The following is a 144,179-nucleotide window of genomic DNA, read 5'->3' as shown; positions in this document are numbered from 1 at the left end:
TATAGATATAAAACAATTTTTTTTACCTTTTTCAACTTGTTTTCAAAGAGAAAACGTAGTAATTCTTGATCTTCTGAACATTTTTTAGTAAGCGGTAGAGAATCTAAAAGTTCTTTTTCTTAAAAAAAAAAAAAAAAAAGATGAACAAAATGTTTTTACCAGAATGTATAAAATCTGTTCAATATTTTCAGTTCATGCCATACAGACTCGGCGACAGACAGACATAACATTTTCAAACCTTCTTGTGCAGTTAGCATGTGGTGTGCTGTTAATAAGTCAAACGCTTCGAAGCAGTAAGCATCAAACTTCAAGGCCTCTTTGTAGCTGTAGGTTGCCAGGGTCCTGTTATCCAAAGCATCATAGATCTTTCCCCTCAGCAGGCAAATGGAGCTCTTGATCTGCAAACAGTGCAAACGGAGTTATATGCACAAACAGTACAACACAAAGCAGCAAAACTTATGTCAAATGTGTGTGTGTGTGGCTACTGAAAATTCTCATCACCAATCGAACCTACATGCAGTCAGAAATAAGCACATTGCGCCCCAATCAACATAACAAGGAAAACAAAAACATGCAAGCAAAGCGTCTACCTGTAAACCATGCGAGAAGTGTGAAACGTGTAATTGCACACAACATAGTTAATACAATGAGTTTTATAAACATACTTAAAAAAAAATGTAATTCCTCATTTGCACGCCTTTTGCTGTTGAGTATGGATAGAACATGAAATACATATTTTTTTGCTTTAAATTAAAGTCATCTCTGCACTCTGTAAATTATTCTCATAAACCGTCCTATCAATCCTAGAGCAAAATAGCTGTCAGCCGGCGAAACTACTTAATTCTGTAGGATCAAAGAGAAATGGTCCGCTAAACCTTCATTAGCGATTACACTGTATTTCATATATTTGAACAGTCAGCAAAGACTGCATTCGTTGCACCATTACATTTGGAATATTATAACTTTTTTTTCCAATAAAGTAAAGTTCTGGGGATTACAGACTGCATAGTAGATGATGCCACTTATATTTAGCGGTCACATTATAGTCAGGGCGATGTATTTCCTTGGAATAACACCCCAATTAACAAAATACATAACCGTACAGACGATTGTGACATCTGCCAATCCCCAGTCGGCGTGTCCTTGAGGTTCTTCTCATCTTTTATGCTCTTGTCAAACAGCTTCTTGTTAATAGGATCTTCCATATCAAGGATATCCAGAGCCTGCTGATACTCCTTAGCAGCATACTTCACACACACAAAAAAATAATAATAAAAAAATAAACTAAGCTGCCATTTCTACTACTTTACCAGTTAACAAAACTGAACTAAACACATCTATACAATCAAATACTAGAATGTTTTATTTGAGGCGTTTGAGATTTCATTCATTGTGTGCTAATTAATTTAAACTTGCCGACTTTTATTTATTGTAAGACGAGTGACTGCGTGATGCACGGTTAAATCCGCATGATGCAACACAAGCCATCAAATTGAATTCATTATGCAATATGAGGCCACAAGTAAGCCCTTGTTGGATTGCATAGCAATCCTGGTATATTAAAATGTTTAGAGGCTATATTAGAAAGAAACTATGATCTATAGTGATTTGTGTACCTCTGGACTTGTTATCTACATCGCCACAATATGTTTATTATCCATTCTTGCAGTGGACGAAGAACTAGTCAACAGTTTATAATGTTTCAAGAAAACTTCACAATACTTAGAATATTAACTTACATGACATCTAGCAGCGAGGTAACGGCACGACTCATATACCTGCACAGTTTAAAAAAAAAAAGGGGGGATTAAAACTATTTTGATTATATACCGGTATATATATATACACACACACACACACACTGCATACATATGCACGCTGCATACAGGAAGCCACACAATAATGCAGAATACACTACAAAGCCACATCAGTATATATTTTATCTGGACAAAATAGGCAGACTACATGCGTCAAGTGGCTTTATGTACGTGGTAATTTACCTTATCTAGTTTACGCGACCTCAGAGCATGAGATGCCCTGTGATACTGTGCAGTCAGGTACAGGCATTGTGCCAGCCAGTAAATATCCTGAGGTTCTTCTGTAATAAATAACAATACAAGTTATAAAGTTAGCTTGAGGATAAATATTAAGACATCAAGCATTTTATGTGATACTCCTGCATGCATGCAGTGCTTAGTTCCAAACCTTTACAGGTGGTGTTTTAAAAGGCCTTTAATATAGCATAATACAGTCATTGCATATTAGATGGTAGCTATACAAAAACATGAGCACCTTGTCTGTCCCCAGGCTGCCCACTGGACACAGCAGTGCTTTACTTCACCTAACCTTACATATCAAGCTTTAGTAATCATGAAGCTTTCCGCTACGGTGTTCAGTGATCAATGAATGGGTAGACAGCCCTGACCCAAACATTGGATTTTATATTTTACTGAATTATTTATACCAAAAATAAATAAAAAAAGTTACTGACTGCTCTACAATAGAACACACAGTCCATTCTTACTGAAGTTAGTAAACTAAATAATGACACAGCTTTCTGTCTACTTCAGAATAAAAGCAGGCTTTGTGTTTCAGAGAATAGCGCATATATTCAATAAACAGCAGCAGCAGGAAAGGGTTCCCACTAAAGAACTGGGGTATTGGACCCGCATAACGTACAGTGCCGTTACTACAACCAGTCGCACGTTTTCAAACGGGTCATAACAAAAGCTTACCGTGAGACAATGAAGCAACTTTATCTGCCCAAAACAAGGCACTCTGGTACTGTTGCTGTAAGGGAAAATAATATTTAAACATAAGGAAATGCAGACACACAAATATATATGTGTGAAAAGATATATATATATATAATAGATGCACGGATTGATGAACTTAGATAAGCAGCAGCTGAATTGTACAAAGGATAAAGATAGAGCCTAGAAATGGTACAATATGCGTTTGGCGCTGTCAGTCTGCAAACAGGAATATCCGGGTTATATAGAAGAAGGGTTTCCTAAACAAAATGGTGTTTTCTCCATAAATGCGGCACCCTGGCAGAGGCGAGGAAATGCTACCCTGTATAAAGATTAGTCGGAAGCGTCATTGAGGAATGGAGTACGTTAGTGACAGATAAACATCGAACTGACACACCGGCCAGTCGGATCAGCGGGAGAAATATGGCAACCAGGAAATAATTTGGGATTCCTAAATACAAAAGGCTCCATTACAATTATTTTATTCGTGTTCATGTGGATGCAGATATAGATAGATAGATAGATAGATAGATAGACAGATAGATAGGGATAGCAACCATAAAGTACTGGTAGTAAAAGCACCAGAGTTTTTATAAATGATCACTGCAGTGTGAAACAGGAAGGAGGCAGCTTCAGACTGTGTGACCCTGAGAATCTGCACCTTCACCCTGAAATTGGGGTACAAAAACCCCGGAGACTCAGGGTCAAACCCTGAGAGCTCCCAGAGTGCTCACACCCATGTTTGCACAGTAGGCATTAGTTACTACATTTGGCACTGATGTAAACCATTACAGAGATTTCAGGGTCACGTGATTTGAAGGGGGTCGATACCGATCACGTGGCTTTACCTGCTCTATGTACTGCCGAACTCGCCTTCTCAGACGTTCCAGACTCATATTTATTTCTTCTTAACGGCTGTGGCTTGTGAGTGGCGGGCACATAGGCAATGTCTCTGGGACTAGATAACCGGGCCGGTGCCTTCACTTTGCGATCTGCTAATCCTTCTGAACCCTTGTATTTTGTTCCCAAATTCACTATCGAGTCAAGATTTAAGATCTAATCACTCCCCGGTGTAATACGGTTTCATCGGCAGCGCCATATGCAATGGGCGAGACTGAGAGCCGGCAGCGACAGGATGCGTGCAACAAACATTTCGCACCGAACGGAAACAAAGGCGCACGCGTATAGGTTCCTAACAGACACTGTGCAGTTGCTTGCTCCCCTTTCAGGCCACACATACAGTATTTTTGCATTACTTTTAAAACACTAGTCTTTTTCAACAAAAAAATCAGTTTTTGCAGAACTCAAATGCCTGCAAAAGTAAATAGCGTAATTTTACTTCACCCTTCTCAGAAGAAAAATGAATGCCTATAGGCACCTGTGGCAAAAAAATATTGCGTCACAAGACCAGCGAAATTACATAAGCATGTACGTGGTTATTCATCTGTAGTATGTATATGTATATATATATGTATATATATGTATATATACACTAATTGTTCCAACAAAAAACACATATATTAATGTTAGAAATGCTTTTTATTTGGAATTATGAACCACTTGTTAATTAATATGTTCCCTTATTCCTTTTCCATCAAATGAATTACCATCAATAACAATATAAATGAAATTTGAGAAGAAGTCTCCATCAATAGTTCTGTCTTACCAACTAAAATAGTATTAACCCCTTCAATCCCAGGGGTTTTTGGTACCTCAAAGCCCAGAGCAATTTTGCCATTTTTGGGGTATGTCGGTTTAGCGATGATTCTCTTTTCCTGTGAATAGTGTACCCATGTAAACTATATATTGTTTTTTCAAGGAGAGATAGAGCTTTCGTTTGATACCATAATTAGATGATTAGCTGAAAATTTAGAATGAGAAATTTAGTAAAAACTAGCGAAGATTAGAAAAATAAACTAATTTTTTTTTACATTTTCCCTCTGAATCCTCACAAAATTAGGTAAAGTGATGGAAAATCCCCTCCAAGTTTATTAATTCAGGTGTCCTGATTTCAGAAATACCTAATTTATATAGATTTTCCAGACTTTCCCAGCACCAGGGAGCATACTATTAGGTGTACAATTTTGTATAATTTTTATGCCTATGGCTTAACGGGTTTGGGGGTTGTGAACGGGGGCAGGAGGGTTATACTGGCTAGATGTTATGCTAGGGCAATGGGATGTAAGGTTTGTTTAAGAATTTTTTTTATTATCTTTTTTTATATATTTTTTTTGAATTTTTTTTTATTTTAATTTTTTTTACATTTGTTTTATTTTTTATATATTTTTTTTTAAACAGTAATGGTTAGAGGTCCTCCTAGGGACCTCCTGAACATACCAGTGATGTCACAGTGACATCACAGCTCATATTATAATTTTTTTAGTATTATTTATATTATTATTTTAATGATTTTTTTAATATTATTTTTAAATGGACTAACGTTTTTTTTTTTTCTGCTTTTCTGTTACAGGCCGGGAGGGGGAGTGAGAGAGATGGTTTCTCACTCCCCTCCCCGCGATCCCCCTGCACCGATCACACTGTGATCTCTATGCAGGTCCTCACAGACCTGCATAGAGATCGCAGCGTCTCTGTGCATCATCGGAGGGCAGGATATCCCCGCAGGATATCCCCGGAGGGCAGGATATCGGGCAGTTTACCGGTAACAGCTTACCGGCTTTCATGCCGGAAGCTGTTGCGGGAGATCGGACAGCAGAAAGCCGGCAAAGCCGGCTTCTGCTGTCAGTGGGGAGTCCAGGCTGTCAAACGACAGCCTGGTCTCCCGTGCAGCGGCAGGGATGTGTCCCTGACGCTGCACGAAGGGCTGGACGTACCGGGATGTCCATAGGGGTTTCTTTGTGGGCGTTTTTTGGACGTCCCGGTACGTCTATAGGGGATTGAAGGGGTTAAATCACACTTTGGATATAAACAAAGACTTTACCTCGTGAGCGATAATTTACCAAATTGGGTTTGGGTGATCTTAAGGCGGATATTTCACGCCTGTCAAAATAAAGCCACTTTATGTGTCAAAATAAACAATGTTTATGTAACAAAATCTACCTTATTTGTACACCATGGGGAAAATATCTTAATCTCCGTTTCGCAGGATCTGCACAGTTATTCCTCCCATTTTGTTATCACTGCCCTGATAAGTTACGTTAAGTTACTCATTAAAACTCATCGGTTTGGGCAACTTTTTAAGGGTGCGGAAGGTGTTGATTAATTAGAGCATACTGTCCCCCACTCTGCGGCACAGATCTTACCTACTAAAGGATGACGTTTTACTTAGCTATAAGTAGTTTTAGTAAATTTAGCTACATTAAAACGTGGATGCTGTCGATAGGTCAGGAAATGTGAGATTGAATTTGTGTTGGGGGTTTTAATTAATTTTTCTTGTTAGGCAAGTACTCAGAAATTTCAAATTGTATTTAACGTGGAGGCTATGATCTTAGAAACACTATTCATTCGCTTACCTTTCCGTTACTAATACAGTTTCAATTATGATAGGCACAAGTTCAGGTTTAATATCCGTGGTTTTGGTCCACTAGCCTACTATCTTTAATTCGGTTGAGATCCGTACACGCTGGACCTATATGGGGTCCCCCCACATTTATACTTTGATTTATGTCATGAAAAGTTTGAATATTGCTGGGAATGTGCAGACTCTGGTTTATCTGCATCCAGGCTATACTACCTGCCTTACCCTGTACTTGTTTTTTTCTTTGAAAATAAAACACTTATGGGAAAAAAATCTGTGCCAGTTCTCCTTTAAATAATTCTGAATGTAGTGGTTTCGTCATATATCATCATATATCACAGATGATTTTTTTCTTTTAAAAAAGCACACAATAACCCAATTTTTGTTACTTAGGACTTATTAAAGAGACAGTCCAGTTTCCCAGGGAGTCCCCTAAACAATTGATGCATATGAAAGTGCTTTATGCATTCAATGGCTGGACTCTCCCTTTTAAATTAGTGGGTTGAGATGAAACGTTTCAGCTCACATATTTATTTCTGTATTATGAAGTGCCATCCCCAATGAGCGACTCCTAGTTGGCCATGAGCCAACTATTTTCACAGAAATAAACATAATTAAATTCACAAAATCTTGCCGATTTCACAACGCACTGTTGTGAAATCGGCAAGATTTTTTGAATTTAATTTTGTTTATTTCTGTGAAAATGTCTTAGTGACGCTGTTTCAAATTTGAATCACTATATCCAAACTGTAAAGATGCTCATATTTAGATTTACCATGTTTTGATGTCAAAGTAATAATGACATTATTCTCAATGTTGTAGTAGCAGATACTTATATATATGTATACACACCTCTGATAGCAAATATTTTTTTCTTCTCTGAGAGGTTGTAGAGGAGGACCTCAAGCTACCACGCCAATTAGGTCTTTTTACTTTGTTTTACTTCATTTGAAGAAAGATTGTAGTCTAATATAATAATTGTAGTCTAATAAACAAGCAAGCATACCACAACACCATAAAATGATACCGCGTATATATTTTGGCTTCTTAACACATTGTTATCACTTGCTTTACAGTTCACAAAAACTAGCAGGACTGGCACGTTGACTTTAGGATGCAAGATTGAGTTTTCTCACCACTATCAAACATGTTCATTCCCTCATCTGACTGAACCTTATGTATTAATGAATATCTTGGTAAGGATGGTTTTCATAAGTATTTTGAAGTATTTAATAATAAATAAAGTTTCAGTACTGTAAAGATTAAGCTAATCAGACTTTTAATGGGCTTGCAGTTCTCTTCACATTAGCATAAAATAATTGCATTTTGTGAAATACATTTGTAATATTTAATATTGTTTCGTTATTTTACTGTGTTTTCTACCAGTGTATACATCACTTCTGTAAGTACTGCTCCAGGTAAAGTCCAGTCTTATACAGTAAAATGCGGTTTCTTGCAGTGTACTCAAATGCTATTTGCAGGACAAAAAGTGCAGATTTTTAGAAACCTTGTTATGATTATGACAGGTGGATTAGCATACCTATTGTTGTAAAAGTTACAATAGAGCACTACTGATGTGGAATGGAGCTTTCATGTGAATGTTTTACCAACGAAATGGCATGTCATATATATATATATAAAACTTATATAACTTTATCCTTTTATGTCTGTGATATTCTATTCCGCGTCTGAGTTCTGCAAATCTCCTATATGTGTTTCTTAATTGTCTGAATCATCCTTCTTTTCACCCTCAGCTTCCTCATCACTCTCTGATCCTCCCTCCTTTTCACTGTCTGACTCCTCTTCCTTCTCACTCTCTGATGTCCCTTCTTTCTCGTTGTCATCCTCTGTATAATCTTCATGTTCATCTTTCAGATACTCATTCTCTGCTGCAACATCTGCCAGGTGTCCATTCACTGTCGTATTATCTGTTGGTTCTTCATTCACTGCTGCTTCTGCAGCTGCCTCATCTGTTGACTGTTCTTCCACTTCTGTGTCAGATACTGCATCTTTATCCCTACCCGGCTTATCATCACCTTTAATTTTCTTATTTTCTTTTTCATGTTTTCTCACTGATTGGGTTTGTTTTAGAATTATAGTTTTTCCTTCCTTCTTGCTAACTGTCTCTTTTCTGGTTACCCCTCTCTTGTTATTATGGCTTCCCTGCAGGGATTCTTTACGTCTTCCGCTCTGAACAGTTCCTTCTTTAGCTGTAGCGGAAGAACATCCCATGGATGATTTTTGTCCTTTTGATGAATGCTGTAAAAAATTAAAACATTGCAGTTAACCAAAACAAAGACAAACATAGATTTTGCACGATTAGTTATGGGTGTTGATTATTAGCTAGTAGCTATTACTATTACTATTACTCTGGCAAGTTTTTTTTTAAATACACAGCTGTTACACAGGGTTTACCTTTTAAGGGAGGCACCAATATACAGATACACTATATATACTTCAGTTGGAAAGGTTTTGTTACATATATATATATATATATATATTACATGTAAATATATATATATATATACATATATATATATATATATATATATATATTTACAGTAGTATATCACTACTACCATCTGCAAATACATGCATCATGGATCATTTATATTTGGACAACACAACATATATTACTCAAATAATATTAGTAACATTAATGCTTGAAACATACTGTTTATTTCATGCAATCTTTGTGTGTTCTTGTGCTCTCTATTACCTTGTGTTGATGGGTGATATACCATCCACGAGGATATCTTGCTATGCTGTCCATATATCTTTCTGCGTTTACCCAATCTTCATGCCACCTTTCTACTTGATATTGAGGTTCACACTTGTTAATCCTCTCCAGAATGGCTTGGTTCTCTCTTGATACTCTCAATAACTCTTGTTCTCTTTTCTCCTTGTTTAAACTGCTTGGACACAGAGGAATACCAAGTTTAGTATATATAAATTAATGTGGATATCTATTGAGGAACGGTTGAACTGGTTTGGTACTTTCAGCATGTTTCATTGTACAGACTTGATTGCCATAATTGGTAGCAATATGGTAACATATAGCAATACAACACAATACCTTTTAGCTTCATAATCATTTGTGTTGTCGACCCTTCCTTTGGTTCTCATTATATGTGACATCTTCTCCAGCAGCAAGTGGTTGTCCCTCTCTATGACTGACAGTCGCTCTTCTTCTAGCTGTGGCATAAATACAAGTGTGCTTCACAAATACTTTATAGAAACTAAGGGTTTTCAGTTCTAAAAGCTTAGAAAACTTGGAAGTTTTACACACTTTTTATACAGTATCCCTGTAAGATATTTGAAGATATTTGGTTTAAAGCCTTAGTGAAGTTTTGATCTGTCCAGGAGTTTGGAGATTACTATCTCTGTACAACTATGAATGAATAACTATAGGATCTTAGACTTAGTGTATGATCAGTGAACCAATAATGTATTATATCTCTTATGAGCACAGAAGAAATTCTGAGGAGTCTGTTGCTCATTTGCAATCGTTATAACGTACAGTAAAATTGGCTTCAAGTCTCATGGAGATCCCTTATTTCACAAGCAGTAATAATTTCACTTCTGTTGGACCTCTCGTTACGACATAAAAACTCAGTTTTATATAGTAAATTACCTTTAACTTCTTTAACTTCATGTTAAGGTGAACATATGTCTGCGGACTGTTGGTATCTACCATTGGTTTTGCTGACTGCACCTGCAACATTTCATAGTTCATAATCAGCACATGCAATAAATGTCAATATGTAGAACTAAATGCAAACAATGAGCAGATGATTAAAAATGGTTATGATTGTTTATTTAATTCTAATTACCTCCACAGGGCTTTTTTGTTTACTACATTACTACCTGAGAACCAAAAATACTTCTATACATATCACGGCTGTGATGTTTTGGGGTTAGTTTTGGGAGTAGCTTGAACATTTACCAGTAAGGTGTAGTGTCATCCATCAACAGTAGACCCAATTTGGCACCGGATTATTGGGAAGTGCTAACTTGTGTACGCTAGAAGTGCTTATTTAGTTTCTGTGCAAGAAATTGGACGAGCTGAGTAGGTTTTGATAATTAAATACCTGCTTAAAGCGGCTATGTCAATTAAAAAAGAACACATTTACATTATTTTACAAGAGCATAAAATTCACCTATATTAAATATCCATAAAAGCCTTCTGAGATATATTCTCCCATGAAACTGACCTTTTCCCCCTAGAAGAAACCTATTTAGTTCATTATACTTCTGACTACAATTGTACATAGGTATATGACTTTACATTGGTCAATTGATTATACTGTTACGTATACTGAATTGTGTAGTATAGGGCCTGGCAAACTAATAGATCTTTTTGGCCAAAAACCTACTGCACACGTTGTTCATTTGAGTCTAGCTGAAGATACTCCCTAACTTCCTTAATGCAGTGTCCTGGTTCTCATGGCTGGATCAGTAAACTCATGCTTTAATACAGCCACCACCGGGAAGTGTTTTAGGTTTTTCTTAAATTCTACTTAAACTGTCAAAGTGTTGGAACAGTTTAGCAAATCAGAAATTGCTTAAGTGATTCTTGCAAAAATAAGGTTCCCTGTCCATTAAAACAGTATATTACAATACAGCTGCACATATTGGCTGTGTATTTCTTTCAATCAGAACGCCTTTATTCTTGGTGTAATCTTTTACATTGAAACACTCATTGTCATTGTAACTGTTTATGTTTTATGATTTTACCAGGATTAATCCAGGCTATAGAAAGTGTATCTCATAAAATACATCTAAATTGGCAGCTGTATTGTATTTACTATTACATAGTGAATTTGTTTGTAGATACAGTACTGCATAGCGACACTATTCATTACAATGAACAATTCAAAGTTTTTCACACAACACAACATCTCAATTACCGCTTCATTTCTTTAAACCCCTATCACAGCCATTCCTAAATGATTATGGAACAGAGAGCCATATTCTAAAGTCAAGAATCAGGCGGCTAACAAAATCCTTGTTCCCATTGCAAGCTGTGGTGACAGGCATCTCCCTATGTATGTATCCGATTTTAGATTGAAATGTCTGTATACTGAAACATGTTATTGAAAGAGTGAAATTATGATTTAATCTCATATAATATTATGAATCAAATAAACTGGATTTTGACAAATACCTTCTATATTCACTAATAAAGTATTAACATTATTAACAGCTGATTATGGCTAGTTAATATGAGATTGCTGTTTATAAAGTATTTTGTTATTATTTTTGTTACTGAAAGTGTGGTCTCCAAGGAGTTGAGGTATAAGTAGTTTTGTAGAATCACAACACATAAGACAACCAGTTAGACTTATCAGGGATCATTGACAATGTCAATTTGGAACGATCGATCAAAAGACGGGTTATATAGAGCTATACATCACAAATTATGTGTTCTCATTGTTTCAGGAATGGTTACCCCTGCAGGGGAGTAACTGAAACAGGTCAGCAAAGCCCTTTCAATTGCAATAGATCAACTCCAGACATAGAATGGCTTACGCTACACTCTATGAAGATAATAACACAGGTAAGCAATGGCATGGAAACAGCAAATCCTTGGCATTTATAATTAATTGCTTGACACATATTTGCAAAAAGTAATGTTTGACTTGGTCCAGTCAGATACATGCTATATCCAATATTTTATGAGCTCCCTTACTTGCTACTTCATGCTTAACTTTGATCATAGGACAGATTTGAAATTGGATAGGTCTAGTTGTTTTGAGCTCTTTAGCTCTTCTCGGTAGAGAACAAGAAGGCCTGAATTGAATTCAGATGAATAACTACCACTTATAATGGGTTATACTGGCTGTCTGAGGCAAACCACTTATCCATGAAATGCAATAACTAATGTTAATCAATGGCTGTAACCATATAGTCGAACTTGGGATTTGTAGTCTGGAAACAGTCCTGACCTCTGCTCCTACAGTCACTCGCAAGCAGTGTGTCTGGTTTTAGTACTCATTTTAATGAATATCCCCTTGACAACTTTTTGTTTGCACAAATGATCACCACACATTGTTCTCGAGCTTTACATTTCATGTCATTAAAAAAGTTACTGGTATAAATCTTGTTATAAGCGCTCTCTGATAACTTTGTTCGGCACGCGTATTAATGTCCCACATGGTAACTCAATAGCTGCTTCATTTAGGAACTGCAACATTATTACGGTTTCCTAGAGTAAACAATATATTCCAGGGGTTGTAGCATTTTCTTGGGGGTGGGATAATGACTCTCTTTCTCATAACATTTTGGTTCAGAAATCTGCATTTGTTGATACATTTGCGATTCTTTTCTTATATATATTTTTTTTAAACCAGAAAAGCTCTGTTGGACAAAATGAGTAACACGAACAAGTGTTATTAGCTCATAGCCTATAGGATTTGTATTTTGGTTAGCTCATCACACTAGCAAATTGCACTTCTCCCCCCTATTTTAGAACATTTGAATACTGAGTGACTATAAAAGTATATGGGAAAAAAATGGCATACATATAAACTATACAGATCCACACGGCCTAACTCAATGACTCGCTTATATTTACAAGATAATTGAGCTTCAGGATAAGTGCTTTTATTACTGTGTAATTGCTGCAATCCCTGCTTGAATACAGGTCAGTAAAGTATGTATGAATTATCATTAGGAAGCCTCCAGCAGCTGATCAGCTTAGCCTCTTTATTCTCGTGTAGCCTTTCTGTAAGTTCCCAAGCCATGTGCTAGCCACCTTCTGAAACCAGACCCCTGCAGGATTCAAAAGCCTTTCTGTAACATCAAAAGCCATTACTTCAATTGCAACTATGCTCTGAAAGCAGACATTTTATTTTAGATGACCCCTATAAAATAGGACATGATTTCAAATATAATACTAGATGGGTTTTGGTAAATGTAATGTCCAATATGTCATTAACATTAAAGGTTAACGTTACATATTGTAACACCTCCACACTTACCGGTATATTCTAACGTTTGCAAGACATTTTTATATATCCTCAGTTAATGTCATCTTTAATAACTTTTGATTTCGATGTTGAGTAGACAAAGTGACCTACTCATTACTTAACTTGCCTGGGTGTGAAATTACACATCATTCGTGTTAAAATCTGTAATATTAGAAACTATTCTTTATTGACATAGTTAACCTTTGGAAGGCCGAGTCTTAGTATTTCTGTATTGATTATTGCTTCTTCTGCTACATAACAACCCCCACAATATATATATATATATTTTTATTTTTTTATTTTTTTTTAAAATACACTGAATGTGTTATTAGTAAGCTTCTCCATTAATGCTTTAGAGCGCTGATAAACAAACAGGACTACTTAAAGTTACCATTAGATTTTTTTGTTAATACAAAAGCAATGTGGCCACATTAGGTAGAAAACCTCTGTGAACTTTTGTAATCGCTTTAATAATAAAAAAAAAATGCATGCTCCAATTTGCATGCAGAAAAGTACATTGGAGCGAATGCAAAAATGGACTCCCAAAAATGTTTCAATGTTTACTCTTTTTATATAATAAATGAATAATAGATAACCAATTGTTAGTATAACAAGAAAGCAGATATAAAGAATATTTATTGCATTTGTTGATCAGCATTTAGAAATGTGAGGACCAGCAGGGATCAAACAACCGAAACACCGTCAATCCCAAACCCGGCCCTCTAACAGCTATTTAACTATTTTGCAAAACAAAAATAAGACAATTTCAAACTAAAAAAACAAAACAATAAAGAATGTGTCTGTGTCTCATAATCCAGGGCATGCTGGGAGGTCTAAAGGGGGAGATTTATTTCTTGGTCAACTGACTACCAACATGTAACAATACAAATTAATTTAATTAACAATTTCCAATGATTTTTGTTTAAAATCATAGCCTGTAAAAATAACATTAATTTAACAATATATATAATTTCCTATTATGTATGACAAGCTCCCCTGGGTAATCTGTGTGCTCAGATAGTAACATGGAGTTTGTCAGGTGGCCCTTAGTATGTAATAAATGACCTGTTACATAGACCTTTACATGACCTTCAGCTGATCCCCATAAATCTGATTCTGTATCGCTATGAAGAATTTCATTTTCTGTTCTTTTAAAGTTAAAAGCAATATATATATATATATATATATATATATATATATATATATAATAATTTATAAATATTATCAATATATAAATAGAATCCGCCTGCGCATAACCTGTTATGTTTGGTTCAGTATATATTGCCATTATTATTTGCGGAATGTTTCATAACATTGTTATAGTATAGGTTAATTTCTTTGTTATTCTTATACTAGACATACCTTTCTCCTGTGCTCGTCATAGTGCGTTTGGTCCCATTTCTGCTGCAAATACTTATTGCCACATGGTAGAATTGGTTGATAGGATCGGTGCATGTTGACTGTGAATAGCTTTTCTTTAATAGCCGCTTCTGTATGAGTGAAGGAGGCTATATGGTGCCTGTGGAGTCAGGCCCTGGAGACAGCGTAGTGTGTTTAAGGAGAGTCATGTGGTGGTTACCATGGCATTGGAGTTAAGAAAATTGAATAGCTTGCTGGTAGCCTTTCAAACAATGCATTAGGAGAATAGCAACCAAAGTGTGATTGTATCATATAAACACTGAGTATTTAAACAGGTTGCAAACTATCTCTACAATATCAAATTCGCTAAAACTGAAACAGGCACTACATTGTTTTGTATTAGTCTAATTATTATTATTAGGGGTATGACAAGACTAGAATTGACAGACTAAGACAAACCGATACATTAGGTAGAGAGAGCCCTGCTCACAAGCTTACAATGCCGTGAACATATGCAGCTCACATCATGCTAAGCCACATGCAGACCATTAGAATAAACTGAGTAAAAACTTTGTTTTAGCATACTGAAACTATTTTCAATGTTTTTGTTACCACCTTTGTCAAAGGAAGCATCCCCTGAAATTTGAATCCACACCTTTCTTTTTCTTGGAGGCGGAAATCTAGGCATTATACTGAATAATGGGGAAAACCTATGAGAACTTATATTTGTTAAATGATTCATTATATTTTAACAACTGATTAATATGCACGTTACATGCCACAAGTTCTTGGAACAAAATTAGTTTCCTAAATGGCCAATTTATTGCTTACCTCTTTAAATCTTTTATGTTGGGATTTTATTTTTTCTTACAACCAGTTTAAAAAAAATTGGCAATTTCATTTTACGTTCCAATGATAAACGTAGAGTTCTGATGCAAGTGATTCTTGCTCATCTGAAAATGTGTTAGGATGGTAAAGGAAGGAAGGGAGAGAGAATGACTGAATTTAAAAAAGCAGCATTCACTGTTAAACTATTAGTTTACATTTCTAGTTGTTAAAACTAAGTGTGGATTATTTTCTGATTTTCAGCAGATTCACTTATGATTGAAGTCCCGGTTCCTTTTAGGCAATGGACCTGTGACCACTAAGTGGCCCGGCACTAAATTATTAGTCATGTCTCATTCCTTTGAGTAGCTTTATTTATTTTTTGCTCTCTGGCTGTACCATACCAGGCACGCGACACTTTGGAAGAGTAAATATGTAAGTATTAATATTCATATACTTTGTGTAAATACATAAGAGAAACACATGTAACTGCAGTGTTCTAGTGTTTCAATATCCCAATGCTGTTAAATAGAGATAGTCTGTCAATTCCTTTTGAACTCTATCTCCATTCCAGACTGTCAAAGATTCACATAAATGTTTCCGTTACAGGAAAATCAGACTTTCTAAAATCTGAAACCATAAAACAGTACAATTGAGGGAATTTAAGTCATCCACAATTATAGCCTTGGTTTTCAGTGTCATTTTAGCTATTTCCTACAGTGTACAAACATTAGGCCTATATATAACATTGGTATGAGTTGGGCAAAGATGGCACTGAAAAGCAATTTGGGGGCTATAGGATGGCACTCACAGGCTGTGTAGGGCTAAGATGGCATTGGCACGCTGTTTAGGGGCACCGACAAGCTGCTCCCGCCTTTCAAAAGTATAGGTGTTATATGGTCGTGGACATTTTGTTGTGTGGTTTTGCCTTGGTATAATTTGATATAACCCTGTATAATTTGGTGTTAATAGCCAACATACTATGGGGATGCAAGTGTCTTTAACCATAAAGTTTTTGCTGCATTACGCTTATGCCAAGAGCCAGGCCCAGACTGGGACAAAAAATAGGCCCGGGCATTTAAGCCCGAGCAGCCCATATTTATTTATTGTTAAAGCCCACCCTTCATGTACCATCTTTGCATTTACTCATTCACACAAATCATTAACACATTCATTAATGCAGTCTCACAAATCATTCAAGCAATTCATCCACACATTTATTCATTCATTCATTCTCATACGCATTCACACTACCCCCTCTCCCCATCTTATCTGCCCCTTCTCACTATGTACCCACTCTCACTATCTATCCCCTCTCCCCATTTCTCACTATCTAACCCCCCACTGCCCCTTCTCACTGCACCCCCCTCCCTCACCCTACTTACCTTGTTGCCGGAGCAAGCAGCAACTGCGGCCGGGCCCGCGGCAGGACCGGACTGACTGGGCCTATGTGGCCTCTACGGCCGCATTAACCCAGGGCATAAGGGGCACCTGCCCCTTAATACCGCCGGGAAGCCCCCACCAGGGCCGGCCTTAGGGGTCTGCGGCCGCACAGGGCTTACATTAAAACATCGGGGTTTTTTTTTAAACTTTATTTAACATCCTCCATGTTAAATAAAGTTAACAAAAACCCCGATGGCAAGTCCGGGCCTGCCAAGAGCTGTTTGTTGATTGTTTAGTGACATGGCAAATGTGGGACGTTAGTTTGGTTAAACTCACAGTATAAAAGTTTCAAGTGTGCAGTCTTGTCTTGCAACAAACCTGTTAATTAATTTGAAATGGCAGATCATGGTTGAAACTAGATGTAAACTGAAACATAATCAGCAGCACAGAAATAATCCTAGCCATGCATGGCATAGGTTTAACAACACATTTCAAGAGAACATTGTCTCAGAATGAAGTGTTCTTCCCTTTCTATATTTATTAGCCATAATGTTCTTACAACAGGTAAGAAACCTTAATGATACTCAGCTTTAAAAGGGAAACTTCTGTTAAAAAAAAATCCCAGTTGGCTCATTATATCTGATCATTACAGGTGCCTCTATCAAAAATCGTTTGTGAAACATTATTACTCAAAAGGTTCTTGAGCCAGTAGACCCTTGATAATTACCAGGGTTTTCAGATAATGCAGAGAAGTGTTACTATACAAAAAGCATCAGTGAGTACTCGTTAACCTTGCATACTCACAATGAGTTTCAGGAGTTTTAATAACTAAAATAACTAATATATATATTTAAATATATAGTAGATTTGACTCCCAAAACCCTGGGCTCTGGGATAAAAAAAAAACCCTGAGAGCTATGCTTCAATACTTACAGAAACAACTACTGTTGATGGAGAATGGACAGAGGTCCCTATTTAGCTATTAACTGTATTTTGTATCATACTTTGTTACCTAGTTTGATGTCTGTCAAAGTAACAAGTAGCTGGCATATAGCCGCCTATCTGCTAGCAACTACCAGTTTGCAGCTTGTAATTATATAAAACAGTTGGTAGCTACAGGCAGTCCATCCTGAATGTAGTTCACCAAGTGCATTCAATTTTCATTTAATAATAAAGCTTTTAGAATAAAAAACAAACAAACAAAAAAACACTTTCATTCTTAATATTGCCATTCAGAACACTTTATTTAGGGAAGACACAGATGTGGTATATTAGTTTTCTTGTGTCCTTATATATCCCCTAATGCTCTCTGCATTCTGTCCATTTTGTCGGCTTCTGCTTCGAGAGTCTGTAGTAGAGTAGCTTCCCAATGAACACAGATCAACTCCTTTGCATTGATGTAAATCTCATCTTGTCAGTTCTAAGGCTCACAGACCTCGGAGCCATGTTCATTTGTTGGGGCTCTTGAAGGTTTGCACATACAACAAAGACTCTTTAAGCCTGACGTCAGGCCACCTACAAAACTAGATGTGAAAAGCGTCCTGCAGGGGTGCAAGAACTGATAAAAAATCAGCATGAAGAGCATCGATATGGTATAACCCACCAGGAGCAGTGCGACCAAGAAAGAGCTACCTATGAGCGAGTAAACATCTGTTTGATAGATGTACCATAAGAAAATCAGGACAGTGTTTTCAATATGTCTGAGCATATAATACATGGTGATGCGACACCAATTGTTTGATTTGGTAATCAGGTCGGGCTCACTGAGCTCGACCTGAATCGGACACCAGCAGAAAATGCTCGTCACAGAGTACAGGATGTTCAGTACAGCACGCTCAGTAGCAGTCCTACACTTGCTCAAACCATTCTTGTTGTTTCCCGATGACTTATTCTTCCAAAAACTGATCCATGAGTAGAGCATAAAAGTCAACAGGTTTAAGGCCACCACACACAGGGTCCATGTTTTGAAAACGGAGCTGAAGAGGCCAAGCACGACGACTCTGCTGGAAATCTCAAGGAATCTCCAAAGCAATAAGCAGAGGTAGGCAGCTGGTCGAAAGGTGAAATCATAGTCCTCGTAATTAATTCGAATGGCCAGGATGTTGCACTGTAACGCTCCATACGTAACGGACAGCAGAGAGATACTCATAAGCATGCCTGAAGAAAATCAGAAAAGGAAAGGACAATTCCAATTAGTAAACATTAAGACAAATGGCACTTGATTGACAGTTTGATAAATGTATGTGTAAATGATATGCATTTATGAAGAAAAAATATAGTCCTTAATCACTGGGGCATTTCTGCACATACAATTTGTGTGTGACTAGATTTCTTTATGCAGCAAATAACGTATCCTAAATTACTAGTTAAAGCTACGAAGACATTTTTTAAATATCCATTTTCAAGCACTCTTAACTGTTTGTCCTGTTCTCCAACAATTTACTCTCTACTGAAAATCTATCAAATGTCGTTTTTTTCTTTCATTCTTGCATCAAAGTTCTTTTTTAATGACTGCAAAAATATGTATTCATTCCACATTCTATATTGACAAAGAAACGACAAAGAAATGTTGTCTTACATCTGCATAGGCTTATATGCTGTTGTGAGATGGAAATATACAGCTGTAGTATCAGTTGAGGTGCTGACCCAAGGAAAGCTTGGATGAAGGAGGCCCAGCGGAAAGCAGAACTGTGTTTGGACAGCAGCATATCGACGCGACCAACCTCATGTTCCACCTCAACACAACATCCATCTTCAGACAGCTGCTTCCTCTTAATGAGGGTGTTGTATGGATCCTCTGATTTTCCATTAATGAAGTAAAGGCGGAGAACTTGCACACACCTGCAAAGTATAGGAAGAAATAGGGTTCACTCATTATTAACACTGGACAGAACATTACAGCCACATGGGGTGAGGTTCCATTTAACACAATGAAAACTATTACTGCCCTGCATCATTAGATAAATGCTTTCACCCAAACCTGACCCAAAACATCGCGCCTTCTAGTCATCTCCCCAGCCCCCTGCATATCTCCTGTTCAAATATAATCTGGCCAAGAAGCACACATAAAACCATAAACTCAATAGTGGCTGAGATTTTAGATTCAACTCAAACTCTATGTATTTAAATGATATCTCGGTATGTATCACTTTTCTACAAAACACAATCATTCCCTTCAAAATATCCCCTGTTCCCACTCTTTGTACTATCAAAGTTACAAATATTAAATGGAACGCCTTTTACCCATCTAAAATGAGAACACGTTTGTTGTCCGGGTTTAGTGGGAGGGAGTCAGTGAAAATTCAATACATTTTCAAGGGGCCTGAAACCTTTGAACTCTGACGGCGCATGAAACCACGTAACATTAAGTTGCAACGGATCACATTGTGATAACTTGTAAGCAGATGCCATATACAAAATCTGTGACACTTGTATTTGATTGCTTTATTCATCTATTGCTTCCTAATTGCTCACAAGAGCAGACCATCTTTTCCTTCTGTAGAAATATGCTTTAATCCGTGTTATTGGTGATTTCATTCTAAATGGTCTTTGTGAAATATTTTGTCTATCCCTTATTCTAACAGCGCTATGGAATCTGTGGGCACTATATAAATAAATGGCATGGAATCATCAGCGGTTTTCATTTCTTTTACAATAGACACTGTGCCATGTACCTAAAGCACTGGCTCACTGATGTGGTATCTATCTAAATACAGGGCACCTTCCCTCCTCACTCACCTGAACAGAGGTCCCAGCTGCAGGAGATGAAACAGATGTTCCAGGGATCTGTCATCAAAGAATTCCATGTGGAAGCAGACAAAACAGATCTGTACCAGAAGGCAGGGCAGAAGACAGAATAGGAGGGTCAAGTACAACCAAATTCTGTGCACTGCAGTGCTGTATGTGCTGCTCAAGTACAGGCCTAAGATTGTCTCTGCTACATACAGAAACAGAGAAATCAAAATTGAGCGAGGGAACTTCATGGTCGCTCAGTTTGAGTGCGGACACTCAGAAACACCGCGTAGCGAACAGCTACTTTTGAGAAATAACAGCGTCAGGCAAGCAGAAGTGCACGAAACACTATCCAACCATCAACTGACCTAACCCTGCTGCTGCTGTCCCTATATCCTACAGTGACATCACAATCACTTGGTGATGTCATAATGCTGCGGATGTAACAGCTGGCTGTCAGCAGCATGTGTGATTTTAGCAGTTATTCAAATAGTTATATGTTTTTAACAAAGTGTACGATTGTATTATCTTTTGCCATTTTTGAAATAAAGCAGTTTACTTCAATGGAACACAGAGGTTTCTTACCTGTTGTAGTGCTTTTATTAAGAGCCAATGGAAGTGAATATAGCAGCCAACTGAAGGACTAGGCTGTCATAATATAAGCAAGCAACAATAGGGAAAACATCGGAGAAATTTAAATTTTAAGATCATATAGATCATATGAAATATACAGATTTGATATATGTGATTTCTTATGTAGAAAACGAAACAAACATAGAAATACATACTAACGCTTGGTTGAATGAAGTCAGACCTAACAAAAAAGGCTTCTAGGCCATGGTGCCAGAAATAATAGGGCAGTTACGAGATCATCGATCTCACTAATGTTATCGAGTGAAAACATGTATTACTAAAAATGTTTTTGTTTAACTTCTGAATTCATTATCAAAATTTTCAATGTTTTAGGTGGAATAACACCAAAATGTGGGTAACATGTTAAAAATTTATTTTTTAGAATTGTTAATATTAGTTGCTAGTAAATTGAAAGTATTAACGTAGTATACTTTTAAACGGACCAACAACAAATACAGTGAATTTTGTTTCATTCACTTAAAATCTTGTTTGACAATTAAAACAGGCACCCGTAAAGTCAACTAAACCCTTAAACTCCAGAATGAATTGCCCCAAAATATCCCATGCCACAGAATCAAGTAATTACAAGCATCAAGGGACCTGGGATCCAGACAAATGTGATTTCTCAATAAAATGAAGAAATAATTATATGTAATAAGTGGTTATTTTCTTGAAATCAAGTAATTTATGTGGTAGAAATGCTAAGAAACCATGTAGCATTTATTTAATAATAATAATAATAAACACAGCTAAATTGTGATGAATTGATGGTACTATAAAAATATCATGCACCTTGTATACTACTGTGGAATATTATCCCGTATTTAGAGGATGCTCTTTATAAACTAAATGGGATTAAGGAGGATAGTAATACAATGCACATTGCAAAATTAGGGCAGGACTGGGAATAGTGGCGACTCTAGAAACAATATATAGGGGGGGGCACACAAGATACCACAGTCAAACTGGGGGGGCATTTATAATTTCCACCATTAAATCATACCACTGAAAAAACATATATAATGTGCTATGGAATGATACTTTTGTTATTGGACAATACAATACTTGATCATTGAACATGGGAAGCCTGAAGCCACAATTTAGTACGACTAATCCTTGAAATAAATATTATAGTGTAAACAACACAATACCTTATCTTTTCCACTACATGATTTCAGAGCCTAATATTAGACCCTGCTGCCGATATATATAAATATTATGAAGGACCACTACCTTTGGTCTCCAGTTGACCTTCTTCTTTCTCCACTCCCCCTATATCACACTTATCAGGAGCTAGCCCTACCCCTTACATGGCTTGCCTTGCCTTCAAACGCAGCTAGCTGCATACAAAGGTGGTTTTAAATTGTACTTGCTAGTTGTCCACCGATTCCTTGCTTTGTCCTATGTACATATTGGTCATTTGAAAACACACCTCAACACATGAATTCATATGGTTCTTAGCGTGTTCCTCCCTTTCTATATTTATTAGCTATAATGTTCTTACAACAGGTAAGAAACCTTAATGATACTCAGCCTTAAAAGGGAAACTGCTGTTAAAACAAAATCCAAGTTGGCTCATTATATCTGATCATTACAGGTGCCCAGGCCCGGACTGGGACAAAAAATAGGCCCGGGCATTTAAGCCTGAGCAGCCCATATTTATTTATTTATTTATTGTTAAAGCCCACCCTTCATGTACCATCTTTGCATTTAATCATTCACACAAATCATTAACACATTCATTAATGCAGTCTCACAAATCATTCAAGCAATTCATCCACACATGAATTCATTAATTGTCATACGCATTCACACAATTCATCCACACATTTATTCATTCATTCTCATACGCATTCACACTACCCCCTCTCATCATCTTATCTGCCCCTTCTCACTATGTTCCCCCTTTTCACTATGTAACCCCCTTCCCCACTTCTCAATATGTACCGCCTCTATCTATCCCCTCTCCCCCTTTCTCACTACCTAACCCCCCTCTGCCCCTTCTCACTGCAGCCCCTTCCCTTACCCTATTTACCTTGTTGCCAGAGCAAGCAGCAACTGCGACCGCGCCTGTGGCAGGGCAGGATTGACTTTGGGGCTGATGGAGCTGCAGCTCCAGGCTCCTACCTTAAAATAGGCCCAGTCAGGACCGGACTGACTGGGCCTATATGGCCGCATTAAGGCAGAGCCCCTTAAGCCCGCCGCAACTGCAACCGGGTCCGCCACTCTAAGGCAGAGCCGGCCTTAGGTGTTCTGGCGCCCTGTGCGGACTACTCCTCTGGTGCCCCCCCATCCCAAAAAAAGAAAGGAATAAAAACTTGTAACAAAACTCCCCTTTCTCACTATCTATCCCCCTGTATCACTATCTACCACCTCTGCCTCTTCTCACTGTTATCATTATATACTGAGGCAGGCATTGACGGTGGTACAGCATAATACTTATCACTATATACTGAGGCAGAAATTGACGGTGGTACAGCATAACACCTACCACTATATACTGAGGCAGACAATGACGGTGGTACAGCATAACACCTATCACTATATACTGAGGCACACATTGACAGTGGTACAGCGTAATCCCTATCACTATACATTGAGCCAGACATTGACAATAGTGCAGCATAACCCCAATCACTATATACTACGCCAAACATTGTTGTGGTGTAGGCCTACCACTTCATTGTCTGGCTTAGTAGTAGGGATGCACCGAAACGAATTCTGGACTGAAACCGAAAATGCAGCATTTACCTGTCCGAAACCGAATATGACCTCCCCACACCATAAAAAAACCCTTTTATTTTAAGTAAGTAACACACCAAAATAGGACAAAACAATTAAAAAACAATATTATATGTATATATATATGATTGTTAACAGCAATCACATTCCTATCATGCCCAGGCATACCCAGATTCCAGGATGTACTCGCAGACTTGGCATGATAGGAGTATGATTGCCCTATCTACCCCTTCTCACTCCCTTCTGCCCCATCTACCCCTTCTCACTCCCTTCTCCCCTATCTACCCCCTTTCCCCCGTCTCACGCCCTTCTCCCTATCTACCCCCTCCTAACTATCTACCCTCTCCCTCTTTGAAGTTCACTTACCTTTCAGGAGTCCTGCGGTGAGGGTGCAAGGCCTCTGCCTCCCAGCTCTGCCACTGTATGGAACAGTATAGAGTGATGGGAGTTATGATGTACTTTTAGAGCATAATTAGATCATGAAAAAGACATTGGAAATGGTACAGCATAACACCCATCACTCTCACACACTTACCAATCCACACATATATACCAATCCACACATATATACCAATCCACACATATATACCAATCCACACCTATACCAATCCACACCTATATACCAATCCACACCTATATACCAATCCACACGTATATACCAATCCACACACATATACCAATCCACACGTATATACCAATCCACACGTATATACCAATCCACACGTATATACCAATCCACACGTATATACCAATCCACACGTATATACCAATCCACACGTATATACCAATCCATACGTATATACCAATCCACACATATATACCAATCCACACATATATACCAATCCACACATACACCAATCCACACATACACCAATCCACACATATATACTAATCCACTCTCACTGAATATTTTCCTACCTTTCCTCTTTTCTCCTTACAGCTCCTTTTCCTCCTCTTCGCTCCTCTTCTTCAGTTCTTCTGTCTTCTCTGTCTTCTTCCGGTTCAGAGGGCACGGACAGCGGTGGGCGCGGCTTCAGTGTTGTGCGCCGGGATCTAACAACAAACCCCGGCGCACAGCAGCTGTTGCCGCGCGGATCACAAGGGAGCGGTATCGGAGGTCTTTAGCAGACCTCCGGCTCCCTTGAGTGATTTTAAGCCGGGTTGAACCCGGCTTAAAATCACTCAAGGGAACCGGAGGTCTGTTAAAGACCTCCGATACCGCTCCCTTGCGAGCCTGCTCCTCCAGCGGCGGACATTACTGTCCGTCTCTGGAGGGGTGCCGGGTGCCGCAAGTTGGCACCCCCTGATGAGCGGCACCCGGTGCGGACCGCCCCCTAGAGTGTGACGCCCTGTGCGGTCGCACACCCCAAAAGCCGGTCCTGCTCTAAGGGGCCGGGAAGCCCCCACCAGGGCCGGCCTTAGGGGTTTGCCGCCGCACAGGGTTTAAATTAAAACATCGGGGTTTTTTTCAACTTTATTTAACATCCTCCATGTTAAATAAAGTTAAAAAAAACTTTATTTAACATGGAGGATGTTAAATAAAGTTAAAAAAACCCCGATGTTTTTGACAGCCCCTAAGTCAATGCGGCCCTGCCGTGGCCCAGCCCACCGGGCAAACGCCCGGTGTGCCCGATGGCCAGTCCGGGCCTGCAGGTGCCTCTATCAAAAATCGTTTGTGAAACATTATTACTCAAAAGGTTCTTGAGCCAGTAGACCCTTGATAATTACCACGCTAACAGTGCAGGGTTTTCAGATAATGCAGAGAAGTGTTACTATACAAAAAGCATCAGTGAGTACTCGGTAACCTTGCATACTCACAATGAGTTTCAGGAGTTTTAATAACTAAAATAACTAATATATATATTTAAATATATAGTAGATTTGACTCCCAAAACCCTGGGCTCTGGGATAAAAAAAAAACCCTGAGAGCTATGCTTCAATACTTACAGAAACAACTACTGTTGATGGAGAATGGACAGAGGTCCCTATTTAGCTATTAACTGTATTTTGTATCATACTTTGTTACCTAGTTTGATGTCTGTCAAAGTAACAAGTAGCTGGCATATAGCCGCCTTGTAATTATATAAAACAGTTGGTAGCTACAGGCAGTCCATCCTGAATGTAGTTCACCAAGTGCATTCAGTTTTCATTTAATAATAAAGCTTTTAGAATAAAAAACAAACAAACAAAAAAACACTTTCATTCTTAATATTGCCATTCAGAACACTTTATTTAGGGAAGACACAGATGTGGTATATTAGTTTTCTTGTGTCCTTATATATCCCCTAATGCTCTCTGCATTCTGTCCATTTTGTCGGCTTCTGCTTCGAGAGTCTGTAGTAGAGTAGCTTCCCAATGAACACAGATAAACTCCTTTGCATTGATGTAAATCTCATCTTGTCAGTTCTAAGGCTCACAGACCTCGGAGCTATGTTCATTTGTTGGGGCTCTTGAAGGTTTGCACACACAACAAAGACTCTTTAAGCCTGACGTCAGGCCACCTACAAAACTAGATGTGAAAAGCGTCCTGCAGGGGTGCAAGAACTGATAAAAAATCAGCATGAAGAGCATCGATATGGTATAACCCACCAGGAGCAGTGCGACCAAGAAAGAGCTACCTATGAGCGAGTAAACATCTGTTTGATAGATGTACCATAAGAAAATCAGGACGGTGTTTTCAATATGTCTGAGCATATAATACATGGTGATGCGACACCAATTGTTTGATTTGGTAATCAGGTCGGGCTCACTGAGCTCGACCTGAATCGGACACCAGCAGAAAATGCTCGTCACAGAGTACAGGATGTTCAGTACAGCACGCTCAGTAGCAGTCCTACACTTGCTCAAACCATTCTTGTTGTTTCCCGATGACTTATTCTTCCAAAAACTGATCCATGAGTAGAGCATAAAAGTCAACAGGTTTAAGGCCACCACACACAGGGTCCATGTTTTGAAAACGGAGCTGAAGAGGCCAAGCACGACGACTCTGCTGGAAATCTCAAGGAATCTCCAAAGCAATAAGCAGAGGTAGGCAGCTGGTCGAAAGGTGAAATCATAGTCCTCGTAATTAATTCGAATGGCCAGGATGTTGCACTGTAACGCTCCATACGTAACGGACAGCAGAGAGATACTCATAAGCATGCCTGAAGAAAATCAGAAAAGGAAAGGACAATTCCAATTAGTAAACATTAAGACAAATGGCACTTGATTGACAGTTTGATAAATGTATGTGTAAATGATATGCATTTATGAAGAAAAAATATAGTCCTTAATCACTGGGGCATTTCTGCACATACAATTTGTGTGTGACTAGATTTCTTTATGCAGCAAATAACGTATCCTAAATTACTAGTTAAAGCTACGAAGACATTTTTTAAATATCCATTTTCAAGCACTCTTAACTGTTTGTCCTGTTCTCCAACAATTTACTCTCTACTGAAAATCTATCAAATGTCGTTTTTTTCTTTCATTCTTGCATCAAAGTTCTTTTTTAATGACTGCAAAAATATGTATTCATTCCACATTCTATATTGACAAAGAAACGACAAAGAAATGTTGTCTTACATCTGCATAGGCTTATATGCTGTTGTGAGATGGAAATATACAGCTGTAGTATCAGTTGAGGTGCTGACCCAAGGAAAGCTTGGATGAAGGAGGCCCAGCGGAAAGCAGAACTGTGTTTGGACAGCAGCATATCGACGCGACCAACCTCATGTTCCACCTCAACACAACATCCATCTTCAGACAGCTGCTTCCTCTTAATGAGGGTGTTGTATGGATCCTCTGATTTTCCATTAATGAAGTAAAGGCGGAGAACTTGCACACACCTGCAAAGTATAGGAAGAAATAGGGTTCACTCATTATTAACACTGGACAGAACATTACAGCCACATGGGGTGAGGTTCCATTTAACACAATGAAAACTATTACTGCCCTGCATCATTAGATAAATGCTTTCACCCAAACCTGACCCAAAACATCGCGCCTTCTAGTCATCTCCCCAGCCCCCTGCATATCTCCTGTTCAAATATAATCTGGCCAAGAAGCACACATAAAACCATAAACTCAATAGTGGCTGAGATTTTAGATTCAACTCAAACTCTATGTATTTAAATGATATCTCGGTATGTATCACTTTTCTACAAAACACAATCATTCCCTTCAAAATATCCCCTGTTCCCACTCTTTGTACTATCAAAGTTACAAATATTAAATGGAACGCCTTTTACCCATCTAAAATGAGAACACGTTTGTTGTCCGGGTTTAGTGGGAGGGAGTCAGTGAAAATTCAATACATTTTCAAGGGGCCTGAAACCTTTGAACTCTGACGGCGCATGAAACCACGTAACATTAAGTTGCAACGGATCACATTGTGATAACTTGTAAGCAGATGCCATATACAAAATCTGTGACACTTGTATTTGATTGCTTTATTCATCTATTGCTTCCTAATTGCTCACAAGAGCAGACCATCTTTTCCTTCTGTAGAAATATGCTTTAATCCGTGTTATTGGTGATTTCATTCTAAATGGTCTTTGTGAAATATTTTGTCTATCCCTTATTCTAACAGCGCTATGGAATCTGTGGGCACTATATAAATAAATGGCATGGAATCATCAGCGGTTTTCATTTCTTTTACAATAGACACTGTGCCATGTACCTAAAGCACTGGCTCACTGATGTGGTATCTATCTAAATACAGGGCACCTTCCCTCCTCACTCACCTGAACAGAGGTCCCAGCTGCAGGAGATGAAACAGATGTTCCAGGGATCTGTCATCAAAGAATTCCATGTGGAAGCAGACAAAACAGATCTGTACCAGAAGGCAGGGCAGAAGACAGAATAGGAGGGTCAAGTACAACCAAATTCTGTGCACTGCAGTGCTGTATGTGCTGCTCAAGTACAGGCCTAAGATTGTCTCTGCTACATACAGAAACAGAGAAATCAAAATTGAGCGAGGGAACTTCATGGTCGCTCAGTTTGAGTGCGGACACTCAGAAACACCGCGTAGCGAACAGCTACTTTTGAGAAATAACAGCGTCAGGCAAGCAGAAGTGCACGAAACACTATCCAACCATCAACTGACCTAACCCTGCTGCTGCTGTCCCTATATCCTACAGTGACATCACAATCACTTGGTGATGTCATAATGCTGAGGATGTAACAGCTGGCTGTCAGCAGCATGTGTGATTTTAGCAGTTATTCAAATAGTTATATGTTTTTAACAAAGCAGCAGTTTACTTCAATGGAACACAGAGGTTTCTTACCTGTTGTAGTGCTTTTATTAAGAGCCAATGGAAGTGAATATAGCAGCCAACTGAAGGACTAGGCTGTCATAATATAAGCAAGCAACAATAGGGAAAACATCGGAGAAATTTAAATTTTAAGATCATATAGATCATATGAAATATACAGATTTGATATATGTGATTTCTTATGTAGAAAACGAAACAAACATAGAAATACATACTAACGCTTGGTTGAATGAAGTCAGACCTAACAAAAAAGGCTTCTAGGCCATGGTGCCAGAAATAATAGGGCAGTTACGAGATCATCGATCTCACTAATGTTATCGAATGAAAACATGTATTACTAAAAATGTTTTTGTTTAACTTCTGAATTCATTATCAAAATTTTCAATGTTTTAGGTGGAATAACACCAAAATGTGGGTAACATGTTAAAAATTTATTTTTTAGAATTGTTAATATTAGTTGCTAGTAAATTGAAAGTATTAACGTAGTATACTTTTAAACGGACCAACAACAAATACAGTGAATTTTGTTTCATTCACTTAAAATCTTGTTTGACAATTAAAACAGGCACCCGTAAAGTCAACTAAACCCTTAAACTCCAGAATGAATTGCCCCAAAATATCCCATGCCACAGAATCAAGTAATTACAAGCATCAAGGGACCTGGGATCCAGACAAATGTGATTTCTCAATAAAATGAAGAAATAATTATATGTAATAAGTGGTTATTTTCTTGAAATCAAGTAATTTATGTGGTAGAAATGCTAAGAAACCATGTAGCATTTATTTAATAATAATAATAATAAACACAGCTAAATTGTGATGAATTGATGGTACTATAAAAATATCATGCACCTTGTATACTACTGTGGAATATTATCCCGTATTTAGAGGATGCTCTTTATAAACTAAATGGGATTAAGGAGGATAGTAATACAATGCACATTGCAAAATTAGGGCAGGACTGGGAATAGTGGCGACTCTAGAAACAATATATAGGGGGGGCACACAAGATACCACAGTCAAACTGGGGGGGCATTTATAATTTCCACCATTAAATCATACCACTGAAAAAACATATATAATGTGCTATGGAATGATACTTTTGTTATTGGACAATACAATACTTGATCATTGAACATGGGAAGCCTGAAGCCACAATTTAGTACGACTAATCCTTGAAATAAATATTATAGTGTAAACAACACAATACCTTATCTTTTCCACTACATGATTTCAGAGCCTAATATTAGACCCTGCTGCCGATATATATAAATATTATGAAGGACCACTACCTTTGGTCTCCAGTTGACCTTCTTCTTTCTCCACTCCCCCTATATCACACTTATCAGGAGCTAGCCCTACCCCTTACATGGCTTGCCTTGCCTTCAAACGCAGCTAGCTGCATACAAAGGTGGTTTTAAATTGTACTTGCTAGTTGTCCACCGATTCCTTGCTTTGTCCTATGTACATATTGGTCATTTGAAAACACACCTCAACACATGAATTCATATGGTTCTTAGCGTGTTCCTCCCTTTCTATATTTATTAGCTATAATGTTCTTACAACAGGTAAGAAACCTTAATGATACTCAGCCTTAAAAGGGAAACTGCTGTTAAAACAAAATCCAAGTTGGCTCATTATATCTGATCATTACAGGTGCCCAGGCCCGGACTGGGACAAAAAATAGGCCCGGGCATTTAAGCCTGAGCAGCCCATATTTATTTATTTATTTATTGTTAAAGCCCACCCTTCATGTACCATCTTTGCATTTAATCATTCACACAAATCATTAACACATTCATTAATGCAGTCTCACAAATCATTCAAGCAATTCATCCACACATGAATTCATTAATTGTCATACGCATTCACACAATTCATCCACACATTTATTCATTCATTCTCATACGCATTCACACTACCCCCTCTCATCATCTTATCTGCCCCTTCTCACTATGTTCCCCCTTTTCACTATGTAACCCCCTTCCCCACTTCTCAATATGTACCACCTCTATCTATCCCCTCTCCCCCTTTCTCACTACCTAACCCAACTCTGCCCCTTCTCACTGCAGCCCCTTCCCTTACCCTATTTACCTTGTTGCCAGAGCAAGCAGCAACTGCGACCGCGCCTGTGGCAGGGCAGGATTGACTTAGGGGCTGATGGAGCTGCAGCTCCAGGCTCCTACCTTAAAATAGGCCCAGTCAGGACCGGACTGACTGGGCCTATATGGCCGCATTAAGGCAGAGCCCCTTAAGCCCGCCGCAACTGCAACCGGGTCCGCCACTCTAAGGCAGAGCCGGCCTTAGGTGTTCTGGCGCCCTGTGCGGACTACTCCTCTGGTGCCCCCCCATCCCAAAAAAAGAAAGGAATAAAAACTTGTAACAAAACTCCCCTTTCTCACTATCTATCCCCCTGTATCACTATCTACCACCTCTGCCTCTTCTCACTGTTATCATTATATACTGAGGCAGACATTGACGGTGGTACAGCATAATACTTATCACTATATACTGAGGCAGAAATTGACGGTGGTACAGCATAACACCTACCACTATATACTGAGGCAGACAATGACGGTGGTACAGCATAACACCTATCACTATATACTGAGGCACACATTGACAGTGGTACAGCGTAATCCCTATCACTATACATTGAGCCAGACATTGACAATAGTGCAGCATAACCCCAATCACTATATACTACGCCAAACATTGTTGTGGTGTAGGCCTACCACTTCATTGTCTGGCTTAGTAGTAGGGATGCACCGAAACGAATTCTGGACTGAAACCGAAAATGCAGCATTTACCTGTCCGAAACCGAATATGACCTCCCCACACCATAAAAAAACCCTTTTATTTTAAGTAAGTAACACACCAAAATAGGACAAAACAATTAAAAAACAATATTATATGTATATATATATGATTGTTAACAGCAATCACATTCCTATCATGCCCAGGCATACCCAGATTCCAGGATGTACTCGCAGACTTGGCATGATAGGAGTATGATTGCCCTATCTACCCCTTCTCACTCCCTTCTGCCCCATCTACCCCTTCTCACTCCCTTCTCCCCTATCTACCCCCTTTCCCCCGTCTCACGCCCTTCTCCCTATCTACCCCCTCCTAACTATCTACCCTCTCCCTCTTTGAAGTTCACTTACCTTTCAGGAGTCCTGCGGTGAGGGTGCAAGGCCTCTGCCTCCCAGCTCTGCCACTGTATGGAACAGTATAGAGTGATGGGAGTTATGATGTACTTTTAGAGCATAATTAGATCATGAAAAAGACATTGGAAATGGTACAGCATAACACCCATCACTCTCACACACTTACCAATCCACACATATATACCAATCCACACATATATACCAATCCACACATATATACCAATCCACACCTATACCAATCCACACCTATATACCAATCCACACCTATATACCAATCCACACGTATATACCAATCCACACACATATACCAATCCACACGTATATACCAATCCACACGTATATACCAATCCACACGTATATACCAATCCACACGTATATACCAATCCACACGTATATACCAATCCACACATATATACCAATCCACACATACACCAATCCACACATACACCAATCCACACATATATACTAATCCACTCTCACTGAATATTTTCCTACCTTTCCTCTTTTCTCCTTACAGCTCCTTTTCCTCCTCTTCGCTCCTCTTCTTCAGTTCTTCTGTCTTCTCTGTCTTCTTCCGGTTCAGAGGGCACGGACAGCGGTGGGCGCGGCTTCAGTGTTGTGCGCCGGGATCTAACAACAAACCCCGGCGCACAGCAGCTGTTGCCGCGCGGATCACAAGGGAGCGGTATCGGAGGTCTTTAGCAGACCTCCGGCTCCCTTGAGTGATTTTAAGCCGGGTTGAACCCGGCTTAAAATCACTCAAGGGAACCGGAGGTCTGTTAAAGACCTCCGATACCGCTCCCTTGCGAGCCTGCTCCTCCAGCGGCGGACATTACTGTCCGTCTCTGGAGGGGTGCCGGGTGCCGCAAGTTGGCACCCCCTGATGAGCGGCACCCGGTGCGGACCGCCCCCTAGAGTGTGACGCCCTGTGCGGTCGCACACCCCAAAAGCCGGTCCTGCTCTAAGGGGCCGGGAAGCCCCCACCAGGGCCGGCCTTAGGGGTTTGCCGCCGCACAGGGTTTAAATTAAAACATCGGGGTTTTTTTCAACTTTATTTAACATCCTCCATGTTAAATAAAGTTAAAAAAAACTTTATTTAACATGGAGGATGTTAAATAAAGTTAAAAAAACCCCGATGTTTTTGACAGCCCCTAAGTCAATGCGGCCCTGCCGTGGCCCGGCCCACCGGGCAAACGCCCGGTGTGCCCGATGGCCAGTCCGGGCCTGCAGGTGCCTCTATCAAAAATCGTTTGTGAAACATTATTACTCAAAAGGTTCTTGAGCCAGTAGACCCTTGATAATTACCACGCTAACAGTGCAGGGTTTTCAGATAATGCAGAGAAGTGTTACTATACAAAAAGCATCAGTGAGTACTCGTTAACCTTGCATACTCACAATGAGTTTCAGGAGTTTTAATAACTAAAATAACTAATATATATATTTAAATATATAGTAGATTTGACTCCCAAAACCCTGGGCTCTGGGATAAAAAAAAAACCCTGAGAGCTATGCTTCAATACTTACAGAAACAACTACTGTTGATGGAGAATGGACAGAGGTCCCTATTTAGCTATTAACTGTATTTTGTATCATACTTTGTTACCTAGTTTGATGTCTGTCAAAGTAACAAGTAGCTGGCATATAGCCGCCTTGTAATTATATAAAACAGTTGGTAGCTACAGGCAGTCCATCCTGAATGTAGTTCACCAAGTGCATTCAGTTTTCATTTAATAATAAAGCTTTTAGAATAAAAAACAAACAAACAAAAAAACACTTTCATTCTTAATATTGCCATTCAGAACACTTTATTTAGGGAAGACACAGATGTGGTATATTAGTTTTCTTGTGTCCTTATATATCCCCTAATGCTCTCTGCATTCTGTCCATTTTGTCGGCTTCTGCTTCGAGAGTCTGTAGTAGAGTAGCTTCCCAATGAACACAGATAAACTCCTTTGCATTGATGTAAATCTCATCTTGTCAGTTCTAAGGCTCACAGACCTCGGAGCTATGTTCATTTGTTGGGGCTCTTGAAGGTTTGCACACACAACAAAGACTCTTTAAGCCTGACGTCAGGCCACCTACAAAACTAGATGTGAAAAGTGTCCTGCAGGGGTGCAAGAACTGATAAAAAATCAGCATGAAGAGCATCGATATGGTATAACCCACCAGGAGCAGTGCGACCAAGAAAGAGCTACCTATGAGCGAGTAAACATCTGTTTGATAGATGTACCATAAGAAAATCAGGACGGTGTTTTCAATATGTCTGAGCATATAATACATGGTGATGCGACACCAATTGTTTGATTTGGTAATCAGGTCGGGCTCACTGAGCTCGACCTGAATCGGACACCAGCAGAAAATGCTCGTCACAGAGTACAGGATGTTCAGTACAGCACGCTCAGTAGCAGTCCTACACTTGCTCAAACCATTCTTGTTGTTTCCCGATGACTTATTCTTCCAAAAACTGATCCATGAGTAGAGCATAAAAGTCAACAGGTTTAAGGCCACCACACACAGGGTCCATGTTTTGAAAACGGAGCTGAAGAGGCCAAGCACGACGACTCTGCTGGAAATCTCAAGGAATCTCCAAAGCAATAAGCAGAGGTAGGCAGCTGGTCGAAAGGTGAAATCATAGTCCTCGTAATTAATTCGAATGGCCAGGATGTTGCACTGTAACGCTCCATACGTAACGGACAGCAGAGAGATACTCATAAGCATGCCTGAAGAAAATCAGAAAAGGAAAGGACAATTCCAATTAGTAAACATTAAGACAAATGGCACTTGATTGACAGTTTGATAAATGTATGTGTAAATGATATGCATTTATGAAGAAAAAATATAGTCCTTAATCACTGGGGCATTTCTGCACATACAATTTGTGTGTGACTAGATTTCTTTATGCAGCAAATAACGTATCCTAAATTACTAGTTAAAGCTACGAAGACATTTTTTAAATATCCATTTTCAAGCACTCTTAACTGTTTGTCCTGTTCTCCAACAATTTACTCTCTACTGAAAATCTATCAAATGTCGTTTTTTTCTTTCATTCTTGCATCAAAGTTCTTTTTTAATGACTGCAAAAATATGTATTCATTCCACATTCTATATTGACAAAGAAACGACAAAGAAATGTTGTCTTACATCTGCATAGGCTTATATGCTGTTGTGAGATGGAAATATACAGCTGTAGTATCAGTTGAGGTGCTGACCCAAGGAAAGCTTGGATGAAGGAGGCCCAGCGGAAAGCAGAACTGTGTTTGGACAGCAGCATATCGACGCGACCAACCTCATGTTCCACCTCAACACAACATCCATCTTCAGACAGCTGCTTCCTCTTAATGAGGGTGTTGTATGGATCCTCTGATTTTCCATTAATGAAGTAAAGGCGGAGAACTTGCACACACCTGCAAAGTATAGGAAGAAATAGGGTTCACTCATTATTAACACTGGACAGAACATTACAGCCACATGGGGTGAGGTTCCATTTAACACAATGAAAACTATTACTGCCCTGCATCATTAGATAAATGCTTTCACCCAAACCTGACCCAAAACATCGCGCCTTCTAGTCATCTCCCCAGCCCCCTGCATATCTCCTGTTCAAATATAATCTGGCCAAGAAGCACACATAAAACCATAAACTCAATAGTGGCTGAGATTTTAGATTCAACTCAAACTCTATGTATTTAAATGATATCTCGGTATGTATCACTTTTCTACAAAACACAATCATTCCCTTCAAAATATCCCCTGTTCCCACTCTTTGTACTATCAAAGTTACAAATATTAAATGGAACGCCTTTTACCCATCTAAAATGAGAACACGTTTGTTGTCCGGGTTTAGTGGGAGGGAGTCAGTGAAAATTCAATACATTTTCAAGGGGCCTGAAACCTTTGAACTCTGACGGCGCATGAAACCACGTAACATTAAGTTGCAACGGATCACATTGTGATAACTTGTAAGCAGATGCCATATACAAAATCTGTGACACTTGTATTTGATTGCTTTATTCATCTATTGCTTCCTAATTGCTCACAAGAGCAGACCATCTTTTCCTTCTGTAGAAATATGCTTTAATCCGTGTTATTGGTGATTTCATTCTAAATGGTCTTTGTGAAATATTTTGTCTATCCCTTATTCTAACAGCGCTATGGAATCTGTGGGCACTATATAAATAAATGGCATGGAATCATCAGCGGTTTTCATTTCTTTTACAATAGACACTGTGCCATGTACCTAAAGCACTGGCTCACTGATGTGGTATCTATCTAAATACAGGGCACCTTCCCTCCTCACTCACCTGAACAGAGGTCCCAGCTGCAGGAGATGAAACAGATGTTCCAGGGATCTGTCATCAAAGAATTCCATGTGGAAGCAGACAAAACAGATCTGTACCAGAAGGCAGGGCAGAAGACAGAATAGGAGGGTCAAGTACAACCAAATTCTGTGCACTGCAGTGCTGTATGTGCTGCTCAAGTACAGGCCTAAGATTGTCTCTGCTACATACAGAAACAGAGAAATCAAAATTGAGCGAGGGAACTTCATGGTCGCTCAGTTTGAGTGCGGACACTCAGAAACACCGCGTAGCGAACAGCTACTTTTGAGAAATAACAGCGTCAGGCAAGCAGAAGTGCACGAAACACTATCCAACCATCAACTGACCTAACCCTGCTGCTGCTGTCCCTATATCCTACAGTGACATCACAATCACTTGGTGATGTCATAATGCTGAGGATGTAACAGCTGGCTGTCAGCAGCATGTGTGATTTTAGCAGTTATTCAAATAGTTATATGTTTTTAACAAAGTGTACGATTGTATTATCTTTTGCCATTTTTGAAATAAAGCAGTTTACTTCAATGGAACACAGAGGTTTCTTACCTGTTGTAGTGCTTTTATTAAGAGCCAATGGAAGTGAATATAGCAGCCAACTGAAGGACTAGGCTGTCATAATATAAGCAAGCAACAATAGGGAAAACATCGGAGAAATTTAAATTTTAAGATCATATAGATCATATGAAATATACAGATTTGATATATGTGATTTCTTATGTAGAAAACGAAACAAACATAGAAATACATACTAACGCTTGGTTGAATGAAGTCAGACCTAACAAAAAAGGCTTCTAGGCCATGGTGCCAGAAATAATAGGGCAGTTACGAGATCATCGATCTCACTAATGTTATCGAGTGAAAACATGTATTACTAAAAATGTTTTTGTTTAACTTCTGAATTCATTATCAAAATTTTCAATGTTTTAGGTGGAATAACACCAAAATGTGGGTAACATGTTAAAAATTTATTTTTTAGAATTGTTAATATTAGTTGCTAGTAAATTGAAAGTATTAACGTAGTATACTTTTAAACGGACCAACAACAAATACAGTGAATTTTGTTTCATTCACTTAAAATCTTGTTTGACAATTAAAACAGGCACCCGTAAAGTCAACTAAACCCTTAAACTCCAGAATGAATTGCCCCAAAATATCCCATGCCACAGAATCAAGTAATTACAAGCATCAAGGGACCTGGGATCCAGACAAATGTGATTTCTCAATAAAATGAAGAAATAATTATATGTAATAAGTGGTTATTTTCTTGAAATCAAGTAATTTATGTGGTAGAAATGCTAAGAAACCATGTAGCATTTATTTAATAATAATAATAATAAACACAGCTAAATTGTGATGAATTGATGGTACTATAAAAATATCATGCACCTTGTATACTACTGTGGAATATTATCCCGTATTTAGAGGATGCTCTTTATAAACTAAATGGGATTAAGGAGGATAGTAATACAATGCACATTGCAAAATTAGGGCAGGACTGGGAATAGTGGCGACTCTAGAAACAATATATAGGGGGGGGCACACAAGATACCACAGTCAAACTGGGGGGGCATTTATAATTTCCACCATTAAATCATACCACTGAAAAAACATATATAATGTGCTATGGAATGATACTTTTGTTATTGGACAATACAATACTTGATCATTGAACATGGGAAGCCTGAAGCCACAATTTAGTACGACTAATCCTTGAAATAAATATTATAGTGTAAACAACACAATACCTTATCTTTTCCACTACATGATTTCAGAGCCTAATATTAGACCCTGCTGCCGATATATATAAATATTATGAAGGACCACTACCTTTGGTCTCCAGTTGACCTTCTTCTTTCTCCACTCCCCCTATATCACACTTATCAGGAGCTAGCCCTACCCCTTACATGGCTTGCCTTGCCTTCAAACGCAGCTAGCTGCATACAAAGGTGGTTTTAAATTGTACTTGCTAGTTGTCCACCGATTCCTTGCTTTGTCCTATGTACATATTGGTCATTTGAAAACACACCTCAACACATGAATTCATATGGTTCTTAGCGTGTTCCTCCCTTTCTATATTTATTAGCTATAATGTTCTTACAACAGGTAAGAAACCTTAATGATACTCAGCCTTAAAAGGGAAACTGCTGTTAAAACAAAATCCAAGTTGGCTCATTATATCTGATCATTACAGGTGCCCAGGCCCGGACTGGGACAAAAAATAGGCCCGGGCATTTAAGCCTGAGCAGCCCATATTTATTTATTTATTTATTGTTAAAGCCCACCCTTCATGTACCATCTTTGCATTTAATCATTCACACAAATCATTAACACATTCATTAATGCAGTCTCACAAATCATTCAAGCAATTCATCCACACATGAATTCATTAATTGTCATACGCATTCACACAATTCATCCACACATTTATTCATTCATTCTCATACGCATTCACACTACCCCCTCTCATCATCTTATCTGCCCCTTCTCACTATGTTCCCCCTTTTCACTATGTAACCCCCTTCCCCACTTCTCAATATGTACCGCCTCTATCTATCCCCTCTCCCCCTTTCTCACTACCTAACCCCCCTCTGCCCCTTCTCACTGCAGCCCCTTCCCTTACCCTATTTACCTTGTTGCCAGAGCAAGCAGCAACTGCGACCGCGCCTGTGGCAGGGCAGGATTGACTTTGGGGCTGATGGAGCTGCAGCTCCAGGCTCCTACCTTAAAATAGGCCCAGTCAGGACCGGACTGACTGGGCCTATATGGCCGCATTAAGGCAGAGCCCCTTAAGCCCGCCGCAACTGCAACCGGGTCCGCCACTCTAAGGCAGAGCCGGCCTTAGGTGTTCTGGCGCCCTGTGCGGACTACTCCTCTGGTGCCCCCCCATCCCAAAAAAAGAAAGGAATAAAAACTTGTAACAAAACTCCCCTTTCTCACTATCTATCCCCCTGTATCACTATCTACCACCTCTGCCTCTTCTCACTGTTATCATTATATACTGAGGCAGGCATTGACGGTGGTACAGCATAATACTTATCACTATATACTGAGGCAGAAATTGACGGTGGTACAGCATAACACCTACCACTATATACTGAGGCAGACAATGACGGTGGTACAGCATAACACCTATCACTATATACTGAGGCACACATTGACAGTGGTACAGCGTAATCCCTATCACTATACATTGAGCCAGACATTGACAATAGTGCAGCATAACCCCAATCACTATATACTACGCCAAACATTGTTGTGGTGTAGGCCTACCACTTCATTGTCTGGCTTAGTAGTAGGGATGCACCGAAACGAATTCTGGACTGAAACCGAAAATGCAGCATTTACCTGTCCGAAACCGAATATGACCTCCCCACACCATAAAAAAACCCTTTTATTTTAAGTAAGTAACACACCAAAATAGGACAAAACAATTAAAAAACAATATTATATGTATATATATATGATTGTTAACAGCAATCACATTCCTATCATGCCCAGGCATACCCAGATTCCAGGATGTACTCGCAGACTTGGCATGATAGGAGTATGATTGCCCTATCTACCCCTTCTCACTCCCTTCTGCCCCATCTACCCCTTCTCACTCCCTTCTCCCCTATCTACCCCCTTTCCCCCGTCTCACGCCCTTCTCCCTATCTACCCCCTCCTAACTATCTACCCTCTCCCTCTTTGAAGTTCACTTACCTTTCAGGAGTCCTGCGGTGAGGGTGCAAGGCCTCTGCCTCCCAGCTCTGCCACTGTATGGAACAGTATAGAGTGATGGGAGTTATGATGTACTTTTAGAGCATAATTAGATCATGAAAAAGACATTGGAAATGGTACAGCATAACACCCATCACTCTCACACACTTACCAATCCACACATATATACCAATCCACACATATATACCAATCCACACATATATACCAATCCACACCTATACCAATCCACACCTATATACCAATCCACACCTATATACCAATCCACACGTATATACCAATCCACACACATATACCAATCCACACGTATATACCAATCCACACGTATATACCAATCCACACGTATATACCAATCCACACGTATATACCAATCCACACGTATATACCAATCCACACGTATATACCAATCCATACGTATATACCAATCCACACATATATACCAATCCACACATATATACCAATCCACACATACACCAATCCACACATACACCAATCCACACATATATACTAATCCACTCTCACTGAATATTTTCCTACCTTTCCTCTTTTCTCCTTACAGCTCCTTTTCCTCCTCTTCGCTCCTCTTCTTCAGTTCTTCTGTCTTCTCTGTCTTCTTCCGGTTCAGAGGGCACGGACAGCGGTGGGCGCGGCTTCAGTGTTGTGCGCCGGGATCTAACAACAAACCCCGGCGCACAGCAGCTGTTGCCGCGCGGATCACAAGGGAGCGGTATCGGAGGTCTTTAGCAGACCTCCGGCTCCCTTGAGTGATTTTAAGCCGGGTTGAACCCGGCTTAAAATCACTCAAGGGAACCGGAGGTCTGTTAAAGACCTCCGATACCGCTCCCTTGCGAGCCTGCTCCTCCAGCGGCGGACATTACTGTCCGTCTCTGGAGGGGTGCCGGGTGCCGCAAGTTGGCACCCCCTGATGAGCGGCACCCGGTGCGGACCGCCCCCTAGAGTGTGACGCCCTGTGCGGTCGCACACCCCAAAAGCCGGTCCTGCTCTAAGGGGCCGGGAAGCCCCCACCAGGGCCGGCCTTAGGGGTTTGCCGCCGCACAGGGTTTAAATTAAAACATCGGGGTTTTTTTCAACTTTATTTAACATCCTCCATGTTAAATAAAGTTAAAAAAAACTTTATTTAACATGGAGGATGTTAAATAAAGTTAAAAAAACCCCGATGTTTTTGACAGCCCCTAAGTCAATGCGGCCCTGCCGTGGCCCAGCCCACCGGGCAAACGCCCGGTGTGCCCGATGGCCAGTCCGGGCCTGCAGGTGCCTCTATCAAAAATCGTTTGTGAAACATTATTACTCAAAAGGTTCTTGAGCCAGTAGACCCTTGATAATTACCACGCTAACAGTGCAGGGTTTTCAGATAATGCAGAGAAGTGTTACTATACAAAAAGCATCAGTGAGTACTCGGTAACCTTGCATACTCACAATGAGTTTCAGGAGTTTTAATAACTAAAATAACTAATATATATATTTAAATATATAGTAGATTTGACTCCCAAAACCCTGGGCTCTGGGATAAAAAAAAACCCCTGAGAGCTATGCTTCAATACTTACAGAAACAACTACTGTTGATGGAGAATGGACAGAGGTCCCTATTTAGCTATTAACTGTATTTTGTATCATACTTTGTTACCTAGTTTGATGTCTGTCAAAGTAACAAGTAGCTGGCATATAGCCGCCTTGTAATTATATAAAACAGTTGGTAGCTACAGGCAGTCCATCCTGAATGTAGTTCACCAAGTGCATTCAGTTTTCATTTAATAATAAAGCTTTTAGAATAAAAAACAAACAAACAAAAAAACACTTTCATTCTTAATATTGCCATTCAGAACACTTTATTTAGGGAAGACACAGATGTGGTATATTAGTTTTCTTGTGTCCTTATATATCCCCTAATGCTCTCTGCATTCTGTCCATTTTGTCGGCTTCTGCTTCGAGAGTCTGTAGTAGAGTAGCTTCCCAATGAACACAGATAAACTCCTTTGCATTGATGTAAATCTCATCTTGTCAGTTCTAAGGCTCACAGACCTCGGAGCTATGTTCATTTGTTGGGGCTCTTGAAGGTTTGCACACACAACAAAGACTCTTTAAGCCTGACGTCAGGCCACCTACAAAACTAGATGTGAAAAGCGTCCTGCAGGGGTGCAAGAACTGATAAAAAATCAGCATGAAGAGCATCGATATGGTATAACCCACCAGGAGCAGTGCGACCAAGAAAGAGCTACCTATGAGCGAGTAAACATCTGTTTGATAGATGTACCATAAGAAAATCAGGACGGTGTTTTCAATATGTCTGAGCATATAATACATGGTGATGCGACACCAATTGTTTGATTTGGTAATCAGGTCGGGCTCACTGAGCTCGACCTGAATCGGACACCAGCAGAAAATGCTCGTCACAGAGTACAGGATGTTCAGTACAGCACGCTCAGTAGCAGTCCTACACTTGCTCAAACCATTCTTGTTGTTTCCCGATGACTTATTCTTCCAAAAACTGATCCATGAGTAGAGCATAAAAGTCAACAGGTTTAAGGCCACCACACACAGGGTCCATGTTTTGAAAACGGAGCTGAAGAGGCCAAGCACGACGACTCTGCTGGAAATCTCAAGGAATCTCCAAAGCAATAAGCAGAGGTAGGCAGCTGGTCGAAAGGTGAAATCATAGTCCTCGTAATTAATTCGAATGGCCAGGATGTTGCACTGTAACGCTCCATACGTAACGGACAGCAGAGAGATACTCATAAGCATGCCTGAAGAAAATCAGAAAAGGAAAGGACAATTCCAATTAGTAAACATTAAGACAAATGGCACTTGATTGACAGTTTGATAAATGTATGTGTAAATGATATGCATTTATGAAGAAAAAATATAGTCCTTAATCACTGGGGCATTTCTGCACATACAATTTGTGTGTGACTAGATTTCTTTATGCAGCAAATAACGTATCCTAAATTACTAGTTAAAGCTACGAAGACATTTTTTAAATATCCATTTTCAAGCACTCTTAACTGTTTGTCCTGTTCTCCAACAATTTACTCTCTACTGAAAATCTATCAAATGTCGTTTTTTTCTTTCATTCTTGCATCAAAGTTCTTTTTTAATGACTGCAAAAATATGTATTCATTCCACATTCTATATTGACAAAGAAACGACAAAGAAATGTTGTCTTACATCTGCATAGGCTTATATGCTGTTGTGAGATGGAAATATACAGCTGTAGTATCAGTTGAGGTGCTGACCCAAGGAAAGCTTGGATGAAGGAGGCCCAGCGGAAAGCAGAACTGTGTTTGGACAGCAGCATATCGACGCGACCAACCTCATGTTCCACCTCAACACAACATCCATCTTCAGACAGCTGCTTCCTCTTAATGAGGGTGTTGTATGGATCCTCTGATTTTCCATTAATGAAGTAAAGGCGGAGAACTTGCACACACCTGCAAAGTATAGGAAGAAATAGGGTTCACTCATTATTAACACTGGACAGAACATTACAGCCACATGGGGTGAGGTTCCATTTAACACAATGAAAACTATTACTGCCCTGCATCATTAGATAAATGCTTTCACCCAAACCTGACCCAAAACATCGCGCCTTCTAGTCATCTCCCCAGCCCCCTGCATATCTCCTGTTCAAATATAATCTGGCCAAGAAGCACACATAAAACCATAAACTCAATAGTGGCTGAGATTTTAGATTCAACTCAAACTCTATGTATTTAAATGATATCTCGGTATGTATCACTTTTCTACAAAACACAATCATTCCCTTCAAAATATCCCCTGTTCCCACTCTTTGTACTATCAAAGTTACAAATATTAAATGGAACGCCTTTTACCCATCTAAAATGAGAACACGTTTGTTGTCCGGGTTTAGTGGGAGGGAGTCAGTGAAAATTCAATACATTTTCAAGGGGCCTGAAACCTTTGAACTCTGACGGCGCATGAAACCACGTAACATTAAGTTGCAACGGATCACATTGTGATAACTTGTAAGCAGATGCCATATACAAAATCTGTGACACTTGTATTTGATTGCTTTATTCATCTATTGCTTCCTAATTGCTCACAAGAGCAGACCATCTTTTCCTTCTGTAGAAATATGCTTTAATCCGTGTTATTGGTGATTTCATTCTAAATGGTCTTTGTGAAATATTTTGTCTATCCCTTATTCTAACAGCGCTATGGAATCTGTGGGCACTATATAAATAAATGGCATGGAATCATCAGCGGTTTTCATTTCTTTTACAATAGACACTGTGCCATGTACCTAAAGCACTGGCTCACTGATGTGGTATCTATCTAAATACAGGGCACCTTCCCTCCTCACTCACCTGAACAGAGGTCCCAGCTGCAGGAGATGAAACAGATGTTCCAGGGATCTGTCATCAAAGAATTCCATGTGGAAGCAGACAAAACAGATCTGTACCAGAAGGCAGGGCAGAAGACAGAATAGGAGGGTCAAGTACAACCAAATTATGTGCACTGCAGTGCTGTATGTGCTGCTCAAGTACAGGCCTAAGATTGTCTCTGCTACATACAGAAACAGAGAAATCAAAATTGAGCGAGGGAACTTCATGGTCGCTCAGTTTGAGTGCGGACACTCAGAAACACCGCGTAGCGAACAGCTACTTTTGAGAAATAACAGCGTCAGGCAAGCAGAAGTGCACGAAACACTATCCAACCATCAACTGACCTAACCCTGCTGCTGCTGTCCCTATATCCTACAGTGACATCACAATCACTTGGTGATGTCATAATGCTGAGGATGTAACAGCTGGCTGTCAGCAGCATGTGTGATTTTAGCAGTTATTCAAATAGTTATATGTTTTTAACAAAGTGTATGATTGTATTATCTTTTGCCATTTTTGAAATAAAGCAGTTTACTTCAATGGAACACAGAGGTTTCTTACCTGTTGTAGTGCTTTTATTAAGAGCCAATGGAAGTGAATATAGCAGCCAACTGAAGGACTAGGCTGTCATAATATAAGCAAGCAACAATAGGGAAAACATCGGAGAAATTTAAATTTTAAGATCATATAGATCATATGAAATATACAGATTTGATATATGTGATTTCTTATGTAGAAAACGAAACAAACATAGAAATACATACTAACGCTTGGTTGAATGAAGTCAGACCTAACAAAAAAGGCTTCTAGGCCATGGTGCCAGAAATAATAGGGCAGTTACGAGATCATCGATCTCACTAATGTTATCGAATGAAAACATGTATTACTAAAAATGTTTTTGTTTAACTTCTGAATTCATTATCAAAATTTTCAATGTTTTAGGTGGAATAACACCAAAATGTGGGTAACATGTTAAAAATTTATTTTTTAGAATTGTTAATATTAGTTGCTAGTAAATTGAAAGTATTAACGTAGTATACTTTTAAACGGACCAACAACAAATACAGTGAATTTTGTTTCATTCACTTAAAATCTTGTTTGACAATTAAAACAGGCACCCGTAAAGTCAACTAAACCCTTAAACTCCAGAATGAATTGCCCCAAAATATCCCATGCCACAGAATCAAGTAATTACAAGCATCAAGGGACCTGGGATCCAGACAAATGTGATTTCTCAATAAAATGAAGAAATAATTATATGTAATAAGTGGTTATTTTCTTGAAATCAAGTAATTTATGTGGTAGAAATGCTAAGAAACCATGTAGCATTTATTTAATAATAATAATAATAAACACAGCTAAATTGTGATGAATTGATGGTACTATAAAAATATCATGCACCTTGTATACTACTGTGGAATATTATCCCGTATTTAGAGGATGCTCTTTATAAACTAAATGGGATTAAGGAGGATAGTAATACAATGCACATTGCAAAATTAGGGCAGGACTGGGAATAGTGGCGACTCTAGAAACAATATATAGGGGGGGCACACAAGATACCACAGTCAAACTGGGGGGGCATTTATAATTTCCACCATTAAATCATACCACTGAAAAAACATATATAATGTGCTATGGAATGATACTTTTGTTATTGGACAATACAATACTTGATCATTGAACATGGGAAGCCTGAAGCCACAATTTAGTACGACTAATCCTTGAAATAAATATTATAGTGTAAACAACACAATACCTTATCTTTTCCACTACATGATTTCAGAGCCTAATATTAGACCCTGCTGCCGATATATATAAATATTATGAAGGACCACTACCTTTGGTCTCCAGTTGACCTTCTTCTTTCTCCACTCCCCCTATATCACACTTATCAGGAGCTAGCCCTACCCCTTACATGGCTTGCCTTGCCTTCAAACGCAGCTAGCTGCATACAAAGGTGGTTTTAAATTGTACTTGCTAGTTGTCCACCGATTCCTTGCTTTGTCCTATGTACATATTGGTCATTTGAAAACACACCTCAACACATGAATTCATATGGTTCTTAGCGTGTTCCTCCCTTTCTATATTTATTAGCTATAATGTTCTTACAACAGGTAAGAAACCTTAATGATACTCAGCCTTAAAAGGGAAACTGCTGTTAAAACAAAATCCAAGTTGGCTCATTATATCTGATCATTACAGGTGCCCAGGCCCGGACTGGGACAAAAAATAGGCCCGGGCATTTAAGCCTGAGCAGCCCATATTTATTTATTTATTTATTGTTAAAGCCCACCCTTCATGTACCATCTTTGCATTTAATCATTCACACAAATCATTAACACATTCATTAATGCAGTCTCACAAATCATTCAAGCAATTCATCCACACATGAATTCATTAATTGTCATACGCATTCACACAATTCATCCACACATTTATTCATTCATTCTCATACGCATTCACACTACCCCCTCTCATCATCTTATCTGCCCCTTCTCACTATGTTCCCCCTTTTCACTATGTAACCCCCTTCCCCACTTCTCAATATGTACCACCTCTATCTATCCCCTCTCCCCCTTTCTCACTACCTAACCCAACTCTGCCCCTTCTCACTGCAGCCCCTTCCCTTACCCTATTTACCTTGTTGCCAGAGCAAGCAGCAACTGCGACCGCGCCTGTGGCAGGGCAGGATTGACTTAGGGGCTGATGGAGCTGCAGCTCCAGGCTCCTACCTTAAAATAGGCCCAGTCAGGACCGGACTGACTGGGCCTATATGGCCGCATTAAGGCAGAGCCCCTTAAGCCCGCCGCAACTGCAACCGGGTCCGCCACTCTAAGGCAGAGCCGGCCTTAGGTGTTCTGGCGCCCTGTGCGGACTACTCCTCTGGTGCCCCCCCATCCCAAAAAAAGAAAGGAATAAAAACTTGTAACAAAACTCCCCTTTCTCACTATCTATCCCCCTGTATCACTATCTACCACCTCTGCCTCTTCTCACTGTTATCATTATATACTGAGGCAGACATTGACGGTGGTACAGCATAATACTTATCACTATATACTGAGGCAGAAATTGACGGTGGTACAGCATAACACCTACCACTATATACTGAGGCAGACAATGACGGTGGTACAGCATAACACCTATCACTATATACTGAGGCACACATTGACAGTGGTACAGCGTAATCCCTATCACTATACATTGAGCCAGACATTGACAATAGTGCAGCATAACCCCAATCACTATATACTACGCCAAACATTGTTGTGGTGTAGGCCTACCACTTCATTGTCTGGCTTAGTAGTAGGGATGCACCGAAACGAATTCTGGACTGAAACCGAAAATGCAGCATTTACCTGTCCGAAACCGAATATGACCTCCCCACACCATAAAAAAACCCTTTTATTTTAAGTAAGTAACACACCAAAATAGGACAAAACAATTAAAAAACAATATTATATGTATATATATATGATTGTTAACAGCAATCACATTCCTATCATGCCCAGGCATACCCAGATTCCAGGATGTACTCGCAGACTTGGCATGATAGGAGTATGATTGCCCTATCTACCCCTTCTCACTCCCTTCTGCCCCATCTACCCCTTCTCACTCCCTTCTCCCCTATCTACCCCCTTTCCCCCGTCTCACGCCCTTCTCCCTATCTACCCCCTCCTAACTATCTACCCTCTCCCTCTTTGAAGTTCACTTACCTTTCAGGAGTCCTGCGGTGAGGGTGCAAGGCCTCTGCCTCCCAGCTCTGCCACTGTATGGAACAGTATAGAGTGATGGGAGTTATGATGTACTTTTAGAGCATAATTAGATCATGAAAAAGACATTGGAAATGGTACAGCATAACACCCATCACTCTCACACACTTACCAATCCACACATATATACCAATCCACACATATATACCAATCCACACATATATACCAATCCACACCTATACCAATCCACACCTATATACCAATCCACACCTATATACCAATCCACACGTATATACCAATCCACACACATATACCAATCCACACGTATATACCAATCCACACGTATATACCAATCCACACGTATATACCAATCCACACGTATATACCAATCCACACGTATATACCAATCCACACATATATACCAATCCACACATATATACCAATCCACACATACACCAATCCACACATACACCAATCCACACATATATACTAATCCACTCTCACTGAATATTTTCCTACCTTTCCTCTTTTCTCCTTACAGCTCCTTTTCCTCCTCTTCGCTCCTCTTCTTCAGTTCTTCTGTCTTCTCTGTCTTCTTCCGGTTCAGAGGGCACGGACAGCGGTGGGCGCGGCTTCAGTGTTGTGCGCCGGGATCTAACAACAAACCCCGGCGCACAGCAGCTGTTGCCGCGCGGATCACAAGGGAGCGGTATCGGAGGTCTTTAGCAGACCTCCGGCTCCCTTGAGTGATTTTAAGCCGGGTTGAACCCGGCTTAAAATCACTCAAGGGAACCGGAGGTCTGTTAAAGACCTCCGATACCGCTCCCTTGCGAGCCTGCTCCTCCAGCGGCGGACATTACTGTCCGTCTCTGGAGGGGTGCCGGGTGCCGCAAGTTGGCACCCCCTGATGAGCGGCACCCGGTGCGGACCGCCCCCTAGAGTGTGACGCCCTGTGCGGTCGCACACCCCAAAAGCCGGTCCTGCTCTAAGGGGCCGGGAAGCCCCCACCAGGGCCGGCCTTAGGGGTTTGCCGCCGCACAGGGTTTAAATTAAAACATCGGGGTTTTTTTCAACTTTATTTAACATCCTCCATGTTAAATAAAGTTAAAAAAAACTTTATTTAACATGGAGGATGTTAAATAAAGTTAAAAAAACCCCGATGTTTTTGACAGCCCCTAAGTCAATGCGGCCCTGCCGTGGCCCGGCCCACCGGGCAAACGCCCGGTGTGCCCGATGGCCAGTCCGGGCCTGCAGGTGCCTCTATCAAAAATCGTTTGTGAAACATTATTACTCAAAAGGTTCTTGAGCCAGTAGACCCTTGATAATTACCACGCTAACAGTGCAGGGTTTTCAGATAATGCAGAGAAGTGTTACTATACAAAAAGCATCAGTGAGTACTCGTTAACCTTGCATACTCACAATGAGTTTCAGGAGTTTTAATAACTAAAATAACTAATATATATATTTAAATATATAGTAGATTTGACTCCCAAAACCCTGGGCTCTGGGATAAAAAAAAAACCCTGAGAGCTATGCTTCAATACTTACAGAAACAACTACTGTTGATGGAGAATGGACAGAGGTCCCTATTTAGCTATTAACTGTATTTTGTATCATACTTTGTTACCTAGTTTGATGTCTGTCAAAGTAACAAGTAGCTGGCATATAGCCGCCTTGTAATTATATAAAACAGTTGGTAGCTACAGGCAGTCCATCCTGAATGTAGTTCACCAAGTGCATTCAGTTTTCATTTAATAATAAAGCTTTTAGAATAAAAAACAAACAAACAAAAAAACACTTTCATTCTTAATATTGCCATTCAGAACACTTTATTTAGGGAAGACACAGATGTGGTATATTAGTTTTCTTGTGTCCTTATATATCCCCTAATGCTCTCTGCATTCTGTCCATTTTGTCGGCTTCTGCTTCGAGAGTCTGTAGTAGAGTAGCTTCCCAATGAACACAGATAAACTCCTTTGCATTGATGTAAATCTCATCTTGTCAGTTCTAAGGCTCACAGACCTCGGAGCTATGTTCATTTGTTGGGGCTCTTGAAGGTTTGCACACACAACAAAGACTCTTTAAGCCTGACGTCAGGCCACCTACAAAACTAGATGTGAAAAGCGTCCTGCAGGGGTGCAAGAACTGATAAAAAATCAGCATGAAGAGCATCGATATGGTATAACCCACCAGGAGCAGTGCGACCAAGAAAGAGCTACCTATGAGCGAGTAAACATCTGTTTGATAGATGTACCATAAGAAAATCAGGACGGTGTTTTCAATATGTCTGAGCATATAATACATGGTGATGCGACACCAATTGTTTGATTTGGTAATCAGGTCGGGCTCACTGAGCTCGACCTGAATCGGACACCAGCAGAAAATGCTCGTCACAGAGTACAGGATGTTCAGTACAGCACGCTCAGTAGCAGTCCTACACTTGCTCAAACCATTCTTGTTGTTTCCCGATGACTTATTCTTCCAAAAACTGATCCATGAGTAGAGCATAAAAGTCAACAGGTTTAAGGCCACCACACACAGGGTCCATGTTTTGAAAACGGAGCTGAAGAGGCCAAGCACGACGACTCTGCTGGAAATCTCAAGGAATCTCCAAAGCAATAAGCAGAGGTAGGCAGCTGGTCGAAAGGTGAAATCATAGTCCTCGTAATTAATTCGAATGGCCAGGATGTTGCACTGTAACGCTCCATACGTAACGGACAGCAGAGAGATACTCATAAGCATGCCTGAAGAAAATCAGAAAAGGAAAGGACAATTCCAATTAGTAAACATTAAGACAAATGGCACTTGATTGACAGTTTGATAAATGTATGTGTAAATGATATGCATTTATGAAGAAAAAATATAGTCCTTAATCACTGGGGCATTTCTGCACATACAATTTGTGTGTGACTAGATTTCTTTATGCAGCAAATAACGTATCCTAAATTACTAGTTAAAGCTACGAAGACATTTTTTAAATATCCATTTTCAAGCACTCTTAACTGTTTGTCCTGTTCTCCAACAATTTACTCTCTACTGAAAATCTATCAAATGTCGTTTTTTTCTTTCATTCTTGCATCAAAGTTCTTTTTTAATGACTGCAAAAATATGTATTCATTCCACATTCTATATTGACAAAGAAACGACAAAGAAATGTTGTCTTACATCTGCATAGGCTTATATGCTGTTGTGAGATGGAAATATACAGCTGTAGTATCAGTTGAGGTGCTGACCCAAGGAAAGCTTGGATGAAGGAGGCCCAGCGGAAAGCAGAACTGTGTTTGGACAGCAGCATATCGACGCGACCAACCTCATGTTCCACCTCAACACAACATCCATCTTCAGACAGCTGCTTCCTCTTAATGAGGGTGTTGTATGGATCCTCTGATTTTCCATTAATGAAGTAAAGGCGGAGAACTTGCACACACCTGCAAAGTATAGGAAGAAATAGGGTTCACTCATTATTAACACTGGACAGAACATTACAGCCACATGGGGTGAGGTTCCATTTAACACAATGAAAACTATTACTGCCCTGCATCATTAGATAAATGCTTTCACCCAAACCTGACCCAAAACATCGCGCCTTCTAGTCATCTCCCCAGCCCCCTGCATATCTCCTGTTCAAATATAATCTGGCCAAGAAGCACACATAAAACCATAAACTCAATAGTGGCTGAGATTTTAGATTCAACTCAAACTCTATGTATTTAAATGATATCTCGGTATGTATCACTTTTCTACAAAACACAATCATTCCCTTCAAAATATCCCCTGTTCCCACTCTTTGTACTATCAAAGTTACAAATATTAAATGGAACGCCTTTTACCCATCTAAAATGAGAACACGTTTGTTGTCCGGGTTTAGTGGGAGGGAGTCAGTGAAAATTCAATACATTTTCAAGGGGCCTGAAACCTTTGAACTCTGACGGCGCATGAAACCACGTAACATTAAGTTGCAACGGATCACATTGTGATAACTTGTAAGCAGATGCCATATACAAAATCTGTGACACTTGTATTTGATTGCTTTATTCATCTATTGCTTCCTAATTGCTCACAAGAGCAGACCATCTTTTCCTTCTGTAGAAATATGCTTTAATCCGTGTTATTGGTGATTTCATTCTAAATGGTCTTTGTGAAATATTTTGTCTATCCCTTATTCTAACAGCGCTATGGAATCTGTGGGCACTATATAAATAAATGGCATGGAATCATCAGCGGTTTTCATTTCTTTTACAATAGACACTGTGCCATGTACCTAAAGCACTGGCTCACTGATGTGGTATCTATCTAAATACAGGGCACCTTCCCTCCTCACTCACCTGAACAGAGGTCCCAGCTGCAGGAGATGAAACAGATGTTCCAGGGATCTGTCATCAAAGAATTCCATGTGGAAGCAGACAAAACAGATCTGTACCAGAAGGCAGGGCAGAAGACAGAATAGGAGGGTCAAGTACAACCAAATTCTGTGCACTGCAGTGCTGTATGTGCTGCTCAAGTACAGGCCTAAGATTGTCTCTGCTACATACAGAAACAGAGAAATCAAAATTGAGCGAGGGAACTTCATGGTCGCTCAGTTTGAGTGCGGACACTCAGAAACACCGCGTAGCGAACAGCTACTTTTGAGAAATAACAGCGTCAGGCAAGCAGAAGTGCACGAAACACTATCCAACCATCAACTGACCTAACCCTGCTGCTGCTGTCCCTATATCCTACAGTGACATCACAATCACTTGGTGATGTCATAATGCTGAGGATGTAACAGCTGGCTGTCAGCAGCATGTGTGATTTTAGCAGTTATTCAAATAGTTATATGTTTTTAACAAAGTGTACGATTGTATTATCTTTTGCCATTTTTGAAATAAAGCAGTTTACTTCAATGGAACACAGAGGTTTCTTACCTGTTGTAGTGCTTTTATTAAGAGCCAATGGAAGTGAATATAGCAGCCAACTGAAGGACTAGGCTGTCATAATATAAGCAAGCAACAATAGGGAAAACATCGGAGAAATTTAAATTTTAAGATCATATAGATCATATGAAATATACAGATTTGATATATGTGATTTCTTATGTAGAAAACGAAACAAACATAGAAATACATACTAACGCTTGGTTGAATGAAGTCAGACCTAACAAAAAAGGCTTCTAGGCCATGGTGCCAGAAATAATAGGGCAGTTACGAGATCATCGATCTCACTAATGTTATCGAGTGAAAACATGTATTACTAAAAATGTTTTTGTTTAACTTCTGAATTCATTATCAAAATTTTCAATGTTTTAGGTGGAATAACACCAAAATGTGGGTAACATGTTAAAAATTTATTTTTTAGAATTGTTAATATTAGTTGCTAGTAAATTGAAAGTATTAACGTAGTATACTTTTAAACGGACCAACAACAAATACAGTGAATTTTGTTTCATTCACTTAAAATCTTGTTTGACAATTAAAACAGGCACCCGTAAAGTCAACTAAACCCTTAAACTCCAGAATGAATTGCCCCAAAATATCCCATGCCACAGAATCAAGTAATTACAAGCATCAAGGGACCTGGGATCCAGACAAATGTGATTTCTCAATAAAATGAAGAAATAATTATATGTAATAAGTGGTTATTTTCTTGAAATCAAGTAATTTATGTGGTAGAAATGCTAAGAAACCATGTAGCATTTATTTAATAATAATAATAATAAACACAGCTAAATTGTGATGAATTGATGGTACTATAAAAATATCATGCACCTTGTATACTACTGTGGAATATTATCCCGTATTTAGAGGATGCTCTTTATAAACTAAATGGGATTAAGGAGGATAGTAATACAATGCACATTGCAAAATTAGGGCAGGACTGGGAATAGTGGCGACTCTAGAAACAATATATAGGGGGGGCACACAAGATACCACAGTCAAACTGGGGGGGCATTTATAATTTCCACCATTAAATCATACCACTGAAAAAACATATATAATGTGCTATGGAATGATACTTTTGTTATTGGACAATACAATACTTGATCATTGAACATGGGAAGCCTGAAGCCACAATTTAGTACGACTAATCCTTGAAATAAATATTATAGTGTAAACAACACAATACCTTATCTTTTCCACTACATGATTTCAGAGCCTAATATTAGACCCTGCTGCCGATATATATAAATATTATGAAGGACCACTACCTTTGGTCTCCAGTTGACCTTCTTCTTTCTCCACTCCCCCTATATCACACTTATCAGGAGCTAGCCCTACCCCTTACATGGCTTGCCTTGCCTTCAAACGCAGCTAGCTGCATACAAAGGTGGTTTTAAATTGTACTTGCTAGTTGTCCACCGATTCCTTGCTTTGTCCTATGTACATATTGGTCATTTGAAAACACACCTCAACACATGAATTCATATGGTTCTTAGCGTGTTCCTCCCTTTCTATATTTATTAGCTATAATGTTCTTACAACAGGTAAGAAACCTTAATGATACTCAGCCTTAAAAGGGAAACTGCTGTTAAAACAAAATCCAAGTTGGCTCATTATATCTGATCATTACAGGTGCCCAGGCCCGGACTGGGACAAAAAATAGGCCCGGGCATTTAAGCCTGAGCAGCCCATATTTATTTATTTATTTATTGTTAAAGCCCACCCTTCATGTACCATCTTTGCATTTAATCATTCACACAAATCATTAACACATTCATTAATGCAGTCTCACAAATCATTCAAGCAATTCATCCACACATGAATTCATTAATTGTCATACGCATTCACACAATTCATCCACACATTTATTCATTCATTCTCATACGCATTCACACTACCCCCTCTCATCATCTTATCTGCCCCTTCTCACTATGTTCCCCCTTTTCACTATGTAACCCCCTTCCCCACTTCTCAATATGTACCGCCTCTATCTATCCCCTCTCCCCCTTTCTCACTACCTAACCCAACTCTGCCCCTTCTCACTGCAGCCCCTTCCCTTACCCTATTTACCTTGTTGCCAGAGCAAGCAGCAACTGCGACCGCGCCTGTGGCAGGGCAGGATTGACTTAGGGGCTGATGGAGCTGCAGCTCCAGGCTCCTACCTTAAAATAGGCCCAGTCAGGACCGGACTGACTGGGCCTATATGGCCGCATTAAGGCAGAGCCCCTTAAGCCCGCCGCAACTGCAACCGGGTCCGCCACTCTAAGGCAGAGCCGGCCTTAGGTGTTCTGGCGCCCTGTGCGGACTACTCCTCTGGTGCCCCCCCCATCCCAAAAAAAGAAAGGAATAAAAACTTGTAACAAAACTCCCCTTTCTCACTATCTATCCCCCTGTATCACTATCTACCACCTCTGCCTCTTCTCACTGTTATCATTATATACTGAGGCAGACATTGACGGTGGTACAGCATAATACTTATCACTATATACTGAGGCAGAAATTGACGGTGGTACAGCATAACACCTACCACTATATACTGAGGCAGACAATGACGGTGGTACAGCATAACACCTATCACTATATACTGAGGCACACATTGACAGTGGTACAGCGTAATCCCTATCACTATACATTGAGCCAGACATTGACAATAGTGCAGCATAACCCCAATCACTATATACTACGCCAAACATTGTTGTGGTGTAGGCCTACCACTTCATTGTCTGGCTTAGTAGTAGGGATGCACCGAAACGAATTCTGGACTGAAACCGAAAATGCAGCATTTACCTGTCCGAAACCGAATATGACCTCCCCACACCATAAAAAAACCCTTTTATTTTAAGTAAGTAACACACCAAAATAGGACAAAACAATTAAAAAACAATATTATATGTATATATATATGATTGTTAACAGCAATCACATTCCTATCATGCCCAGGCATACCCAGATTCCAGGATGTACTCGCAGACTTGGCATGATAGGAGTATGATTGCCCTATCTACCCCTTCTCACTCCCTTCTGCCCCATCTACCCCTTCTCACTCCCTTCTCCCCTATCTACCCCCTTTCCCCCGTCTCACGCCCTTCTCCCTATCTACCCCCTCCTAACTATCTACCCTCTCCCTCTTTGAAGTTCACTTACCTTTCAGGAGTCCTGCGGTGAGGGTGCAAGGCCTCTGCCTCCCAGCTCTGCCACTGTATGGAACAGTATAGAGTGATGGGAGTTATGATGTACTTTTAGAGCATAATTAGATCATGAAAAAGACATTGGAAATGGTACAGCATAACACCCATCACTCTCACACACTTACCAATCCACACATATATACCAATCCACACATATATACCAATCCACACATATATACCAATCCACACCTATACCAATCCACACCTATATACCAATCCACACCTATATACCAATCCACACGTATATACCAATCCACACACATATACCAATCCACACGTATATACCAATCCACACGTATATACCAATCCACACGTATATACCAATCCACACGTATATACCAATCCACACGTATATACCAATCCACACATATATACCAATCCACACATACACCAATCCACACATACACCAATCCACACATATATACTAATCCACTCTCACTGAATATTTTCCTACCTTTCCTCTTTTCTCCTTACAGCTCCTTTTCCTCCTCTTCGCTCCTCTTCTTCAGTTCTTCTGTCTTCTCTGTCTTCTTCCGGTTCAGAGGGCACGGACAGCGGTGGGCGCGGCTTCAGTGTTGTGCGCCGGGATCTAACAACAAACCCCGGCGCACAGCAGCTGTTGCCGCGCGGATCACAAGGGAGCGGTATCGGAGGTCTTTAGCAGACCTCCGGCTCCCTTGAGTGATTTTAAGCCGGGTTGAACCCGGCTTAAAATCACTCAAGGGAACCGGAGGTCTGTTAAAGACCTCCGATACCGCTCCCTTGCGAGCCTGCTCCTCCAGCGGCGGACATTACTGTCCGTCTCTGGAGGGGTGCCGGGTGCCGCAAGTTGGCACCCCCTGATGAGCGGCACCCGGTGCGGACCGCCCCCTAGAGTGTGACGCCCTGTGCGGTCGCACACCCCAAAAGCCGGTCCTGCTCTAAGGGGCCGGGAAGCCCCCACCAGGGCCGGCCTTAGGGGTTTGCCGCCGCACAGGGTTTAAATTAAAACATCGGGGTTTTTTTCAACTTTATTTAACATCCTCCATGTTAAATAAAGTTAAAAAAAACTTTATTTAACATGGAGGATGTTAAATAAAGTTAAAAAAACCCCGATGTTTTTGACAGCCCCTAAGTCAATGCGGCCCTGCCGTGGCCCGGCCCACCGGGCAAACGCCCGGTGTGCCCGATGGCCAGTCCGGGCCTGCAGGTGCCTCTATCAAAAATCGTTTGTGAAACATTATTACTCAAAAGGTTCTTGAGCCAGTAGACCCTTGATAATTACCACGCTAACAGTGCAGGGTTTTCAGATAATGCAGAGAAGTGTTACTATACAAAAAGCATCAGTGAGTACTCGTTAACCTTGCATACTCACAATGAGTTTCAGGAGTTTTAATAACTAAAATAACTAATATATATATTTAAATATATAGTAGATTTGACTCCCAAAACCCTGGGCTCTGGGATAAAAAAAAAACCCTGAGAGCTATGCTTCAATACTTACAGAAACAACTACTGTTGATGGAGAATGGACAGAGGTCCCTATTTAGCTATTAACTGTATTTTGTATCATACTTTGTTACCTAGTTTGATGTCTGTCAAAGTAACAAGTAGCTGGCATATAGCCGCCTTGTAATTATATAAAACAGTTGGTAGCTACAGGCAGTCCATCCTGAATGTAGTTCACCAAGTGCATTCAGTTTTCATTTAATAATAAAGCTTTTAGAATAAAAAACAAACAAACAAAAAAACACTTTCATTCTTAATATTGCCATTCAGAACACTTTATTTAGGGAAGACACAGATGTGGTATATTAGTTTTCTTGTGTCCTTATATATCCCCTAATGCTCTCTGCATTCTGTCCATTTTGTCGGCTTCTGCTTCGAGAGTCTGTAGTAGAGTAGCTTCCCAATGAACACAGATAAACTCCTTTGCATTGATGTAAATCTCATCTTGTCAGTTCTAAGGCTCACAGACCTCGGAGCTATGTTCATTTGTTGGGGCTCTTGAAGGTTTGCACACACAACAAAGACTCTTTAAGCCTGACGTCAGGCCACCTACAAAACTAGATGTGAAAAGCGTCCTGCAGGGGTGCAAGAACTGATAAAAAATCAGCATGAAGAGCATCGATATGGTATAACCCACCAGGAGCAGTGCGACCAAGAAAGAGCTACCTATGAGCGAGTAAACATCTGTTTGATAGATGTACCATAAGAAAATCAGGACGGTGTTTTCAATATGTCTGAGCATATAATACATGGTGATGCGACACCAATTGTTTGATTTGGTAATCAGGTCGGGCTCACTGAGCTCGACCTGAATCGGACACCAGCAGAAAATGCTCGTCACAGAGTACAGGATGTTCAGTACAGCACGCTCAGTAGCAGTCCTACACTTGCTCAAACCATTCTTGTTGTTTCCCGATGACTTATTCTTCCAAAAACTGATCCATGAGTAGAGCATAAAAGTCAACAGGTTTAAGGCCACCACACACAGGGTCCATGTTTTGAAAACGGAGCTGAAGAGGCCAAGCACGACGACTCTGCTGGAAATCTCAAGGAATCTCCAAAGCAATAAGCAGAGGTAGGCAGCTGGTCGAAAGGTGAAATCATAGTCCTCGTAATTAATTCGAATGGCCAGGATGTTGCACTGTAACGCTCCATACGTAACGGACAGCAGAGAGATACTCATAAGCATGCCTGAAGAAAATCAGAAAAGGAAAGGACAATTCCAATTAGTAAACATTAAGACAAATGGCACTTGATTGACAGTTTGATAAATGTATGTGTAAATGATATGCATTTATGAAGAAAAAATATAGTCCTTAATCACTGGGGCATTTCTGCACATACAATTTGTGTGTGACTAGATTTCTTTATGCAGCAAATAACGTATCCTAAATTACTAGTTAAAGCTACGAAGACATTTTTTAAATATCCATTTTCAAGCACTCTTAACTGTTTGTCCTGTTCTCCAACAATTTACTCTCTACTGAAAATCTATCAAATGTCGTTTTTTTCTTTCATTCTTGCATCAAAGTTCTTTTTTAATGACTGCAAAAATATGTATTCATTCCACATTCTATATTGACAAAGAAACGACAAAGAAATGTTGTCTTACATCTGCATAGGCTTATATGCTGTTGTGAGATGGAAATATACAGCTGTAGTATCAGTTGAGGTGCTGACCCAAGGAAAGCTTGGATGAAGGAGGCCCAGCGGAAAGCAGAACTGTGTTTGGACAGCAGCATATCGACGCGACCAACCTCATGTTCCACCTCAACACAACATCCATCTTCAGACAGCTGCTTCCTCTTAATGAGGGTGTTGTATGGATCCTCTGATTTTCCATTAATGAAGTAAAGGCGGAGAACTTGCACACACCTGCAAAGTATAGGAAGAAATAGGGTTCACTCATTATTAACACTGGACAGAACATTACAGCCACATGGGGTGAGGTTCCATTTAACACAATGAAAACTATTACTGCCCTGCATCATTAGATAAATGCTTTCACCCAAACCTGACCCAAAACATCGCGCCTTCTAGTCATCTCCCCAGCCCCCTGCATATCTCCTGTTCAAATATAATCTGGCCAAGAAGCACACATAAAACCATAAACTCAATAGTGGCTGAGATTTTAGATTCAACTCAAACTCTATGTATTTAAATGATATCTCGGTATGTATCACTTTTCTACAAAACACAATCATTCCCTTCAAAATATCCCCTGTTCCCACTCTTTGTACTATCAAAGTTACAAATATTAAATGGAACGCCTTTTACCCATCTAAAATGAGAACACGTTTGTTGTCCGGGTTTAGTGGGAGGGAGTCAGTGAAAATTCAATACATTTTCAAGGGGCCTGAAACCTTTGAACTCTGACGGCGCATGAAACCACGTAACATTAAGTTGCAACGGATCACATTGTGATAACTTGTAAGCAGATGCCATATACAAAATCTGTGACACTTGTATTTGATTGCTTTATTCATCTATTGCTTCCTAATTGCTCACAAGAGCAGACCATCTTTTCCTTCTGTAGAAATATGCTTTAATCCGTGTTATTGGTGATTTCATTCTAAATGTTCTTTGTGAAATATTTTGTCTATCCCTTATTCTAACAGCGCTATGGAATCTGTGGGCACTATATAAATAAATGGCATGGAATCATCAGCGGTTTTCATTTCTTTTACAATAGACACTGTGCCATGTACCTAAAGCACTGGCTCACTGATGTGGTATCTATCTAAATACAGGGCACCTTCCCTCCTCACTCACCTGAACAGAGGTCCCAGCTGCAGGAGATGAAACAGATGTTCCAGGGATCTGTCATCAAAGAATTCCATGTGGAAGCAGACAAAACAGATCTGTACCAGAAGGCAGGGCAGAAGACAGAATAGGAGGGTCAAGTACAACCAAATTCTGTGCACTGCAGTGCTGTATGTGCTGCTCAAGTACAGGCCTAAGATTGTCTCTGCTACATACAGAAACAGAGAAATCAAAATTGAGCGAGGGAACTTCATGGTCGCTCAGTTTGAGTGCGGACACTCAGAAACACCGCGTAGCGAACAGCTACTTTTGAGAAATAACAGCGTCAGGCAAGCAGAAGTGCACGAAACACTATCCAACCATCAACTGACCTAACCCAGCTGCTGCTGTCCCTATATCCTACAGTGACATCACAATCACTTGGTGATGTCATAATGCTGAGGATGTAACAGCTGGCTGTCAGCAGCATGTGTGATTTTAGCAGTTATTCAAATAGTTATATGTTTTTAACAAAGTGTACGATTGTATTATCTTTTGCCATTTTTGAAATAAAGCAGTTTACTTCAATGGAACACAGAGGTTTCTTACCTGTTGTAGTGCTTTTATTAAGAGCCAATGGAAGTGAATATAGCAGCCAACTGAAGGACTAGGCTGTCATAATATAAGCAAGCAACAATAGGGAAAACATCGGAGAAATTTAAATTTTAAGATCATATAGATCATATGAAATATACAGATTTGATATATGTGATTTCTTATGTAGAAAACGAAACAAACATAGAAATACATACTAACGCTTGGTTGAATGAAGTCAGACCTAACAAAAAAGGCTTCTAGGCCATGGTGCCAGAAATAATAGGGCAGTTACGAGATCATCGATCTCACTAATGTTATCGAGTGAAAACATGTATTACTAAAAATGTTTTTGTTTAACTTCTGAATTCATTATCAAAATTTTCAATGTTTTAGGTGGAATAACACCAAAATGTGGGTAACATGTTAAAAATTTATTTTTTAGAATTGTTAATATTAGTTGCTAGTAAATTGAAAGTATTAACGTAGTATACTTTTAAACGGACCAACAACAAATACAGTGAATTTTGTTTCATTCACTTAAAATCTTGTTTGACAATTAAAACAGGCACCCGTAAAGTCAACTAAACCCTTAAACTCCAGAATGAATTGCCCCAAAATATCCCATGCCACAGAATCAAGTAATTACAAGCATCAAGGGACCTGGGATCCAGACAAATGTGATTTCTCAATAAAATGAAGAAATAATTATATGTAATAAGTGGTTATTTTCTTGAAATCAAGTAATTTATGTGGTAGAAATGCTAAGAAACCATGTAGCATTTATTTAATAATAATAATAATAAACACAGCTAAATTGTGATGAATTGATGGTACTATAAAAATATCATGCACCTTGTATACTACTGTGGAATATTATCCCATATTTAGAGGATGCTCTTTATAAACTAAATGGGATTAAGGAGGATAGTAATACAATGCACATTGCAAAATTAGGGCAGGACTGGGAATAGTGGCGACTCTAGAAACAATATATAGGGGGGGCACACAAGATACCACAGTCAAACTGGGGGGGCATTTATAATTTCCACCATTAAATCATACCACTGAAAAAACATATATAATGTGCTATGGAATGATACTTTTGTTATTGGACAATACAATACTTGATCATTGAACATGGGAAGCCTGAAGCCACAATTTAGTACGACTAATCCTTGAAATAAATATTATAGTGTAAACAACACAATACCTTATCTTTTCCACTACATGATTTCAGAGCCTAATATTAGACCCTGCTGCCGATATATATAAATATTATGAAGGACCACTACCTTTGGTCTCCAGTTGACCTTCTTCTTTCTCCACTCCCCCTATATCACACTTATCAGGAGCTAGCCCTACCCCTTACATGGCTTGCCTTGCCTTCAAACGCAGCTAGCTGCATACAAAGGTGGTTTTAAATTGTACTTGCTAGTTGTCCACCGATTCCTTGCTTTGTCCTATGTACATATTGGTCATTTGAAAACACACCTCAACACATGAATTCATATGGTTCTTAGCGTGTTCCTCCCTTTCTATATTTATTAGCTATAATGTTCTTACAACAGGTAAGAAACCTTAATGATACTCAGCCTTAAAAGGGAAACTGCTGTTAAAACAAAATCCAAGTTGGCTCATTATATCTGATCATTACAGGTGCCCAGGCCCGGACTGGGACAAAAAATAGGCCCGGGCATTTAAGCCTGAGCAGCCCATATTTATTTATTGTTAAAGCCCACCCTTCATGTACCATCTTTGCATTTAATCATTCACACAAATCATTAACACATTCATTAATGCAGTCTCACAAATCATTCAAGCAATTCATCCACACATGAATTCATTAATTGTCATACGCATTCACACAATTCATCCACACATTTATTCATTCATTCTCATACGCATTCACACTACCCCCTCTCATCATCTTATCTGCCCCTTCTCACTATGTTCCCCCTTTTCACTATGTAACCCCCTTCCCCACTTCTCAATATGTACCGCCTCTATCTATCCCCTCTCCCCCTTTCTCACTACCTAACCCAACTCTGCCCCTTCTCACTGCAGCCCCTTCCCTTACCCTATTTACCTTGTTGCCAGAGCAAGCAGCAACTGCGACCGCGCCTGTGGCAGGGCAGGATTGACTTAGGGGCTGATGGAGCTGCAGCTCCAGGCTCCTACCTTAAAATAGGCCCAGTCAGGACCGGACTGACTGGGCCTATATGGCCGCATTAAGGCAGAGCCCCTTAAGCCCGCCGCAACTGCAACCGGGTCCGCCACTCTAAGGCAGAGCCGGCCTTAGGTGTTCTGGCGCCCTGTGCGGACTACTCCTCTGGTGCCCCCCCATCCCAAAAAAAGAAAGGAATAAAAACTTGTAACAAAACTCCCCTTTCTCACTATCTATCCCCCTGTATCACTATCTACCACCTCTGCCTCTTCTCACTGTTATCATTATATACTGAGGCAGACATTGACGGTGGTACAGCATAATACTTATCACTATATACTGAGGCAGAAATTGACGGTGGTACAGCATAACACCTACCACTATATACTGAGGCAGACAATGACGGTGGTACAGCATAACACCTATCACTATATACTGAGGCACACATTGACAGTGGTACAGCGTAATCCCTATCACTATACATTGAGCCAGACATTGACAATAGTGCAGCATAACCCCAATCACTATATACTACGCCAAACATTGTTGTGGTGTAGGCCTACCACTTCATTGTCTGGCTTAGTAGTAGGGATGCACCGAAACGAATTCTGGACTGAAACCGAAAATGCAGCATTTACCTGTCCGAAACCGAATATGACCTCCCCACACCATAAAAAAACCCTTTTATTTTAAGTAAGTAACACACCAAAATAGGACAAAACAATTAAAAAACAATATTATATGTATATATATATGATTGTTAACAGCAATCACATTCCTATCATGCCCAGGCATACCCAGATTCCAGGATGTACTCGCAGACTTGGCATGATAGGAGTATGATTGCCCTATCTACCCCTTCTCACTCCCTTCTGCCCCATCTACCCCTTCTCACTCCCTTCTCCCCTATCTACCCCCTTTCCCCCGTCTCACGCCCTTCTCCCTATCTACCCCCTCCTAACTATCTACCCTCTCCCTCTTTGAAGTTCACTTACCTTTCAGGAGTCCTGCGGTGAGGGTGCAAGGCCTCTGCCTCCCAGCTCTGCCACTGTATGGAACAGTATAGAGTGATGGGAGTTATGATGTACTTTTAGAGCATAATTAGATCATGAAAAAGACATTGGAAATGGTACAGCATAACACCCATCACTCTCACACACTTACCAATCCACACATATATACCAATCCACACATATATACCAATCCACACATATATACCAATCCACACCTATACCAATCCACACCTATATACCAATCCACACCTATATACCAATCCACACGTATATACCAATCCACACACATATACCAATCCACACGTATATACCAATCCACACGTATATACCAATCCACACGTATATACCAATCCACACGTATATACCAATCCACACGTATATACCAATCCACACATATATACCAATCCACACATATATACCAATCCACACATACACCAATCCACACATACACCAATCCACACATATATACTAATCCACTCTCACTGAATATTTTCCTACCTTTCCTCTTTTCTCCTTACAGCTCCTTTTCCTCCTCTTCGCTCCTCTTCTTCAGTTCTTCTGTCTTCTCTGTCTTCTTCCGGTTCAGAGGGCACGGACAGCGGTGGGCGCGGCTTCAGTGTTGTGCGCCGGGATCTAACAACAAACCCCGGCGCACAGCAGCTGTTGCCGCGCGGATCACAAGGGAGCGGTATCGGAGGTCTTTAGCAGACCTCCGGCTCCCTTGAGTGATTTTAAGCCGGGTTGAACCCGGCTTAAAATCACTCAAGGGAACCGGAGGTCTGTTAAAGACCTCCGATACCGCTCCCTTGCGAGCCTGCTCCTCCAGCGGCGGACATTACTGTCCGTCTCTGGAGGGGTGCCGGGTGCCGCAAGTTGGCACCCCCTGATGAGCGGCACCCGGTGCGGACCGCCCCCTAGAGTGTGACGCCCTGTGCGGTCGCACACCCCAAAAGCCGGTCCTGCTCTAAGGGGCCGGGAAGCCCCCACCAGGGCCGGCCTTAGGGGTTTGCCGCCGCACAGGGTTTAAATTAAAACATCTGGGTTTTTTTCAACTTTATTTAACATCCTCCATGTTAAATAAAGTTAAAAAAAACTTTATTTAACATGGAGGATGTTAAATAAAGTTAAAAAAACCCCGATGTTTTTGACAGCCCCTAAGTCAATGCGGCCCTGCCGTGGCCCGGCCCACCGGGCAAACGCCCGGTGTGCCCGATGGCCAGTCCGGGCCTGCAGGTGCCTCTATCAAAAATCGTTTGTGAAACATTATTACTCAAAAGGTTCTTGAGCCAGTAGACCCTTGATAATTACCACGCTAACAGTGCAGGGTTTTCAGATAATGCAGAGAAGTGTTACTATACAAAAAGCATCAGTGAGTACTCGTTAACCTTGCATACTCACAATGAGTTTCAGGAGTTTTAATAACTAAAATAACTAATATATATATTTAAATATATAGTAGATTTGACTCCCAAAACCCTGGGCTCTGGGATAAAAAAAAAACCCTGAGAGCTATGCTTCAATACTTACAGAAACAACTACTGTTGATGGAGAATGGACAGAGGTCCCTATTTAGCTATTAACTGTATTTTGTATCATACTTTGTTACCTAGTTTGATGTCTGTCAAAGTAACAAGTAGCTGGCATATAGCCGCCTTGTAATTATATAAAACAGTTGGTAGCTACAGGCAGTCCATCCTGAATGTAGTTCACCAAGTGCATTCAGTTTTCATTTAATAATAAAGCTTTTAGAATAAAAAACAAACAAACAAAAAAACACTTTCATTCTTAATATTGCCATTCAGAACACTTTATTTAGGAAAGACACAGATGTGGTATATTAGTTTTCTTGTGTCCTTATATATCCCCTAATGCTCTCTGCATTCTGTCCATTTTGTCGGCTTCTGCTTCGAGAGTCTGTAGTAGAGTAGCTTCCCAATGAACACAGATAAACTCCTTTGCATTGATGTAAATCTCATCTTGTCAGTTCTAAGGCTCACAGACCTCGGAGCTATGTTCATTTGTTGGGGCTCTTGAAGGTTTGCACACACAACAAAGACTCTTTAAGCCTGACGTCAGGCCACCTACAAAACTAGATGTGAAAAGCGTCCTGCAGGGGTGCAAGAACTGATAAAAAATCAGCATGAAGAGCATCGATATGGTATAACCCACCAGGAGCAGTGCGACCAAGAAAGAGCTACCTATGAGCGAGTAAACATCTGTTTGATAGATGTACCATAAGAAAATCAGGACGGTGTTTTCAATATGTCTGAGCATATAATACATGGTGATGCGACACCAATTGTTTGATTTGGTAATCAGGTCGGGCTCACTGAGCTCGACCTGAATCGGACACCAGCAGAAAATGCTCGTCACAGAGTACAGGATGTTCAGTACAGCACGCTCAGTAGCAGTCCTACACTTGCTCAAACCATTCTTGTTGTTTCCCGATGACTTATTCTTCCAAAAACTGATCCATGAGTAGAGCATAAAAGTCAACAGGTTTAAGGCCACCACACACAGGGTCCATGTTTTGAAAACGGAGCTGAAGAGGCCAAGCACGACGACTCTGCTGGAAATCTCAAGGAATCTCCAAAGCAATAAGCAGAGGTAGGCAGCTGGTCGAAAGGTGAAATCATAGTCCTCGTAATTAATTCGAATGGCCAGGATGTTGCACTGTAACGCTCCATACGTAACGGACAGCAGAGAGATACTCATAAGCATGCCTGAAGAAAATCAGAAAAGGAAAGGACAATTCCAATTAGTAAACATTAAGACAAATGGCACTTGATTGACAGTTTGATAAATGTATGTGTAAATGATATGCATTTATGAAGAAAAAATATAGTCCTTAATCACTGGGGCATTTCTGCACATACAATTTGTGTGTGACTAGATTTCTTTATGCAGCAAATAACGTATCCTAAATTACTAGTTAAAGCTACGAAGACATTTTTTAAATATCCATTTTCAAGCACTCTTAACTGTTTGTCCTGTTCTCCAACAATTTACTCTCTACTGAAAATCTATCAAATGTCGTTTTTTTCTTTCATTCTTGCATCAAAGTTCTTTTTTAATGACTGCAAAAATATGTATTCATTCCACATTCTATATTGACAAAGAAACGACAAAGAAATGTTGTCTTACATCTGCATAGGCTTATATGCTGTTGTGAGATGGAAATATACAGCTGTAGTATCAGTTGAGGTGCTGACCCAAGGAAAGCTTGGATGAAGGAGGCCCAGCGGAAAGCAGAACTGTGTTTGGACAGCAGCATATCGACGCGACCAACCTCATGTTCCACCTCAACACAACATCCATCTTCAGACAGCTGCTTCCTCTTAATGAGGGTGTTGTATGGATCCTCTGATTTTCCATTAATGAAGTAAAGGCGGAGAACTTGCACACACCTGCAAAGTATAGGAAGAAATAGGGTTCACTCATTATTAACACTGGACAGAACATTACAGCCACATGGGGTGAGGTTCCATTTAACACAATGAAAACTATTACTGCCCTGCATCATTAGATAAATGCTTTCACCCAAACCTGACCCAAAACATCGCGCCTTCTAGTCATCTCCCCAGCCCCCTGCATATCTCCTGTTCAAATATAATCTGGCCAAGAAGCACACATAAAACCATAAACTCAATAGTGGCTGAGATTTTAGATTCAACTCAAACTCTATGTATTTAAATGATATCTCGGTATGTATCACTTTTCTACAAAACACAATCATTCCCTTCAAAATATCCCCTGTTCCCACTCTTTGTACTATCAAAGTTACAAATATTAAATGGAACGCCTTTTACCCATCTAAAATGAGAACACGTTTGTTGTCCGGGTTTAGTGGGAGGGAGTCAGTGAAAATTCAATACATTTTCAAGGGGCCTGAAACCTTTGAACTCTGACGGCGCATGAAACCACGTAACATTAAGTTGCAACGGATCACATTGTGATAACTTGTAAGCAGATGCCATATACAAAATCTGTGACACTTGTATTTGATTGCTTTATTCATCTATTGCTTCCTAATTGCTCACAAGAGCAGACCATCTTTTCCTTCTGTAGAAATATGCTTTAATCCGTGTTATTGGTGATTTCATTCTAAATGGTCTTTGTGAAATATTTTGTCTATCCCTTATTCTAACAGCGCTATGGAATCTGTGGGCACTATATAAATAAATGGCATGGAATCATCAGCGGTTTTCATTTCTTTTACAATAGACACTGTGCCATGTACCTAAAGCACTGGCTCACTGATGTGGTATCTATCTAAATACAGGGCACCTTCCCTCCTCACTCACCTGAACAGAGGTCCCAGCTGCAGGAGATGAAACAGATGTTCCAGGGATCTGTCATCAAAGAATTCCATGTGGAAGCAGACAAAACAGATCTGTACCAGAAGGCAGGGCAGAAGACAGAATAGGAGGGTCAAGTACAACCAAATTCTGTGCACTGCAGTGCTGTATGTGCTGCTCAAGTACAGGCCTAAGATTGTCTCTGCTACATACAGAAACAGAGAAATCAAAATTGAGCGAGGGAACTTCATGGTCGCTCAGTTTGAGTGCGGACACTCAGAAACACCGCGTAGCGAACAGCTACTTTTGAGAAATAACAGCGTCAGGCAAGCAGAAGTGCACGAAACACTATCCAACCATCAACTGACCTAACCCTGCTGCTGCTGTCCCTATATCCTACAGTGACATCACAATCACTTGGTGATGTCATAATGCTGAGGATGTAACAGCTGGCTGTCAGCAGCATGTGTGATTTTAGCAGTTATTCAAATAGTTATATGTTTTTAACAAAGTGTACGATTGTATTATCTTTTGCCATTTTTGAAATAAAGCAGTTTACTTCAATGGAACACAGAGGTTTCTTACCTGTTGTAGTGCTTTTATTAAGAGCCAATGGAAGTGAATATAGCAGCCAACTGAAGGACTAGGCTGTCATAATATAAGCAAGCAACAATAGGGAAAACATCGGAGAAATTTAAATTTTAAGATCATATAGATCATATGAAATATACAGATTTGATATATGTGATTTCTTATGTAGAAAACGAAACAAACATAGAAATACATACTAACGCTTGGTTGAATGAAGTCAGACCTAACAAAAAAGGCTTCTAGGCCATGGTGCCAGAAATAATAGGGCAGTTACGAGATCATCGATCTCACTAATGTTATCGAGTGAAAACATGTATTACTAAAAATGTTTTTGTTTAACTTCTGAATTCATTATCAAAATTTTCAATGTTTTAGGTGGAATAACACCAAAATGTGGGTAACATGTTAAAAATTTATTTTTTAGAATTGTTAATATTAGTTGCTAGTAAATTGAAAGTATTAACGTAGTATACTTTTAAACGGACCAACAACAAATACAGTGAATTTTGTTTCATTCACTTAAAATCTTGTTTGACAATTAAAACAGGCACCCGTAAAGTCAACTAAACCCTTAAACTCCAGAATGAATTGCCCCAAAATATCCCATGCCACAGAATCAAGTAATTACAAGCATCAAGGGACCTGGGATCCAGACAAATGTGATTTCTCAATAAAATGAAGAAATAATTATATGTAATAAGTGGTTATTTTCTTGAAATCAAGTAATTTATGTGGTAGAAATGCTAAGAAACCATGTAGCATTTATTTAATAATAATAATAATAAACACAGCTAAATTGTGATGAATTGATGGTACTATAAAAATATCATGCACCTTGTATACTACTGTGGAATATTATCCCATATTTAGAGGATGCTCTTTATAAACTAAATGGGATTAAGGAGGATAGTAATACAATGCACATTGCAAAATTAGGGCAGGACTGGGAATAGTGGCGACTCTAGAAACAATATATAGGGGGGGCACACAAGATACCACAGTCAAACTGGGGGGGCATTTATAATTTCCACCATTAAATCATACCACTGAAAAAACATATATAATGTGCTATGGAATGATACTTTTGTTATTGGACAATACAATACTTGATCATTGAACATGGGAAGCCTGAAGCCACAATTTAGTACGACTAATCCTTGAAATAAATATTATAGTGTAAACAACACAATACCTTATCTTTTCCACTACATGATTTCAGTGCCTAATATTAGACCCTGCTGCCGATATATATAAATATTATGAAGGACCACTACCTTTGGTCTCCAGTTGACCTTCTTCTTTCTCCACTCCCCCTATATCACACTTATCAGGAGCTAGCCCTACCCCTTACATGGCTTGCCTTGCCTTCAAACGCAGCTAGCTGCATACAAAGGTGGTTTTAAATTGTACTTGCTAGTTGTCCACCGATTCCTTGCTTTGTCCTATGTACATATTGGTCATTTGAAAACACACCTCAACACATGAATTCATATGGTTCTTAGCGTGTTCCTCCCTTTCTATATTTATTAGCTATAATGTTCTTACAACAGGTAAGAAACCTTAATGATACTCAGCCTTAAAAGAGAAACTGCTGTTAAAACAAAATCCAAGTTGGCTCATTATATCTGATCATTACAGGTGCCTCTATCAAAAATTGTTTGTGAAACATTATTACTCAAAAGGTTCTTGAGCCAGTAGACCCTTGATAATTACCACGCTAACAGTGCAGGGTTTTCAGATAATGCAGAGAAGTGTTACTATACAAAAAGCATCAGTGAGTACTCGTTAACCTTGCATACTCACAATGAGTTTCAGGAGTTTTAATAACTAAAATAACTAATATATATATTTAAATATATAGTAGATTTGACTCCCAAAACCCTGGGCTCTGGGATAAAAAAAAAACCCCTGAGAGCTATGCTTCAATACTTACAGAAACAACTACTGTTGATGGAGAATGGACAGAGGTCCCTATTTAGCTATTAACTGTATTTTGTATCATACTTTGTTACCTAGTTTGATGTCTGTCAAAGTAACAAGTAGCTGGCATATAGCCGCCTATCTGCTAGCAACTACCAGTTTGCAGCTTGTAATTATATAAAACAGTTGGTAGCTACAGGCAGTCCATCCTGAATGTAGTTCACCAAGTGCATTCAGTTTTCATTTAATAATAAAGCTTTTAGAATAAAAAACAAACAAACAAAAAAACACTTTCATTCTTAATATTGCCATTCAGAACACTTTATTTAGGGAAGACACAGATGTGGTATATTAGTTTTCTTGTGTCCTTATATATCCCCTAATGCTCTCTGCATTCTGTCCATTTTGTCGGCTTCTGCTTCGAGAGTCTGTAGTAGAGTAGCTTCCCAATGAACACAGATAAACTCCTTTGCATTGATGTAAATCTCATCTTGTCAGTTCTAAGGCTCACAGACCTCGGAGCCATGTTCATTTGTTGGGGCTCTTGAAGGTTTGCACATACAACAAAGACTCTTTAAGCCTGACGTCAGGCCACCTACAAAACTAGATGTGAAAAGCGTCCTGCAGGGGTGCAAGAACTGATAAAAAATCAGCATGAAGAGCATCGATATGGTATAACCCACCAGGAGCAGTGCGACCAAGAAAGAGCTACCTATGAGCGAGTAAACATCTGTTTGATAGATGTACCATAAGAAAATCAGGACAGTGTTTTCAATATGTCTGAGCATATAATACATGGTGATGCGACACCAATTGTTTGAATCGGACACCAGCAGAAAATGCTCGTCACAGAGTACAGGATGTTCAGTACAGCACGCTCAGTAGCAGTCCTACACTTGCTCAAACCATTCTTGTTGTTTCCCGATGACTTATTCTTCCAAAAACTGATCCATGAGTAGAGCATAAAAGTCAACAGGTTTAAGGCCACCACACACAGGGTCCATGTTTTGAAAACGCAGCTGAGGAGGCCAAGCACGACGACTCTGCTGGAAATCTCAGGGAATCTCCAAAGCAATAAGCAGAGGTAGGCAGCTGGTCGAAAGGTGAAATCATAGTCCTCGTAATTAATTCGAATGGCCAGGATGTTGCACTGTAACGCTCCATACGTAACGGACAGCAGAGAGATACTCATAAGCATGCCTGAAGAAAATCAGAAAAGGAAAGGACAATTCCAATTAGTAAACATTAAGACAAATGGCACTTGATTGACAGTTTGATAAATGTATGTGTAAATGATATGCATTTATGAAGAAAAAATATAGTCCTTAATCACTGGGGCATTTCTGCACATACAATTTGTGTGTGACTAGATTTCTTTATGCAGCAAATAACGTATCCTAAATTACTAGTTAAAGCTACGAAGACATTTTTTAAATATCCATTTTCAAGCACTCTTAACTGTTTGTCCTGTTCTCCAACAATTTACTCTCTACTGAAAATCTATCAAATGTCGTTTTTTTCTTTCATTCTTGCATCAAAGTTCTTTTTTAATGACTGCAAAAATATGTATTCATTCCACATTCTATATTGACAAAGAAACGACAAAGAAATGTTGTCTTACATCTGCATAGGCTTATATGCTGTTGTGAGATGGAAATATACAGCTGTAGTATCAGTTGAGGTGCTGACCCAAGGAAAGCTTGGATGAAGGAGGCCCAGCGGAAAGCAGAACTGTGTTTGGACAGCAGCATATCGACGCGACCAACCTCATGTTCCACCTCAACACAACATCCATCTTCAGACAGCTGCTTCCTCTTAATGAGGGTGTTGTATGGATCCTCTGATTTTCCATTAATGAAGTAAAGGCGGAGAACTTGCACACACCTGCAAAGTATAGGAAGAAATAGGGTTCACTCATTATTAACACTGGACAGAACATTACTGAAAGTGTGGTCTCCAAGGAGTTGAGGTATAAGTAGTTTTGTAGAATCACAACACATAAGACAACCAGTTAGACTTATCAGGGATCATTGACAATGTCAATTTGGAACGATCGATCAAAAGACGGGTTATATAGAGCTATACATCACAAATGATGTGTTCTCATTGTTTCAGGAATGGTTACCCCTGCAGGGGAGTAACTGAAACAGGTCAGCAAAGCCCTTTCAATTGCAATAGATCAACTCCAGACATAGAATGGCTTACGCTACACTCTATGAAGATAATAACACAGGTAAGCAATGGCATGGAAACAGCAAATCCTTGGCATTTATAATTAATTGCTTGACACATATTTGCAAAAAGTAATGTTTGACTTGGTCCAGTCAGATACATGCTATATCCAATATTTTATGAGCTCCCTTACTTGCTACTTCATGCTTAACTTTGATCATAGGACAGATTTGAAATTGGATAGGTCTAGTTGTTTTGAGCTCTTTAGCTCTTCTCGGTAGAGAACAAGAAGGCCTGAATTGAATTCAGATGAATAACTACCACTTATAATGGGTTATACTGGCTGTCTGAGGCAAACCACTTATCCATGAAATGCAATAACTAATGTTAATCAATGGCTGTAACCATATAGTCGAACTTGGGATTTGTAGTCTGGAAACAGTCCTGACCTCTGCTCCTACAGTCACTCGCAAGCAGTGTGTCTGGTTTTAGTACTCATTTTAATGAATATCCCCTTGACAACTTTTTGTTTGCACAAATGATCACCACACATTGTTCTCGAGCTTTACATTTCATGTCATTAAAAAAGTTACTGGTATAAATCTTGTTATAAGCGCTCTCTGATAACTGTGTTCGGCACGCGTATTAATGTCCCACATGGTAACTCAATAGCTGCTTCATTTAGGAACTGCAACATTATTACGGTTTCCTAGAGTAAACAATATATTCCAGGGGTTGTAGCATTTTCTTGGGGGTGGGATAATGACTCTCTTTCTCATAACATTTTGGTTCAGAAATCTGCATTTGTTGATACATTTGCGATTCTTTTCTTATATATATTTTTTTTAAACCAGAAAAGCTCTGTTGGACAAAATGAGTAACACGAACAAGTGTTATTAGCTCATAGCCTATAGGATTTGTATTTTGGTTAGCTCATCACACTAGCAAATTGCACTTCTCCCCCCTATTTTAGAACATTTGAATACTGAGTGACTATAAAAGTATATGGGAAAAAAATGGCATACATATAAACTATACAGATCCACACGGCCTAACTCAATGACTCGCTTATATTTACAAGATAATTGAGCTTCAGGATAAGTGCTTTTATTACTGTGTAATTGCTGCAATCCCTACTTGAATACAGGTCAGTAAAGTATGTATGAATTATCATTAGGAAGCCTCCAGCAGCTGATCAGCTTAGCCTCTTTATTCTCGTGTAGCCTTTCTGTAAGTTCCCAAGCCATGTGCTAGCCACCTTCTGAAACCAGACCCCTGCAGGATTCAAAAGCCTTTCTGTAACATCAAAAGCCATTACTTCAATTGCAACTATGCTCTGAAAGCAGACATTTTATTTTAGATGACCCCTATAAAATAGGACATGATTTCAAATATAATACTAGATGGGTTTTGGTAAATGTAATGTCCAATATGTCATTAACATTAAAGGTTAACGTTACATATTGTAACACCTCCACACTTACCGGTATATTCTAACGTTTGCAAGACATTTTTATATATCCTCAGTTAATGTCATCTTTAATAACTTTTGATTTCGATGTTGAGTAGACAAAGTGACCTACTCATTACTTAACTTGCCTGGGTGTGAAATTACACATCATTCGTGTTAAAATCTGTAATATTAGAAACTATTCTTTATTGACATAGTTAACCTTTGGAAGGCCGAGTCTTAGTATTTCTGTATTGATTATTGCTTCTTCTGCTACATAACAACCCCCACAATATATATATATATATTTTTATTTTTTTATTTTTTTTTAAAATACACTGAATGTGTTATTAGTAAGCTTCTCCATTAATGCTTTAGAGCGCTGATAAACAAACAGGACTACTTAAAGTTACCATTAGATTTTTTTGTTAATACAAAAGCAATGTGGCCACATTAGGTAGAAAACCTCTGTGAACTTTTGTAATCGCTTTAATAATAAAAAAAAAATGCATGCTCCAATTTGCATGCAGAAAAGTACATTGGAGCGAATGCAAAAATGGACTCCCAAAAATGTTTCAATGTTTACTCTTTTTATATAATAAATGAATAATAGATAACCAATTGTTAGTATAACAAGAAAGCAGATATAAAGAATATTTATTGCATTTGTTGATCAGCATTTAGAAATGTGAGGACCAGCAGGGATCAAACAACCGAAACACCGTCAATCCCAAACCCGGACCTCTAACAGCTATTTAACTATTTTGCAAAACAAAAATAAGACAATTTCAAACTAAAAAAACAAAACAATAAAGAATGTGTCTGTGTCTCATAATCCAGGGCATGCTGGGAGGTCTAAAGGGGGAGATTTATTTCTTGGTCAACTGACTACCAACATGTAACAATACAAATTAATTTAATTAACAATTTCCAATGATTTTTGTTTAAAATCATAGCCTGTAAAAATAACATTAATTTAACAATATATATAATTTCCTATTATGTATGACAAGCTCCCCTGGGTAATCTGTGTGCTCAGATAGTAACATGGAGTTTGTCAGGTGGCCCTTAGTATGTAATAAATGACCTGTTACATAGACCTTTACATGACCTTCAGCTGATCCCCATAAATCTGATTCTGTATCGCTATGAAGAATTTCATTTTCTGTTCTTTTAAAGTTAAAAGCAATATATATATATATATATATATATATATATATATATATATATAATAATTTATAAATATTATCAATATATAAATAGAATCCGCCTGCGCATAACCTGTTATGTTTGGTTCAGTATATATTGCCATTATTATTTGCGGAATGTTTCATAACATTGTTATAGTATAGGATAATTTCTTTGTTATTCTTATACTAGACATACCTTTCTCCTGTGCTCGTCATAGTGCGTTTGGTCCCATTTCTGCTGCAAATACTTATTGCCACATGGTAGAATTGGTTGATAGGATCGGTGCATGTTGACTGTGAATAGCTTTTCTTTAATAGCCGCTTCTGTATGAGTGAAGGAGGCTATATGGTGCCTGTGGAGTCAGGCCCTGGAGACAGCGTAGTGTGTTTAAGGAGAGTCATGTGGTGGTTACCATGGCATTGGAGTTAAGAAAATTGAATAGCTTGCTGGTAGCCTTTCAAACAATGCATTAGGAGAATAGCAACCAAAGTGTGATTGTATCATATAAACACTGAGTATTTAAACAGGTTGCAAACTATCTCTACAATATCAAATTCGCTAAAACTGAAACAGGCACTACATTGTTTTGTATTAGTCTAATTATTATTATTAGGGGTATGACAAGACTAGAATTGACAGACTAAGACAAACCGATACATTAGGTAGAGAGAGCCCTGCTCACAAGCTTACAATGCCGTGAACATATGCAGCTCACATCATGCTAAGCCACATGCAGACCATTAGAATAAACTGAGTAAAAACTTTGTTTTAGCATACTGAAACTATTTTCAATGTTTTTGTTACCACCTTTGTCAAAGGAAGCATCCCCTGAAATTTGAATCCACACCTTTCTTTTTCTTGGAGGCGGAAATCTAGGCATTATACTGAATAATGGGGAAAACCTATGAGAACTTATATTTGTTAAATGATTCATTATATTTTAACAACTGATTAATATGCACGTTACATGCCACAAGTTCTTGGAACAAAATTAGTTTCCTAAATGGCCAATTTATTGCTTACCTCTTTAAATCTTTTATGTTGGGATTTTATTTTTTCTTACAACCAGTTTAAAAAAAATTGGCAATTTCATTTTACGTTCCAATGATAAACGTAGAGTTCTGATGCAAGTGATTCTTGCTCATCTGAAAATGTGTTAGGATGGTAAAGGAAGGAAGGGAGAGAGAATGACTGAATTTAAAAAGGCAGCATTCACTGTTAAACTATTAGTTTACATTTCTAGTTGTTAAAACTAAGTGTGGATTATTTTCTGATTTTCAGCAGATTCACTTATGATTGAAGTCCCGGTTCCTTTTAGGCAATGGACCTGTGACCACTAAGTGGCCCGGCACTAAATTATTAGTCATGTCTCATTCCTTTGAGTAGCTTTATTTATTTTTTGCTCTCTGGCTGTACCATACCAGGCACGCGACACTTTGGAAGAGTAAATATGTAAGTATTAATATTCATATACTTTGTGTAAATACATAAGAGAAACACATGTAACTGCAGTGTTCTAGTGTTTCAATATCCCAATGCTGTTAAATAGAGATAGTCTGTCAATTCCTTTTGAACTCTATCTCCATTCCAGACTGTCAAAGATTCACATAAATGTTTCCGTTACAGGAAAATCAGACTTTCTAAAATCTGAAACCATAAAACAGTACAATTGAGGGAATTTAAGTCATCCACAATTATAGCCTTGGTTTTCAGTGTCATTTTAGCTATTTCCTACAGTGTACAAACATTAGGCCTATATATAACATTGGTATGAGTTGGGCAAAGATGGCACTGAAAAGCAATTTGGGGGCTATAGGATGGCACTCACAGGCTGTGTAGGGCTAAGATGGCATTGGCACGCTGTTTAGGGGCACCGACAAGCTGCTCCCGCCTTTCAAAAGTATAGGTGTTATATGGTCGTGGACATTTTGTTGTGTGGTTTTGCCTTGGTATAATTTGATATAACCCTGTATAATTTGGTGTTAATAGCCAACATACTATGGGGATGCAAGTGTCTTTAACCATAAAGTTTTTGCTGCATTACGCTTATGCCAAGAGCCAGGCCCAGACTGGGACAAAAAATAGGCCCGGGCATTTAAGCCCGAGCAGCCCATATTTATTTATTGTTAAAGCCCACCCTTCATGTACCATCTTTGCATTTACTCATTCACACAAATCATTAACACATTCATTAATGCAGTCTCACAAATCATTCAAGCAATTCATCCACACATTTATTCATTCATTCATTCTCATACGCATTCACACTACCCCCTCTCCCCATCTTATCTGCCCCTTCTCACTATGTACCCACTCTCACTATCTATCCCCTCTCCCCATTTCTCACTATCTAACCCCCCTCTGCCCCTTCTCACTGCACCCCCCTCCCTCACCCTACTTACCTTGTTGCCGGAGCAAGCAGCAACTGCGGCCGGGCCCGCGGCAGGACCGGACTGACTGGGCCTATGTGGCCTCTACGGCCGCATTAACCCAGGGCATAAGGGGCACCTGCCCCTTAATACCGCCGGGAAGCCCCCACCAGGGCCGGCCTTAGGGGTCTGCGGCCGCACAGGGCTTACATTAAAACATCGGGGTTTTTTTTTAAACTTTATTTAACATCCTCCATGTTAAATAAAGTTAACAAAAACCCCGATGGCAAGTCCGGGCCTGCCAAGAGCTGTTTGTTGATTGTTTAGTGACATGGCAAATGTGGGACGTTAGTTTGGTTAAACTCACAGTATAAAAGTTTCAAGTGTGCAGTCTTGTCTTGCAACAAACCTGTTAATTAATTTGAAATGGCAGATCATGGTTGAAACTAGATGTAAACTGAAACATAATCAGCAGCACAGAAATAATCCTAGCCATGCATGGCATAGGTTTAACAACACATTTCAAGAGAACATTGTCTCAGAATGAAGTGTTCTTCCCTTTCTATATTTATTAGCCATAATGTTCTTACAACAGGTAAGAAACCTTAATGATACTCAGCTTTAAAAGGGAAACTTCTGTTAAAAAAAAATCCCAGTTGGCTCATTATATCTGATCATTACAGGTGCCTCTATCAAAAATCGTTTGTGAAACATTATTACTCAAAAGGTTCTTGAGCCAGTAGACCCTTGATAATTACCAGGGTTTTCAGATAATGCAGAGAAGTGTTACTATACAAAAAGCATCAGTGAGTACTCGTTAACCTTGCATACTCACAATGAGTTTCAGGAGTTTTAATAACTAAAATAACTAATATATATATTTAAATATATAGTAGATTTGACTCCCAAAACCCTGGGCTCTGGGATAAAAAAAAAACCCTGAGAGCTATGCTTCAATACTTACAGAAACAACTACTGTTGATGGAGAATGGACAGAGGTCCCTATTTAGCTATTAACTGTATTTTGTATCATACTTTGTTACCTAGTTTGATGTCTGTCAAAGTAACAAGTAGCTGGCATATAGCCGCCTATCTGCTAGCAACTACCAGTTTGCAGCTTGTAATTATATAAAACAGTTGGTAGCTACAGGCAGTCCATCCTGAATGTAGTTCACCAAGTGCATTCAATTTTCATTTAATAATAAAGCTTTTAGAATAAAAAACAAACAAACAAAAAAACACTTTCATTCTTAATATTGCCATTCAGAACACTTTATTTAGGGAAGACACAGATGTGGTATATTAGTTTTCTTGTGTCCTTATATATCCCCTAATGCTCTCTGCATTCTGTCCATTTTGTCGGCTTCTGCTTCGAGAGTCTGTAGTAGAGTAGCTTCCCAATGAACACAGATCAACTCCTTTGCATTGATGTAAATCTCATCTTGTCAGTTCTAAGGCTCACAGACCTCGGAGCCATGTTCATTTGTTGGGGCTCTTGAAGGTTTGCACATACAACAAAGACTCTTTAAGCCTGACGTCAGGCCACCTACAAAACTAGATGTGAAAAGCGTCCTGCAGGGGTGCAAGAACTGATAAAAAATCAGCATGAAGAGCATCGATATGGTATAACCCACCAGGAGCAGTGCGACCAAGAAAGAGCTACCTATGAGCGAGTAAACATCTGTTTGATAGATGTACCATAAGAAAATCAGGACAGTGTTTTCAATATGTCTGAGCATATAATACATGGTGATGCGACACCAATTGTTTGATTTGGTAATCAGGTCGGGCTCACTGAGCTCGACCTGAATCGGACACCAGCAGAAAATGCTCGTCACAGAGTACAGGATGTTCAGTACAGCACGCTCAGTAGCAGTCCTACACTTGCTCAAACCATTCTTGTTGTTTCCCGATGACTTATTCTTCCAAAAACTGATCCATGAGTAGAGCATAAAAGTCAACAGGTTTAAGGCCACCACACACAGGGTCCATGTTTTGAAAACGGAGCTGAAGAGGCCAAGCACGACGACTCTGCTGGAAATCTCAAGGAATCTCCAAAGCAATAAGCAGAGGTAGGCAGCTGGTCGAAAGGTGAAATCATAGTCCTCGTAATTAATTCGAATGGCCAGGATGTTGCACTGTAACGCTCCATACGTAACGGACAGCAGAGAGATACTCATAAGCATGCCTGAAGAAAATCAGAAAAGGAAAGGACAATTCCAATTAGTAAACATTAAGACAAATGGCACTTGATTGACAGTTTGATAAATGTATGTGTAAATGATATGCATTTATGAAGAAAAAATATAGTCCTTAATCACTGGGGCATTTCTGCACATACAATTTGTGTGTGACTAGATTTCTTTATGCAGCAAATAACGTATCCTAAATTACTAGTTAAAGCTACGAAGACATTTTTTAAATATCCATTTTCAAGCACTCTTAACTGTTTGTCCTGTTCTCCAACAATTTACTCTCTACTGAAAATCTATCAAATGTCGTTTTTTTCTTTCATTCTTGCATCAAAGTTCTTTTTTAATGACTGCAAAAATATGTATTCATTCCACATTCTATATTGACAAAGAAACGACAAAGAAATGTTGTCTTACATCTGCATAGGCTTATATGCTGTTGTGAGATGGAAATATACAGCTGTAGTATCAGTTGAGGTGCTGACCCAAGGAAAGCTTGGATGAAGGAGGCCCAGCGGAAAGCAGAACTGTGTTTGGACAGCAGCATATCGACGCGACCAACCTCATGTTCCACCTCAACACAACATCCATCTTCAGACAGCTGCTTCCTCTTAATGAGGGTGTTGTATGGATCCTCTGATTTTCCATTAATGAAGTAAAGGCGGAGAACTTGCACACACCTGCAAAGTATAGGAAGAAATAGGGTTCACTCATTATTAACACTGGACAGAACATTACAGCCACATGGGGTGAGGTTCCATTTAACACAATGAAAACTATTACTGCCCTGCATCATTAGATAAATGCTTTCACCCAAACCTGACCCAAAACATCGCGCCTTCTAGTCATCTCCCCAGCCCCCTGCATATCTCCTGTTCAAATATAATCTGGCCAAGAAGCACACATAAAACCATAAACTCAATAGTGGCTGAGATTTTAGATTCAACTCAAACTCTATGTATTTAAATGATATCTCGGTATGTATCACTTTTCTACAAAACACAATCATTCCCTTCAAAATATCCCCTGTTCCCACTCTTTGTACTATCAAAGTTACAAATATTAAATGGAACGCCTTTTACCCATCTAAAATGAGAACACGTTTGTTGTCCGGGTTTAGTGGGAGGGAGTCAGTGAAAATTCAATACATTTTCAAGGGGCCTGAAACCTTTGAACTCTGACGGCGCATGAAACCACGTAACATTAAGTTGCAACCGATCACATTGTGATAACTTGTAAGCAGATGCCATATACAAAATCTGTGACACTTGTATTTGATTGCTTTATTCATCTATTGCTTCCTAATTGCTCACAAGAGCAGACCATCTTTTCCTTCTGTAGAAATATGCTTTAATCCGTGTTATTGGTGATTTCATTCTAAATGGTCTTTGTGAAATATTTTGTCTATCCCTTATTCTAACAGCGCTATGGAATCTGTGGGCACTATATAAATAAATGGCATGGAATCATCAGCGGTTTTCATTTCTTTTACAATAGACACTGTGCCATGTACCTAAAGCACTGGCTCACTGATGTGGTATCTATCTAAATACAGGGCACCTTCCCTCCTCACTCACCTGAACAGAGGTCCCAGCTGCAGGAGATGAAACAGATGTTCCAGGGATCTGTCATCAAAGAATTCCATGTGGAAGCAGACAAAACAGATCTGTACCAGAAGGCAGGGCAGAAGACAGAATAGGAGGGTCAAGTACAACCAAATTCTGTGCACTGCAGTGCTGTATGTGCTGCTCAAGTACAGGCCTAAGATTGTCTCTGCTACATACAGAAACAGAGAAATCAAAATTGAGCGAGGGAACTTCATGGTCGCTCAGTTTGAGTGCGGACACTCAGAAACACCGCGTAGCGAACAGCTACTTTTGAGAAATAACAGCGTCAGGCAAGCAGAAGTGCACGAAACACTATCCAACCATCAACTGACCTAACCCTGCTGCTGCTGTCCCTATATCCTACAGTGACATCACAATCACTTGGTGATGTCATAATACTGAGGATGTAACAGCTGGCTGTCAGCAGCATGTGTGATTTTAGCAGTTATTCAAATAGTTATATGTTTTTAACAAAGTGTACGATTGTATTATCTTTTGCCATTTTTGAAATAAAGCAGTTTACTTCAATGGAACACAGAGGTTTCTTACCTGTTGTAGTGCTTTTATTAAGAGCCAATGGAAGTGAATATAGCAGCCAACTGAAGGACTAGGCTGTCATAATATAAGCAAGCAACAATAGGGAAAACATCGGAGAAATTTAAATTTTAAGATCATATAGATCATATGAAATATACAGATTTGATATATGTGATTTCTTATGTAGAAAACGAAACAAACATAGAAATACATACTAACGCTTGGTTGAATGAAGTCAGACCTAACAAAAAAGGCTTCTAGGCCATGGTGCCAGAAATAATAGGGCAGTTACGAGATCATCGATCTCACTAATGTTATCGAGTGAAAACATGTATTACTAAAAATGTTTTTGTTTAACTTCTGAATTCATTATCAAAATTTTCAATGTTTTAGGTGGAATAACACCAAAATGTGGGTAACATGTTAAAAATTTATTTTTTAGAATTGTTAATATTAGTTGCTAGTAAATTGAAAGTATTAACGTAGTATACTTTTAAACGGACCAACAACAAATACAGTGAATTTTGTTTCATTCACTTAAAATCTTGTTTGACAATTAAAACAGGCACCCGTAAAGTCAACTAAACCCTTAAACTCCAGAATGAATTGCCCCAAAATATCCCATGCCACAGAATCAAGTAATTACAAGCATCAAGGGACCTGGGATCCAGACAAATGTGATTTCTCAATAAAATGAAGAAATAATTATATGTAATAAGTGGTTATTTTCTTGAAATCAAGTAATTTATGTGGTAGAAATGCTAAGAAACCATGTAGCATTTATTTAATAATAATAATAATAAACACAGCTAAATTGTGATGAATTGATGGTACTATAAAAATATCATGCACCTTGTATACTACTGTGGAATATTATCCCGTATTTAGAGGATGCTCTTTATAAACTAAATGGGATTAAGGAGGATAGTAATACAATGCACATTGCAAAATTAGGGCAGGACTGGGAATAGTGGCGACTCTAGAAACAATATATAGGGGGGGGCACACAAGATACCACAGTCAAACTGGGGGGGCATTTATAATTTCCACCATTAAATCATACCACTGAAAAAACATATATAATGTGCTATGGAATGATACTTTTGTTATTGGACAATACAATACTTGATCATTGAACATGGGAAGCCTGAAGCCACAATTTAGTACGACTAATCCTTGAAATAAATATTATAGTGTAAACAACACAATACCTTATCTTTTCCACTACATGATTTCAGAGCCTAATATTAGACCCTGCTGCCGATATATATAAATATTATGAAGGACCACTACCTTTGGTCTCCAGTTGACCTTCTTCTTTCTCCACTCCCCCTATATCACACTTATCAGGAGCTAGCCCTACCCCTTACATGGCTTGCCTTGCCTTCAAACGCAGCTAGCTGCATACAAAGGTGGTTTTAAATTGTACTTGCTAGTTGTCCACCGATTCCTTGCTTTGTCCTATGTACATATTGGTCATTTGAAAACACACCTCAACACATGAATTCATATGGTTCTTAGCGTGTTCCTCCCTTTCTATATTTATTAGCTATAATGTTCTTACAACAGGTAAGAAACCTTAATGATACTCAGCCTTAAAAGGGAAACTGCTGTTAAAACAAAATCCAAGTTGGCTCATTATATCTGATCATTACAGGTGCCCAGGCCCGGACTGGGACAAAAAATAGGCCCGGGCATTTAAGCCTGAGCAGCCCATATTTATTTATTTATTTATTGTTAAAGCCCACCCTTCATGTACCATCTTTGCATTTAATCATTCACACAAATCATTAACACATTCATTAATGCAGTCTCACAAATCATTCAAGCAATTCATCCACACATGAATTCATTAATTGTCATACGCATTCACACAATTCATCCACACATTTATTCATTCATTCTCATACGCATTCACACTACCCCCTCTCATCATCTTATCTGCCCCTTCTCACTATGTTCCCCCTTTTCACTATGTAACCCCCTTCCCCACTTCTCAATATGTACCGCCTCTATCTATCCCCTCTCCCCCTTTCTCACTACCTAACCCAACTCTGCCCCTTCTCACTGCAGCCCCTTCCCTTACCCTATTTACCTTGTTGCCAGAGCAAGCAGCAACTGCGACCGCGCCTGTGGCAGGGCAGGATTGACTTAGGGGCTGATGGAGCTGCAGCTCCAGGCTCCTACCTTAAAATAGGCCCAGTCAGGACCGGACTGACTGGGCCTATATGGCCGCATTAAGGCAGAGCCCCTTAAGCCCGCCGCAACTGCAACCGGGTCCGCCACTCTAAGGCAGAGCCGGCCTTAGGTGTTCTGGCGCCCTGTGCGGACTACTCCTCTGGTGCCCCCCCATCCCAAAAAAAGAAAGGAATAAAAACTTGTAACAAAACTCCCCTTTCTCACTATCTATCCCCCTGTATCACTATCTACCACCTCTGCCTCTTCTCACTGTTATCATTATATACTGAGGCAGACATTGACGGTGGTACAGCATAATACTTATCACTATATACTGAGGCAGAAATTGACGGTGGTACAGCATAACACCTACCACTATATACTGAGGCAGACAATGACGGTGGTACAGCATAACACCTATCACTATATACTGAGGCACACATTGACAGTGGTACAGCGTAATCCCTATCACTATACATTGAGCCAGACATTGACAATAGTGCAGCATAACCCCAATCACTATATACTACGCCAAACATTGTTGTGGTGTAGGCCTACCACTTCATTGTCTGGCTTAGTAGTAGGGATGCACCGAAACGAATTCTGGACTGAAACCGAAAATGCAGCATTTACCTGTCCGAAACCGAATATGACCTCCCCACACCATAAAAAAACCCTTTTATTTTAAGTAAGTAACACACCAAAATAGGACAAAACAATTAAAAAACAATATTATATGTATATATATATGATTGTTAACAGCAATCACATTCCTATCATGCCCAGGCATACCCAGATTCCAGGATGTACTCGCAGACTTGGCATGATAGGAGTATGATTGCCCTATCTACCCCTTCTCACTCCCTTCTGCCCCATCTACCCCTTCTCACTCCCTTCTCCCCTATCTACCCCCTTTCCCCCGTCTCACGCCCTTCTCCCTATCTACCCCCTCCTAACTATCTACCCTCTCCCTCTTTGAAGTTCACTTACCTTTCAGGAGTCCTGCGGTGAGGGTGCAAGGCCTCTGCCTCCCAGCTCTGCCACTGTATGGAACAGTATAGAGTGATGGGAGTTATGATGTACTTTTAGAGCATAATTAGATCATGAAAAAGACATTGGAAATGGTACAGCATAACACCCATCACTCTCACACACTTACCAATCCACACATATATACCAATCCACACATATATACCAATCCACACATATATACCAATCCACACCTATACCAATCCACACCTATATACCAATCCACACCTATATACCAATCCACACGTATATACCAATCCACACACATATACCAATCCACACGTATATACCAATCCACACGTATATACCAATCCACACGTATATACCAATCCACACGTATATACCAATCCACACGTATATACCAATCCACACGTATATACCAATCCATACGTATATACCAATCCACACATATATACCAATCCACACATATATACCAATCCACACATACACCAATCCACACATACACCAATCCACACATATATACTAATCCACTCTCACTGAATATTTTCCTACCTTTCCTCTTTTCTCCTTACAGCTCCTTTTCCTCCTCTTCGCTCCTCTTCTTCAGTTCTTCTGTCTTCTCTGTCTTCTTCCGGTTCAGAGGGCACGGACAGCGGTGGGCGCGGCTTCAGTGTTGTGCGCCGGGATCTAACAACAAACCCCGGCGCACAGCAGCTGTTGCCACGCGGATCACAAGGGAGCGGTATCGGAGGTCTTTAGCAGACCTCCGGCTCCCTTGAGTGATTTTAAGCCGGGTTGAACCCGGCTTAAAATCACTCAAGGGAACCGGAGGTCTGTTAAAGACCTCCGATACCGCTCCCTTGCGAGCCTGCTCCTCCAGCGGCGGACATTACTGTCCGTCTCTGGAGGGGTGCCGGGTGCCGCAAGTTGGCACCCCCTGATGAGCGGCACCCGGTGCGGACCGCCCCCTAGAGTGTGACGCCCTGTGCGGTCGCACACCCCAAAAGCCGGTCCTGCTCTAAGGGGCCGGGAAGCCCCCACCAGGGCCGGCCTTAGGGGTTTGCCGCCGCACAGGGTTTAAATTAAAACATCGGGGTTTTTTTCAACTTTATTTAACATCCTCCATGTTAAATAAAGTTAAAAAAAACTTTATTTAACATGGAGGATGTTAAATAAAGTTAAAAAAACCCCGATGTTTTTGACAGCCCCTAAGTCAATGCGGCCCTGCCGTGGCCCGGCCCACCGGGCAAACGCCCGGTGTGCCCGATGGCCAGTCCGGGCCTGCAGGTGCCTCTATCAAAAATCGTTTGTGAAACATTATTACTCAAAAGGTTCTTGAGCCAGTAGACCCTTGATAATTACCACGCTAACAGTGCAGGGTTTTCAGATAATGCAGAGAAGTGTTACTATACAAAAAGCATCAGTGAGTACTCGGTAACCTTGCATACTCACAATGAGTTTCAGGAGTTTTAATAACTAAAATAACTAATATATATATTTAAATATATAGTAGATTTGACTCCCAAAACCCTGGGCTCTGGGATAAAAAAAAAAACCCTGAGAGCTATGCTTCAATACTTACAGAAACAACTACTGTTGATGGAGAATGGACAGAGGTCCCTATTTAGCTATTAACTGTATTTTGTATCATACTTTGTTACCTAGTTTGATGTCTGTCAAAGTAACAAGTAGCTGGCATATAGCCGCCTTGTAATTATATAAAACAGTTGGTAGCTACAGGCAGTCCATCCTGAATGTAGTTCACCAAGTGCATTCAGTTTTCATTTAATAATAAAGCTTTTAGAATAAAAAACAAACAAACAAAAAAACACTTTCATTCTTAATATTGCCATTCAGAACACTTTATTTAGGGAAGACACAGATGTGGTATATTAGTTTTCTTGTGTCCTTATATATCCCCTAATGCTCTCTGCATTCTGTCCATTTTGTCGGCTTCTGCTTCGAGAGTCTGTAGTAGAGTAGCTTCCCAATGAACACAGATAAACTCCTTTGCATTGATGTAAATCTCATCTTGTCAGTTCTAAGGCTCACAGACCTCGGAGCTATGTTCATTTGTTGGGGCTCTTGAAGGTTTGCACACACAACAAAGACTCTTTAAGCCTGACGTCAGGCCACCTACAAAACTAGATGTGAAAAGCGTCCTGCAGGGGTGCAAGAACTGATAAAAAATCAGCATGAAGAGCATCGATATGGTATAACCCACCAGGAGCAGTGCGACCAAGAAAGAGCTACCTATGAGCGAGTAAACATCTGTTTGATAGATGTACCATAAGAAAATCAGGACGGTGTTTTCAATATGTCTGAGCATATAATACATGGTGATGCGACACCAATTGTTTGATTTGGTAATCAGGTCGGGCTCACTGAGCTCGACCTGAATCGGACACCAGCAGAAAATGCTCGTCACAGAGTACAGGATGTTCAGTACAGCACGCTCAGTAGCAGTCCTACACTTGCTCAAACCATTCTTGTTGTTTCCCGATGACTTATTCTTCCAAAAACTGATCCATGAGTAGAGCATAAAAGTCAACAGGTTTAAGGCCACCACACACAGGGTCCATGTTTTGAAAACGGAGCTGAAGAGGCCAAGCACGACGACTCTGCTGGAAATCTCAAGGAATCTCCAAAGCAATAAGCAGAGGTAGGCAGCTGGTCGAAAGGTGAAATCATAGTCCTCGTAATTAATTCGAATGGCCAGGATGTTGCACTGTAACGCTCCATACGTAACGGACAGCAGAGAGATACTCATAAGCATGCCTGAAGAAAATCAGAAAAGGAAAGGACAATTCCAATTAGTAAACATTAAGACAAATGGCACTTGATTGACAGTTTGATAAATGTATGTGTAAATGATATGCATTTATGAAGAAAAAATATAGTCCTTAATCACTGGGGCATTTCTGCACATACAATTTGTGTGTGACTAGATTTCTTTATGCAGCAAATAACGTATCCTAAATTACTAGTTAAAGCTACGAAGACATTTTTTAAATATCCATTTTCAAGCACTCTTAACTGTTTGTCCTGTTCTCCAACAATTTACTCTCTACTGAAAATCTATCAAATGTCGTTTTTTTCTTTCATTCTTGCATCAAAGTTCTTTTTTAATGACTGCAAAAATATGTATTCATTCCACATTCTATATTGACAAAGAAACGACAAAGAAATGTTGTCTTACATCTGCATAGGCTTATATGCTGTTGTGAGATGGAAATATACAGCTGTAGTATCAGTTGAGGTGCTGACCCAAGGAAAGCTTGGATGAAGGAGGCCCAGCGGAAAGCAGAACTGTGTTTGGACAGCAGCATATCGACGCGACCAACCTCATGTTCCACCTCAACACAACATCCATCTTCAGACAGCTGCTTCCTCTTAATGAGGGTGTTGTATGGATCCTCTGATTTTCCATTAATGAAGTAAAGGCGGAGAACTTGCACACACCTGCAAAGTATAGGAAGAAATAGGGTTCACTCATTATTAACACTGGACAGAACATTACAGCCACATGGGGTGAGGTTCCATTTAACACAATGAAAACTATTACTGCCCTGCATCATTAGATAAATGCTTTCACCCAAACCTGACCCAAAACATCGCGCCTTCTAGTCATCTCCCCAGCCCCCTGCATATCTCCTGTTCAAATATAATCTGGCCAAGAAGCACACATAAAACCATAAACTCAATAGTGGCTGAGATTTTAGATTCAACTCAAACTCTATGTATTTAAATGATATCTCGGTATGTATCACTTTTCTACAAAACACAATCATTCCCTTCAAAATATCCCCTGTTCCCACTCTTTGTACTATCAAAGTTACAAATATTAAATGGAACGCCTTTTACCCATCTAAAATGAGAACACGTTTGTTGTCCGGGTTTAGTGGGAGGGAGTCAGTGAAAATTCAATACATTTTCAAGGGGCCTGAAACCTTTGAACTCTGACGGCGCATGAAACCACGTAACATTAAGTTGCAACGGATCACATTGTGATAACTTGTAAGCAGATGCCATATACAAAATCTGTGACACTTGTATTTGATTGCTTTATTCATCTATTGCTTCCTAATTGCTCACAAGAGCAGACCATCTTTTCCTTCTGTAGAAATATGCTTTAATCCGTGTTATTGGTGATTTCATTCTAAATGGTCTTTGTGAAATATTTTGTCTATCCCTTATTCTAACAGCGCTATGGAATCTGTGGGCACTATATAAATAAATGGCATGGAATCATCAGCGGTTTTCATTTCTTTTACAATAGACACTGTGCCATGTACCTAAAGCACTGGCTCACTGATGTGGTATCTATCTAAATACAGGGCACCTTCCCTCCTCACTCACCTGAACAGAGGTCCCAGCTGCAGGAGATGAAACAGATGTTCCAGGGATCTGTCATCAAAGAATTCCATGTGGAAGCAGACAAAACAGATCTGTACCAGAAGGCAGGGCAGAAGACAGAATAGGAGGGTCAAGTACAACCAAATTCTGTGCACTGCAGTGCTGTATGTGCTGCTCAAGTACAGGCCTAAGATTGTCTCTGCTACATACAGAAACAGAGAAATCAAAATTGAGCGAGGGAACTTCATGGTCGCTCAGTTTGAGTGCGGACACTCAGAAACACCGCGTAGCGAACAGCTACTTTTGAGAAATAACAGCGTCAGGCAAGCAGAAGTGCACGAAACACTATCCAACCATCAACTGACCTAACCCTGCTGCTGCTGTCCCTATATCCTACAGTGACATCACAATCACTTGGTGATGTCATAATGCTGAGGATGTAACAGCTGGCTGTCAGCAGCATGTGTGATTTTAGCAGTTATTCAAATAGTTATATGTTTTTAACAAAGTGTACGATTGTATTATCTTTTGCCATTTTTGAAATAAAGCAGTTTACTTCAATGGAACACAGAGGTTTCTTACCTGTTGTAGTGCTTTTATTAAGAGCCAATGGAAGTGAATATAGCAGCCAACTGAAGGACTAGGCTGTCATAATATAAGCAAGCAACAATAGGGAAAACATCGGAGAAATTTAAATTTTAAGATCATATAGATCATATGAAATATACAGATTTGATATATGTGATTTCTTATGTAGAAAACGAAACAAACATAGAAATACATACTAACGCTTGGTTGAATGAAGTCAGACCTAACAAAAAAGGCTTCTAGGCCATGGTGCCAGAAATAATAGGGCAGTTACGAGATCATCGATCTCACTAATGTTATCGAGTGAAAACATGTATTACTAAAAATGTTTTTGTTTAACTTCTGAATTCATTATCAAAATTTTCAATGTTTTAGGTGGAATAACACCAAAATGTGGGTAACATGTTAAAAATTTATTTTTTAGAATTGTTAATATTAGTTGCTAGTAAATTGAAAGTATTAACGTAGTATACTTTTAAACGGACCAACAACAAATACAGTGAATTTTGTTTCATTCACTTAAAATCTTGTTTGACAATTAAAACAGGCACCCGTAAAGTCAACTAAACCCTTAAACTCCAGAATGAATTGCCCCAAAATATCCCATGCCACAGAATCAAGTAATTACAAGCATCAAGGGACCTGGGATCCAGACAAATGTGATTTCTCAATAAAATGAAGAAATAATTATATGTAATAAGTGGTTATTTTCTTGAAATCAAGTAATTTATGTGGTAGAAATGCTAAGAAACCATTTAGCATTTATTTAATAATAATAATAATAAACACAGCTAAATTGTGATGAATTGATGGTACTATAAAAATATCATGCACCTTGTATACTACTGTGGAATATTATCCCATATTTAGAGGATGCTCTTTATAAACTAAATGGGATTAAGGAGGATAGTAATACAATGCACATTGCAAAATTAGGGCAGGACTGGGAATAGTGGCGACTCTAGAAACAATATATAGGGGGGGCACACAAGATACCACAGTCAAACTGGGGGGGCATTTATAATTTCCACCATTAAATCATACCACTGAAAAAACATATATAATGTGCTATGGAATGATACTTTTGTTATTGGACAATACAATACTTGATCATTGAACATGGGAAGCCTGAAGCCACAATTTAGTACGACTAATCCTTGAAATAAATATTATAGTGTAAACAACACAATACCTTATCTTTTCCACTACATGATTTCAGAGCCTAATATTAGACCCTGCTGCCGATATATATAAATATTATGAAGGACCACTACCTTTGGTCTCCAGTTGACCTTCTTCTTTCTCCACTCCCCCTATATCACACTTATCAGGAGCTAGCCCTACCCCTTACATGGCTTGCCTTGCCTTCAAACGCAGCTAGCTGCATACAAAGGTGGTTTTAAATTGTACTTGCTAGTTGTCCACCGATTCCTTGCTTTGTCCTATGTACATATTGGTCATTTGAAAACACACCTCAACACATGAATTCATATGGTTCTTAGCGTGTTCCTCCCTTTCTATATTTATTAGCTATAATGTTCTTACAACAGGTAAGAAACCTTAATGATACTCAGCCTTAAAAGAGAAACTGCTGTTAAAACAAAATCCAAGTTGGCTCATTATATCTGATCATTACAGGTGCCTCTATCAAAAATTGTTTGTGAAACATTATTACTCAAAAGGTTCTTGAGCCAGTAGACCCTTGATAATTACCACGCTAACAGTGCAGGGTTTTCAGATAATGCAGAGAAGTGTTACTATACAAAAAGCATCAGTGAGTACTCGTTAACCTTGCATACTCACAATGAGTTTCAGGAGTTTTAATAACTAAAATAACTAATATATATATTTAAATATATAGTAGATTTGACTCCCAAAACCCTGGGCTCTGGGATAAAAAAAAAACCCTGAGAGCTATGCTTCAATACTTACAGAAACAACTACTGTTGATGGAGAATGGACAGAGGTCCCTATTTAGCTATTAACTGTATTTTGTATCATACTTTGTTACCTAGTTTGATGTCTGTCAAAGTAACAAGTAGCTGGCATATAGCCGCCTATCTGCTAGCAACTACCAGTTTGCAGCTTGTAATTATATAAAACAGTTGGTAGCTACAGGCAGTCCATCCTGAATGTAGTTCACCAAGTGCATTCAATTTTCATTTAATAATAAAGCTTTTAGAATAAAAAACAAACAAACAAAAAAACACTTTCATTCTTAATATTGCCATTCAGAACACTTTATTTAGGGAAGACACAGATGTGGTATATTAGTTTTCTTGTGTCCTTATATATCCCCTAATGCTCTCTGCATTCTGTCCATTTTGTCGGCTTCTGCTTCGAGAGTCTGTAGTAGAGTAGCTTCCCAATGAACACAGATCAACTCCTTTGCATTGATGTAAATCTCATCTTGTCAGTTCTAAGGCTCACAGACCTCGGAGCCATGTTCATTTGTTGGGGCTCTTGAAGGTTTGCACATACAACAAAGACTCTTTAAGCCTGACGTCAGGCCACCTACAAAACTAGATGTGAAAAGCGTCCTGCAGGGGTGCAAGAACTGATAAAAAATCAGCATGAAGAGCATCGATATGGTATAACCCACCAGGAGCAGTGCGACCAAGAAAGAGCTACCTATGAGCGAGTAAACATCTGTTTGATAGATGTACCATAAGAAAATCAGGACAGTGTTTTCAATATGTCTGAGCATATAATACATGGTGATGCGACACCAATTGTTTGATTTGGTAATCAGGTCGGGCTCACTGAGCTCGACCTGAATCGGACACCAGCAGAAAATGCTCGTCACAGAGTACAGGATGTTTAGTACAGCACGCTCAGTAGCAGTCCTACACTTGCTCAAACCATTCTTGTTGTTTCCCGATGACTTATTCTTCCAAAAACTGATCCATGAGTAGAGCATAAAAGTCAACAGGTTTAAGGCCACCACACACAGGGTCCATGTTTTGAAAACGGAGCTGAAGAGGCCAAGCACGACGACTCTGCTGGAAATCTCAAGGAATCTCCAAAGCAATAAGCAGAGGTAGGCAGCTGGTCGAAAGGTGAAATCATAGTCCTCGTAATTAATTCGAATGGCCAGGATGTTGCACTGTAACGCTCCATACGTAACGGACAGCAGAGAGATACTCATAAGCATGCCTGAAGAAAATCAGAAAAGGAAAGGACAATTCCAATTAGTAAACATTAAGACAAATGGCACTTGATTGACAGTTTGATAAATGTATGTGTAAATGATATGCATTTATGAAGAAAAAATATAGTCCTTAATCACTGGGGCATTTCTGCACATACAATTTGTGTGTGACTAGATTTCTTTATGCAGCAAATAACGTATCCTAAATTACTAGTTAAAGCTACGAAGACATTTTTTAAATATCCATTTTCAAGCACTCTTAACTGTTTGTCCTGTTCTCCAACAATTTACTCTCTACTGAAAATCTATCAAATGTCGTTTTTTTCTTTCATTCTTGCATCAAAGTTCTTTTTTAATGACTGCAAAAATATGTATTCATTCCACATTCTATATTGACAAAGAAACGACAAAGAAATGTTGTCTTACATCTGCATAGGCTTATATGCTGTTGTGAGATGGAAATATACAGCTGTAGTATCAGTTGAGGTGCTGACCCAAGGAAAGCTTGGATGAAGGAGGCCCAGCGGAAAGCAGAACTGTGTTTGGACAGCAGCATATCGACGCGACCAACCTCATGTTCCACCTCAACACAACATCCATCTTCAGACAGCTGCTTCCTCTTAATGAGGGTGTTGTATGGATCCTCTGATTTTCCATTAATGAAGTAAAGGCGGAGAACTTGCACACACCTGCAAAGTATAGGAAGAAATAGGGTTCACTCATTATTAACACTGGACAGAACATTACTGAAAGTGTGGTCTCCAAGGAGTTGAGGTATAAGTAGTTTTGTAGAATCACAACACATAAGACAACCAGTTAGACTTATCAGGGATCATTGACAATGTCAATTTGGAACGATCGATCAAAAGACGGGTTATATAGAGCTATACATCACAAATGATGTGTTCTCATTGTTTCAGGAATGGTTACCCCTGCAGGGGAGTAACTGAAACAGGTCAGCAAAGCCCTTTCAATTGCAATAGATCAACTCCAGACATAGAATGGCTTACGCTACACTCTATGAAGATAATAACACAGGTAAGCAATGGCATGGAAACAGCAAATCCTTGGCATTTATAATTAATTGCTTGACACATATTTGCAAAAAGTAATGTTTGACTTGGTCCAGTCAGATACATGCTATATCCAATATTTTATGAGCTCCCTTACTTGCTACTTCATGCTTAACTTTGATCATAGGACAGATTTGAAATTGGATAGGTCTAGTTGTTTTGAGCTCTTTAGCTCTTCTCGGTAGAGAACAAGAAGGCCTGAATTGAATTCAGATGAATAACTACCACTTATAATGGGTTATACTGGCTGTCTGAGGCAAACCACTTATCCATGAAATGCAATAACTAATGTTAATCAATGGCTGTAACCATATAGTCGAACTTGGGATTTGTAGTCTGGAAACAGTCCTGACCTCTGCTCCTACAGTCACTCGCAAGCAGTGTGTCTGGTTTTAGTACTCATTTTAATGAATATCCCCTTGACAACTTTTTGTTTGCACAAATGATCACCACACATTGTTCTCGAGCTTTACATTTCATGTCATTAAAAAAGTTACTGGTATAAATCTTGTTATAAGCGCTCTCTGATAACTTTGTTCGGCACGCGTATTAATGTCCCACATGGTAACTCAATAGCTGCTTCATTTAGGAACTGCAACATTATTACGGTTTCCTAGAGTAAACAATATATTCCAGGGGTTGTAGCATTTTCTTGGGGGTGGGATAATGACTCTCTTTCTCATAACATTTTGGTTCAGAAATCTGCATTTGTTGATACATTTGCGATTCTTTTCTTATATATATTTTTTTTAAACCAGAAAAGCTCTGTTGGACAAAATGAGTAACACGAACAAGTGTTATTAGCTCATAGCCTATAGGATTTGTATTTTGGTTAGCTCATCACACTAGCAAATTGCACTTCTCCCCCCTATTTTAGAACATTTGAATACTGAGTGACTATAAAAGTATATGGCATACATATAAACTATACAGATCCACACGGCCTAACTCAATGACTCGCTTATATTTACAAGATAATTGAGCTTCAGGATAAGTGCTTTTATTACTGTGTAATTGCTGCAATCCCTGCTTGAATACAGGTCAGTAAAGTATGTATGAATTATCATTAGGAAGCCTCCAGCAGCTGATCAGCTTAGCCTCTTTATTCTCGTGTAGCCTTTCTGTAAGTTCCCAAGCCATGTGCTAGCCACCTTCTGAAACCAGACCCCTGCAGGATTCAAAAGCCTTTCTGTAACATCAAAAGCCATTACTTCAATTGCAACTATGCTCTGAAAGCAGACATTTTATTTTAGATGACCCCTATAAAATAGGACATGATTTCAAATATAATACTAGATGGGTTTTGGTAAATGTAATGTCCAATATGTCATTAACATTAAAGGTTAACGTTACATATTGTAACACCTCCACACTTACCGGTATATTCTAACGTTTGCAAGACATTTTTATATATCCTCAGTTAATGTCATCTTTAATAACTTTTGATTTCGATGTTGAGTAGACAAAGTGACCTACTCATTACTTAACTTGCCTGGGTGTGAAATTACACATCATTCGTGTTAAAATCTGTAATATTAGAAACTATTCTTTATTGACATAGTTAACCTTTGGAAGGCCGAGTCTTAGTATTTCTGTATTGATTATTGCTTCTTCTGCTACATAACAACCCCCACAATATATATATATATATTTTTATTTTTTTATTTTTTTTTAAAATACACTGAATGTGTTATTAGTAAGCTTCTCCATTAATGCTTTAGAGCGCTGATAAACAAACAGGACTACTTAAAGTTACCATTAGATTTTTTTGTTAATACAAAAGCAATGTGGCCACATTAGGTAGAAAACCTCTGTGAACTTTTGTAATCGCTTTAATAATAAAAAAAAAATGCATGCTCCAATTTGCATGCAGAAAAGTACATTGGAGCGAATGCAAAAATGGACTCCCAAAAATGTTTCAATGTTTACTCTTTTTATATAATAAATGAATAATAGATAACCAATTGTTAGTATAACAAGAAAGCAGATATAAAGAATATTTATTGCATTTGTTGATCAGCATTTAGAAATGTGAGGACCAGCAGGGATCAAACAACCGAAACACCGTCAATCCCAAACCCGGCCCTCTAACAGCTATTTAACTATTTTGCAAAACAAAAATAAGACAATTTCAAACTAAAAAAACAAAACAATAAAGAATGTGTCTGTGTCTCATAATCCAGGGCATGCTGGGAGGTCTAAAGGGGGAGATTTATTTCTTGGTCAACTGACTACCAACATGTAACAATACAAATTAATTTAATTAACAATTTCCAATGATTTTTGTTTAAAATCATAGCCTGTAAAAATAACATTAATTTAACAATATATATAATTTCCTATTATGTATGACAAGCTCCCCTGGGTAATCTGTGTGCTCAGATAGTAACATGGAGTTTGTCAGGTGGCCCTTAGTATGTAATAAATGACCTGTTACATAGACCTTTACATGACCTTCAGCTGATCCCCATAAATCTGATTCTGTATCGCTATGAAGAATTTAATTTTCTGTTCTTTTAAAGTTAAAAGCAATATATATATATATATATATATATATATATATATATAATAATTTATAAATATTATCAATATATAAATAGAATCCGCCTGCGCATAACCTGTTATGTTTGGTTCAGTATATATTGCCATTATTATTTGCGGAATGTTTCATAACATTGTTATAGTATAGGATAATTTCTTTGTTATTCTTATACTAGACATACCTTTCTCCTGTGCTCGTCATAGTGCGTTTGGTCCCATTTCTGCTGCAAATACTTATTGCCACATGGTAGAATTGGTTGATAGGATCGGTGCATGTTGACTGTGAATAGCTTTTCTTTAATAGCCGCTTCTGTATGAGTGAAGGAGGCTATATGGTGCCTGTGGAGTCAGGCCCTGGAGACAGCGTAGTGTGTTTAAGGAGAGTCATGTGGTGGTTACCATGGCATTGGAGTTAAGAAAATTGAATAGCTTGCTGGTAGCCTTTCAAACAATGCATTAGGAGAATAGCAACCAAAGTGTGATTGTATCATATAAACACTGAGTATTTAAACAGGTTGCAAACTATCTCTACAATATCAAATTCGCTAAAACTGAAACAGGCACTACATTGTTTTGTATTAGTCTAATTATTATTATTAGGGGTATGACAAGACTAGAATTGACAGACTAAGACAAACCGATACATTAGGTAGAGAGAGCCCTGCTCACAAGCTTACAATGCCGTGAACATATGCAGCTCACATCATGCTAAGCCACATGCAGACCATTAGAATAAACTGAGTAAAAACGTTGTTTTAGCATACTGAAACTATTTTCAATGTTTTTGTTACCACCTTTGTCAAAGGAAGCATCCCCTGAAATTTGAATCCACACCTTTCTTTTTCTTGGAGGCGGAAATCTAGGCATTATACTGAATAATGGGGAAAACCTATGAGAACTTATATTTGTTAAATGATTCATTATATTTTAACAACTGATTAATATGCACATTACATGCCACAAGTTCTTGGAACAAAATTAGTTTCCTAAATGGCCAATTTATTGCTTACCTCTTTAAATCTTTTATGTTGGGATTTTATTTTTTCTTACAACCAGTTTAAAAAAAATTGGCAATTTCATTTTACGTTCCAATGATAAACGTAGAGTTCTGATGCAAGTGATTCTTGCTCATCTGAAAATGTGTTAGGATGGTAAAGGAAGGAAGGGAGAGAGAATGACTGAATTTAAAAAGGCAGCATTCACTGTTAAACTATTAGTTTACATTTCTAGTTGTTAAAACTAAGTGTGGATTATTTTCTGATTTTCAGCAGATTCACTTATGATTGAAGTCCCGGTTCCTTTTAGGCAATGGACCTGTGACCACTAAGTGGCCCGGCACTAAATTATTAGTCATGTCTCATTCCTTTGAGTAGCTTTATTTATTTTTTGCTCTCTGGCTGTACCATACCAGGCACGCGACACTTTGGAAGAGTAAATATGTAAGTATTAATATTCATATACTTTGTGTAAATACATAAGAGAAACACATGTAACTGCAGTGTTCTAGTGTTTCAATATCCCAATGCTGTTAAATAGAGATAGTCTGTCAATTCCTTTTGAACTCTATCTCCATTCCAGACTGTCAAAGATTCACATAAATGTTTCCGTTACAGGAAAATCAGACTTTCTAAAATCTGAAACCATAAAACAGTACAATTGAGGGAATTTAAGTCATCCACAATTATAGCCTTGGTTTTCAGTGTCATTTTAGCTATTTCCTACAGTGTACAAACATTAGGCCTATATATAACATTGGTATGAGTTGGGCAAAGATGGCACTGAAAAGCAATTTGGGGGCTATAGGATGGCACTCACAGGCTGTGTAGGGCTAATATGGCATTGGCACGCTGTTTAGGGGCACCAACAAGCTGCTCCCGCCTTTCAAAAGTATAGGTGTTATATGGTCGTGGACATTTTGTTGTGTGGTTTTGCCTTGGTATAATTTGATATAACCCTGTATAATTTGGTGTTAATAGCCAACATACTATGGGGATGCAAGTGTCTTTAACCATAAAGTTTTTGCTGCATTACGCTTATGCCAAGAGCCAGGCCCAGACTGGGACAAAAAATAGGCCCGGGCATTTAAGCCCGAGCAGCCCATATTTATTTATTGTTAAAGCCCACCCTTTATGTACCATCTTTGCATTTACTCATTCACACAAATCATTAACACATTCATTAATGCAGTCTCACAAATCATTCAAGCAATTCATCCACACATTTATTCATTCATTCATTCTCATACGCATTCACACTACCCCCTCTCCCCATCTTATCTGCCCCTTCTCACTATGTACCCACTCTCACTATCTATCCCCTCTCCCCATTTCTCACTATCTAACCCCCCTCTGCCCCTTCTCACTGCACCCCCCTCCCTCACCCTACTTACCTTGTTGCCGGAGCAAGCAGCAACTGCGGCCGGGCCCGCGGCAGGACCGGACTGACTGTCTCTACGGCCTCTACGGCCGCATTAACCCAGGGCATAAGGGGCACCTGCCCCTTAATACCGCCGGGAAGCCCCCACCAGGGCCGGCCTTAGGGGTCTGCGGCCGCACAGGGCTTACATTAAAACATCGGGGTTTTTTTTTAAACTTTATTTAACATCCTCCATGTTAAATAAAGTTAACAAAAACCCCGATGGCAAGTCCGGGCCTGCCAAGAGCTGTTTGTTGATTGTTTAGTGACATGGCAAATGTGGGACGTTAGTTTGGTTAAACTCACAGTATAAAAGTTTCAAGTGTGCAGTCTTGTCTTGCAACAAACCTGTTAATTAATTTGAAATGGCAGATCATGGTTGAAACTAGATGTAAACTGAAACATAATCAGCAGCACAGAAATAATCCTAGCCATGCATGGCATAGGTTTAACAACACATTTCAAGAGAACATTGTCTCAGAATGTAGTGTTCTTCCCTTTCTATATTTATTAGCCATAATGTTCTTACAACAGGTAAGAAACCTTAATGATACTCAGCCTTAAAAGGGAAACTTCTGTTAAAAAAAAATCCCAGTTGGCTCATTATATCTGATCATTACAGGTGCCTCTATCAAAAATCGTTTGTGAAACATTATTACTCAAAAGGTTCTTGAGCCAGTAGACCCTTGATAATTACCAGGGTTTTCAGATAATGCAGAGAAGTGTTACTATACAAAAAGCATGAGTGAGTACTCGTTAACCTTGCATACTCACAATGAGTTTCAGGAGTTTTAATAACTAAAATAACTAATATATATATTTAAATATATAGTAGATTTGACTCCCAAAACCCTGGGCTCTGGGATAAAAAAAAAAACCCTGAGAGCTATGCTTCAATACTTACAGAAACAACTACTGTTGATGGAGAATGGACAGAGGTCCCTATTTAGCTTTGTTACCTAGTTTGATGTCTGTCAAAGTAACAAGTAGCTGGCATATAGCCGCCTATCTGCTAGCAACTACCAGTTTGCAGCTTGTAATTATATAAAACAGTTGGTAGCTACAGGCAGTCCATCCTGAATGTAGTTCACCAAGTGCATTCAGTTTTCATTTAATAATAAAGCTTTTAGAATAAAAAACAAACAAACAAAAAAACACTTTCATTCTTAATATTGCCATTCAGAACACTTTATTTAGGGAAGACACAGATGTGGTATATTAGTTTTCTTGTGTCCTTATATATCCCCTAATGCTCTCTGCATTCTGTCCATTTTGTCGGCTTCTGCTTCGAGAGTCTGTAGTAGAGTAGCTTCCCAATGAACACAGATAAACTCCTTTGCATTGATGTAAATCTCATCTTGTCAGTTCTAAGGCTCACAGACCTCGGAGCTATGTTCATTTGTTGGGGCTCTTGAAGGTTTGCACACACAACAAAGACTCTTTAAGCCTGACGTCAGGCCACCTACAAAACTAGATGTGAAAAGCGTCCTGCAGGGGTGCAAGAACTGATAAAAAATCAGCATGAAGAGCATCGATATGGTATAACCCACCAGGAGCAGTGCGACCAAGAAAGAGCTACCTATGAGCGAGTAAACATCTGTTTGATAGATGTACCATAAGAAAATCAGGACAGTGTTTTCAATATGTCTGAGCATATAATACATGGTGATGCGACACCAATTGTTTGATTTGGTAATCAGGTCGGGCTCACTGAGCTCGACCTGAATCGGACACCAGCAGAAAATGCTCGTCACAGAGTACAGGATGTTCAGTACAGCACGCTCAGTAGCAGTCCTACACTTGCTCAAACCATTCTTGTTGTTTCCCGATGACTTATTCTTCCAAAAACTGATCCATGAGTAGAGCATAAAAGTCAACAGGTTTAAGGCCACCACACACAGGGTCCATGTTTTGAAAACGCAGCTGAGGAGGCCAAGCACGACGACTCTGCTGGAAATCTCAGGGAATCTCCAAAGCAATAAGCAGAGGTAGGCAGCTGGTCGAAAGGTGAAATCATAGTCCTCGTAATTAATTCGAATGGCCAGGATGTTGCACTGTAACGCTCCATACGTAACGGACAGCAGAGAGATACTCATAAGCATGCCTGAAGAAAATCAGAAAAGGAAAGGACAATTCCAATTAGTAAACATTAAGACAAATGGCACTTGATTGACAGTTTGATAAATGTATGTGTAAATGATATGCATTTATGAAGAAAAAATATAGTCCTTAATCACTGGGGCATTTCTCCACATACAATTTGTGTGTGACTAGATTTCTTTATGCAGCAAATAACGTATCCTAAATTACTAGTTAAAGCTACGAAGACATTTTTTAAATATCCATTTTCAAGCACTCTTAACTGTTTGTCCTGTTCTCCAACAATTTACTCTCTACTGAAAATCTATCAAATGTCGTTTTTTTCTTTCATTCTTGCATCAAAGTTCTTTTTTAATGACTGCAAAAATATGTATTCATTCCACATTCTATATTGACAAAGAAACGACAAAGAAATGTTGTCTTACATCTGCATAGGCTTATATGCTGTTGTGAGATGGAAATATACAGCTGTAGTATCAGTTGAGGTGCTGACCCAAGGAAAGCTTGGATGAAGGAGGCCCAGCGGAAAGCAGAACTGTGTTTGGACAGCAGCATATCGACGCGACCAACCTCATGTTCCACCTCAACACAACATCCATCTTCAGACAGCTGCTTCCTCTTAATGAGGGTGTTGTATGGATCCTCTGATTTTCCATTAATGAAGTAAAGGCGGAGAACTTGCACACACCTGCAAAGTATAGGAAGAAATAGGGTTCACTCATTATTAACACTGGACAGAACATTACAGCCACATGGGGTGAGGTTCCATTTAACACAATGAAAACTATTACTGCCCTGCATCATTAGATAAATGCTTTCACCCAAACCTGACCCAAAACATCGCGCCTTCTATTCATCTCCCCAGCCCCCTGTATATCTCCGGTTCAAATATAATCTGGCCAAGAAGCACACATAAAACCATAAACTCAATAGTGGCTGAGATTTTAGATTCAACTCAAACTCTATGTATTTAAATGATATCTCGGTATGGATCACTTTTCTACAAAACACAAACATTCCCTTCAAAATATCCCCTGTTCCCACTCTTTGTACTATCAAAGTTACAAATATTAAATGGAACGCCTTTTACCCATCTAAAATGAGAACACGTTCGTTGTCCGGGTTTAGGGGGAGGGAGTCAGTGAAAATTCAATACATTTTCAAGGGGCCTGAAACCTTTGAACTCTGACGGCGCATGAAACCACGTAACATTAAGTTGCAACGGATCACATTGTGATAACTTGTAAGCAGATGCCATATACAAAATCTGTGACAGTTGTATTTGATTGCTTTATTCATCTATTGCTTCCTAATTGCTCACAAGAGCAGACCATCTTTTCCTTCTGTAGAAATATGCTTTAATCCGTGTTATTGGTGATTTCATTCTAAATGGTCTTTGTGAAATATTTTGTCTATCCCTTATTCTAACAGCGCTATGGAATCTGTGGGCACTATATAAATAAATGGCATGGAATCATCAGCGGTTTTCATTTCTTTTACAATAGACAGTGTGCCATGTACCTAAAGCACTGGCTCACTGATGTGGTATCTATCTAAATACAGGGCACCTTCCCTCCTCACTCACCTGAACAGAGGTCCCAGCTGCAGGAGATGAAACAGATGTTCCAGGGATCTGTCATCAAAGAATTCCATGTGGAAGCAGACAAAACAGATCTGTACCAGAAGGCAGGGCAGAAGACAGAATAGGAGGGTCAAGTACAACCAAATTCTGTGCACTGCAGTGCTGTATGTGCTGCTCAAGTACAGGCCTAAGATTGTCTCTGCTACATACAGAAACAGAGAAATCAAAATTGAGCGAGGGAACTTCATGGTCGCTCAGTTTGAGTGCGGACACTCAGAAACACCGCGTAGCGAACAGCTACTTTTGAGAAATAACAGCGTCAGGCAAGCAGAAGTGCACGAAACACTATCCAACCATCAACTGACCTAACCCTGCTGCTGCTGTCCCTATATCCTACAGTGACATCACAATCACTTGGTGATGTCATAATGCTGAGGATGTAACAGCTGGCTGTCAGCAGCATGTGTGATTTTAGCAGTTATTCAAATAGTTATATGTTTTTAACAAAGTGTACGATTGTATTATCTTTTGCCATTTTTGAAATAAAGCAGTTTACTTCAATGGAACACAGAGGTTTCTTACCTGTTGTAGTGCTTTTATTAAGAGCCAATGGAAGTGAATATAGCAGCCAACTGAAGGACTAGGCTGTCATAATATAAGCAAGCAACAATAGGGAAAACATCGGAGAAATTTAAATTTTAAGATCATATAGATCATATGAAATATACAGATTTGATATATGTGATTTCTTATGTAGAAAACGAAACAAACATAGAAATACATACTAACGCTTGGTTGAATGAAGTCAGACCTAACAAAAAAGGCTTCTAGGCCATGGTGCCAGAAATAATAGGGCAGTTACGAGATCATCGATCTCACTAATGTTATCGAGTGAAAACATGTATTACTAAAAATGTTTTTGTTTAACTTCTGAATTCATTATCAAAATTTTCAATGTTTTAGGTGGAATAACACCAAAATGTGGGTAACATGTTAAAAATTTATTTTTTAGAATTGTTAATATTAGTTGCTAGTAAATTGAAAGTATTAACGTAGTATACTTTTAAACGGACCAACAACAAATACAGTGAATTTTGTTTCATTCACTTAAAATCTTGTTTGACAATTAAAACAGGCACCCGTAAAGTCAACTAAACCCTTAAACTCCAGAATGAATTGCCCCAAAATATCCCATGCCACAGAATCAAGTAATTACAAGCATCAAGGGACCTGGGATCCAGACAAATGTGATTTCTCAATAAAATGAAGAAATAATTATATGTAATAAGTGGTTATTTTCTTGAAATCAAGTAATTTATGTGGTAGAAATGCTAAGAAACCATTTAGCATTTATTTAATAATAATAATAATAAACACAGCTAAATTGTGATGAATTGATGGTACTATAAAAATATCATGCACCTTGTATACTACTGTGGAATATTATCCCATATTTAGAGGATGCTCTTTATAAACTAAATGGGATTAAGGAGGATAGTAATACAATGCACATTGCAAAATTAGGGCAGGACTGGGAATAGTGGCGACTCTAGAAACAATATATAGGGGGGGCACACAAGATACCACAGTCAAACTGGGGGGGCATTTATAATTTCCACCATTAAATCATACCACTGAAAAAACATATATAATGTGCTATGGAATGATACTTTTGTTATTGGACAATACAATACTTGATCATTGAACATGGGAAGCCTGAAGCCACAATTTAGTACGACTAATCCTTGAAATAAATATTATAGTGTAAACAACACAATACCTTATCTTTTCCACTACATGATTTCAGAGCCTAATATTAGACCCTGCTGCCGATATATATAAATATTATGAAGGACCACTACCTTTGGTCTCCAGTTGACCTTCTTCTTTCTCCACTCCCCCTATATCACACTTACCAGGAGCTAGCCCTACCCCTTACATGGCTTGCCTTGCCTTCAAACGCAGCTAGCTGCATACAAAGGTGGTTTTAAATTGTACTTGCTAGTTGTCCACCGATTCCTTGCTTTGTCCTATGTACATATTGGTCATTTGAAAACACACCTCAACACATGAATTCATATGGTTCTTAGCGTGTTCCTCCCTTTCTATATTTATTAGCTATAATGTTCTTACAACAGGTAAGAAACCTTAATGATACTCAGCCTTAAAAGAGAAACTGCTGTTAAAACAAAATCCAAGTTGGCTCATTATATCTGATCATTACAGGTGCCTCTATCAAAAATAGTTTGTGAAACATTATTACTCAAAAGGTTCTTGAGCCAGTAGACCCTTGATAATTACCACGCTAACAGTGCAGGGTTTTCAGATAATGCAGAGAAGTGTTACTATACAAAAAGCATCAGTGAGTACTCGTTAACCTTGCATACTCACAATGAGTTTCAGGAGTTTTAATAACTAAAATAACTAATATATATATTTAAATATATAGTAGATTTGACTCCCAAAACCCTGGGCTCTGGGATAAAAAAAAAACCCTGAGAGCTATGCTTCAATACTTACAGAAACAACTACTGTTGATGGAGAATGGACAGAGGTCCCTATTTAGCTATTAACTGTATTTTGTATCATACTTTGTTACCTAGTTTGATGTCTGTCAAAGTAACAAGTAGCTGGCATATAGCCGCCTATCTGCTAGCAACTACCAGTTTGCAGCTTGTAATTATATAAAACAGTTGGTAGCTACAGGCAGTCCATCCTGAATGTAGTTCACCAAGTGCATTCAATTTTCATTTAATAATAAAGCTTTTAGAATAAAAAACAAACAAACAAAAAAACACTTTCATTCTTAATATTGCCATTCAGAACACTTTATTTAGGGAAGACACAGATGTGGTATATTAGTTTTCTTGTGTCCTTATATATCCCCTAATGCTCTCTGCATTCTGTCCATTTTGTCGGCTTCTGCTTCGAGAGTCTGTAGTAGAGTAGCTTCCCAATGAACACAGATCAACTCCTTTGCATTGATGTAAATCTCATCTTGTCAGTTCTAAGGCTCACAGACCTCGGAGCCATGTTCATTTGTTGGGGCTCTTGAAGGTTTGCACATACAACAAAGACTCTTTAAGCCTGACGTCAGGCCACCTACAAAACTAGATGTGAAAAGCGTCCTGCAGGGGTGCAAGAACTGATAAAAAATCAGCATGAAGAGCATCGATATGGTATAACCCACCAGGAGCAGTGCGACCAAGAAAGAGCTACCTATGAGCGAGTAAACATCTGTTTGATAGATGTACCATAAGAAAATCAGGACAGTGTTTTCAATATGTCTGAGCATATAATACATGGTGATGCGACACCAATTGTTTGATTTGGTAATCAGGTCGGGCTCACTGAGCTCGACCTGAATCGGACACCAGCAGAAAATGCTCGTCACAGAGTACAGGATGTTTAGTACAGCACGCTCAGTAGCAGTCCTACACTTGCTCAAACCATTCTTGTTGTTTCCCGATGACTTATTCTTCCAAAAACTGATCCATGAGTAGAGCATAAAAGTCAACAGGTTTAAGGCCACCACACACAGGGTCCATGTTTTGAAAACGGAGCTGAAGAGGCCAAGCACGACGACTCTGCTGGAAATCTCAAGGAATCTCCAAAGCAATAAGCAGAGGTAGGCAGCTGGTCGAAAGGTGAAATCATAGTCCTCGTAATTAATTCGAATGGCCAGGATGTTGCACTGTAACGCTCCATACGTAACGGACAGCAGAGAGATACTCATAAGCATGCCTGAAGAAAATCAGAAAAGGAAAGGACAATTCCAATTAGTAAACATTAAGACAAATGGCACTTGATTGACAGTTTGATAAATGTATGTGTAAATGATATGCATTTATGAAGAAAAAATATAGTCCTTAATCACTGGGGCATTTCTGCACATACAATTTGTGTGTGACTAGATTTCTTTATGCAGCAAATAACGTATCCTAAATTACTAGTTAAAGCTACGAAGACATTTTTTAAATATCCATTTTCAAGCACTCTTAACTGTTTGTCCTGTTCTCCAACAATTTACTCTCTACTGAAAATCTATCAAATGTCGTTTTTTTCTTTCATTCTTGCATCAAAGTTCTTTTTTAATGACTGCAAAAATATGTATTCATTCCACATTCTATATTGACAAAGAAACGACAAAGAAATGTTGTCTTACATCTGCATAGGCTTATATGCTGTTGTGAGATGGAAATATACAGCTGTAGTATCAGTTGAGGTGCTGACCCAAGGAAAGCTTGGATGAAGGAGGCCCAGCGGAAAGCAGAACTGTGTTTGGACAGCAGCATATCGACGCGACCAACCTCATGTTCCACCTCAACACAACATCCATCTTCAGACAGCTGCTTCCTCTTAATGAGGGTGTTGTATGGATCCTCTGATTTTCCATTAATGAAGTAAAGGCGGAGAACTTGCACACACCTGCAAAGTATAGGAAGAAATAGGGTTCACTCATTATTAACACTGGACAGAACATTACTGAAAGTGTGGTCTCCAAGGAGTTGAGGTATAAGTAGTTTTGTAGAATCACAACACATAAGACAACCAGTTAGACTTATCAGGGATCATTGACAATGTCAATTTGGAACGATCGATCAAAAGACGGGTTATATAGAGCTATACATCACAAATGATGTGTTCTCATTGTTTCAGGAATGGTTACCCCTGCAGGGGAGTAACTGAAACAGGTCAGCAAAGCCCTTTCAATTGCAATAGATCAACTCCAGACATAGAATGGCTTACGCTACACTCTATGAAGATAATAACACAGGTAAGCAATGGCATGGAAACAGCAAATCCTTGGCATTTATAATTAATTGCTTGACACATATTTGCAAAAAGTAATGTTTGACTTGGTCCAGTCAGATACATGCTATATCCAATATTTTATGAGCTCCCTTACTTGCTACTTCATGCTTAACTTTGATCATAGGACAGATTTGAAATTGGATAGGTCTAGTTGTTTTGAGCTCTTTAGCTCTTCTCGGTAGAGAACAAGAAGGCCTGAATTGAATTCAGATGAATAACTACCACTTATAATGGGTTATACTGGCTGTCTGAGGCAAACCACTTATCCATGAAATGCAATAACTAATGTTAATCAATGGCTGTAACCATATAGTCGAACTTGGGATTTGTAGTCTGGAAACAGTCCTGACCTCTGCTCCTACAGTCACTCGCAAGCAGTGTGTCTGGTTTTAGTACTCATTTTAATGAATATCCCCTTGACAACTTTTTGTTTGCACAAATGATCACCACACATTGTTCTCGAGCTTTACATTTCATGTCATTAAAAAAGTTACTGGTATAAATCTTGTTATAAGCGCTCTCTGATAACTTTGTTCGGCACGCGTATTAATGTCCCACATGGTAACTCAATAGCTGCTTCATTTAGGAACTGCAACATTATTACGGTTTCCTAGAGTAAACAATATATTCCAGGGGTTGTAGCATTTTCTTGGGGGTGGGATAATGACTCTCTTTCTCATAACATTTTGGTTCAGAAATCTGCATTTGTTGATACATTTGCGATTCTTTTCTTATATATATTTTTTTTAAACCAGAAAAGCTCTGTTGGACAAAATGAGTAACACGAACAAGTGTTATTAGCTCATAGCCTATAGGATTTGTATTTTGGTTAGCTCATCACACTAGCAAATTGCACTTCTCCCCCCTATTTTAGAACATTTGAATACTGAGTGACTATAAAAGTATATGGGAAAAAAATGGCATACATATAAACTATACAGATCCACACGGCCTAACTCAATGACTCGCTTATATTTACAAGATAATTGAGCTTCAGGATAAGTGCTTTTATTACTGTGTAATTGCTGCAATCCCTGCTTGAATACAGGTCAGTAAAGTATGTATGAATTATCATTAGGAAGCCTCCAGCAGCTGATCAGCTTAGCCTCTTTATTCTCGTGTAGCCTTTCTGTAAGTTCCCAAGCCATGTGCTAGCCACCTTCTGAAACCAGACCCCTGCAGGATTCAAAAGCCTTTCTGTAACATCAAAAGCCATTACTTCAATTGCAACTATGCTCTGAAAGCAGACATTTTATTTTAGATGACCCCTATAAAATAGGACATGATTTCAAATATAATACTAGATGGGTTTTGGTAAATGTAATGTCCAATATGTCATTAACATTAAAGGTTAACGTTACATATTGTAACACCTCCACACTTACCGGTATATTCTAACGTTTGCAAGACATTTTTATATATCCTCAGTTAATGTCATCTTTAATAACTTTTGATTTCGATGTTGAGTAGACAAAGTGACCTACTCATTACTTAACTTGCCTGGGTGTGAAATTACACATCATTCGTGTTAAAATCTGTAATATTAGAAACTATTCTTTATTGACATAGTTAACCTTTGGAAGGCCGAGTCTTAGTATTTCTGTATTGATTATTGCTTCTTCTGCTACATAACAACCCCCACAATATATATATATATATTTTTATTTTTTTATTTTTTTTTAAAATACACTGAATGTGTTATTAGTAAGCTTCTCCATTAATGCTTTAGAGCGCTGATAAACAAACAGGACTACTTAAAGTTACCATTAGATTTTTTTGTTAATACAAAAGCAATGTGGCCACATTAGGTAGAAAACCTCTGTGAACTTTTGTAATCGCTTTAATAATAAAAAAAAAATGCATGCTCCAATTTGCATGCAGAAAAGTACATTGGAGCGAATGCAAAAATGGACTCCCAAAAATGTTTCAATGTTTACTCTTTTTATATAATAAATGAATAATAGATAACCAATTGTTAGTATAACAAGAAAGCAGATATAAAGAATATTTATTGCATTTGTTGATCAGCATTTAGAAATGTGAGGACCAGCAGGGATCAAACAACCGAAACACCGTCAATCCCAAACCCGGCCCTCTAACAGCTATTTAACTATTTTGCAAAACAAAAATAAGACAATTTCAAACTAAAAAAACAAAACAATAAAGAATGTGTCTGTGTCTCATAATCCAGGGCATGCTGGGAGGTCTAAAGGGGGAGATTTATTTCTTGGTCAACTGACTACCAACATGTAACAATACAAATTAATTTAATTAACAATTTCCAATGATTTTTGTTTAAAATCATAGCCTGTAAAAATAACATTAATTTAACAATATATATAATTTCCTATTATGTATGACAAGCTCCCCTGGGTAATCTGTGTGCTCAGATAGTAACATGGAGTTTGTCAGGTGGCCCTTAGTATGTAATAAATGACCTGTTACATAGACCTTTACATGACCTTCAGCTGATCCCCATAAATCTGATTCTGTATCGCTATGAAGAATTTCATTTTCTGTTCTTTTAAAGTTAAAAGCAATATATATATATATATATATATATATATATATATATAATAATTTATAAATATTATCAATATATAAATAGAATCCGCCTGCGCATAACCTGTTATGTTTGGTTCAGTATATATTGCCATTATTATTTGCGGAATGTTTCATAACATTGTTATAGTATAGGATAATTTCTTTGTTATTCTTATACTAGACATACCTTTCTCCTGTGCTCGTCATAGTGCGTTTGGTCCCATTTCTGCTGCAAATACTTATTGCCACATGGTAGAATTGGTTGATAGGATCGGTGCATGTTGACTGTGAATAGCTTTTCTTTAATAGCCGCTTCTGTATGAGTGAAGGAGGCTATATGGTGCCTGTGGAGTCAGGCCCTGGAGACAGCGTAGTGTGTTTAAGGAGAGTCATGTGGTGGTTACCATGGCATTGGAGTTAAGAAAATTGAATAGCTTGCTGGTAGCCTTTCAAACAATGCATTAGGAGAATAGCAACCAAAGTGTGATTGTATCATATAAACACTGAGTATTTAAACAGGTTGCAAACTATCTCTACAATATCAAATTCGCTAAAACTGAAACAGGCACTACATTGTTTTGTATTAGTCTAATTATTATTATTAGGGGTATGACAAGACTAGAATTGACAGACTAAGACAAACCGATACATTAGGTAGAGAGAGCCCTGCTCACAAGCTTACAATGCCGTGAACATATGCAGCTCACATCATGCTAAGCCACATGCAGACCATTAGAATAAACTGAGTAAAAACGTTGTTTTAGCATACTGAAACTATTTTCAATGTTTTTGTTACCACCTTTGTCAAAGGAAGCATCCCCTGAAATTTGAATCCACACCTTTCTTTTTCTTGGAGGCGGAAATCTAGGCATTATACTGAATAATGGGGAAAACCTATGAGAACTTATATTTGTTAAATGATTCATTATATTTTAACAACTGATTAATATGCACGTTACATGCCACAAGTTCTTGGAACAAAATTAGTTTCCTAAATGGCCAATTTATTGCTTACCTCTTTAAATCTTTTATGTTGGGATTTTATTTTTTCTTACAACCAGTTTAAAAAAAATTGGCAATTTCATTTTACGTTCCAATGATAAACGTAGAGTTCTGATGCAAGTGATTCTTGCTCATCTGAAAATGTGTTAGGATGGTAAAGGAAGGAAGGGAGAGAGAATGACTGAATTTAAAAAGGCAGCATTCACTGTTAAACTATTAGTTTACATTTCTAGTTGTTAAAACTAAGTGTGGATTATTTTCTGATTTTCAGCAGATTCACTTATGATTGAAGTCCCGGTTCCTTTTAGGCAATGGACCTGTGACCACTAAGTGGCCCGGCACTAAATTATTAGTCATGTCTCATTCCTTTGAGTAGCTTTATTTATTTTTTGCTCTCTGGCTGTACCATACCAGGCACGCGACACTTTGGAAGAGTAAATATGTAAGTATTAATATTCATATACTTTGTGTAAATACACAAGAGAAACACATGTAACTGCAGTGTTCTAGTGTTTCAATATCCCAATGCTGTTAAATAGAGATAGTCTGTCAATTCCTTTTGAACTCTATCTCCATTCCAGACTGTCAAAGATTCACATAAATGTTTCCGTTACAGGAAAATCAGACTTTCTAAAATCTGAAACCATAAAACAGTACAATTGAGGGAATTTAAGTCATCCACAATTATAGCCTTGGTTTTCAGTGTCATTTTAGCTATTTCCTACAGTGTACAAACATTAGGCCTATATATAACATTGGTATGAGTTGGGCAAAGATGGCACTGAAAAGCAATTTGGGGGCTATAGGATGGCACTCACAGGCTGTGTAGGGCTAAGATGGCATTGGCACGCTGTTTAGGGGCACCGACAAGCTGCTCCCGCCTTTCAAAAGTATAGGTGTTATATGGTCGTGGACATTTTGTTGTGTGGTTTTGCCTTGGTATAATTTGATATAACCCTGTATAATTTGGTGTTAATAGCCAACATACTATGGGGATGCAAGTGTCTTTAACCATAAAGTTTTTGCTGCATTACGCTTATGCCAAGAGCCAGGCCCAGACTGGGACAAAAAATAGGCCCGGGCATTTAAGCCCGAGCAGCCCATATTTATTTATTGTTAAAGCCCACCCTTTATGTACCATCTTTGCATTTACTCATTCACACAAATCATTAACACATTCATTAATGCAGTCTCACAAATCATTCAAGCAATTCATCCACACATTTATTCATTCATTCATTCTCATACGCATTCACACTACCCCCTCTCCCCATCTTATCTGCCCCTTCTCACTATGTACCCACTCTCACTATCTATCCCCTCTCCCCATTTCTCACTATCTAACCCCCCTCTGCCCCTTCTCACTGCACCCCCCTCCCTCACCCTACTTACCTTGTTGCCGGAGCAAGCAGCAACTGCGGCCGGGCCCGCGGCAGGACCGGACTGACTGTCTCTACGGCCTCTACGGCCGCATTAACCCAGGGCATAAGGGGCACCTGCCCCTTAATACCGCCGGGAAGCCCCCACCAGGGCCGGCCTTAGGGGTCTGCGGCCGCACAGGGCTTACATTAAAACATCGGGGTTTTTTTTTAAACTTTATTTAACATCCTCCATGTTAAATAAAGTTAACAAAAACCCCGATGGCAAGTCCGGGCCTGCCAAGAGCTGTTTGTTGATTGTTTAGTGACATGGCAAATGTGGGACGTTAGTTTGGTTAAACTCACAGTATAAAAGTTTCAAGTGTGCAGTCTTGTCTTGCAACAAACCTGTTAATTAATTTGAAATGGCAGATCATGGTTGAAACTAGATGTAAACTGAAACATAATCAGCAGCACAGAAATAATCCTAGCCATGCATGGCATAGGTTTAACAACACATTTCAAGAGAACATTGTCTCAGAATGTAGTGTTCTTCCCTTTCTATATTTATTAGCCATAATGTTCTTACAACAGGTAAGAAACCTTAATGATACTCAGCCTTAAAAGGGAAACTTCTGTTAAAAAAAAATCCCAGTTGGCTCATTATATCTGATCATTACAGGTGCCTCTATCAAAAATCGTTTGTGAAACATTATTACTCAAAAGGTTCTTGAGCCAGTAGACCCTTGATAATTACCAGGGTTTTCAGATAATGCAGAGAAGTGTTACTATACAAAAAGCATGAGTGAGTACTCGTTAACCTTGCATACTCACAATGAGTTTCAGGAGTTTTAATAACTAAAATAACTAATATATATATTTAAATATATAGTAGATTTGACTCCCAAAACCCTGGGCTCTGGGATAAAAAAAAAAACCCTGAGAGCTATGCTTCAATACTTACAGAAACAACTACTGTTGATGGAGAATGGACAGAGGTCCCTATTTAGCTTTGTTACCTAGTTTGATGTCTGTCAAAGTAACAAGTAGCTGGCATATAGCCGCCTATCTGCTAGCAACTACCAGTTTGCAGCTTGTAATTATATAAAACAGTTGGTAGCTACAGGCAGTCCATCCTGAATGTAGTTCACCAAGTGCATTCAGTTTTCATTTAATAATAAAGCTTTTAGAATAAAAAACAAACAAACAAAAAAACACTTTCATTCTTAATATTGCCATTCAGAACACTTTATTTAGGGAAGACACAGATGTGGTATATTAGTTTTCTTGTGTCCTTATATATCCCCTAATGCTCTCTGCATTCTGTCCATTTTGTCGGCTTCTGCTTCGAGAGTCTGTAGTAGAGTAGCTTCCCAATGAACACAGATCAACTCCTTTGCATTGATGTAAATCTCATCTTGTCAGTTCTAAGGCTCACAGACCTCAGAGCCATGTTCATTTGTTGGGGCTCTTGAAGGTTTGCACATACAACAAAGACTCTTTAAGCCTGACGTCAGGCCACCTACAAAACTAGATGTGAAAAGCGTCCTGCAAGGGTGCAAGAACTGATAAAAAATCAGCATGAAGAGCATCGATATGGTATAACCCACCAGGAGCAGTGCGACCAAAAAAGAGCTACCTATGAGCGAGTAAACATCTGTTTGATAGATGTACCATAAGAAAATCAGGACAGTGTTTTCAATATGTCTGAGCATATAATACATGGTGATGCGACACCAATTGTTTGATTTGGTAATCAGGTCGGGCTCACTGAGCTCGACCTGAATCGGACACCAGCAGAAAATGCTCGTCACAGAGTACAGGATGTTTAGTACAGCACGCTCAGTAGCAGTCCTGTCCTAGGCAGCTGGTCGAAAGGTGAAATCATAGTCCTCGTAATGAATTCGAATGGCCAGGATGTTGCACTGTAACGCTCCATACGTAACGGACAGCAGAGAGATACTCATAAGCATGCCTGAAGAAAATCAGAAAAGGAAAGGACAATTCCAATTAGTAAACATTAAGACAAATGGCACTTGATTGACAGTTTGATAAATGTATGTGTAAATGATATGCATTTATGAAGAAAAAATATAGTCCTTAATCACTGGGGCATTTCTGCACTTACAATTTGTGTGTGACTAGATTTCTTTATGCAGCAAATAACGTATCCTAAATTACTAGTTAAAGCTACGAAGACATTTTTTTAAATATCCATTTTCAAGCACTCTTAATTGTTTGTCCTGTTCTCCAACAATTTACTCTCTACTGAAAATCTATCAAATGTCGTTTTTTTCTTTCATTCTTGCATCAAAGTTCTTTTTTAATGACTGCAAAAATATGTATTCATTCCACATTCTATATTGACAAAGAAACGACAAAGAAATGTTGTCTTACATCTGCATAGGCTTATATGCTGTTGTGAGATGGAAATATACAGCTGTAGTATCAGTTGAGGTGCTGACCCAAGGAAAGCTTGGATGAAGGAGGCCCAGCGGAAAGCAGAACTGTGTTTGGACAGCAGCATATCGACGCGACCAACCTCCTGTTCCACCTCAACACAACATCCATCTTCAGACAGCTGCTTCCTCTTAATGAGGGTGTTGTATGGATCCTCTGATTTTCCATTAATGAAGTAAAGGCGGAGAACTTGCACACACCTGCAAAGTATAGGAAGAAATAGGGTTCACTCATTATTAACACTGGACAGAACATTACAGCCACATGGGGTGAGGTTCCATTCAACACAATGAAAACTATTACTGCCCTGCATCATTAGATAAATGCTTTCACCCAAACCTGACCCAAAACATCGCGCCTTCTATTCATCTCCCCAGCCCCCTGCATATCTCCTGTTCAAATATAATCTGGCCAAGAAGCACACATAAAACCATAAACTCAATAGTGACTGAGATTTTAGATTCAACTCAAACTCTATATATTTAAATGATATCTCGGTATGTATCACTTTTCTACAAAACACAATCATTCCCTTCAAAATATCTCCTGTTCCCACTCTTTGTACTATCAAAGTTACAAATATCAAATGGAACGCCTTTTACCCATCTAAAATGAGAACACGTTTGTTGTCCGGGTTTAGTGGGAGGGAGTCAGTGAAAATTCAATACATTTTCAAGGGGCCTAAAACCTATGTACTCTGACGGCACATGAAACCATGTAACATTAAGTTGCAACGGATCACATTGTGATAACTTGTAAGCAGATGCCATATACAAAATCTGTGACAGTTGTATTTGATTGCTTTATTCATCTATTGGTTCCTAATTGCTCACAAGAGCAGACCATCTTTTCCTTCTGTAGAAATATGCTTTAATCCGTGTTATTGGTGATTTCATTCCAAATGGTCTTTGTGAAATATTTTGTCTATCCCTTATTGTAACAGCGCTATGGAATCTGCTGGCACTATATAAATAAATGGCATGGAATCATCAGCGGGTTTCATTTCTTTTACAATAGACACTGTGCCATGTACCTAAAGCACTGGCTCACTGATGTGGTATCTATCTAAATACAGGGCACCTTCCCTCCTCACTCACCTGAACAGAGGTCCCAGCTGCAGGAGATGAAACAGATGTTCCAGGGATCTGTCATCAAAGAATTCCATGTGGAAGCAGACAAAACAGATCTGTACCAGAAGGCAGGGCAGAACACAGAATAGGAGGGTCAAGTACAACCAAATTCTGTGCACTGCAGTGCTGTATGTGCTGCTCAAGTACAGGCCTAAGATTGTCTCTGCTACATATAGAGACAGAGAAATCAAAATTGAGCGAGGGAATTTCATGGTCGCTCAGTTTGAGTGCGGACACTCAGAAACACCGTGTAGCGAACAGCTACTTTTGAGAAATAACAGCGTCAGGCAAGCAGAAGTGCACGAAACACTATCCAACCATCAACTGACCTAACCCAGCTGCTGCTGTCCCTATATCCTACAGTGACATCACAATCACTTGGTGATGTCATAATGCTGAGGATGTAACAGCTGGCTGTCAGCAGCATGTGTGATTTTAGCAGTTATTCAAATAGTTATATGTTTTTAACAAAGTGTACGATTGTATTATCTTTTGCCATTTTTGAAATAAAGCAGTTTACTTCAATGGAACACAGAGGTTTCTTACCTGTTGTAGTGCTTTTATTAAGAGCCAATGGAAGTGAATATAGCAGCCAACTGAAGGACTAGGCTGTCTTAATATAAGCAAGCAACAATAGGGAAAACATCGGAGAAATTTTAATTTTAAGATCATATAGATCATATGAAATATACAGATTTGATATATGTGATTTCTTATGTAGAAAACGAAACAAACATAGAAATACATACTAACGCTTGGTTGAATGAAGTCAGACCTAACAAAAAAGGCTTCTAGGCCATGGTGCCAGAAATAATAGGGCAGTTACGAGATCATCGATCTCACTAATGTTATCGAGTGAAAACATGTATTACTAAAAATGTTTTTGTTTAACTTCTGAATTCATTATCAAAATTTTCAATGTTTTAGGTGGAATAACACCAAAATGTGGGTAACATGTTAAAAATTTATTTTTTAGAATTGTTAATATTAGTTGCTAGTAAATTGAAAGTATTAACGTAGTATACTTTTAAACGGACCAACAACAAATACAGTGAATTTTGTTTCATTCACTTAAAATCTTGTTTGACAATTAAAACAGGCACCCGTAAAGTCAACTAAACCCTTAAACTCCAGAATGAATTGCCCCAAAATATCCCATGCCACAGAATCAAGTAATTACAAGCATCAAGGGACCTGGGATCCAGACAAATGTGATTTCTCAATAAAATGAAGAAATAATTATATGTAATAAGTGGTTATTTTCTTGAAATCAAGTAATTTATGTGGTAGAAATCCTAAGAAACCATGTAGCATTTATTTAATAATAATAATAAACACAGCTAAATTGTGATGAATTGATGGTACTATAAAAATATCATCCACCTTGTATACTACTGTGGAATATTATCCCATATTTAGAGGATGCTCTTTATAAACTAAATGGGATTAAGGAGGATAGTAGTACAATGCACATTGCAAAATTAGGGCAGGACTGGGAATAGTGGCGACTCTAGAAACAATATAGGGGGGGGCACACAAGATACCACAGTCAAACTGGGGGGGCATTTATAATTTCCACCATTAAATCATACCACTGAAAAAACATATATAATGTGCTATGGAATGATACTTTTGTTATTGGACAATACAATACTTGATCATTGAACATGGGAAGCCTGAAGCCACAATTTAGTACGACTAATCCTTGAAATAAATATTATAGTGTAAACAACACAATACCTTATCTTTTCCACTACATGATTTCAGGGCCTTATATTAGACCCTGCTGCCGATATATATAAATATTAGATCCTGCTGCTGACATATATATATATATATATTAGCCCCTGCTGCCCATATATATTAATATTAGCCCCAGTTTCTGATATATATCTTGATATTAGTCCCTGCTGTTAATATATATATAAATATATATATAAATATTAGACCCTGCTGCCGATACCAGGTATAGATCAACACATTAACACACAAACCCAGCTTTGCATGTATAGATCAGTTGAAATTCACTTGTGATCTCAGCACTGAAGGTATATCAAATAAACAGAATCAGACATACAAATCCTGTATTTGCAGGTATACAATAATAATATATTAAACTTAGCATTGCAGGTATAGATCAAATAAATACATGGAAACAACATTGCAGGTATTAATCAACTGAACAAGACATACAAACTCTGTATTTGCAGGTATACATAAATAATGTATGGAAACATAGCATAGCTGATATGGATCTACAGAATAACAAACAAACCCAGCTTTGCAGGCACAGATCAATTGGAATTCACATAAAAACTCGGCATTAAAGGTATATTTAAAACCTCCTAAATTACAGGCATAGATCACAGGTTGCACACCCCAAAGTCAGCCCTGGCACCCTCACTGCCCACATAGAACCTGACCAGCACCCAGATAACACACATAAGATTTGCCATCTTTGTCCCCAAATAGCCCAGCGCAAGTCAACTTTGTCCCCAAACAGCCTAGCCTGTGCCATCTTTGTCCCATATACACCCTGCCTGTGCCATCTTGGTCCCCAAGGCTCAAACATCCTGCTAGTGCCATCTTTGCCCTTCCACAATTATACATCTATGATACACACAAACACATTAACTCATGCTCTCCCTCATTCAGACAATTCATCCACATATTAACTCATGCTCTCCCTCATTCAGACAATTCATCCACATATTAACTCATGCTCTCCCTCATTTAGACAACTCATCCACATATTAACTCATGCTCTCCCCCATTCAGACAACCCATGCTCTCCCTAATTCAGACAATTAATCCACATATTAACTCATGTTCTCCCTCATTCAGACAATTCATCCACATATTAACTCATGCTCTCCCTCATTCGGACAATTCATCCACACATTAACTCATGCTCTCCCTCATTCAGACAATTCATCCACGTATTAACTCATGCTCTCCCTCATTCAGACAATTCATCCACATATTAACTCATGCTCTCCCTCATTCAGACAATGCATCTCACTCATTCACACTTTACTTCAATTCAATATTCTAACTACCCTCTTTCTCACTATGTACCCCCACTCCCTCCGTTATCACTTTCTACCCCCACTCCCTCCCTTATCACTTTCTACCCCTTCTCCCTCCCTTATCTCTTTCTACCCCTTCTGCCTCCCTTATAACTTTCTAACCCCTCTCACTCCTCTTTCCCTACTCACTATCTACCCTCTCCCCCGTTGTAGTTCACTCACCTTTAAGTCCTGCGGCCGGAGAACGAGGCTTCCGTCTTCCTGCTCTGCCGCGGCGCGCGCTGCTTCACTGCTGGGCGCCGGATATAACGTCATATACCGGCGCTCAGCATGAAACACCGGCACCGCAACGGAGGTAGAGGCCTCGTGGAATATAGATTCTGTATGAAGACTCATTAAAGATTTTTTCAACATATTCTGAAGGGCCTGAAGCACCTCATCCGTTTGTGAGTGCAAACACAACATCATTTATTCCATTATAATTTATACTCTTTACACTATATATTTATTTTCTTCCCTTACATGTACCTGCGCCCCAACCATTTGCTTACATGTCAGCATCTAGCCTAACTATTTTTTTACTGCATTTTAAAGTGTATGTTAAAAACACAGTCTTATATAAGATACATATGAAACCGATCTTTGTCCCAAATAACTTGTCAGCACCCTAAACATCTTGTCTCTGATATGTGTGTCCCCTAACAGAGTGTGCCATCTTTGCCACCAGTTTGCTAGTCCCTCCAAACAGCCTACCTGTGCCATCTTTGCCCACAAACATTTATACACCAATGCAAAAAAACACTTACAAAGACATGCTCACACAAACACCTACAGAAGCACACATACACATTTATGCTCACATACACTTTCACATTGATGTTAACACTTATGTCACGACACTGTCACGACAGCCGTCACTAAACGAGCACTTAACACAGAAGTTCTTAAGCCCTGAGTCACCTAGCAAAGTGTAGGGCTCCAGCTAAGTGATGACCCAACAGTGAGGAGGCTCAGGTGTAGGCAGGTAGAGTAAAGGTAATCTGCAGGCTGAAATCACAGATGAGTGGCACAAAATGTCTAAGTATTTTAGTGTGTTAGTGTGTGTTAGCATGTTTGCATGTGTGCTAGTGTGAGTGCCTGTGCATTTGTGTTAATTTGAGTCTCTGAGTATATTAGTGTATGCATGTGTGGTAATGTTGAGTGTGGTAAGTGTGTGTGTGTTTGTTTGTTAGTGAGTGCCCCTCCCAAGGCCAGGCTCTGGATTAATGCTGCAACTAACGATTATTTTCATAATCGATTAGTTGGCTGATAATTTTTTCAATTAATCGATTAATCAGATAAAAAAACAAATATGCAAATGTTTCGTTTATTTAAGATAAAAACTTATAATTTACATTAAGATGTGTCATTAACACTTTTATCTCTATAACAATGGCATTTCTCTGTTCACCTTCTTATTTTACTGACATAATAATTAAAGCTACATTTTTAAGAACCCAAAACACATTATTTCTCAAAGTTTTACCAAAATAGCAAAAAAGTTTTACTAGTAAATATTAATTCATGTAAACTATTTTTTCATATTTCATAAAAACTGAGAAAAAATGCCTCTTGTTTATATTTTTGTATTTGCCAACCTGCCCCCCAGTTATGCACATTTCACCCTCAGCTTGCCACTCTGCCCCAGAAATGCCTTATACCTCCTATATGCTACTCTGCCCCATATATGCCTTATACCTCATATATGCCACTGTGCCCCCCTGATATGCCTTTTAGCTCCCTATATGTCACTCTGTCCCAATATGCCACTGTGTCCCAATATGCCTTATACCCCCCTATATGCCACTGTGCCCCCCCTGATATTCCTTATAGCTCCCTATATGTCACTGATATGCCACTCTGTCCCCTGATATGCCACTGTGCCCCTGATATGCCTTTAACCCCTATATGCCACTGAGATGCCACTGTGCCCCCTGATATGCCTTATACCCCCGATATGCCACTGTGCCCCACTGATATGCCTTATACCCCCAGATATGTCTTATGTATACCCCCCCGATATAAGAAAAACTGACAACGCTAAACTAGATATAAAAATATATGCTTTAATAAAGACAGACAAAAAATAATAGATAATACAGTTACACAATACAATATATATATATATATATATATATATTGTGAGCTGGGATCATGTAACCACACAGTCTTAATGTTTGAAATACCACATAAGGCTGAATTATTTTTAGAAATTGTAGTCCTTTTATGAAAAGGTCTGTAAACAAACATAAACAAAAAGAAAAGCCTTGCTCTCTGAGCACTTACTGACAAACAGCAACTAACTCTCGTTGGATGGCTTACCCGCTACCAACAAAAACATTTAGCACAGACCTTTTCGTTTAGGAACCGTTGAGCAGATTCTTTAGGAGAAAAATGCAGTCTCACTCACTGCTTGTGCGTTTCTCATAGGGCTGAAACAACTAATCGATAAAATCGATAATAATCGATTATGAAAATCGTTGGCAACGAATTTCATCATCGATTAATCGAATCGATTTTTATCGATTATAAAAAGAGGGGTTTTTTTCAGAACAAATGCTCTGAAAAACTCCTCTCCTTATAATAATCCGATCTCAAACAGAGATCGGATTATAACACCGGAATCCAGATCCCCCGCAACGCTGCAGGAGACCTGGATTCCCCTCACTGTCGGCCGGTCTCTCACTTCCGTCTCTCTCCCCCCTCCCATACACCCCTCTGCCTCCTCCCCCCTCCCATACGTCACTCTGCCTCTCTCCCGGCTCCGTTACTGACAAGGACTTTCACTGCAGCTTCATAGAAGCCACAGTGTAAGTGAAGTGCAGTAACGGAGGCTGCCTGTGCGATGCAGACACTCACAGGCTGACAGAGAATCATCCTCACACTGTCAGTAACGGAGCCGGGTAGAGAGGCAGAGCGGTGTATGGGAGGGGGGAGGAGTCAGAAGGGTGTATGGGAGCCACCCTCCCATACACCACTGTGGCTCCTCCCCCCCAGAGAGGATGATTTTCTGTCAGCCTGTGAGTGTCCGTTACTGCACTTCACTTACACTGTGGCTTCTATGAAGCTGCAGTGAAAGTCCTTGTCTAGTGAAGATCCGTTGCTGACAGGAGGCAGAGTGGAGTATGGGAGGGGGAGGAGGCAGAGTGGAGTATGGGAGGGGGAGGAGCCAGAGTGGAGTATGGGAGGGGCCAGAGTTGTATGGGAGAGGGGAGGAGCCAGAGTGGTGTATGGGAGGGGGGGGGAGGTAGAGTGAAGTATGGGAGGGGGGAGGAGGCAAAGTGGTGCATGGGAGGGGGAGGAGGCAAAGTGATGTATGGGGGGGAGGGGCCAAAGTGATGTATGGGAGGGGAGGAGGCAGAGTGGAGTATGGGAGGGGGAGGAGCCAGAGTGGTGTATGGGAGGGGGAGGAGGCAGAGTAGTGTATGGGAGGGGGAGGAGGCAGAGTAGTGTATGGGAGGGGGAGGAGGCAGAGTGGAGTATGGGAGGGGGAGGAGCCAGAGTGGTGTATGGGAGGGGGAGGCGGCAGAGTGGAGTATGGGGGGAGGAGCCAGAGTGGTGCATGGGAGGGGGAGGAGGCAAAGTGATGTATGGGAGGGGGAGGAGCCAAAGTGATGTATGGGAGGGGAGGAGGCAGAGTGGAGTATGGGAGGGGGAGGAGCCCGAGTGGTGTATGGGAGGGGGAGGAGGCAGAGTAGTGTATGGGAGGGGGAGGAGGCAGAGTGGAGTATGGGAGGGGGAGGAGCCAGAGTGGTGTATGGGAGGGGGAGGCGGCAGAGTGGAGTATGGGGGAGGAGCCAGAGTGGTGCATGGGAGTGGGAGGAGCCAGAGTGGTGTATGGGAGGGGGAGGAGCCAGAGTGGTGTATGGGAGGGGGAGGAGCCAGAGTGGTGTATGGGAGGGGGAGGAGCCAGAGTGGTGTATGGGTGAGTTATAGTGGTGTATGGGGGGTATTATGAATTTCAGGGAATATAGGGGGTATAAGGCATATCGATATTAGGCATATCAGGGGGTCATAAAACATCTGGAGGTAAAAGGTATATCAGGGGGCTCAGTTGCATATCACTGGCATATAAGGAGTATAAGGCATATCAGGGGCACAGTGGAATCTGGCATATAAGAGGTATAAGGCATATATGGGGGCAGAGTGGCAAGCTGGGGGTCTGATGTGCATAACCGGGGGCAGTTTGGTAAATAAAAAAAATTTAAATAAGGCTTTTTTTTCCTCATAGTTTTTATTAAATATGAAAAATAGTTAACATATGAATTAATATTTACTAATAACTTTGTATTAAAACCTAGTTTGAGAAACACCGTGTTTGGGTTCTTGTAGCTTTTATTATTATGTCAGTAAAATAAGAAGGTGAATAGAGAGAGGCCATTGCAATAAAGAGATGAAAGTGTAAATTGTACGTTTTTTATTACATTATTTTAAATTTAAAAAAATTGCATTTTTTTATCCGATTAATCGATTAATCGAAAAAATAATCGGCCAACTAATCGATTATTAAAATAATCGTTAGTTGCAGCCCTAGTTTCTCACCTAAATAACTCACAGGGCTCTTTTTTGTAGCAGCCCCCTGCTGCTCATTGCTAACAGGTAAGTTAAAATCTGAGAGAGAACTAGAACTCCTGGACTGGCTTCATCACCTGCTGCAAGTAAAGTGTGGAGTGGAGCACTGGCCCTCCCTTCTCTCCAAATGCTCCACCCCAGGGACCCAAACATAGCAAGAGGAGAACCAGAGGAGGGGAAGAAGCCGTCAATGAATTGATGGCCTGAACAACCCCCAAATTATCACAGTGAAACAACACCTGGTGATCCCTAAGAACATTCCCCCCATACCTCCACAGCCACCAGGATGGGGAAAAGCTCCAAGAACGCCTAGTTCTTGGAGCCCAGGATGGCCCCAAAACCCCAACGCTCCGCACACTACCGGGAGCCCAGGATGGCCCCAAAACCAGCCGAGCCCGTCGCATCCGTATACAGATGCAGCTGAGCATTGGAAACCTCGAGCGCCAGCCAATACGACCGACCATTATAAGTGTCCAAAAAGGACCCCCAGACAGCCAAGTCGTCCCGCAGTGGACGAGTGAGCCGAATGAAATGGCGAGGCTGGACAACACCCGCTGTTGCCCCAGCCAACCGCCGGCTAAACACCCGACCCATCGGCAAAATGCGACACGCGAAGTTCAACTTCCCCAACAGTGATTGTAGCTGACACAACTGCACCTTCCACATGCCTTGCACCCGAGCCACAAAACCATTCAAATCAACTAACTTGTCAACCGGTAAACGGCACTCCATAGCCTCAAAATCGATTTCAATTCCAAGAAAACTAAGGCAGGTAGTAGGCCCCTCCGTCTTATCGGCCGCAAGGGGAACGCCAAACCGACGCATCACATCCTGCACTGTGCACAGGAGACGAAGACAATCCCCAGAGGGTCCGGGACCGATACATAAAAAATCGTCCAGGTAATGCAAGATAGAGGCCAAACCCACCTCCTCCCTCACAACCCATTCCAGGAATGTGCTAAAACACTCAAAACAGGAACCCGAAACGGAACAACCCATGGGGAGGCACATATCCACATAAAACTGTTTGTCAAACCGACAACCTAACAAATGATGACACGCCGGGTGAACCGGAAGGAGACGAACCCTTTTCGCCAATAGGGCGCCCCGCCCGGCTGCCTGAACCATAGCAACAGCTTTATCAAAAGACGCATATGGGTTTAGCCATGGGCGCATCGCGCCGAACGTCCACCGGGGTCCTCGCCCTTTGATCCCACATCCGGACGCTCACCCCCCTTTGCCTGCTTGAAACAGCGGGAATGAGGGTGGGCTCTGCCACAACCGGAGCATTCGTTACGCTGGCTAGGATGGAAAAGGCACGAATCCAATTACCAAAGGTTTTTGGAATCCCCCTGTACTTCTCCTCCTTTTCCTTATCTGCCCCCTCTTTGGCTGGCGGAGGAGCCTCCTCAAGCGGCAAGAGGGAGAAAACCTCCAGAAACTCCCCTTTCCAGATTTTTTCTTTTGTTTCCTGCTTTAAATGCAGGCCTAATGGGCCTGACCAACACATATAAGCAGCCCCACGGGCAACATCAGCTACCCCCAACGCCGCATCAACTACGGCCGCAGGGGCAAACTCAGCAGTCGCCCCGCCAGCCGGCGGGGACACCACCCCCGGCACTACAGAACCCGCCGCAGCCCCATCAGAACACGCCACCGCAGGAAGGGAAACAGGACCCGCAGACCCCGCAAAGCCCACAGACTGCTCCCACACCGATCTGACCTGTCCATCTAACCCAGTCCCAGTCGGCCCTGCACTCCCCCCATGCTCCCACGCGTCCAGAAACCCCATAAGACCTGACAAAAATTCACCAACACCAGCGCCCGGGTGACCCCCCACACTGGACCCCAAAAAACCAGAAAGCTGAGAAGGGAACTCACCACCAAGCGCCCGGCAGACCTCCTGCCGCGCCGTACTCGTAGCCATGTTGCTTGCAGCACCTTGCCTCATAGGTCCAGACAGCCGAGAAGGATCCTCCTGTGACACTCCAGCACCAGCCAGCGCAGAAAAGAGGGGTGAGAGAAAATGCCCCTGGACCACTGAAGGACCCGGGACCGCCGGCAGGGACCCAGCCACAGGAAAGCCACCAACAGGTGCTGTAGAAAAGGGCGGGAAGGGGGGTAGAAAAAGCCTCCTCAGCAGAGGAGCCGTAGCCCAGAAGGGAAGATCTCCCAACCCCAGTACCCAGAGGAGGTAAACGGGCCGAGAGCCGCCGAGGTGACCAAGTCGTCCCCGGAGGACCCACCATCGTCCTCCGGGTTGTCCTCTCCCGCACTGCCCCCAGCTGTCCTCCATAAAGCTCTGCTAGGCCCACTCACCCCTTCTGCTGTCCGCCCGGCAGTAGATGCAGCCACCGTTGCTCCCGTGACATCCTCTTTGGGCGGGTAATGGACGCACTACACGCCGTTTTGCGTGCTCCTGCGCGGCTTCCTGCAGCCTCATCCGGCCGAGGCCACCAGAACGGCCGCGCCGAGTCCCGGCAGCTTCAGAGGCCCGGGCAGGCTCAGCAGCCTGTGCCACGGGCTCTCGCGATGCCGTGGCAGGTCTCGCGAGCCATGTGGAAGCCTTGCAAGACCTCCGCGAGGCCACGCAACGCCGCCATCTTGGCGATGACGGTGCACTGGAAGGCCGTCCGCCCTGAGGAGACGCCTCCCGGGGCACGCGAGGCCCACGATCCGGACTCCTGCTCCGGTAACGAGCACCCGCCACGGGGCTCAACCGAGCAGGAGGGCGGGCGCGCCGGCGAACCAAAGCGCGCCCGCTAGACGAAGCCTCCGCGGCCCCACCAGACCAGGCAGGCAACTCAGGCACCGCAGCCTGAGGCAGCAGGTGAGCAAACTGCTCACGAAGCGCCCTGCCACCGTCCTTGTCCACACCAGCCCTGAGAGCAGCAAGGATTGAATCGACGTCCATACTCCAGGCCGTAGAGAAAACACCAAAACTCAAGCAGGTAAATTGACAGTGACCAGGGTCACCCAGAGGGCACCTTTTATCCCCTAGGGACTCCCGCCCCTACATTTACATACCCCAATCAAAAACACACATGCCCCAAGCATGCACTCACCCACACACATACATGCTCCCTGTCCATTTAGCTACACTGATTCCCAGGGGCCTGATCACCAACAACAAGACATGAGGGTAGTAAAGGCATATGTGACATTGGGAACTGATTGCAGCTGTAACATGCGCACAAGTTCTACTGGTCTGTCACTGATGTTCATATCTCTTCAGATTTCTAGCTGATCATCAATAGAACTTGAAAGCTCTGTGATTAGTTTTCTTGTAAGTTGCCGCCATATATTGTGCAGTTATAGTCCAACAGTTTTGGATGTTATTTTTTAGTACATATAACCTTCATATACATTTTCTTCTCTGTGTGAATGAATTGGGGCAGTGGTGTCAGCAAGGGGGACGGAGGGGTGTGCCCACCCCAGTGGAAACGTTGTTTTTTATTTTTTTGCAACACTGATGATGTGATATTCCGGAGCTCAGCAGTGAAGCAGCACATGCGGCGACAGAGCAGCAAGACATCGCAGGACTTCTGCAAGGTAAGTGAACTTCAAAGGAGGGAGAGGGTAGATAGAAAGAAGGGGTGAGAGTGGGTAGATAGTGAGAAAATGGGGGAGGGGGTAGATGGTGAAAAAAGGAGGGCGCAGAGTAGATAAAGCGTTAAAGTGAGTGAGAGAATGAATAAATTAATGTGTGGATGCAGTTTGTAAATGAGAGAATAAATGAATTAATGTGTGGATAAATTGTGTGAGTGAGACAATAAATTAATTAACCCCTTTGTGACAAAGGCTGATTTTATTTTTTGTACCCTTCGTGACAATGGGCGTTTTAACATTTCTACGCTGCTCGTGTTTAGCTGTAATTTTCTTCTTTCCTGTTTACTGAACCCACACAAGTTATATATTGGGGTTTTTTTCAGGACAAGACGGGCTTTCTTTAGATTACATTGTTTTGATTGTATCATATTATTTACTATTTAAAAAAGTATAAAATATGGTGAAAAATTTAGAAATTTTAGTTGAATAATCTTTTACTCATCTATAAAAGGTAATGAAAAACCTGCTGGTTTATACTATTCGTCCTGAGTTTAGAAATACCCAATGTTTCTATGTTTTTTGCTTTTTTTCTGCACGTTATGGAGCAATAAGTACAGGTAGCGTTTTGCTATTTCAAAACCATTTTTTCCAAATCTGGTAACCCCCCCCATGTGCCATTTTGGGTATCTTTGAAGCCGGCCAATGCAATTTACCCCATCAAATCATATATTTTTGAAAACTAGACACCCCAGGGTATTTCAAATGCTAGTATGTCAACTCTTTCCATGCACTAATTCTACCATCACTTTGTCATTTTTGCATTTTTTTCCACACATTTTAATTCAGGTATGAATTAACAGGTTCTGGTATATGTCACTGTCATATATACATATATATATATATATATATAGCTTTTTTTTTTTTTAAGTACCCCATCTACTTTGGTCCTTGTCCCCCCATGTGCCCCCCCTAAATATAAAAGCTGGAGATGCCACTGAATTGGAGTGAAAAGCCAGTGTGTTGAAATATTGTTATATTCTTTTACCATCACCAGGGGGCCTTTTAGCCACGCACATAGACCTTTTCAGTCGTTTTGCTTCATACATTTTATTCCTTTGCTGAACCACCTGTTTAATAAGGGTCAGGAAACCTAATCAAATAAATGGAGTTTATTTACTGTAACCCCTTGCATGAAATTTGATTTTCAAAATGTTCATGTTCTTGTTACTTCTATAACTTTCCTCCCATGCAGGATAAAGTGGATCTCGGGCCAGCTGCTGGAGAATCTAATTTTTCAAACCTATCAGTATAAGGAAAAATCGTTAACTATTACTTTCATGGGCTATTACTTTTTATTTCCTACTATGTAAAAAGCATGTACAATGTATGAAAGAAACACTGTCCCATGCAGCCCCACCAATGTAGATGATATTAAGTATTTTAATAAACCACCATGTTTTGGAGAAGCTACAGCTCCAGAGAAGGAGCGCACTGCCACCTCTGCATTTCACTATTAGCACTACTTTTGTCAGCTTTCTAGGCATGCCCTTGGGAGATCTTGTTAGACCTTGGAGATCCTGAAAGTAACTTTACAGCATTTTCTGTGTTTGCCCAATAAAAAGGCATAAACTTCAGGTGAAGATTTCCTTGAAAGGGACCCTCCAGTAAAATGCATTTAATGCAGTAATCTGCAGAATCCTCCTACATGCGTTTGCCCCTTTTTTCCCCACCAACAGCTAAATGCCATGGATCTTTTTGGCGTTGTTACCAACTGTCAAATGTCAGACTGCAAAAAAAGATTTGTTTGTTGCAGCATTTTGCCAAACCTGAATTGTCTCCAGTGCCTGCATTATTTAAATTGACTCTAACCAGTTCCGCTATTGCAGGATCTCCTGTTCAGCAGTATGCATGGACAATATACTTGACCTTGTCATGTCTGTCTCATGTAATAGTTCCAGGTGGCCTAGAGAGATCTCCTATATACGCATGCACACTATTGATTTCAATGGGAGCACTTTTCTGCAGTCTGAAACTTGGACTGTGGAGGGGCAGCGAGTTGCAGCTCTAAAGCTGCAGTATTTTAGGAAGGTAAATATTTAATTTGTGGCGGGATGCTTTACTATGTATTCTTCCTTAGTGCAACAGTCTGGGACATTATACTGTCCCTCTCATATAATTTGGTTCATGCTTACAATATATGTGTGTGCAAAATTACAGTATCCTCAGAAAAAGCTCACATTACACCATGTTCCCAAGACATTATTCAGTAGTTCCTTAAGGTTAGGCAACAAAGGTTTACGTCCAAAGATGAAGCCGGGGATTATGAAAAAGAGGTGACCGCTTTGTCAATGTATTACAAGATGCACTTTCCCACTTATTGTTGACAAGTGCAGATACGATGCTACCCTGTAATATGTAGGATGTATAATGGGGTTGCAACTAACGATTATTTTCATAATCGATTAGTTGGCCGATTATTCGGATACAAAAATAAATGTAAATTCTTTGTTTATTTAAAATAATGTTATGAACAAACTGGATGTTAAAAACAAAATGCAGAATAAAAAAAAACGGAGAAAAATTAATTTCTTGTTTTTATTTCCCAACCTACCCCCCTGAATGCCTTACACCCCCAGATAAGCCACGCCATCCTCCCCAGATATGCCTTATACCCCCCTAGATATACCTTATACCCAGTGTTCCCTCTAAGCTGTGCGCTCGTACATAGCTTTTTTAGAGAGCGCACATGTCCAAAAATTGTGCGCACAACAGTTTTTCCCCAAAAAAACTTTATGCGGCGCGGATATTGTGCGCACAAAATTTTTGCTCTGTGAAACTTTTTGCACAAGAGAAATTTTCTGCACACGCCAACTAAGAAAAATTAGATGGAACATTGCTTATACCCCCTATATGTCAAAGTGCCCTCTGATATGCCCTTCTGCTTCCCAGATATGCCTTATACCCCTTATTTGCCACCGTGCCCCCGATATGCCACTTTGCACCCCCTCCCATGCGATCCGCGTAGACACACATCTCTGCTGCTGGCCAGTACTCTCACTAGAGCTTCTATGACTGTGCACCGAAAGGTCATGTGACGCTGGTGCTCTATCATAGAAGCCCCAGTGGAAGTACCAGCAGTAGCGGAGGTTGTCTGCACACATCGCACAGACGCCCACCCTCTGCGGGGGATCCACCTCTCTGGCAGCGGGCGAACGTTGCGCAATGTGCGTAGACCACCTGTGCTGGCCGGTACTTTCACCAGGGCTTCTATGGAGCACCGGAAGGCCACGTCACGCTGGAACTCATATTATAGAAGCCCCTGCGAAAGTGGAGGACAGTAGCAGAGGATGTCCGCGCACATGGCACAGACACACTCCGGCTCCCAGAGAGGAGGATCCAGGTCTCCTGCAGCGCATCTCGATCTTAGCGTTATTATTCAACCTCTATTTGAGATCGGATTATAAGGTGAGGGGTATTTTTCAGAGCATTTGCTCTGAAAAAAACCCTTAACTTATATTCAATAATTAAATTCGTTGGCAATGATTTTCATTATTGATTCGTTATTGCAGCCCTAATGCATAACCTCATGAAAGGGAAGCAATAACCCCATAGATGCACCCCCTGGGTCCTGCAAATATGCTAAAAAAAACCCCGGAAGTACATCCTAAAAAAAATATAAATACAGATTTTGGGGTGCTGCTGAAATTACCAACATGCACATAGAGCAGTGTGGGCTCAGCACAAACCCGTCTATATAAAGCAGAAATATTGGGGTTTCCTCCACACTGTGACACGCAGCCTGAGCCTCAGCACAACTACAAGTATTGGCATATGGCATTGGCTAAAGGGGGGGGGATATTTATACATAAATGAGTGCGCCTGGGTGCGCGGCCATGGGCGGGACTTTACAAGACTTTTCCATGTGGCCGGTCTGACCTACTGAGTGTTGATAGTTCTTTATGTAAATACACGCAGTGTGCACTATTATTTCCAACCCCACTCCCCGGCATACACTCACCCAACGGGCATTGCGAGCTCTTACAAAAAAAAAACAAACCTCTACACCGGGAGGGGGGGGGTCACTCAGCGGTTACTCGGACTTCCTCTTTTGTTCTGCCCATTATTAAGAAGAAACCCGAGGCGCTGACAGACACGTTAACGGTCACAGCGGTCAGGCAGCACCGTGGTTCACACCCCGTTGCCTTCCGCTGTCACAGAGCAGACACCCCATTCACAGACTCAAAAACAATCCCCATTGTCTCACAGAAAATCCCGCCTCCAGACCGCGCGCCTCGACCAATACCAGCGCGAATCGCTCTCATTCTGTGGCCGCCTCTTATGTCAACATGAGCCAATCAGCAGCGCGGTAGGCGTGTCTGCACGGCCCCCGTACTGGCTCCGGAGCTCCGGGGTTGGAGAATGACATCTCTTGCCGCTTGGCGCTCTGTGCAAGCGGCAGGCAGCAGCTGAGGTAGTGGGGGCACTGGCTCGGTAGCACCCTGAAGCAGCACCGGCATCATGGCAGTGGAGGAAGAGGGCATCCGGGTCTTTCAGAGCGTGAGGATTAAGATAGGTAAGTGAGCGCCGTGAACGGTACTGTCAGGGGCTCCCGCTGCGCTTTTACCCACCCGCCAGGGCTGCAGAGTAAGTTAGTAACTCGCTGGAGCCTGAGCACCGGGCGCCGTTAGTGTGGGTGCTGTGTATTTCCTGGGGTCCCGGACCAATAGTTTACTACACATTAACCCCTACGCCGCCAGCAGTCACACTACCCCAGCCCCTCCTGTCTGTAAAGCCGCCCTCGCTTGCCCATATCAGCAGTTTATTACGCTCGCCGCTGGCCAGGTACCAACTGTTTCGGAAAGTGCATCCTGCCGTCCGAAAGCCGACGGGGGGTGGAGGTGGCTGAGAGTGATGTATGTTGCCGTCCAACACTAAGTTTACCCGTACCCCCTCTGCCACCCCTGCCCATGTGCTGCCAGCTGCTGCCACTTGCCCTGCGGGCCCCCATCGCTCCAGAAGTTTGTCAGCTGGACTTGACATCATACTGTCTCGGGCATGAGCTGCTCAACCGAACGGCTCTGCAGCAGCATGGGATACGATGGGGGTTAGGGGTTTATTCGCTAAATATAGAGTTGGGAGGAGAGCTGCAATTTGAACTTCCCCAACAAAAAGGACTGAGGTAGCTTTCAATAATGTCTAATTCAGTGGGTGAGGGTAACTATACATTATACGCCTTACTTGGTCGTAAAGTAAATGGGAATGAAGGGGTTAAACCCCAGCTCGCCGTTTAGCGAATAGACCTCTTGCGTGCTGGGAGCAGTGCTGGTGGAGGTAGAGTGGCTTTTCCCATCCTTATAGTAGTATGTTCAGAAATAATGGTGTTGTCATGGTGGCAGTCTGCGCACGCACAACGCACGCTGTACCTTATCAATGACATGTATGTTTTAATGACCACGGTCCTCGCGGTGTACTGGGCTTCCTATGTCATGTGAACCGTGGTCAGTTCACTTCCTTTGTAACATACGTGGGGGTGATGTGTGTGTGGTTGATTGTCACGGAATGTCGGTGCCCACGTCTGTGCGACTCGCCTCCTGGCAAAAAAACCCACCTCTCTCGGGACACCAAAAGGCTTTTATATGCAACAAAGCCCTCATTCTTGTATCTCGGTGGAAAATCTGGGTAAAGGGAGGCCCTTGGTGACGGGGACGCTAACTGATGTCAGCTTGTCGTTTGAACAGAACTTGTGTTGCATTGTAAACTGTTCACATCTTCGTGGTTAAGTCCCATTCGTGGAGACATGGGGAGGAAAAACCATGCACATGTTTCTGATTGCATGGAAGGCTAATTGATATTTTAGTTAGGTTAAAACTTTACTTGCCAATTTTAGGACTTGTAAATGTAGTCCTGATTTTATCATCACAGTCATGGCTATACAGTCTGATTTACATATATAGCTTTGGCCTCGGCGTATGTATGGTCCGCGTGCTGCAGAATCTGACGGACCTTTATAAATAACTGTAATGCATTGTGTTTACAGGGTTAGTAAATTAGCTTGATGGAGCTGTGGTTTGAACTCACACTCACCGTGAATTATGAAGGGCCGACCTCAGTGAGATTCCCTGCTGTAAGAGCTTTTGTTCAAGTATGATGCGTACATCATTGACATCACCTTTAAAGGGACATTGTAGCCATCGTGCACTTTAATGCATATGATAATATTGTGGCGCTTCTGCAGATTCCCCCCCTATGCATTTGCCCCTAGCGGCCCTCCAGGGGCTTGCAGTGCAGGAAACGTGACGCACTTACCGTGTTATCAGAACCTGTGTGGAAAGCGTTCCCATTAATTTCAATTCCTGCTGCTGATCGCTGCTTCAGGAGTACTTCTTTAGGGGGGGCTTTGGACTGGTCCTTTAAGTCACTTGCTACGCTTTGCATTGTTCGGGGCCAGCTCATACTTTCTTGAAGGGGAAAACATAGCGAAATCAGTGGCGGCAGCTCGCCTGCACTCCCACGTGCCAACTCCAGCTTTGGTTACTAAAGCCCATTGTCACTGATTATCTGCTTTACTTTCCCATGAAGGGTGCTGCAGCACAGGGTTATCCCCGGGTTTTAGGTGGACCTCATCGACTCGAGATGGGTTTCTTCATCAAAGTTTGCAGCAGCATTCTGAGATTTCATACAAAGGCAGCTTTCCCCTCCAACACATTTCTTGTATAGATTCCACCGTCTGTTTCATATTCATAAATATCATTTCACGCATCAGCCAATGATGTCGCTGGTTTCCAGGAATTGACATGCTATATTTATTGGAATAACATCCTGAGTGTTTTTACACACACTGTAATGCTTTCACAAGTTTAGTGAAACTGACAGGTTGATTGTGGTTTTGCATCAAGTGTCAAGTCTTATTAGAAGCTGTGTCACCTAAGGGTGGAGTTCCACTAAGCCAAACCACAAAATGTCAGTCTCGTTTTTGCAATTCGCAGCATAAACCTTTTATTATAAACAGACACTGCGGTTGACAAAATTGTCAATTTAGGGTCAGCCCAAACTTGGATCCAGCAATATTTCTAATCAATGCGTGTGTCTATGTATTATTATTATTATAATTATTATTGTTTTATATAGCACCATCATATTCCACAGCACTGGAAATGTCTTAAAACGTTTGGTGCCGGTTGTAAAATATCTGGGTTTATGCGAAAACATTTCATTTTGTCTATACTGATTTCAGGTACAAACTAAATACTCGGTACCACATGTATTTGTTAAAATGAATTCAGGGCAACCTAAGATCAAGGCCTACACCTTGGACATTTTGAAGCCAAGTGCAAAATTGGGTCTGTCCTCCAATGCATTTTCAGTGACCGCCCCCCCCAGCTAAACTCCGCTAACACAGGTTTACTCGCTAAAGCTAGAATTGTCGGCCCCTTCACTTCACTTGATTATGAAGGGCCAACACTGGTTTCTCCAGCAAGAAGGGCTGAGTTGGCCCTGCCAAATGCATTATTCGGTGTTTGGGGGGAAGTTGGAAAGAATCCCACTGATTAAATGCCCTTAAAACAGTACAAGCAGGAGGACCTCGCTGGGGTTGGCTCTACATAACGCATGTAGTGAAGTCAAGGGGTTGAAACCGATTCTCCTGACAACTCCCCGTTTAGTGACTCAGCTCCGTAGAGTAATGGGGCTGCTTGGGTTGTAGTAAGGTTGCAGGGCAGTCTTATCCTGTGGGGAGCACAGTGCGCACCTTGTAAGCTTTGACTTAAAGTGAATGGAGCCCCTATATCCAGAAAAAAAATGTACTATTAACAGGAAAGCTTTGTTAGCGCGTTATCGTTGGCTAAATGTGGTCGTATTTGGATATTTTTTTGATGATCTTAAATAAATATCCAATGATAAATGCTCAATCTGCCAGACTTTCTGATGGACTGATATGATCTGCAATTCCTGTTTATTTCTCAACTTCCAGCTCCCATTTATGGCATCTTCTCAACTATCTGCTTCTTCAGGGACACATCTGTGTCCTCTAAAGCTGTACAAACAGCAGCATTGATTGGGATAATGACGCTCCATTGCAGTCCCCTTTTGGTGAAATTCACTTTGTTTCAGAGTAAAGCTAGTGAAGTCCACTAATAAAGGGATCAATGGAGCAAACAAAGTTTGTCACTGTCTTTAATGTTTCAGGAGCCTTCAGAGTTGAGCTCAAACTTGTGTCCATGGTCACCACATTGGTAGAGCATACATATGTACGTTCCATACATCTACTCCTAGTGTCAGTATCACAGTATGCAGTTGTACCCAAACTGTAGCTTGAAGATGATGCCAGCAGTTTATTAAACATTCGCTACATTTTCTCCCATCAGAACATGTTTTAGGCGTGAGAAGACACTAGAGAGGAGCTGGTTTGCTGACTATATCAGTGTATTGTGTTTATGGAGGATAATGGTTTCCTTTGCTTTTGGATTTCCCCACCTTTCTCATTCCCGTGTGTGCTTGTAGATGTTTTGCAAATTCTCTTTGGTTGCCCCCTCAAACGTTGTGTGCATTGTGGACTTCTCTCCACCTTGCCTGTCCCCATGTTTGTCAGGAATTTCTGGCACCTGACAAGTTCTGTAGAAGCCTATTTTAATGTTTTGTTTAGATTAGCTCAATTCATGGTTAATGTTTAACGTGTTTATGGCCAGCCGCTGTTATGTAGGTATGATTCTCTCCCTGTAAACCCTTTCCTGGCTGTATGGAAAGAGTAATAACTAGTAAGGGACCTTGTCTCCCCCTCCTACTTCTCTCTAGGTCAGGGGTGGGCAATTAATTTTCCCATGGGGCCACATGAGAAATTGGAATGGTTTTAGAGGGCCAGACCTCTACAAACTACAAACTCCGAAGCCTTGTCCATTTTGTTAACTTATGTGCTGTTTAATAAAGTTATTCAAGCCTACGTCATTGGTAGAGGTGCTTGAATAAGTAAGGCCTGAATAACTATTAGCACAGCACAGAAGTGAACAAAATGAACAAGGCTTCGGAGTGCATACCGTATTTTTCGCTCTATAAGACGCACCTGCTGATAAGACGCACCTAGATTTTAGAGGAGAAAAAAAAGGAAAAAATATTTTGAGCTAAAAAATGGGCTAAAATATTTATTACAATAACTGAATAAGCTATGAACACAGTAAGACACACGCAGTAAGACACACACAGACACAGTAAGACACACACAGACACAGTAAGACACACACAGACACAGTGAGACACACACAGACACAGTAAGACACACACAGACACAGTAAGACACACACAGACACAGTGAGACACACACAGACACAGTAAGATACACACAGACACAGTGAGACACACACAGACACAGTAAGACACACACAGACACAGTAAGACACACACAGACACAGTGAGACACACACACAGACACAGTGAGACACACACACAGACACAGTGAGACACACACAGACACAGTAAGACACACACAGACACAGTAAGACACACACAGACACAGTGAGACACACACAGACACAGTAAGATACACACACACACAGTAAGACACACACACACAAACACAGTAAGACACACACACACAGTAAGACCTCCCTCCCTAACCCCCCTTCTCAGTATCTCCCCTCTAACTCCCTAACCCCCCCTTCTCAGGATCTCCCCCCCCGCCCCGGTCACTTACCTTAAACTCCTGTGTTGGAAGCGTGAGGCGTTTGTCTCGGGTGCCGGCGCTTCACTGCTGATCGCCGGCGTCTGACGTCATATGCCGGCGCCCAGCGTAAAGCGCCGGCACCCGAGACAAACGCTTCCAACACAGGAGTTTAAGGTAAGTGACCGGGGCGGGGGGGGACACCGGACTCATTGGTGAGTCACCAGGACACTCTTTGCGGGCCGGTCCGAGCTATTCAGCGGGCCGGATGTGGCCCGCGGGCCGTGCTTTGCCCAGGTCTGCTCTAGGTTGACCTTCAGTGCTGGACTTATCCCAGGAGCCAGGTATCAATGTTCCCTGAAGTTTTATGGCTGAGGCTCCTAAAACGTTGTGTGTGGCTCTTTATAGATTTGTCCAGCCCTGATGTATTTATATTATTCATCTCGAACCATGACAAGGCAAACATGTTTTGTATTATCTCAATGTAACACTGGCTTGACCAGTGACTGCTTCTTTCCGGACTCCAGTGGTCTTTTCCACCCAGCGATAGTCTACGTGTTTAGTTTGCTAATCCTTATTAGCTATTGAGCTTCTGCAAACCTCTCTCGGACAACTTTTGTTGGTGGGAAATGCGCTCTTTTCCTAAGCCTGTTCACAATTGTTTTGTCTTTTTGCTTATCGTGAACAGATAGGATTATAAATGCAGATCTTCTGGCCTTTTTGCTGATAAGCGCGTCAGCCTTTTTGTGTCGGTACAGACGAAAGCTATGAGTGCTATGACGCACAGAACTAGTTGGGCTTACGACAGGATCAAGTGCAACCAATTTAATAATTCCATTTCTTGCTGTGGTTTTTCCAAATATTCTTTCAGAAGCACGTAGGAATGTTTGATTGCAGAGCTGAAGCCGGGTTTGGCCCTGACTTTGTGCTTTTTACAGAAACAAAGTACACTTTTAACAAAAATGGCTCTTGCGTCAGCTTTTGAGGTTCACCTGCCTTTTAAGAATTTTCATCTATACATTCTTCTACCCTTTTTTCTTTTTTTGCTGAAAAAGTGCAAATAAATTAAAGAAGGAATTAAGTAATTCTGTCGGTTGTGGTGTTTCTTTTTTTTTTAAATTTAATTTACTGAAATTCATATTTTTAAACTCACTTAATCACTTGAACCAAAAGCATGATCAGGGCATTTGTGCAAATTGTTCTTAATTTCCACTGGGGAGACTATATTGAAACATATATATTACCTGCATCCCGGACTCTACCTGCAATGTTTTAGCACACTGCGCATGAGGCATTAGCGCTACAGATTGTTTACAACTTTGCACTTTCTCTATAACTCTCACCGCCATTAGTAAAGTAGAACAATTCAAATGGCCCAAGAGGTGCCCTTTTGTTGTATTGGTGTTACCGAACTAGGGGACGGGGCTTTGCCAAGACACGTTAAGTGACTTTGTAACCTATAGATGATAACAGTTTGTGTAATTGAGTAAGGGTTTACTAAAGATGGTGTTTTACTTTCTTTGTTTCTAAATCAAATTGTGTAAATATACAAATAAACACATTTCTGCTGTATATATGCATTGTTGCTTTCACGGCTGTAGAAAATTGCAGTACACCCATGTGTACCGAACATTTGGAGCGCTTAGGAAAGGGGTGCATAGATTTGCAGTCCAAGAAGGGACTGCCCCTCCTGAACAGGGATACTTGGGAGTTATGGTAGAGCAGCATCTTTAAACAAGATGCAGCAGGACTAAAAAAAAATGAAAAAGGGATCGAGTTGTGATTGTATGTAGTTCATAACGTTTACTTCTGTGCAATATGTAACCATTAAGCTTGCAGTGAATTCTGATTTCTCTCTCACGTAGATACTGCCAGTGATCACTTGCCAAAATCTGCCTTTACCTAGCTCTCCAGTTTTAAAAGCAGTATAGCGTGACCCTAGTAAGTGCGGACACTCGGATAAATTGAGATGATTGAGATAGGGTAAATTAATTTATTGCAGTTAAACAGTAGACGTCATAAGGTTTTAAAGCCATTGGGCATTCAGAAAAGAGAAAATGATAACATGCGCTGCTATGGACTGGCACAGCATGTATTCCTTATTTTCTGATTAATAGGCGCTGCTAGAATTAATTTCACAGGGGTCGAGAAACCAAGACCGCGCTTCCTCTACGTTTCTGCTTTCAGGAAGCTTCCCATGCTGACATTCCTATGAGTCACCTCTGAATAAAGAGGGGAAGTGGCAGCCAACTCTAAGTCGGCAGTAACTATACTGCAGGTAGGCTTTGGAATATTCCTATTATATGGTGGGCGGCCATAATTCACCCTTCTCTGTAAATCCGTGTTTGGAATTAATGCTGCACAACTGCATTAAAATATCTGCCGTACAGAGTTAAAATAAGGGGAACGGTATGGCCGAGCCTGCACATGCCTAGTAATCTAGTAAGGGAACTACAAGGAAAATTCAGATGGAATATTAATAGATGTGGACAAGAGAAATCATACCGCATTACGCTGGTACAGCTTCAGAGTCTTGGACACCAATCATAGCTTTCATAAAGCGGTTTGCAATGCGAAATGTCTGTGGCTGAGCTTCTGATAAAGTACCTATTAATGGGTTAGAAGCACAGTTCCTGAGAATGTTAAATGGCTAATTCCAGAATTTTTAAGGCCACTCGTTTTTGGTTTAGAACTCTTGCATCGGGTGATATTATGCAACCAGATGAGTTTTTGGCCTCCGCAAGCGCGTAAATTCTGAGATTTGTGTTTTAGCATGACTAATTAGAATACTGAAGACTCGGTGTTAGAGGAGAAAGACGTAGAGGAACTCTCATTGTGGTTAGGTTTTATCACACGGACTTCTAGGATTGTGAACAGCAAAAATGAAACGGGATTACATATGTTATCATATGGTAGTGTCAGTCCTCTGTGCTGCTTCTCCTGTGCGTCTGATGAATCAATTCAGTGTAGGCAGTTAATGGATCTCTGCTGAAGTTTACATAAGCAAACAATAGTTCTCTGACCCAACATGCCCACGAAAATGTTCCCTTAGCTGGACCTCTGGGATGCTGCAAACAAGCGGACCTTTGAGACATGATTGATCCACCCCGATATATGGATGTAGCTCAGGGCTTGACCCAAGGGCTATCTCCCCTAAGTATAATAACTTACAACTAGAGTTTGCGTTAAAAAAAATTCTCGCATTGCAGAATAAAGTATACGGCACCTCTGCCGTGCCGACTTCTCACGTGAGCATTTTTTCTGAGCATTGCTTCGTATATATGACAGCAGACGTGGGCACGATCCTTTCTCTTGGACGTTTAAGTTTCACGAGCATCGCGTGCAGCGTGGCATTGCCGGGCAGAAAACGGTGGTTTCCACACAGTTTTGCTTCTGTCATTGCTTCCATGGGAGTTACTGCAAAAGCAGGTGAAAAAGCCAGTTTTTTGTGGTAACTCCCTTGGAAGCAATTTTAAATATCCAGCTCTAGTTACAACATTGCTTTTCCATTTCAACTCTTTTTCACACCAAACTGCGATCAGGAAACCGTCTATGAGGAATCTGCTGTAAGCCACGGTTACTGACTTGGAGATATGAGCATCTAGATTAATACTATATATAAATATATCTTTACATATATTAACATAAAAGGTATAACTTCTCCGATGTCAGGTATACCCCCCTACAAATCTTTCTTTCTGGCTGGGCGGTCATTTAGTTTGAACTAATAGCTTTCTGTAATGGACCGAGTGTGGAAAAGCAGACCATGAAGTAAAATGCTGCTTTATGTGCCTTGTAAATTTGCCCACTTTACTTGATTGATTCTTTTTTCTTCTTTTTACAGCTTTGACGAATGCGTTTGCCAATTTCGCCTTCAGAAAATCAATATTCATTTGAAATGTAGATAAGACTATGTGCTTTATATAGTGTAGGGGGTGAGGTGCGGCTCCCCCACCGATTGCCTGGGAGAGCTTTACTAACATTCTATGTCCTTGGTCAAGGTTCTGGGATTCGGTTGAATTCTTTGCAGCTTTCTTTTGGCTGTTGTTTTTCCTTACAGTTCTGTAGTGAATGGATGAGTTTTATTTTACATGAGTACGCGTTATTGAGTGACCCCGCATTTACCACCATTTACATTTACAGTATTACGTGAAATAAACGTCTCATACATGCACATGGTATCGGCTACATTGACTGCTTCATGTGGGTGCAGGGAGCACAAGTGCCTAAAGGAGCTTACGATCACGACAACGCATGAGTGGAATTTTCTCCAATCTCCGTATCTTGAATGTCTGTTGACAACAGTATTGAATCACTCATAACACTATATTTTTCAATAAGAAAAGATTCACTCTGCAAGTACATTACATTTTTAACTTGAGAACCTATTCGGACTCGCCACTGTCAGACTTTGGTACGGGTATTTCTGAAAAAATATAATAATGATAAATGCAAGATATCCACCATATGGCGACTTTTTACAAAACCTCATCCGCATTTAGAAATGCAGTGGCAATTGTAATTATTAAATAACATGACGAGCTTGGTTAATCTTCAGACTAAATAGGAGACCTTTTGTCAGCTGCGTACCTAGAAGTTATAGTTTTTCTAGATGCATCCATCATGGGACTGTGGGGCACCTATACTGTATGTAACATTGCAAGCCTGCATGAGTGGGATTACTCATTCGTTAATGTTATGTGGCACGAGTCAACCTCATTCTGTAAATGTAACTCTGGTCTGTAAAATACAATTACCCAAAAAGGGGCACAGTCTGCTAATGTCTTGTTTATTTGAATCAACTTGGATTTTAACGATCAAATGCATTCACTGCCCTTTCTCTCCCCTCTCTTCTCTTTGTTTAGGAGGCATCTCATTAATGAATCTTACCAATTGAAAAGCATATGTATTCATCTTAAATGTATAGCACCCTTTTGAGTGTATTTGAGTGTATTTTGAATGTATAGAGTAACTGTTAGTAGCTAATAAATGTAAGGAATGTACGCAGTATATATGTATAAGCACGTGGCAGGCCTTGCTGGACGTGTTATACTCTGCACTAGCATGTGTTGGGGAAGCCTTGGCTTGTAGGAAGTATATACTGAGCAGATGATGGTGAGACTGTGTCTTTCAGCCGGAAGAACGTTCCCAGCTTTATGACATCCTTGTTTTCTTTCTGATTAGCAGGAGGAGAATGGAGCTAACAGATAAACTGTGCGGCTTCAGATAAAACTTCTTCTGTGCACAGGCCTAGAAATAAAACTGACGTGCGGCAACAACCCACGGTAAACAAATGACATATCGGCTTGAGAGTCCAGGCGTTTTTATTGCAGGCTTTGTGCTGAACTTTCAGCAGCGTTTAGGTAATGACAATATAGGGAATGTAAGACCTCAGAATTAGAATTGTCGCTAGATATGTAAAAAAAATAGGGAGAACATTTTATCTCAAACATTATCCTACAAAAAAAAAATGATGGCCGTTTAGCAATTTCCACATTTTGTAGTTATTTTCTTTTAATGTTTCAATGATCTATGCAGAGCCTAACAGGGTATAGGTACATAAAATGTACATGTAATTAAACTCTTAGCCTTGTGCATGGAATGCAGATAGTTCTAAAAATTGTTTAAGTTTCCTTCCAAAATAACTTTTCAGTGTTATTGCAATGCTAAAAGATGATATGACTTAATTTCCCTAAGGCATTAGATTGCTAAGAACTGTTTAGTTTTGAAAACAGAAAAATAAGAGGCCACAAGGGAAATCGGTCACAGTCAAGAATGGGTTATTGTAAACCCCCTTTCCCAATTCAATCACAGTTTGAAGGGCCAGTTTACTGTGCTATGCAGCCTCGCATATATTTATTGCAAGTATATTATATATGCTTTAAAACACATCTGTTACCTGTATGGAGAAAAAAAATGTAAGTCATACTTTTAGGTAAAGCTGATGTGCAGTGCCCTGTCAAAAGCACAGTGCATCAGGAGCTTCATAAATTGGGTTTCTATGGCTGAGCAGCAGCACTCAGGCCGAAGATCACTATGCGCAATCCCAATGGTCTTTGAAGCAGAGGAAATATATTCTGTGAAGGAGAAATCTGGGTTTGGGAGATGCTTACCAAAATGCATAGTGCCTACTGTAAAGTTTGGTGGCGGAAGATAATGGTCTGGGGCTCTTTTTCATGGTTTGGGTTAGGCCCCTTAAT

At 40.1% G+C, this 144,179-nt stretch overlaps 13 protein-coding genes across 15 annotated transcripts in view; all 13 read right to left on the bottom strand.

Moving 5' to 3' along the window:
* Nucleotides 1–3,649, bottom strand: part of LOC149289223 (cell division cycle protein 16 homolog) — a 12,743-nt gene extending 9,094 nt beyond the window's left edge. For 2 of the 3 annotated variants that reach the window (XM_089490929.1, XM_089490930.1), the window contains exons 1-7: nucleotides 3,602–3,649; nucleotides 2,736–2,790; nucleotides 2,001–2,095; nucleotides 1,740–1,778; nucleotides 1,104–1,247; nucleotides 239–398; nucleotides 27–118 (exon numbers count right to left, since the gene is read on the bottom strand). In XM_089490929.1, the coding sequence (XP_089347055.1) occupies nucleotides 27–118; nucleotides 239–398; nucleotides 1,104–1,247; nucleotides 1,740–1,778; nucleotides 2,001–2,095; nucleotides 2,736–2,790; nucleotides 3,602–3,649 (633 nt within the window). Of the gene's footprint in view, nucleotides 1–26; nucleotides 119–238; nucleotides 399–1,103; nucleotides 1,248–1,739; nucleotides 1,779–2,000; nucleotides 2,099–2,735; nucleotides 2,791–3,601 lie in introns of all 3 variants that reach the window. The other variant, XM_089490928.1, reaches the window with a different exon arrangement.
* A 14,537-nt stretch (nucleotides 3,650–18,186) lies between these two features.
* LOC149289222 (endoplasmic reticulum membrane adapter protein XK-like) lies at nucleotides 18,187–20,749 on the bottom strand. Its single transcript, XM_089490884.1, has 3 exons — nucleotides 20,505–20,749; nucleotides 19,345–19,607; nucleotides 18,187–18,923 (listed from the first exon to the last, which is right to left on the bottom strand). Exons 1-3 carry the CDS (start codon nucleotides 20,747–20,749, stop codon nucleotides 18,187–18,189), a joined length of 1,245 nt encoding a protein of 414 aa, XP_089347010.1.
* Nucleotides 20,750–26,279: 5,530 nt separating this feature from the next.
* On the bottom strand, nucleotides 26,280–28,842 carry LOC149289221 (endoplasmic reticulum membrane adapter protein XK-like). The gene is made up of 3 exons (XM_089490883.1): nucleotides 28,598–28,842; nucleotides 27,438–27,700; nucleotides 26,280–27,016 (listed from the first exon to the last, which is right to left on the bottom strand). The coding sequence occupies exons 1-3, from the start codon at nucleotides 28,840–28,842 to the stop codon at nucleotides 26,280–26,282; spliced, it is 1,245 nt and encodes a 414-aa protein (XP_089347009.1).
* A 5,439-nt stretch (nucleotides 28,843–34,281) lies between these two features.
* LOC149289220 (endoplasmic reticulum membrane adapter protein XK-like) lies at nucleotides 34,282–36,844 on the bottom strand. The gene is made up of 3 exons (XM_089490882.1): nucleotides 36,600–36,844; nucleotides 35,440–35,702; nucleotides 34,282–35,018 (listed from the first exon to the last, which is right to left on the bottom strand). Exons 1-3 carry the CDS (start codon nucleotides 36,842–36,844, stop codon nucleotides 34,282–34,284), a joined length of 1,245 nt encoding a protein of 414 aa, XP_089347008.1.
* A 5,530-nt stretch (nucleotides 36,845–42,374) lies between these two features.
* Nucleotides 42,375–44,937, bottom strand: LOC149289219 (endoplasmic reticulum membrane adapter protein XK-like). The gene is made up of 3 exons (XM_089490881.1): nucleotides 44,693–44,937; nucleotides 43,533–43,795; nucleotides 42,375–43,111 (listed from the first exon to the last, which is right to left on the bottom strand). The coding sequence occupies exons 1-3, from the start codon at nucleotides 44,935–44,937 to the stop codon at nucleotides 42,375–42,377; spliced, it is 1,245 nt and encodes a 414-aa protein (XP_089347007.1).
* Nucleotides 44,938–50,430: 5,493 nt separating this feature from the next.
* On the bottom strand, nucleotides 50,431–52,993 carry LOC149289218 (endoplasmic reticulum membrane adapter protein XK-like). Its single transcript, XM_089490880.1, has 3 exons — nucleotides 52,749–52,993; nucleotides 51,589–51,851; nucleotides 50,431–51,167 (listed from the first exon to the last, which is right to left on the bottom strand). The coding sequence occupies exons 1-3, from the start codon at nucleotides 52,991–52,993 to the stop codon at nucleotides 50,431–50,433; spliced, it is 1,245 nt and encodes a 414-aa protein (XP_089347006.1).
* Nucleotides 52,994–58,469: 5,476 nt separating this feature from the next.
* On the bottom strand, nucleotides 58,470–61,032 carry LOC149289217 (endoplasmic reticulum membrane adapter protein XK-like). The gene is made up of 3 exons (XM_089490879.1): nucleotides 60,788–61,032; nucleotides 59,628–59,890; nucleotides 58,470–59,206 (listed from the first exon to the last, which is right to left on the bottom strand). The coding sequence occupies exons 1-3, from the start codon at nucleotides 61,030–61,032 to the stop codon at nucleotides 58,470–58,472; spliced, it is 1,245 nt and encodes a 414-aa protein (XP_089347005.1).
* Nucleotides 61,033–66,517: 5,485 nt separating this feature from the next.
* LOC149289216 (endoplasmic reticulum membrane adapter protein XK-like) lies at nucleotides 66,518–69,080 on the bottom strand. The gene is made up of 3 exons (XM_089490877.1): nucleotides 68,836–69,080; nucleotides 67,676–67,938; nucleotides 66,518–67,254 (listed from the first exon to the last, which is right to left on the bottom strand). Exons 1-3 carry the CDS (start codon nucleotides 69,078–69,080, stop codon nucleotides 66,518–66,520), a joined length of 1,245 nt encoding a protein of 414 aa, XP_089347003.1.
* Nucleotides 69,081–79,973: 10,893 nt separating this feature from the next.
* On the bottom strand, nucleotides 79,974–82,536 carry LOC149289215 (endoplasmic reticulum membrane adapter protein XK-like). Its single transcript, XM_089490876.1, has 3 exons — nucleotides 82,292–82,536; nucleotides 81,132–81,394; nucleotides 79,974–80,710 (listed from the first exon to the last, which is right to left on the bottom strand). The coding sequence occupies exons 1-3, from the start codon at nucleotides 82,534–82,536 to the stop codon at nucleotides 79,974–79,976; spliced, it is 1,245 nt and encodes a 414-aa protein (XP_089347002.1).
* A 5,531-nt stretch (nucleotides 82,537–88,067) lies between these two features.
* Nucleotides 88,068–90,630, bottom strand: LOC149289214 (endoplasmic reticulum membrane adapter protein XK-like). The gene is made up of 3 exons (XM_089490875.1): nucleotides 90,386–90,630; nucleotides 89,226–89,488; nucleotides 88,068–88,804 (listed from the first exon to the last, which is right to left on the bottom strand). Exons 1-3 carry the CDS (start codon nucleotides 90,628–90,630, stop codon nucleotides 88,068–88,070), a joined length of 1,245 nt encoding a protein of 414 aa, XP_089347001.1.
* A 2,759-nt stretch (nucleotides 90,631–93,389) lies between these two features.
* LOC149289213 (endoplasmic reticulum membrane adapter protein XK-like) lies at nucleotides 93,390–97,937 on the bottom strand. The gene is made up of 3 exons (XM_089490874.1): nucleotides 97,918–97,937; nucleotides 94,548–94,810; nucleotides 93,390–94,126 (listed from the first exon to the last, which is right to left on the bottom strand). The coding sequence occupies exons 1-3, from the start codon at nucleotides 97,935–97,937 to the stop codon at nucleotides 93,390–93,392; spliced, it is 1,020 nt and encodes a 339-aa protein (XP_089347000.1).
* Nucleotides 97,938–101,517: 3,580 nt separating this feature from the next.
* LOC149289212 (endoplasmic reticulum membrane adapter protein XK-like) lies at nucleotides 101,518–104,080 on the bottom strand. The gene is made up of 3 exons (XM_089490873.1): nucleotides 103,836–104,080; nucleotides 102,676–102,938; nucleotides 101,518–102,254 (listed from the first exon to the last, which is right to left on the bottom strand). The coding sequence occupies exons 1-3, from the start codon at nucleotides 104,078–104,080 to the stop codon at nucleotides 101,518–101,520; spliced, it is 1,245 nt and encodes a 414-aa protein (XP_089346999.1).
* Nucleotides 104,081–115,410: 11,330 nt separating this feature from the next.
* Nucleotides 115,411–117,353, bottom strand: LOC149289211 (endoplasmic reticulum membrane adapter protein XK-like). Its single transcript, XM_089490872.1, has 3 exons — nucleotides 117,109–117,353; nucleotides 115,949–116,211; nucleotides 115,411–115,526 (listed from the first exon to the last, which is right to left on the bottom strand). Exons 1-3 carry the CDS (start codon nucleotides 117,351–117,353, stop codon nucleotides 115,411–115,413), a joined length of 624 nt encoding a protein of 207 aa, XP_089346998.1.
* Between the last annotated feature and the right edge of the window lie 26,826 nt (nucleotides 117,354–144,179).

The sequence above is a fragment of the Sceloporus occidentalis genome, unplaced genomic scaffold (genome assembly GCF_023333645.1).
Source record: "Sceloporus occidentalis isolate IW3139 unplaced genomic scaffold, rSceOcc1.0.p SCAF_47, whole genome shotgun sequence".
Taxonomy (NCBI): Eukaryota; Metazoa; Chordata; class Lepidosauria; order Squamata; family Phrynosomatidae; genus Sceloporus; species Sceloporus occidentalis.
This window is presented reverse-complemented; position numbering and strand designations above follow the sequence as displayed.

Coding starts and splice junctions, on each gene's coding strand:
- LOC149289222 (XM_089490884.1), bottom strand. CDS start 20,749: ATGAAGTTCCCTCGCTCAATTTTGATTTCTCTGTTTCTGTATGTAGCA. Junction 19,608..20,504: donor CAGCTGGGACCTCTGTTCAG/GTGAGTGAGGAG, acceptor TATACTTTGCAG/GTGTGTGCAAGTTCTCCGCC. Junction 18,924..19,344: donor GCATATAAGCCTATGCAGAT/GTAAGACAACAT, acceptor GATTTTCTTCAG/GCATGCTTATGAGTATCTCT.
- LOC149289221 (XM_089490883.1), bottom strand. CDS start 28,842: ATGAAGTTCCCTCGCTCAATTTTGATTTCTCTGTTTCTGTATGTAGCA. Junction 27,701..28,597: donor CAGCTGGGACCTCTGTTCAG/GTGAGTGAGGAG, acceptor TATACTTTGCAG/GTGTGTGCAAGTTCTCCGCC. Junction 27,017..27,437: donor GCATATAAGCCTATGCAGAT/GTAAGACAACAT, acceptor GATTTTCTTCAG/GCATGCTTATGAGTATCTCT.
- LOC149289220 (XM_089490882.1), bottom strand. CDS start 36,844: ATGAAGTTCCCTCGCTCAATTTTGATTTCTCTGTTTCTGTATGTAGCA. Junction 35,703..36,599: donor CAGCTGGGACCTCTGTTCAG/GTGAGTGAGGAG, acceptor TATACTTTGCAG/GTGTGTGCAAGTTCTCCGCC. Junction 35,019..35,439: donor GCATATAAGCCTATGCAGAT/GTAAGACAACAT, acceptor GATTTTCTTCAG/GCATGCTTATGAGTATCTCT.
- LOC149289219 (XM_089490881.1), bottom strand. CDS start 44,937: ATGAAGTTCCCTCGCTCAATTTTGATTTCTCTGTTTCTGTATGTAGCA. Junction 43,796..44,692: donor CAGCTGGGACCTCTGTTCAG/GTGAGTGAGGAG, acceptor TATACTTTGCAG/GTGTGTGCAAGTTCTCCGCC. Junction 43,112..43,532: donor GCATATAAGCCTATGCAGAT/GTAAGACAACAT, acceptor GATTTTCTTCAG/GCATGCTTATGAGTATCTCT.
- LOC149289218 (XM_089490880.1), bottom strand. CDS start 52,993: ATGAAGTTCCCTCGCTCAATTTTGATTTCTCTGTTTCTGTATGTAGCA. Junction 51,852..52,748: donor CAGCTGGGACCTCTGTTCAG/GTGAGTGAGGAG, acceptor TATACTTTGCAG/GTGTGTGCAAGTTCTCCGCC. Junction 51,168..51,588: donor GCATATAAGCCTATGCAGAT/GTAAGACAACAT, acceptor GATTTTCTTCAG/GCATGCTTATGAGTATCTCT.
- LOC149289217 (XM_089490879.1), bottom strand. CDS start 61,032: ATGAAGTTCCCTCGCTCAATTTTGATTTCTCTGTTTCTGTATGTAGCA. Junction 59,891..60,787: donor CAGCTGGGACCTCTGTTCAG/GTGAGTGAGGAG, acceptor TATACTTTGCAG/GTGTGTGCAAGTTCTCCGCC. Junction 59,207..59,627: donor GCATATAAGCCTATGCAGAT/GTAAGACAACAT, acceptor GATTTTCTTCAG/GCATGCTTATGAGTATCTCT.
- LOC149289216 (XM_089490877.1), bottom strand. CDS start 69,080: ATGAAGTTCCCTCGCTCAATTTTGATTTCTCTGTTTCTGTATGTAGCA. Junction 67,939..68,835: donor CAGCTGGGACCTCTGTTCAG/GTGAGTGAGGAG, acceptor TATACTTTGCAG/GTGTGTGCAAGTTCTCCGCC. Junction 67,255..67,675: donor GCATATAAGCCTATGCAGAT/GTAAGACAACAT, acceptor GATTTTCTTCAG/GCATGCTTATGAGTATCTCT.
- LOC149289215 (XM_089490876.1), bottom strand. CDS start 82,536: ATGAAGTTCCCTCGCTCAATTTTGATTTCTCTGTTTCTGTATGTAGCA. Junction 81,395..82,291: donor CAGCTGGGACCTCTGTTCAG/GTGAGTGAGGAG, acceptor TATACTTTGCAG/GTGTGTGCAAGTTCTCCGCC. Junction 80,711..81,131: donor GCATATAAGCCTATGCAGAT/GTAAGACAACAT, acceptor GATTTTCTTCAG/GCATGCTTATGAGTATCTCT.
- LOC149289214 (XM_089490875.1), bottom strand. CDS start 90,630: ATGAAGTTCCCTCGCTCAATTTTGATTTCTCTGTTTCTGTATGTAGCA. Junction 89,489..90,385: donor CAGCTGGGACCTCTGTTCAG/GTGAGTGAGGAG, acceptor TATACTTTGCAG/GTGTGTGCAAGTTCTCCGCC. Junction 88,805..89,225: donor GCATATAAGCCTATGCAGAT/GTAAGACAACAT, acceptor GATTTTCTTCAG/GCATGCTTATGAGTATCTCT.
- LOC149289213 (XM_089490874.1), bottom strand. CDS start 97,937: ATGACGAGCACAGGAGAAAG. Junction 94,811..97,917: donor ATGACGAGCACAGGAGAAAG/GTATGTCTAGTA, acceptor TATACTTTGCAG/GTGTGTGCAAGTTCTCCGCC. Junction 94,127..94,547: donor GCATATAAGCCTATGCAGAT/GTAAGACAACAT, acceptor GATTTTCTTCAG/GCATGCTTATGAGTATCTCT.
- LOC149289212 (XM_089490873.1), bottom strand. CDS start 104,080: ATGAAGTTCCCTCGCTCAATTTTGATTTCTCTGTTTCTGTATGTAGCA. Junction 102,939..103,835: donor CAGCTGGGACCTCTGTTCAG/GTGAGTGAGGAG, acceptor TATACTTTGCAG/GTGTGTGCAAGTTCTCCGCC. Junction 102,255..102,675: donor GCATATAAGCCTATGCAGAT/GTAAGACAACAT, acceptor GATTTTCTTCAG/GCATGCTTATGAGTATCTCT.
- LOC149289211 (XM_089490872.1), bottom strand. CDS start 117,353: ATGAAATTCCCTCGCTCAATTTTGATTTCTCTGTCTCTATATGTAGCA. Junction 116,212..117,108: donor CAGCTGGGACCTCTGTTCAG/GTGAGTGAGGAG, acceptor TATACTTTGCAG/GTGTGTGCAAGTTCTCCGCC. Junction 115,527..115,948: donor GCATATAAGCCTATGCAGAT/GTAAGACAACAT, acceptor GATTTTCTTCAG/GCATGCTTATGAGTATCTCT.